Below are 144,179 nucleotides of genomic sequence, written 5' to 3' on the forward strand. Positions count from 1 at the left end.
TTTCCCTAATACTTGTATCGCCAAAACTCAGATACTACACATTGAGGCAGAGTCTCTGTAAGATATGTGTGTGGTACAGTATGTCACTGGCCACTCTGAGGAAGAGTCCGCTAAGATTAAGAAACGATCTCAGCCGGGTCTCTGGTACGGTACGTGGAGCGGACAGAGATCCTGGTAGAAGAGCAGTTTAAAAGATAGTTTCATCCTCTTGACAGGGACCTGACGTCAGCACAACGTTGTCCAGTCCAATCTCTCCTCCAACACCTCTACCACGCTCAGCCTCAAAGATCACCTGAAGGGGGGGGGGGGGGGGGTCATGGAGACAGAGTTAATGCTTAGATTTTTTGGGTAACGGGAACTTGTGAAGTCAACCCATGCAACACCACTGCATTATAGAACTCATGAAATACAAATATTCCAGGCACTATCATGAGTACCAGTCTGTGTTTTATTACTGCAGGTGTGTGGATTGGAACAGTGACTCACAGACTGCGGAGCCTCCTGCTTCCACGCCACGGTGAGCAGCTCCGTCTGCCAGCCCTGCCCCCGGCTGCTGCTCTGCTCCCACACCGGGTAGGCGTTGTTGTCCAGCAGCACCCTCAGCGAGCCCACCTGGGTGTCTGTCACGCGGTAGTTGAAGGTCAGGCAGAAGCTGCCCTGCTGGACCTTGTCGCTGAGCAGCAGCTTCAGCCTGGCCTGGTCCTTCGTCTCCCCCAGCAGGCCGCTCATCGCTATGTAGTACTCCACACCTGGGGGGGGGGGGGGGGGGCGGGATCAGGGGAAGGTCAGAAGTGGAAGTGTCAGCCGGATGGGGGTGATCATAAAAATGTTCTGCATTATGGAGTCTTCATCTCTGTATCTCTATTGTATGGGTTTGTTTGGCTATAATGTGATTGCGGTGAAGTATCGGCCTTCACTTTTCAGCCACTTTGTCAGTTGGGAGTATAACAGGCAACACACAGGGAATTCATTCTACTGAAACCACCTGAATGTGCACCATACCGTTTTCATGGTAGGCCACACTCCAGTCCATGTCGTCATCCTTGTCTTGCACCCACTCACAGGCTCCTTGATCAAAGTTGCAGTCCATAATGAATTCTGGATGGTAAAGTCAAGAGTTAGAAGTCTTAGCAGTAGAGTTGTGCAATAAAATCAATACAGCAATGCATCACAATATTTTTTTTCCACGATACTGTATCGATTTTCCGCAATACTTCCACGATTCTGCGATACAAGGAAAATATACAGAACAAGACAGAATAGATATAGATATAAAATGAAGGATAGAATTCAATCATCAATATATTATTCATCTTTTAAATTGTTTTAAAATGTCCTGCTGTATTTTTCAATTTTCAGTAATTTATGTAGAGTATCGCAATATGTATCGTATCATATGACAGTGTATCGTGATATAATGGTATTGTGATTTGTGACCTGTGTATCATGATACCTATCCTATTGTGAAGTCCTTGCCAATACCCAGCCCTACTTGGCAGTAAATATCAACAAATAAACTGAGGATTACCTTCCTGCATGGCTGCTATTCCAATTTCTTTGACTTCCGTTACGGGACCAAATACTGATTCAAAGTCCTCCGGAGCTGCTTTGAGAGAGAGAGATAACGCCAAGTCAGTGTCAGTGTATCACATGAGCTCTTTTGGTAAGCTATCAAGACACAGTATAATATTACATGTTAAGACTGATAGTTGTTTAGAAGTGGGGAAAAAATGATCGACAGTCAACAGGAAATAAGATGTGTCATTACTCTGTCTTAATATCAAAACAAGACATCTAAGATCTAAGCATTCCTCAGAAGGTATGTTATCCCTAAAGATCATTCCAACATTACGCAGTTGAAAGATTTCCCCTCATAAAACCAAAATCCCACGAGGGGTTTTTCAGCTGCGGGTGCCGACCTGCCCCACTGTCACTCATCTGCTGCGATAGCACCTTTTGACTGGAGGATATTGTAACTCAAGCGCTTTAAAGCTCTCGCAACAAACTTCCCCCTCAGTGAGCGTCCGCAGACAACCAGGTGTACGGTGGCTGAACTAATTGACCCTGCCCAGCGGGAGGGGGGGTTGTGTCGGAGGTGGCTGATGACAGACTCTCCCTCTGAGAGCTGTTTGCACAACAGCTGTTCTGAGGGGACGATAATAAAGGCTTGGAGTCTCTGCACATCCCTCCTTCCTTCCTTCACCCCCCCCCCCCCCCCCCCCCCTTCGTTGTGGATGGTAAGCAGCCCTGGGGAGGGTTGTGTCCCTGGGCGGCGCTCACATGCCGACAGAGTAAAATTCCTCCCTGGCGCTGATGGATGTCTCAGGGGCCTGTCTCCTCTTGCTGTCTGAGTCCTGATGGAGGCTCTGTCTGCCAGGCTTGTTTCCATAAAGATCAAGACGCGCACTGAAAGGCAGCCTCGTTACTGTCTCACTCCATGGCGCAAGTGATCCTTCGCCGATTCTATGGGTTCTTATCTTAAGCTGCAGAGCCAGGAGTCTGAGCCTGGAAGTAACAAGGACAGGACAGCGTGTGCAGACGTGTTTAGTATCAACGGTCAGGCTCCGATGTCTCTGAGTCCTTGCCATGCTTTAGCTGTATTGTTTTAATGGACTCATGGGCTCTTTACACTGCAAGGCCTGGTTTGCCTTCTGACCGTGAGAGCACTCAGAGGCTCAGAGGGGGGGAAGGTCATGGAGCCGGTCATGTGTGGCAATTTGAGGGATGGCTCAAGCACATCCTCCTGTTTCCCATGCGCGCCTGCATGTCTACTCATTTTGTATGGGATTGTCACTCTGACAGCACCGTTCCACAGCTGCATTTTGTCCTGAGGCCTACTCTCCACTCAGACGTTGATAAGGGTGAAACGGAGGACTCTTTTCAACTGAGTTTGCATATTACAATACTGATTTATTTCAGTAGGATTTAGTGTTTGATATTGTTGGGAAACATGAAACATGAATTATTCCCAATGTATGTGAGGCAGAAGAGATTCCCCACTACAGTCGGATTGCTACCCAATGTCATTCACAGAAGATGTGAGAGTGCAGAGCTGAACGTGAAGCCACAGGCTCCTGCTTCTCTCAGATCCAGTGATGTTTAGAGGCCTGACCTTGAGGCATGGTAAATCACAACCTCATGCTGTCCGACAGACAGGCCGACACTACACCGTTGCTTAGCAGTCCACCATGCAATATATCTTTTTAGCTGCGACCAGCAGCTCTATAGCTCACTCTGTCAGTTGGTCGGCCCACCAAGCTCCTGGATAACTCAAGAATAATGCTCTAAATTTGTCTGCTGCAACTAGAGCACTGACCTGATGAAGATCCATTAGGATCGAAACGTTGTTCGATAAAGTCTTTTAACTACAGCCAGTGTGCGGGTCTAAAAACATGCTTCAACTAAGAGTAATTATGCCAGAAAGAATTACTATGATTCGTCCATAGGTGGTGCTATAGTAACAAATACTAACAAATTTGTCAGATGCAGAAAAATCAAGTCAGATTTTTCTGCACGTTGAAAATTTGGCAAAACCTATAAAAGGTAACTCATGAAGTCTGATTGGTCTGAAATTTCACATATATGGTGCACGTCTCCATATAAGGTCTTACAGCTAAGAGATCCAGAGAAATTTGCATTAAAAAAAATGTGGATACAATTTTCAAGTGCTTATATAGCTTTTTACAACAATAATCTAGGGACTTGAAACTGGCTGGGCATGGAAAGCCCACAACCATGTTGTACCATGACAAAGCATTTGCAGATATCTGAAAAAAAACAAGGAAATGGCAGGCATTTGAAATTTGACCATAAGCAAATTGGGAAGCTAATGGTAATATAGCGCTTCTCAACCGGATTCAGTGACCATCGCACGTATATATATTCTTGGGTATTCTCTCCATCAAGGGTGATAAGGGTAAGTTGTTCTATTAAAACTATGTATACATTTTAAATTAAAAATCAAATATAAAATTAGCACTAATAATTTGACAATTTTGACTATAAACTCATCTCTCCCATTCTTCTTTTTAGCTGTGACTGGCAGCTCTATAGCTTGCTTTGTCGGTTGGTTAGTTGTTTGGTTGGTCCACAAAAATTGGGTCTTGCTGTACATGCGTGCTGCACATGCATGTATGTGATTGAAGCTATTGCAAATTTACGCTTGTTAAAAAATGCTGCAGTACACACACCTCACCTTCCCTGAGTGCAGTTAGCAAGTGTTGATAGATCATCTGACTCCCACAGCAGAGGCTCAGGTGATGTATAGTCTCCATTATATACTCTACTGTACACTGAAATACTGTGTACTGTTTACAAATGAACCATGCCCTGCGACCGGTTGGTCGCACTACAGTGAACCCGTCTAGTATCGGGGTCACAGGCTTGAGAGAGTCAGATAGCTAGCTCTCTTTCGGATTGCCGACAGCAGGGTTGTGTGACTGAATCCAGTCTCATCATAGGCCAATGTTCTCCTGATAAGTGTTTCGTTTTAGGTTCAGTTAACGTTTAATCAGTTAACCTTGCCCATCCTTAAACAGAACCAAAGCATCATCTCAGTTCATATCTCATGTTCCTTTTTAGACCGTATCCCCTACAGCCCTTTCTCATGATTCCAGCAATGTACCCAAATACTCCCAGGGTGCGCAGATACAATGCGGCCCATATCCGCCCAAGAAACATCATTGAGCGCACCTTTGGTGTGTTGCAAAACAAATTAATAGTTAAGCCTACTGCTTTTGCGTTTTCGCTCCTCTTCCATTGTGTAATTGTGGGATACAACATGCCAAACCCCTCATTTAAATAGGGATGTCTTCACACTTTTTGCACCTGTTGTCGTTCACGCAATTATCCTTGATAGATCATTTGTAAAATGCATTCCAACTAAACATGCAATCTGTAGGACTGCCAATGCAATTTTGCGCTCTTTATTTGGGATCTTAGTAGATAAAGCCTAAGTTGGGTGTGATTGGCTACCAAATTGGGTGTAAATGGGATAAAACCAGAAGAGGAAGAACCAGGCCAGGTTAAGCCTGGCTCATCGCTGATGGACATATACAACTGTTCTTTTGAAAGTTCTGAGGAAATTCCATTCCATGGGCTCCCCCCATCAGTGAAAGGTCTGTGATACAATTACTGTTTTTTGGCTAAGAGCAACAACTTCCAGAAAGATTATGGAAGCTAATTGGATGGAATGAGAGACACTGGATCAGAGCTATGCTCTGGAGGACGGCCACCTTCTACAACTGTACATTGTCTTCCTTCAAGCACGGCCAAGAAACCTGAGGCCTGAGAAATGAGCAGTCAGTTTTGGTGCCTGTAATTAGGGCAGAGCTTAGACTCCGTAAATTCTCTGTGACATGAAGTGCTGGCAAGAAAGGGTAATACCCGTCTTACAAAGGCAAGATGGTAACGGAGAGAGGAGACAGATGGACAGCTGTGTCATTAGATGTTGTTTAAACACCTTAAAATACTTTTTCTCATCAGAAAAGGACAGTTTATTTTCTTGTTTATTCACAGCAGTGGTTTTTCTGAAGGAGTAGGACGGCTGCATATCACATGTGCTCTGGTTTGTGTAAATGTCCGTAGGATCTGTTTGTTTCATCAGATTTGGGGCCACCCATGCTAACAATAAAGACGGATTAGTGGGAAAGGGAGCTAGCGGAAGGGAGGCTTACTGAAAACGTCTCCTCTTGGACTGAGCTGGTTGTCCTCCTCTACCTCCTCCTCTTCCTCCTCCTCAGGGACTTCCTCCTCTTCCTCCTCCCCAGCAGGGAACGGCTCCCGCCCCACCTCTACCGAGCCTATGTAAACCTCTCCTTCGTAGTCGAAGGGCTGCAGGCGAATCTGAGGAGGAGGGGTCACCTGGGGCTCAGGGATGACGTTCTTAATCTCCTCGTCCAGCTTTCCTCCCAGAATCACAGGCCTCACTGGGGAGTCTGGGATCGCTGCAGGAAGAGGAAACGGGTCAGACCTCTGGAACAGCCATCACAACATGGAATCTGCATTAGCGATTCTAAGGTGCACTACTCTATTAACTTACTGTCAGAGATGTCACATCTGTTGTTGTAAAAGGTGATAAGCTCCCAATGACTTACCTGGCTGCATAGAAAATACATTTTCTTTGGAGTACATTTGATTGTCAATGACTGACAGGTGTACACAGAGTGTAGGGTAACAGACAGGAATATCATACTCCATGCAGGTGAAGCATGGCAGGAAGACAGCATACTGTGTGTGGACAGTAATGTACTGCTCTATGCACAAGCAAGGGGACTTTGTAGCATACATTAGAAGTCTGGAATGGTTTCATGCTGAGTTCTGCACCTCATATCAAGCTCTGTATGGTGAGGTCATATAGCCAGCCTGGAGCAACGAGGGAAGGGGTGGGGGGTGGGGGGATCACAAAGCACAGTGATAGGCAAGAAGATATGGGTGGGAGGGGTGGGGCTGCAGGGCGGGGTGCGAACAGAGGAAGCCGAGAGTCTTGCATTCCACACAGTCTCACCATTGAGGAACTCATCTGCACTGCCTCTGTCTCCGTCCCATGTGTTGTGATAAAAGGGCTTGACTACAAAACATAAAGGCATCTTGATTTACACAGGGCCCCCTCCCCTGGCCTGTAGTTTCTCTCGCCTGCTGTGTAACCTAATATAGAAGCGTCCTGCGTGAGGTTCAGTGAGCTCACCGATGGCTCCCATGCACCAGACCTGCCTTAACGCCGTCCTTCATAGGGCTGGCTTTGCTACAAAAGCAGATATTTACCCAGGTGTGATTTCAATTGGGGGCTCTTCTCTCTGACTAACATCTGTAGAGTGCAGACAGGCCTGAAAACAGGAAGCTGGCCTTGGCAGCTCACATGTTAGCTGGTGTTTTAACAGCACAGATGAAATATGCTACGGTACAGGAACTAAGAATTTGAAGCTAAAGATGTTGTAGATACTTTTTAGCTGCGACCAACAGCTCTATAGCTCGCTCTGTCAGTCGGTTGGTTGGTCGGTCCACAAAACTGTCCACAAAAGTGGAATTCTGCTCTTGTCCATACCACAGCAGCACCACAGCTGTTACTAATCCACTAATTACCATTATACAAGAGAGGAGAAGACTCAGTTTCCGCAGATTAAAAATGCTTGTGGCCTACTCTATAGCTTGTATGTGGTTGCAGCTATGGTGAATTCGCACTTGTAAAGCCTCCTACAGACTGTGCGATTTTGGGCTGTCCTAGACAAAAGATTACCAATCTTGGCAATCTCTGTGGTTGTGGCTCCAAAACGGAGGTCCTACATCACACTGGGGGTGAGGTTCAAAGATGACCAATATCATGGTCTTGCAACCAAAGATAGCCTGCGACAAATATCTGAGTGTCAGAAACTTAGGGGGATCATCTCACCTCATATTGACTTGTCTCGTAGCCGCTTGTAGCCTACAGTACGATTCAGAAGTGTCTCATCGCACAGTGTACATGCATGGTCGTACCCAAGATTATAGATTTGTGTCACAAAGTGTGGCTTGCAATAAACTTATAAGATTGAAAAAATATCACAGTCTGTAGGAGGCTTTACTCCATTTTCAGATGCAAGCTCTCGGATATTTAGAGGGATGGATATCTACTGCACAGTTAGTCTCCTGGAAATAAACACTGACTAATCTGAGCCCCGTTGCACACCAACAATCTATGAAATGTTGTCCACTCTCACAATGTCTAAAGATCGGCACATAGTAGGCTACTGTCGATATTCCTCACCTGAGCAGTCGAAGCCACTACCACGGAAGCCAGGCTTGCACTTGCACTTGTAGGAGCCCTGAGTGTTCAGGCAGATGGCGTGGTGGCTGCACTTGTGAGTGTTGGCTACACATTCGTTGATGTCTGGAAAAACAGTGAAGCTGTTTTGAGCTCTTCTAACACACAAACGGTACCATGTTGGTGACATACAGGTCTGGGAGATTGTATACCTTACCTACACAGTCATATTTTCCGTCAACGTACTTCAGATCAAAGCCGTTCTGGCACTTGCAGTAGTAGCTTCCGAAGGTGTTAATGCACTGCCTGTTGTATGGGCAAAGGTTCTTGCCTGTTACACATTCATCAATATCTAATGTGAGAGAAAGGCAAAGGCGGATTGTTAGTTAACATGAAGTCAATGACATCTGATTTCTCCATCCTAACAAAATCACCTACCAATGCTTATTTGATTTATGTTTATTACAGTGGAATATTGACTCCAGTCCACACAAGTAGTTTAGATGGAAGAAACTCAACTGTTTTATCTGACTGGCTACAGATGATTATGTTCTCATGTTAAAAGCCTTGAGACAAAACCAGGACTGTGAAACCACATAATGGCCGTCTTTACGAAGCTGTCTGAGAGCTGACCTCTTCGTGGTGGACACTGCTAATCTACGAACTGGGGAGAGGTCTAATGAGATGACCAAGATGAGAAAGTCCCAGTTGAATAGATGGTTTATGACTGTGTTGAGCGATACTCACCCACACAATTCCTCTCATCAGGGCCCAGCTGCAGGCCCGTGGACGGGCAGAGACAGCGGATCTCCCCCTGCACCTCCTCACAGCCATACTGGCAGTGCGCCAGAGAGCAAGTCCTGGAGTCTGCACACACGCATTTACATTGAACGTTAGCTCTTTGTAGCTTTCCCAACTATACAGTGCATACAGATACAGTAATAGACTGACGTCTGTCTGGAGTGACTCACTGGCACAGGATCCGTCAGGCATGAGGGTGTAGCCGTTCAAACAGTAACACATGTAGCTGCCGTGGGTGTTCATGCAACGGTGTTCACATGGGCGTGGCTTCAGGCCACACTCGTTCAGGTCTGCAGAAAGAAAGAATCTCACGCTCACACTGACATTCTGACGGACTCATCAAGACATATAGAGATGACACTGGACTGAGAAAAGTGGGCGTTTGAAATGTTGATGCTGTTGATGTCTGTGAAGAGACCAGCAGTTTGACCTGCCACGCGTCTCGTCCCATCCCCATCACACTAACCACCACTGACCTTGACTGCACGTCTTCCCGGTGTATCCTGGGAAACATTTGCATTTGTTGGGTCCGACACACTCTCCATGCTTGCACCCATGCTCACACTGAGCTGTTAAAGCGTTCACCAGGAGGGGAGCATACCACCATCAACCAATGGTGGTTGAGAGAGAGGGAGAGAGGGGGGTTATACAGGTTCACCGACATGAACTGAAACCACATAACATATCCCAGTGGTAATTTAGTCCACATTTTCTGGGGTAGGAAAATATCCCACCACAAAAGAATAACACATCCGATCCCTCATTCTGCAGAGGTCGTGGTTGAGTTGAATTTTTCCATTCACTGAATATCCATTTGATCCATAAACTGCAATGAACAGTGCAGCTGACGATGAGAATTAAGAGTTACTTGATAACTAGCTTTTACAAAACTGTGAAGGTGCCTACCTTCACACTGGCCTTTGCTGTTCTTCTTCCAGCCATAGCAGCACTCCAGCCGTCTGCCATAGCGACACACACCTGGTTGGCTTCCGGCAGGTACTTGTCTATAGTGCCTGCAGGTGATGAAACGGAAGCCAGGGACAGACAGCTCTGTCATTAACACAACGTCCATCTCTGTGACCTTCAGCTCCACTGCACTTTGGATACGAATCTGATCCAATAGGGCTTCATGCCCTGAGGCCAAGGGGTCATTCTGAACTGATTGAAATCATTGCTCTTACTTTCTTGGAATAGAGTACAGTATATTTAGTCAGCAAAAGAAAGTTGGCTGATCATGGTCGTCAAATTACATCACAGAAAGGCAAAGATAATACTCACAGAAAATGTATTACAGATAGGAAATAGAACTTGGTGAAATGACCCCCTGGGTTTCAACCTTAACACGTCTATACGGGTCTCGTTTAGCCTTCCCCAAATACAGGCCTTTAGGCATCCATATCCAATTATGGCCCTAATGCCAGTGCTGTGGAAAACAAAGAAGCCAAATAAAGTTTCCCCCGGCAGCATGAGTCCCCCCTTCAGAGAGAACAGGATGACAGGATGTAGGTTACAGAGAGGGAAAGAGACTACCTAAGTCTCTACTTAGGTTTAATCAGACATTTCTCAGAAGTGTTGCACAGATACCCTAAACAGGAACCTATTTCCTCTTTTTTTAATTACTGCCATACGCACATAATTAAAGTTACTCCCTGTCACCTATGGCAAATCAGCACACTTGAAACTACATACTGTTGTGATTGCCTTGCACGTGTATTTTTAAGATGAAGATTGGGATTGGGATGTCAGTGTGCCACTTCCCCACGCTTGGTTTAGGGCCCTCAACGGACCACAGCACAGTAGTTCTGGGAAAGAGAGAGATCTGGTGAAACCTTTAGTGGCTCCTGATCGTATCTGATGTTGATAGCAGTTATCTGGGGAGCCCTGTTACCCCTAGCCCAGTGCCAGACACAAATGTCCCATATGTCCTGGCGTCCTAAAAGCAGTCCTGGCTCCAGGGCGACTGAAGGAATCTGAGACTTCTTTGAAAATCAACCAGAATAGCCTCCAGGAGAGGGGCCGCTAAGTTTGACAGGTGTCCCTCCTCAGTTATTAACAGTTGCTGTGCCACATTTAGCTGACACAGCCTTGTGCCCTGTGAAGTCCCCTCCACCGTGCAGACAGACAGAGTCTGGATGTGGACACATGCCACCAAAACAACAGTTAACCTACAGTAGCTACCATATTCCCCTGTAATCTTGCAATCTAAACACCAAGATGTCATTGTTTTCTTATTAGCTGCACAATGCACAACACATTTCTTTGTAATATCTCAAGTTGAGTATCTGGAACATATACCTAACATCAGCTCAGCATCTTTACAATGTGGGTAACATGATGTTATCAAAAGTAATGGTGGGCTGTGTGTATTTGACGTCATCAGCACACAGCTGTGGTTGCTACTTTACTGGCTGTTTGTGATGTGACGATCACTTTTACACCGCTACCCTTGACAATGCAGATGCATCACACCAATAAACACAGTGCTTTGCACCTGCTGAACACGCTGTAGTAAACAGATGTAATGACAAAAGCATGATCTCCACAGCACAACATGTACATTAGGGCTTTTCTTGCCAATTTTCCTATAGAGGTCCATGGAAATGATTGATATCTGACTTACCTGTTGGAGTCGGCGCTCCCCATGGAGATGTAAAACAATAGGAGCAAAGCGCCGGTCCAGGTGAAGGGCTGCATGTCTGACTGGGTATAGCTTAACTTCTCTCTCCCTACCTCTCTTACAGGCTCTCCCCTCCTCTTTCTCTCTGTCTGTCTCTGACTGGGCTGATAGTGGCTCTGCTGTTGTCTGTCTGTCTGTCTGTCTGTCTGTCTGTCTGTCTGTCTGTCTGTCTGTCTGTCTGTCTGTCTGTCTGTCTGTCTGTCTGTCTTCTCCTTCCAGGGGCTTCCTCTAACTCTGTACACTCACCCAGCCAGACTGGGGATCCCAGCAATATGTCGTCTCAATTGAGTCTTCACACACGCAAGTCTCTTCCTGCTCGTGTGCTCCCCCCCCCCCCCCCCCACACACACACTCATTCACTCACTCACTCACTCACACTCCCCTCCCCTCCCCTCCCCTCCCCTCCCCTCCCCTCCCCTCCCCTCCCCTCCCCTCCCCTCCCCTCCACTCAGCTCTCTCTCTCTCTCTCTCTCTCTCTCTCTCTCTCTCTCTCTCTCTCTTCTCCTCTCACTCTCAAAACAGCAGGGGTTCTGATCTGAGTCCCATATGTTGTGTCGTCCTCCTCTCTCTCTCTCTGAAATTCCAAGGGTGGGTTGTCGGCCCACCGTGTGACAGGGTGGTGGGGAGGGCCGTAGCGGGGGGGAGGGTTGTTGGGGGGGATGATGCCGGTGGTGGGGGAACACACCAAATATCCCTAACCCCGTAACCCAATCCAGGCACGCGTGATTGATGGAGCACTTCCTGTAGCACTTCACCAGCACTAGTACTTCTGATGCTTGTGAGTCCGTCTCAGAGTACCATACCTACGCCAACGTTTAGCTTCAACGTAATTCCATTTATGTCTAGTTTAGCTAACATTGTCCTTGTTGGTAATCAACTGGACCCTCAGCTAATTGTGGGTGTCTGTCATGTGCAGGCTTGCCATTAGCAGCTGCTCCGCCCTTTGATGTCCTGCTCACAAGTAGCACCCATAAAGCCCCCGCTCCCACACATGCTAATTCCAAGTTCAAGCAAAGCTAATGTTAGCCATAAAAGTGCTTAATGAGTTCACAGACTTTCAAAGTGAACTCCGACATCTGGTCCAGCTCAGCTGCTTTTGCCCTTAGCTCAGGTACTGGTGCCATGGGAACGCTGGGGGATATCAGGTTCACATTTACTCTTTCTGGAACAGGGTGATGTTCTACAACCTTTTCCTATTGGGGGATTGCCAAGTTACTTCGCTTAACATGGTTTGCAATAGTGAGATTTACCTAAGTCAAGTTTAAAACCAGTCAATACACATCCTCCAGTGTTCTTTTTTATATTCACTAGTCTAAATAAAAGTTTCAGGCTACGGTGTACGGTGCAGTATTACCATTACAATCCTCTTTCCCTCAAAGTAATGATTTGTGGAAGTCTGCCATTTTGTTCTGGAACCCTTTGTGGGGTTTTGCTTATATCCAGAACCTTCAAACAAGTTTTGCTTGTCTATACATTGAGTTCAGATGAACAACAGAAATGACTTGCACGTGAGGATTAGAAAGCTTGGTTGGTTCAGCTCCAATATACAGTTCTGTGATTTTTCCACCAGGGCAGGGTTGACATGTTCATGTACAGTACTGCACTTTATTACTGTAGCTACACTCACTGGCTAGACATCTGAGAATATGAAACATGGTGCATATTTATCATATTCGTTTCAAGCCCCAAAAGTGTAACAACAAGATTTTAAATCGATATCTAAAATCAACTTGATCATTATTTGATCAACATGTCAGTGGAAAAAGTGGCTGGAAAACCGGATTTAGGCGGCACGGTTGCTGTCACATTCAATGACGGCCTAATGTCAACAAAACCCAGTCCTGACACAGCCCAAAGCCTTAACTTGACTTGAAAGTAAATCTCTCTCTGTAAAAGCAAACAAGGTTTATTCCGTCTCGAAGCTAATCTCCTAGAGCAGTCTTGGGGCGATGCAGCACTGTGGGGAAAGGAGAGGGCTCTGCTATCACTGAACAGGTCTGTGGAAGGAAAATGGGACAAGCCCAGATCTTCTCTTAGAATGATAATCTAACCAGAGCTCTGATATGCATGACCGGCTGTGTGGTTGTAGAGGTAACATTTCCATTAAGTCTTGCACAGTAATACATCAATTTATTGTAGGACATAAAGGACATAAATAATGTCTTCATGTCCTTGATAGAGGAAAATACTGTATTACAGCACATCAAGGAAATACTAAACCACCAGATGAAAATGGCTCCTTCAAACATGACAGGAATGCTCAACGTTGTTTTTGGCGGTAGCCTCAGATGTAACATTTTTGAATGACATGTACTCTTATTGTTATCATCAGAGAGATACTTAATGATGCGAGAAAGATGGCAAACCAGCAGACGCTGACCTGCTCAGCCCAGGTGTGCCTCTGTCATAAAAATCTCTCTCACAAGTTATCTTCTAGGGGTGGAATTCTTCCGGCTGAGATATATGGCATAATAAGAATCTCTGGGATGACTCCGGATCCCTTGGAGAAGACTCCAATCATCACAGAGAGAAGCACTTGAAACAAAGATGTGTTTTTATAGGCGATGTTGTACTGTTCAACCCTGTCAAAGTAACTGCCTGATGTACTGCAATAAATAGCTTTGAGAAAAAGAACATTTTGATGTTTCATCATGTCATGTGGTTATCCATTGTAATCTGTTTTTTATAATAATAATAATAATAATAATAACAATAATAATAACAGTAAAATGATGTGAATTACATACATTATTATTATTGTTGTTATTATTATTATTATTATAATAAAAAAGAGTTACATTTCCCTTGTATCAGGTATCTTTACGCCTGATACAGTAGATTACTGTATAGACTTTTACTTCTTGTGTAATTTCTCAATTGTGTTTTTGAAGTTATCTGTCATGTCAATGTCAATGTCATTTTATTTATAATAGCACCATTCATACAAATTAATGTAGCACATAGTGCTTTCCATAGAATCTCCAAAGAGATGGATAAAAACACAAATCATAAAAACACTGTGAGAACAGATTTAAAAGTAAAGAAGTAAAATAATAAAAAATGAAAGATAGTTTAAAATAGAATAAAAACTAGTGCTGCGAGCAGCAGTGAGCGGGCCCTCGCACCCCACGCGGGTCGGGGTGTGGCGCCGTTAAAGGGTGTGCTATTTCGGTGTCCAGTACTGACAGAAACTTCCTGTCACCAGTAGGTGGCGCTCTAAGCGTGACTCAATACCGACGCATAGATGTGTTCAGGACGGTACCTTGATGAAGCGTGAGAAATGTTGTGTAAATCGGACAAAGTATGTAGGAGTTATGAGGACTTCCTGTAAGCGGTAGGTGGCGCTGTAGGTATGACGCAATACTGACCTACAGATGTGTTCAAGATGCGACCTTCATCAAGCATGAGCAATTTGGAGTAAATCGGATAATGTATGTAGGAGTTATGAGTACTTCCTGTTTCACCAGTAGGTGGCGCTGTAAGTGTAACTCAATACCGACGCATAGATGTGTTCAGAAGGTGACCTTCATGAAGCGTCAGCAATTTGGTGCAAATCGGATGATGTATGCAGGAGTTATGAGGACTTCCTGTTTCACCAATAGGTGGCGCTATAAGTATGACGCAATACTGACACATAGATGTGTTCAGGACAGAACCGTCATGAAGCGTGAGATAAATCGGACAAATCGGATAATGTATGGAGGAGTTATGAGGACTTCCTGTTTCACCAATAGGTGGCGCTATAAGTATGATGCAATACTGACACATAGATGTGTTCAGGACAGAACCGTCATGAAGCGTGAGATATATCGGACAAATCCGATAATGTATGGAGGAGTTATGGGGACTTCCTGTTTCACCAATAGGTGGCGCTATACGTATGACGCAATACTGACACATAGATGTGTTCAGGACAGAACCGTCATGAAGCGTGAGCTATATCGGACAAATTGGATAATGTATGGAGGAGTTATGAGGACTTCCTGTTTCACCAATAGGTGGCGCTATAAGTATGACGCAATACTGACACATAGATGTGTTCAGGACAGAACCGTCATGAAGCGTGAGATATATCGGACAAATCGGATAATGTATGGAGAAGTTATGAGGACATCGTGTTTTATGGCGAAATGTCAAACTTTGGCGGGGCGCCACGGCAAGGGTGTTTGGTGAAAACTCAATTTTCTTGATAACTTTTGATCACAAAGGGCTTAAGATGAAGCTGACCGAGTATGAAGTTGATCGGATGAAATCTGTAGGAGGAGTTCGTTGAAATACGAGGCATGGAAATGGTCAAAACAAGGACAAAATGGCACATTAAAAGCAAAATGGCGGCCTTCCTGTTGCATGTTGGGTACAGCTCTAAGAGACATTTTAGTGTGGCTCGATGAAATACATATGCCCTCCGAATTTCGTTCGCCTACATCAAACTGAAAGGTGGGGCTCGCCATTTGAAACTTTCCAGGGGGCGCTCTTGAGCCGTTTTGCCACGCCCATTTCCGTCACCCATGAATTATCAAATTTTTCACCGGGACTGACGTATCTGCAAAGTTTCATCCGTTTTCATCGATGTTCAGGCCGCCTAAAAGGCATTTGTTTGGAGTAAAGAAGGAGAAGAAGGAGAAGTATAATAATAACTAGGGCTGCGAGCAGCAGTGAGCGGGCCCTCGCACCCCACGCGTGTCGGGGTGCTGCGCCGTTAAAGGCTGTGCTATTTCGGTGTGCAGTACTGAGAGAAACTTCCTGTCACCAGTAGGTGGCGCTCTAGGCGTGACTCAATACCGAAGCATAGATGTGTTCAGGACGGTACCTTGATGAAGCGTGAGAAATGTTGAGTAAATCGGATAACGTATGTAGGAGTTATGAGGACTTCCTGTTTCACCAGTAGGTGGCGCTGTAAGTGTGACTCAATACCGACACATAGATGGGTTCAGAAGGCCACCTTCATGAAGCGTCAGCAATTTGGTGCAAATCGGATGATGTATGCAGGAGTTATGAGGACTTCCTGTTTCACCAATAGGTGGCGCTATTCGTATGACGCAATACTGACACATAGATGTGTTCAGGACAGAACCGTCATGAAGCGTGAGCTATATCGGACAAATTGGATAATGTATGGAGGAGTTATGAGGACTTCCTGTTTCACCAATAGGTGGCGCTATAAGTATGACGCAATACTGAAACATAGATGTGTTCAGGACAGAACCGTCATGAAGCGTGAGATATATCGGACAAATTGGATAATGTATGGAGGAGTTATGAGGACTTCCTGTTTCACCAATAGGTGGCGCCATAAGTATGACGCAATACTGACACATAGATGTGTTCAGGACAGAACTGTCATGAAGCGTGAGACATATCGGACAAATCGGATAATGTATGGAGGAGTTATGAGGACGTACTGTTTCACCAATAGGTGGCGCTATAAGTATGACGCAATACTGACACATAGATGTGTTCAGGACAGAACAGTCATGAAGCGTGAGACATATCGGACAAATCGGATAATGTATGGAGGAGTTATGAGGACGTACTGTTTCACCAATAGGTGGCGCTATAAGTATGATGCAATACTGACACATAGATGTGTTCAGGACAGAACCGTCATGAAGCGTGAGACATATCGGACAAATCGGATAATGTATGGAGGAGTTATGAGGACGTACTGTTTCACCAATAGGTGGCGCTATAAATATGACGCAATACTGACACATAGATGTGTTCAGGACAGAACCGTCATGAAGCGTGAGATATATCGGACAAATCGGATAATGTATGGAGGAGTTATGAGGACATCGTGTTTTATGGCGAAATGTCAAACTTTGGCGGGGCGCCACGGCAAGGGTGTTTGGTGAAAACTCAATTTTTTTGATAACTTTTGATCACAAAGGTCTTAAGATGAAGCTGACCCGATATGAAGTTGATCGGATGAAATCTGTAGGAGGAGTTCGTCGAAGTACGAGGCATGGAAATGGTCAAAACAAGGACAAAATGGCACATTAAAAGCAAAATGGCGGACTTCCTGTTGCATGTTGGGTATAGCTCCAAGAGACATTTAAGTGTGGCTCGATGAAATACATATGCCCACCGAATTTCGTTCGCCTACATCAAACTGAAAGGTGGGGCTCGCCATTTTAGATTTTCCAGGGGGCGCTCTTGAGCCGTTTTGCCACGCCCATTTCCGTCACCCATGAATTATCAAATTTTTCACCGGGACTGACGTATCTGCAAAGTTTCATCCGTTTTCATCGATGTTCAGGCCGCCTAAAAGGCATTTGTTTGGAGTAAAGAAGGAGAAGGAGAAGAATAATAATAATAATAATCCTTCGAGTTTCAATAGGGCCTCGCACCGCCAGTGCTCGGGCCCTAACTAGGGCTGCGAGCAGCAGTGAGCGGGCCCTCGCACCCCATGCGTGTCGGGGTGTGGCGCCGTTAAAGGGTGTGCTATTTCGGTGTCCAGTACTGACAGAAACTTCCTGTCACCAGTAGGTGGCGCTCTAAGCGTGACTCAATACCGACGCATAGATGTGTTCAGGACGGTACCTTGATGAAGCGTGAGAAATGTTGTGTAAATCGGACAAAGTATGTAGGAGTTATGAGGACTTCCTGTAAGCAGTAGGTGGCGCTGTAGGTATGACGCAATACTGACCTACAGATGTGTTCAAGATGCGACCTTCATCAAGCATGAGCAATTTGGAGTAAATCGGATAATGTATGTAGGAGTTATGAGTATTTCCTGTTTCACCAGTAGGTGGCGCTGTAAGTGTAACTCAATACCGACGCATAGATGTGTTCAGAAGGTGACCTTCATGAAGCGTCAGCAATTTGGTGCAAATCGGATGATGTATGCAGGAGTTATGAGGACTTCCTGTTTCACCAATAGGTGGCGCTATAAGTATGACACAATACTGACACATAGATGGGTTCAGGACAGAACCGTCATGAAGCGTGAGATATATCGGACGAATTGGATAATGTATGGAGGAGTTATGAGGACTTCCTGTTTCACCAATAGGTGGCGCTATAAGTATGACGCAATACTGACACATAGATGTGTTCGGGACAGAACCGTCATGAAGCGTGAGATATATAGGACAAATTGGATAATGTATGGAGGAGTTATGAGGACATACTGTTTCACCAATAGGTGGCGCTATAAGTATGACGCAATACTGACACATAGATGTGTTCAGGACAGAACCTTCATGAAGCGTGAGATATATCGGACGAATTGGATAATGTATGGAGGAGTTATGAGGACTTCCTGTTTCACCAATAGGTGGCGCTATAAGTATGACGCAATACTGACACATAGATGTGTTCAGGACAGAACCGTCATGAAGCGTGAGAAATATCGGACAAATCGGATAATGTATGTAGGAAATATGAGGACTTCCTGTTTCACCAATAGGTGGCGCTATAAGTATGACGCAATACTGACACATAGATGTGTTCAGGACAGAACCGTCATGAAGCGTGAGAAATATCGGACAAATTGGATAATGTATGGAGGAGTTATGAGGACTTCCTGTTTCACCAATAGGTGGCGCTATAAGTATGACGCAATACTGACACATAGATGTGTTCAGGACAGAACCGTCATGAAGCGTGAGAAATATCGGACAAATCGGATAATGTATGGAGGAGTTATGAGGACTTCCTGTTTCACCAATAGGTGGCGCTATAAGTATGACGCAATACTGACACATAGATGTGTTCAGGACAGAACCGTCATGAAGCGTGAGATATATCGGACAAATTGGATAATGTATGGAGGAGTTATGAGGACTTCGTGTTTTATGGCGAAATGTCAAACTTTGGCGGGGCGCCACGGCAAGGGTGTTTGGTGAAAACTCAATTTTTTTGATAACTTTTGATCACAAAGGTCTTAAGATGAAGCTGACCCGATATGAAGTTGATCGGATGAAATCTGTAGGAGGAGTTCGTCGAAGTACGAGGCATGGAAATGGTCAAAACAAGGACAAAATGGCACATTAAGAGCAAAATGGCGGACTTCCTGTTGCATGTTGGGTATAGTTTCAAGAGACATTTTAGTGTGTCTCGATGAAATACATATGCCCTCCGAATTTCGTTCGCCTACATCAAACTGAAAGGTGGGGCTCGCCATTTTAAACTTTCCAGGGGGCGCTCTTGAGCCGTTTTGCCACGCCCATTTCCGTCACCCATGAATTATCAAATTTTTCACCGGGACGGACGTATCTGCAAAGTTTCATCCGTTTTCATCGATGTTTAGGCCGCCAAAAAGGCATTTGTTTGGGGAGAAGAACAAGAAGAACAAGGAGAACTAGTGCTGCGAGCAGCAGTGAGCGGGCCCTCGCACCCCACGCGGGTCGGGGTGTGGCGCCGTTAAAGGGTGTGCTATTTCGGTGTCCAGTTCTGACAGAAACGTCCTGTCACCAGTAGGTGGCGCTCTAAGCGTGACTCAATACCGACGCATAGATGTGTTCAGGACAGTACCTTGATGAAGCGTGAGAAATGTTGTGTAAATCGGACAAAGTATGTAGGACTTATGAGGACTTCCTGTAAGCAGTAGGTGGCGCTGTAGGTATGACGCAATACTGACCTACAGATGTGTTCAAGATGCGACCTTCATGAAGCGTCAGCAATTTGGTGCAAATCGGATGATGTATGCAGGAGTTATGAGGACTTCCTGTTTCACCAATAGGTGGCGCTATAAGTATGAAGCAATACTGACACATAGATGTGTTTAGGACAGAACCGTCATGAATCGTGAGATAAATCGGACAAATTGGACAAGTATGTAGGAGTTATGAGGACTTCCTGTAAGCAGTAGGTGGCGCTGTAGGTATGACGCAATACTGACCTACAGATGTGTTCAAGATGCGACCTTCATCAAGCATTAGCAATTTGGAGTAAATCGGATAATGTATGTAGGAGTTATGAGTACTTCCTGTTTCACCAGTAGGTGGCGCTGTAAGTGTAACTCAATACCGACGCATAGATGTGTTCAGAAGGTGACCTTCATGAAGCGTCAGCAATTTGGTGCAAATCGGATAATGTATGCAGGAGTTATGAGGACTTCCTGTTTCACCAATAGGTGGCGCTATAAGTATGACGCAATACTGACACATAGATGTGTTCAGGACAGAACCGTCATGAAGCGTGAGATAAATCAGACAAATCGGATAATGTATGGAGGAGTTATGAGGACTTCCTGTTTCACCAATAGGTGGCGCTATAAGTATGACGCAATACTGACACATAGATGTGTTCAGGACAGAACCGTCATGAAGCGTGAGATATATCGGACAAATTGGATAATGTATGGAGGAGTTATGAGGACTTCCTGTTTCACCAATAGGTGGCGCTATAAGTATGATGCAATACTGACACATAGATGTGTTCAGGACAGAACCGTCATGAAGCGTGAGATATATCGGACAAATTGGATAATGTATGGAGGAGTTATGAGGACTTCCTGTTTCACCAATAGGTGGCGCTATAAGTATGACGCAATAGTGACACATAGATGTGTTCAGGACAGAACCGTCATGAAGCGTGAGATATATCGGACAAATTGGATAATGTATGGAGGAGTTATGAGGACTTCCTGTTTCACCAATAGGTGGCGCTATAAGTATGACGCAATACTGACACATAGATGTGTTCAGGACAGAACCGTCATGAAGCGTGAGATATATCGGACAAATCCGATAATGTAGGGAGGAGTTATGGGGACTTCCTGTTTCACCAATAGGTGGCGCTATAAGTATGACGCAATACTGACACATAGATGTGTTCAGGACAGAACCGTCATGAAGCGTGAGATATATCGGACGAATTGGATAATGTATGTAGGAGTTATGAGGACTTCCTGTTTCACCAATAGGTGGCGCTATAAGTATGACGCAATACTGACACATAGATGTGTTCAGGACAGAACCGTCATGAAGCGTGAGATATATCGGACAAATTGGATAATGTATGGAGGAGTTATGAGGACTTCCTGTTTCACCAATAGGTGGCGCTATAAGTATGACGCAATACTGACACATAGATGTGTTCAGGACACAACTGTCATGAAGCGTGAGATATATCGGACAAATTGGATAATGTATGGAGGAGTTATGAGGACTTCCTGTTTCACCAATAGGTGGCGCAATAAGTATGACGCAATACTGACACATAGATGTGTTCAGGACAGAACTGTCATGAAGCGTGAGATATATCGGACAAATCCGATAATGTATGGAGGAGTTATGAGGACTTCGTGTTTTATGGCGAAATGTCAAACTTTGGCGGGGCGCCACGGCAAGGGTGTGTGGTGAAAACTCAATTTTTTTGATAACTTTTGATCACAAAGGTCTTAAGATGAAGCCGACCCGATATGAAGTTGATCGGATGAAATCTGTAGGAGGAGTTCGTTGAAGTACGAGGCATGGAAATGGTCAAAACAAGGACAAAATGGCACATTAAAAGCAAGATGGCGGACTTCCTGTTGCATGTTGGGTATAGCTCCAAGAGACATTTTAGTGTGTCTCGATGAACTACATATGCCCACCGAATTTCGTTCGACTACATCAAACTGAAAGGTGGGGCTCGCCATTTTAAATTTTCCAGGGGGCGCACTTGAGCCGTTTTGCCACGCCCATTTCCGTCACCCATGAATTATCAAATTTTTTACCGGGACTGACGTATGTGCAAAGTTTCATCCGTTTTCATCGATGTTAAGGCCGCCAAAAAGGCATTTGTTTGGGGAGAAGAAGAAGGAGAAGAAGGAGAAGAATAATAATAATCCTTCGAGTTTCAATAGGGCCTCGCACCGCCAGTGCTCGGGCCCTAACTAGTGCTGCGAGCAGCAGTGAGCGGGCCCTCGCACCCCACGCGTGTCGGGGTGCTGCGCCGTTAAAGGCTGTGCTATTTCGGTGTGCATTACTGAGAGAAACTTCCTGTCACCAGTAGGTGGCGCTCTAGGCGTGACTCAATACCGAAGCATAGATGTGTTCAGGACGGTACCTTGATGAAGTGTGAGAAATGTTGAGTAAATCGGATAACGTATGTAGGAGTTATGCGGACTTCCTGTTTCACCAGTAGGTGGCGCTGTTAGTGTGACTCAATACCGACACATAGATGGGTTCAGAAGGCCACCTTCATGAAGCGTCAGCAATTTGGTGCAAATCGGATGATGTATGCAGGAGTTATGAGGACTTCCTGTTTCACCAATAGGTGGCGCTATAAGTATGACGCAATACTGACACATAGATGTGTTCAGGACAGAACCGTCATGAAGCGTGAGCTATATCGGACAAATCGGATAATGTATGGAGGAGTTATGAGGACTTCCTGTTTCACCAATAGGTGGCGCTATAAGTATGACGCAATACTGAAACATAGATGTGTTCAGGACAGAACCGTCATGAAGCGTGAGATATATCGGACAAATTGGATAATGTATGGAGGAGTTATGAGGACTTCCTGTTTCACCAATAGGTGGCGCTATAAGTATGACGCAATACTGACACATAGATGTGTTCAGGACAGAACCGTCATGAAGCGTGAGATATATCGGACAAATTGGATAATGTATGGAGGAGTTATGAGGACTTCGTGTTTTATGGCGAAATGTCAAACTTTGGCGGGGCGCCACGGCAAGGGTGTTTGGTGAAAACTCAATTTTTTTGATAACTTTTGATCACAAAGGTCTTAAGATGAAGCTGACCCGATATGAAGTTGATCGGATGAAATCTGTAGGAGGAGTTCGTCGAAGTACGAGGCATGGAAATGGTAAAAACAAGGACAAAATGGCACATAAAGAGCAAAATGGCGGACTGAGAAATGTTGTGTAAATCGGACAAAGTATGTAGGAGTTATGAGGACTTCCTGTAAGCAGTAGGTGGCGCTGTAGGTATGACGCAATACTGACCTACAGATGTGTTCAAGATGCGACCTTCATCAAGCATGAGCAATTTGGAGTAAATCGGATAATGTATGTAGGAGTTATGAGTACTTCCTGTTTCACCAGTAGGTGGCGCTGTAAGTGTAACTCAATACCGACGCATAGATGTGTTCAGAAGGTGACCTTCATGAAGCGTCAGCAATTTGGTGCAAATCGGATGATGTATGCAGGAGTTATGAGGACTTCCTGCTTCACCAATAGGTGGCGCTATAAGTATGACGCAATACTGACACATAGATGTGTTCAGGACTGAACCGTCATGAAGCGTGAGATAAATCGGACAAATCGGATAATGTATGGAGGAGTTATGAGGACTTCCTGTTTCACCAATAGGTGGCGCTATAAGTATGACGCAATACTGACACATAGATGTGTTCAGGACAGAAGCGTCATGAAGCGTGAGATATATCGGACAAATTGGATAATGTATGGAGGAGTTATGAGGACTTCGTGTTTTATGGCGAAATGTCAAACTTTGGCGGGGCACCACGGCAAGGGTGTTTGGTGAAAACTCAATTTTTTTGATAACTTTTGATCACAAAGGTCTTAAGATGAAGCTGACCCGATATGAAGTTGATCGGATGAAATCTGTAGGAGGAGTTCGTCGAAGTACGAGGCATGGAAATGGTAAAAACAAGGACAAAATGGCACATAAAGAGCAAAATGGCGGACTTCCTGTTGCATGTTGGGTATAGCTCCAAGAGACATTTAAGTGTGGCTCGATGAAATACATATGCCCACCAAATTTCGTTCGCCTACATCCAACTGAAAGGTGGGGCTCGCCATTTTAAACTTTCCAGGGGGCGCTCTTGAGCCGTTTTGCCACGCCCATTTCCGTCACCAATGAAATATCCGATTTTCACCAGGACTGATGTATCTGCAAAGTTTCATCCGTTTTCATCGATGTTTAGGCCGCCAAAAAGGCATTTGTTTGGGGAGAAGAAGAAGGTAGAATAATAACTAGTGCTGCGAGCAGCAGTGAGCGGGCCCTCGCACCCCACGCGGGTCGGGGTGTGGCGCCGTTAAAGGGTGTGCTATTTCGGTGTCCAGTACTGACAGAAACTTCCTGTCACCAGTAGGTGGCGCTCTAAGCGTGACTCAATACCAAAGCATAGATGTGTTCAGGACAGTACCTTGATGAAGCGTGAGAAATGTTGTGTAAATCGGACAAAGTATGTAGGAGTTATGAGGACTTCCTGTAAGCAGTAGGTGGCGCTGTAGGTATGACGCAATACTGACCTACAGATGTGTTCAAGATGCGACCTTAATCAAGCATGAGCAATTTGGAGTAAATCGGATAATGTATGTAGGAGTTATGAGTACTTCCTGTTTCACCAGTAGGTGGCGCTGTAAGTGTAACTCAATACCGACGCATAGATGTGTTCAGAAGGTGACCTTCATGAAGCCTAAGCAATTTGGTGCAAATCGGATGATGTATGCAGGAGTTATGAGGACTTCCTGTTTCACCAATAGGTGGCGCTATAAGTATGACGCAATACTGACACATAGATGTGTTCAGGACAGAACTGTCATGAAGCGTGAGACATATCGGACAAATCGGAAAATGTATGGAGGAGTTATGAGGACGTACTGTTTCACCAATAGGTGGCGCTATAAGTATGACGCAATACTGACACATAGATGTGTTCAGGACAGAACCGTCATGAAGCGTGAGATATATCGGACAAATCGGATAATGTATGTAGGAGTTATGAGGACTTCCTGTTTCACCAATAGGTGGCGCTATAAGTATGACGCAATACTGACACATAGATGTGTTCAGGACAGAACCGTCATGAAGCGTGAGATATATCGGACAAATCAGATAATGTATGTAGGAGTTATGAGGACTTCCTGTTTCACCAATAGGTGGCGCTATAAGTATGACGCAATACTGACACATAGATGTGTTCAGGACAGAACCGTCATGAAGCGTGAGATATATCGGACAAATCCGATAATGTATGGAGGAGTTATGAGGACTTCCTGTTTCACCAATAGGTGGCGCTATAAGTATGACGCAATACTGACCCATAGATGTGTTCAGGACACAACCGTCATGAAGCGTGAGATATATCGGACAAATCCGATAATGTATGGAGGAGTTATGAGGACTTCCTGTTTCACCAATAGGTGGCGCTATAAGTATGACGCAATACTGACCCATAGATGTGTTCAGGACAGAACCGTCATGAAGCGTGAGATATATCGGACAAATCGGATAATGTATGGAGGAGTTATGAGGACATCGTGTTTTATGGCGAAATGTCAAACTTTGGCGGGGCGCCGCGGCAAGGGTGTTTGGTGAAAACTCAATTTTTTTGATAACTTTTGATCACAAAGGTCTTAAGATGAAGCTGACCCGATATGAAGTTGATCGGATGAAATCTGTAGGAGGAGTTCGTCGAAGTACGAGGCATGGAAATGGTCAAAACAAGGACAAAATGGCACATTAAGAGCAAAATGGCGGACTTCCTGTTGCATGTTGGGTATAGCTCCAAGAGACATTTTAGTGTGTCTCGATGAAATACATGTGCCCTCCGAATTTCTTTCCCCTACATCAAACTGAAAGGTGGGGCTCGCCATTTTAAATTTTCCAGGGGGCGCTCTTGAGCCATTTTGCCACGCCCATTTCCGTCACCCATGAATTATCAAATTTTTCACCGGGACTGACGTATCTGCAAAGTTTCATCCGTTTTCATCGATGTTCAGGCCGCCTAAAAGGCATTTGTTTGGAGTAAAGGAGAAGAAGGAGAAGAATAATAATAATAATCCTTCGAAATTCAATAGGGCCTCGCACCGCCAGTGCTCGGGCCCTAACTAGTGCTGCGAGCAGCAGTGAGCGGGCCCTCGCACCCCACGCTTGTCGGGGTGCTGCGCCGTTAAAGGCTGTGCTATTTCGGTGTGCAGTACTGAGAGAAACTTCCTGTCACCAGTAGGTGGCGCTCTAGGTGTGACTCAATACTGAAGCATAGATGTGTTCAGGACGGTACCTTGATGAAGCGTGAGAAATGTTGAGTAAATCGGATAACGTATGTAGGAGTTATGAGGACTTCCTGTTTCACCAGTAGGTGGCGCTGTAAGTGTGACTCAATACCGACACATAGATGGGTTCAGAAGGCCACCTTCATGAAGCGTCAGCAATTTGGTGCAAATCGGATGACGTATGCAGGAGTTATGAGGACTTCCTGTTTCACCAATAGGTGGCGCTATAAGTATGACGCAATACTGACACATAGATGTGTTCAGGACAGAACCGTCATGAAGCGTGAGATATATCGGACAAATTGGATAATGTATGGAGGAGTTATGAGGACTTCCTGTTTCACCAATAGGTGGCGCTATAAGTATGACGCAATACTGACACATAGATGTGTTCAGGACAGAACCGTCATGAAGCGTGAGATATATCGGACAAATTGGATAATGTATGGAGGAGTTATGAGGACTTCCTGTTTCACCAATAGGTGGCGCTATAAGTATGACGCAATACTGACACATAGATGTGTTCAGGACAGAACCGTCATGAAGCGTGAGATATATCGGACAAATTGGATAATGTATGGAGGAGTTATGAGGACTTCCTGTTTCACCAATAGGTGGCGCTATAAGTATGACGCAATACTGACACATAGATGTGTTCAGGACAGAACCGTCATGAAGCGTGAGATATATCGGACAAATTGGATAATGTATGGAGGAGTTATGAGGACTTCCTGTTTCACCAATAGGTGGCGCTATAAGTATGACGCAATACTGACACATAGATGTGTTCAGGACAGAACCGTCATGAAGCGTGAGATATATCGGACAAATTGGATAATGTATGGAGGAGTTATGAGGACTTCGTGTTTTATGGCGAAATGTCAAACTTTGGCAGGGCGCCACGGCAAGGGTGTTTGGTGAAAACTCAATTTTTTTGATAACTTTTGATCACAAAGGTCTTAAGATGAAGCTGACCCGATATGAAGTTGATCGGATGAAATCTGTAGGAGGAGTTCGTCGAAGTACGAGGCATGGAAATGGTCAAAACAAGGACAAAATGGCACATTAAGAGCAAAATGGCGGACTTCCTGTTGCATGTTGGGTATAGCTCCAAGAGACATTTAAGTGTGGCTCGATGAAATACATATGCCCACCGAATTTCGTTAGCCTACATCAAACTGAAAGGTGGGGCTCGCCATTTTAAACTTTCCAGGGGGCGCTCTTGAGCCGTTTTGCCACGCCCATTTCCGTCACCCATGAATTATCAAATTTTTCACCGGGACTGACGTATCTGCAAAGTTTCATCCGTTTTCATCGATGTTCAGGCCGCCTAAAAGGCATTTGTTTGGAGTAAAGGAGAAGAAGGAGAATAATAATCCTTCGAGTTTCAATAGGGCCTCGCACCGCCAGTGCTCGGGCCCTAACTAGTGCTGCGAGCAGCAGTGAGCGGGCCCTCGCACCCCACGCGGGTCGGGGTGTGGCGCCGTTAAAGGGTGTGCTATTTCGGTGTCCAGTACTGACAGAAACTTCCTGTCACCAGTAGGTAGCGCTCTAAGCGTGACTCAATACCGACGCATAGATGTGTTCAGGACAGTACCTTGATGAAGCGTGAGAAATGTTGTGTAAATCGGACAAAGTATGTAGGAGTTATGAGGACTTCCTGTTTCACCAGTAGGTGGCGCTGTAAGTGTGACTCAATACCGACACATAGATGGGTTCAGAAGGCCACCTTCATGAAGCATCAGCAATTTGGTGCAAATCGGATGATGTATGCAGAAGTTATGAGGACTTCCTGTTTCACCAATAGGTGGCGCTATAAGTATGACGCAATACTGACACATAGATGTGTTCAGGACAGAACCGTCATGAAGCGTGAGATATATCGGACAAATTGGATAATGTATGGAGGAGTTATGAGGACTTCCTGTTTCACCAATAGGTGGCGCTATAAGTATGACGCAATACTGACACATAGATGTGTTCAGGACAGAACCGTCATGAAGCGTGAGATATATCGGACAAATTGGATAATGTATGGAGGAGTTATGAGTACTTCCTGTTTCACCAATAGGTGGCGCTATAAGTATGACGCAATACTGACACATAGATGTGTTCAGGACAGAACCGTCATGAAGCGTGAGATATATCGGACAAATTGGATAATGTGTGGAGGAGTTATGAGGACTTCCTGTTTCACCAATAGGTGGCGCTATAAGTATGACGCAATACTGACACATAGATGTGTTCAGGACAGAACCGTCATGAAGCGTGAGATATATCGGACAAATTGGATAATGTATGGAGGAGTTATGAGGACTTCCTGTTTCACCAATAGGTGGCGCTATAAGTATGACGCAATACTGACACATAGATGTGTTCAGGACAGAACCGTCATGAAGCGTGAGATATATCGGACAAATTGGATAATGTATGGAGGAGTTATGAGGACTTCCTGTTTCACCAATAGGTGGCGCTATAAGTATGACGCAATACTGACACATAGATGTGTTCAGGACAGAACCGTCATGAAGCGTGAGATATATCGGACAAATTGGATAATGTATGGAGGAGTTATGAGGACTTCCTGTTTCACCAATAGGTGGCGCTATAAGTATGACGCAATACTGACACATAGATGTGTTCAGGACAGAACCGTCAGGAAGCGTGAGATATATCGGACAAATTGGATAATGTATGGAGGAGTTATGAGGACTTCGTGTTTTATGGCGAAATGTCAAACTTTGGCAGGGCGCCACGGCAAGGGTGTTTGGTGAAAACTCAATTTTTTTGATAACTTTTGATCACAAAGGTCTTAAGATGAAGCTGACCCGATATGAAGTTGATCGGATGAAATCTGTAGGAGGAGTTCGTCGAAGTACGAGGCATGGAAATGGTCAAAACAAGGACAAAATGGCACATTAAGAGCAAAATGGCGGACTTCCTGTTGCATGTTGGGTATAGCTCCAAGAGACATTTAAGTGTGGCTCGATGAAATACATATGCCCACCGAATTTCGTTAGCCTACATCAAACTGAAAGGTGGGGCTCGCCATTTTAAACTTTCCAGGGGGCGCTCTTGAGCCGTTTTGCCACGCCCATTTCCGTCACCCATGAATTATCAAATTTTTCACCGGGACTGACGTATCTGCAAAGTTTCATCCGTTTTCATCGATGTTTAGGCCGCCAAAAAGGCATTTGTTTGGGGAGAAGAACAAGAAGAACACGAACAAGGAGAATAATAATAATCCTTCGAAATACAATAGGGCCTCGCACCGCCAGTGCTCGGGCCCTAATAATAATAATCCTTCGAAATACAATAGGGCCTCGCACCGCCAGTGCTCGGGCCCTAATAATAATAATAATCCTTCGAAATTCAATAGGGCCTCGCACCGCCAGTGCTCGGGCCCTAACTATAAAACATATAAAAATGGAGAAAGCTAATTTAGAAGCACTAGGATATAAGACAAGTAAAGCTATGTGGTAAAATCAATGTTAAAAAGTTATGTTTTAAGATCTTGCTTAAAAGTTTCCACAGTCCCAGACATTCTCAGGTTCTCTGACAGGGTGTTGCAAAGGCAGGGGGCATACGAACTGAAGGCTGCCTCTCCATGCCCTCTAGGAACCAAAGCTCAGTGCCAGAGGACCTGAGGGACCTACTAGGTGTATATTTTAAAAGCATATCTGACATGTATTTAGATGTTTGATTATGTAATGACTTATAGATTAATAAAATAATTTTAAAACCTCTTCTAAAACTGATAGGTAACCAGTGCAGTGATTTTAAAACTGGTGTGATGTGAACCCTCCTTCGGGTCTTTGTAAGAACACATGCTGCAGCATTTTGAATCAGTTGGATTTGACTATAATCACCTTTTTTGGTAGGCCAGGCAGGAGAGCGTTACAATAGTCCAACCTCCTAGTAATAAAAGCATGCATTAGTCTTTCAGTATCAGTCTGGGAGAGGAAAGGTTTCACCTTGGCAATGTTTCTTAGGTGATAAAATGAGGTCCTTGTTACATTCTTTATTTGGGCCTCAAAGCTAGGGTCAGAGTCTAGCACGACAGCTAAATTTCTTGCCTGGCATTTTGTATTCAGTGACAGTGTTTTTAAGTACACTGTCTCTCTCTTTCATCCTTTTCGCCAATGATCACTATTTCAGTTTTATCCTGGTTCAACTGGAGGAAGTTCTGTGACATCCATACATTTATGTCAGCAATACATTCTGCCTGTTAGGGCTAGTAGAGGAGGACCCAAGAGCAGACACGACTGGCACAGGGGGACAAGCCCACATTGGGGCACGTTTATTGGTCAGGCAAGGGTCAGGCAGGAACGTGATAGTCGGACAGGCAAGGGTCAGGCAGGAACGTAATAGTCGGACAGGCAAGGGTCAGGCAGGAACGTGATAGTCGGACAGGCAAGGGTCAGGCAGGAACGTGATAGTCGGACAGGCAAGGGTCAGGCAGGAACGTGGCAGTCAGACAGGCGTGGGGTTCAGGCAGGTACGTGGTTCTCCAGTCAGGCAAGGTTCAGGCAGTGGCAGGGAGGTCAGACTAATGAAAACAAAAAGAGTGAGGTAGGGTTTGGATAAAGGCAGGTTTAGGTCAAAGCTAGAGACGTGATACCCACTAGGTTGGTCAACGATCTGGCACCGACTGCTGAGTAGCCCGGCTTCTTAACCTGGCTGAGATGGGTTGATTGGAGATGCCAGGCAGGTGTGAAGTGGGAACACGCCCGGCTCGTGGCTGGGGCTGATTGGTGACGCCAGGCAGGTGTGGAGTGAGGGCGCACCCGGCTCGTGGCTGAGACTGGTGAGAGGGCAGTCCCTGCTGCGCCCTCTAGGATGTACCAGGAGAATCTGAGTCAGTGTCAGAGTCAGAGGGCGTGGTAGCATGACAAAGGCGGGGCTTGCGAGGCGGGGGAGTGACACTGCCAAGCGGTCAATTCAGCTGTAGTCGAGGGGTGTCACAGAAATGTAGAGCTGGATGTCATCTGCATAGCTATGGTAGCTAATGTTGTTCTTTCTCATGACATTGCGTAGGGGTAATAGCACAGACTGAAAAGTAGGGGCCCTAGAATTGATCCTTTTGGAACCCCACATGTCACCTCAGTGTTTTTTGATCTGTGGTCACCAAGAGCGACGAAAAACTCTTGGCCAGTTAAATACGTCCTGAACCAGTCAAGGACAGGTCTGGAGAGGCCTACACGGTTTTCCAGTCTTCTAATAAGGATACTATGGTCTGCTGTGTCAAACGCTACACCCAGGTGTAGGAGGACAAGGACAGAGAGCTTTTTTGAGTCTGCATTTATTCTGAGGTTGTTAACAACCTTGACCAGCACTGTCTGTGCTTTGATGCTGACTAAAACCTGACTGAAAAGTGTCCAAGATGGAATTTGCAGCTAGGTAGCTGTTTAAATACATTTTGTTCTATACTTTTACTTAAAAAGGGAAGGTTGGAGATAGGTCTAAAATTACTGAGGACTGAGGAGTTCAAGTTATTTTTCTTCGAGATGGGTTTTACCAGTTTTAAGTGCTGATGGAAAGACGCCTGTACTGAGGGAACAATTTACAGTAGCTACAGTAGTGTGTCCCCAGATACAGAGTCAAAAATAGTCTTGAAGAACTTGGTTGAAATATGGTCAAGGGGGCAGGTAGATGACTTACGTTGAGACACCACTTTGCTTAGTATCTCTGTGTCAGCTGGAGTAAACAGGCTCATAACTCTGCTCTGCGGGGGAAGAGGGTCATCAATCAAAACATTTGGTCTCGACTGGGTGATATTCATCCTATTGTAAGTTATATTGTCTGTAAAATGCTACAAATTCCTCGCACTTTGAAGTAGAGGAAATGTTGTTACAGTAGGTGTACTGTATAGGGGGCGGGATTTTAGAGGTTATCAATTGTTAAAAAGAGCGCCCTGGAATTGTTTTAATTTATAGAGATCACTTTTTCAAAGTGATCTCTTCTATCATTTCTTATGGCCTTGTTAAAAGAGTAAAGGTGTTCTTTTAGAATATCACGGTGGACTTAGTGTTCCTCCATGTGCGCTCAGCTCTCCTACGGTACATGTTCTCTTAAATTCATATCTCCTCATTCCCCCATGGAGCTTTTTGCTTAGCTACAACCTTTTTCAGTTTTATCGGTGCTATAGTCAAGGGCTGCACCCGGTTTGTCAGTAAAAATAGTTACTAAGTCATTAACATGTGAAGGCCCCACTCCCAGGGATCATTGCGCTATTTGCATCCATCATTATTTTAAAATGGTCAGCTGCTACAGAGTAAGGGTAGCGCTTCTTAACAAAGCGTTGAGTGCCAATCACAGCTTTAGATAGCAACACTGTAAAGAAAATACAGAAGTGGTCAGAGATGTTAAGGTCACTGATGAAGGATACAACAGTTTTGAGACCCTTTGTGATCACAAGGTCAGGAATGTGGCCTCGGTAGTTAGTCATGAGCACATCTTGGAGCTGGCAGCAGCATTTCACTGTAACTGTACACTGTAAATTAAATGTGACGAATAAAATAACATTTGATCTGTATTGCACTCGTTCCAAATACTTTCAGGTCTAGTATAAAGACGGTATCACCTTTTCTTTCTTACGCCAGCTATCAATCAATCAATCAATCAATCAATCAAAGCTTTATTTGTATAGCGCATTTCATACCCAGAGGCAACACAATGCGCTTTACAGCTATTGTGTATCTTGGCCTCCTATCCTGATCTGCCCTGACCTATGGCAGGCATGGGCTTCAGAATAACTCTTATCACTCACGCTTGGCTGCTAGCCCAGTGTGTGTACTACTTCTGGACGGCTGCAACCCGACAACCTTTGCTGTGCACTGGACATCCCAGGAATTCGGGTCATGCAAGCAGAATACACCAGAAGTGTTTCCAGGGTGTTGGGCTGGCAGGAGCAGGCGCTGGGCTGGTGCTGGGCAGCATAACAGGTGACGGGGCCTTTCTGCTCTCCTCTGCATTGTTCGCCTGAGTGGCTCCCAGCTGGCCCTGATGAAGCCTTTATACCCACAAAAACAGCACCCTCCTCCATCCTAAAGGCCTGCCTGTCTGAGATTTACGGTGATGTAACAGGGATCCCCTGCTGGTCACTGCAGGGCCCCAGACTTTGAACCAGAGGGGCTCCTGTTTCTTGACTTAAGCTTCACTGGACAGATGGTGTCTTTTTAGTCATTCTGCCGTTCAATAGTTTGAATATTGTATTGACTTGAATATGTCTCTAGGCAATGGCAGGTGTTGATTTATTTTGGTCAGGAAAGGATTTTAAATGTATTTTGTGATGCTTGATTCTGACTAATAATAATACAGTAAGCCATTTCGAATGGGTTACAAACAAAGGGTTTAGCTTGGGTTTCCTGTTTCTGTTTCCCTCCACGAGGTGGAGCCCTGAGCCACTTCCAGTTCTTCAACATGACTGAACAGCATGGGTGTAAACACAGACAACACATCTTAATGCCAACCTTAATCTAAACTAATTCTATACTCTCAGGTTGTACTTTTAGTTTGATTACCACATTTAAAGGTAAGATCACCTTGCTGTAGTTATACTGGTTGATGGAACTGTTGTCCCCATGACCATACATAATAAACACCTTGGTGTTTTTTTTTATTATCTTGCTCTAAATTCTTTCTTTGCAATGTTTCAGGTGTCATGTTTCTGTTGCTTGACTTTCTGACAAAATCTCAGTTGTTTGTGAGTGGAATTTTACCAGAGCTGACGGTGTCTCTTTCAGTCACCAGAGGTCTCTGTTTGCTCATATTCCATGCAGAGCACAGGAAGTAGCGTGTTCTCACATCCTGAATGAGAATGCAGAATGGTGCGCCACGAAGAGAAGAGATGTGGCCATTGGTGCATGTTGCTCATTTGTTCTCTGTCTGATACAAGCCTTCTCAGTTTAAGTGCTGAGAGAGTATGTGAGGTCGTGTGTCAAAACTAGATTAGTCACAACTGGTAACATTTTCCATCAGCCTACTGTATGTCACGGCCAGTTGTAGATTATGAAGCTATTTTTCTCTCATGCCTGTTTAGGAAACAGATGTTATGCATTTTGTGATTTCAAACAGCATGTGATTGCTAACTTGCTGAACGTGTCACAGAGTCACTGCCCCCGCTTTCAGCAAACTGTCAGTCTACTTCCTGGAATTCATTTTTTATTAAAACCTTTTCCATCAGGTAACTGCACTTATATTAAACTGTTAGATTTGATAATGATATGATAATGCTGACGTTGGAATTCTATTGCAAATTTGTATCTAGTCTGAATTGTGTTACTTTGTTGTCTTTTGATGCTGTAACAGTGCAATTTACCCCTGGGGATTGATAAAGTATAGTACTGCTACTACTAGCCTACTACTACTACTACTACTACTAATGCTTGCAGTAGCTGACACAGAATGGGACTTAAGTATAGATTATAATTATAATTTAATTAATGGTAGGTGTCCCTTACTCTGGTCCCTGGCAGGGTGAGCTGGCCTTTGACTATAAAAGGAGAGAGGAGACTGATGAGTTATTTTGAAAGTGGTGCATGCATGACCACATCCTGCCTGAGCGGGGAGATGACAGTATACGAAGGGAACACTGAGATGTCTGAAGATCACAGAGGATCAGAGAGACGACGCTCAGCTGTGGGCCGTTAATATACGGGTGAAGTGTTGTGGGCCGACACTATGAACCAGTGCTGAAGGTGAAATGTAAGGATCAGAGTCATGCGCACAATAGGGACGGTGTCCGGAAAACCATTAGCATGATATGGAAAACCTTTTTATAAATGTTAGTGCATGAATGAGGAAAACGTTTCACCGTCTAACTTCAATCTCCAAGTGAATGCATGCTAACATAAGAAAATGTATTCTTTTATTTTGCCACATAAGTTATACTAAACAGCCTGAGCGTGATGTACTGTAAGGCAGACTTTTTAATGAGCCTTTCATCCCTGTGTCCTGTGACGGGGAGGTCAGCTGAGGCCAGGAGAGCTGCAGGGGAGGACGCACAGCCGACCTCTTCCCACAGATGTAACGTTGAGAGCATCAGCATGGCTCTGACTGGGGCTCCCTTTGGGTTTGTCTCTCTGGTGATCTGGGCTATGCCCAAAGATCCTGCATCCCTTCAGAAACTCAGCCAATACAGGTTTTAATCTGAGTTTTAGACACGGGACATTTTTGGTACACTTTCAAGGTCAGGTCAACATTGACAGTAAGAGCAATTAGGCAAGTGCTCATGGCGCTCTTCGCCGATATTCAAATTAAACAGAGTGGATCCGTCCAGTTTCAGAGTGATTTATTGACATGGCCTCTGCCTATAGATTATCTGGAGAAAAGCCATGAACTTCTGCCACCTGTAATCTAGAGACAATATCATATTATTCCAGGTGGCCCTGTCTAGAACAGCTGTTCTCCTGGGCTCATGAACTTGTGCTGGAGCCCAGTCAATCAGAGGGCCAGACTTCAGGGATTAGCCTGTCAGAGAGATCAGAGAGCCGCTTTCACTCCCGAACATGACTGGTGTGATTGGGGAGGGGGGGGGGACGCAGGCTGTTGCCTCAGCTGGACACCTGCCATTGTCTGCTCTCATTAATAATGCAGGCAGACACTCTCGTGCCATGCTGGTGGAGTCAGCTTGATGGGGATGGCGCTGGTCTCCCAGGGGAGATGTTGTACGCGTGGGTATTACTTATTCATCTGCATGGCGGCTCAGGCCTGCCCGAACACGGTGGTCCATCAGGCCCGTCCCCACACCCGTCACAGACAGGCCAGCTGATACAAACCCGGTGCTGCTTCAACAAAGTCCTGACTGAAGCTTGATCTACGGTAGCCAGAGGCCTGAATAATTCTGGCGGGTGGTGACATGTAAAGCAATGTAGCTGCGATTGACATTGAGAAATTATTGAGCTTTCTGTTTTCTTGCAATAAGAAACGCTTTGCTGCAGTACGTTGCAGAATCTCACTTCCTGCATTCAGTATAGTTCACAGCATCAATATCCGAGTTTTAGCTGTCCCAAGACTCCTTCTTTATTTTGATCTCTCAGATGCCATTTTCTTAGCCAATCTGCCCTGTTAATGGATTATATAATAGGGAGCTAATCTAGATCTTTTCAGCTCTCTCTCACATAATCATCCACGTGCAGGCTGTTGTAGGGATTAAGCTATTTCTGATTAATTTATTTGAATAAAGCTGATATTTGAAGAATGTTTATTTTGTTCTCTCTATTTCATCACCAAACCGTTTGTCCATTATGAGGAAGAGACCTCTGCTGTGCTCCTTTTGCGACATGACACATGACTTTAGAACCTATAGGCCTTGGGCCTCTGCGAAGCAATTTCCTCTTCCTCTCCAAAACCAACACAGGCTCAAATGCAAACTGTGTCCTTCTGCATGAAGGTACGTCTCTCCTTTTGTGCTCTCGAATCAGGAAAAGATTAAGCACATTTCTAAAAGAGATCACAGTTTTAGTTGGTGGGCTAGGGCCAAGCTTTGATTAAATTTGTCATACCTTAAGTGGTAGTGTTGGGTCTTATTCCATACATGCCAGATATATAGTATGCAGTATGACATCATTCTCTTGTGGGGGAGGGTTTCTGTGCTTATAGCCTTCACAGCTCGCCTGGGGGCACCTCCTTTAGATTCTACACCTTTTCTTTAAATACACCATCACATACAGTAGTTGCCACATACAGCCTGTGTCATGGGAGGCTTAGGGAAAATAAAAATGATTACAGCCATAAACCGCACTTGGTGAAACAGTGCCACACAGGTCAAACTGTGTTTACTACCATAGCTTGGAGAATGAGCATTGTTGTCATTTGTAGCGGTCTGTTTTTCTTGTACCACCACAATCGCCCGGCCAGTATGGGGGCTTCGTATTATGACCTTAAACTCATCTCTCAAACATATGAGAGTATGACATTCCCATATGAGGAGATTCTGTGACGTCATTGGTCATGTTGGTAACAGCAAAGCTCGGCCACATTAGTTCCCCTGGCCACTTCAGTGGGAGGGAGGAAACTGAGAGCCTTCACAGTTACACAGTGGTTTGCATTTCTCCTTTCTCTTCCCCTTCATGTCAGTGTGCACACAGTGCTCATAGCTGAGGTTGACCTTTTGATTGCTGACCAAGCCCTAGAGGTCAGAGTTTAAAGCCATTTATTCACCTCAGCTGGGCAACTTCAATCTGTGAGCTGGTATCGTATTGCTCTATTCCCTCAGATAAGATGATTATGAACATCATGGGCCGAGGTCATTATTCAGCAGCAAAACAATAAAATATAAAGTTAACTCTCTAAACTTGATGCTTATTTAGGCTCATGTTGAACTCTGGTACAATACTTAGTGGTATACTGTACATTCATATAATATCAATATTTGGCCCTAAACATACATTTCACTGAATAAGAGAACATTCACAATGGCTCAGTTATACTGTTATCTTGTGATTGTCTAGTGTATCTCAGGCTTGCATCTGTGAAAAGGAGAACAACTAAAATGTAAATTCCTGTTTCTACGATCCTAATGGATAAAGTGACTGAGGAGGACTGAGCAGCTCAACTGTCAACAGCTCTAGAACTGCTAGTGAAAGGATCTCACACATCTTTCACCGCAGGCTCAAAACTCACCATTTCAAGAAGTAATACCAGGATACTCCCTCTTAAGCACCTATTGTACTTATATTTTGCTACTCTTGGACTTTGGCTTTAGGACAAGATCATGCTCTTGGTCACCTGTTTAGAAGTTTAGTAGTACAATGACTACCAACATTAAATGCAATTATTTTAAGTCACTTTGGATAAAAGCATCTGCGAAATGACTGTAATGTAATAGTGTAATGTAATTAGGCTACTTCCCAGAGTGTTTATTACGGTGTCACATACTGCATATTCCTCATGGCTAACACAATTTTTGCCTCACAGAAATTTGAATGTGAATTATTTGTTTCCAACATGAGACTGTGTTCAAAATGAACACTGAGAGAAAGAGCAGTTGAACAGCGGGTTGCTTGTTACAACCAAATGTTCTTCTGTACTGATGCATTTCTATATTGGTGTGGAAAGGAAGTAGCAGCTACAAAGGGAACTGAGAAAAGTCACAAAGAACGGAAGACGGAAGTTACAGGTCAAAACCCCTTAACTAGGCTTTGTCTCAATAACTTCCACAGACCTACTATACACACACACACACACACACACGCACACACACACACACACACACACACACACACACACACACACACACACACACACACACACACATACATACAGTACACATCCTCTATCCATTACAGTGTAAAAAATGTGTCAATATTCTGTTACACCACACCACAGCCATCTGTTACCTGATTTCACAACAGTACAGTGTCCATAATGGGACATTCCCAGAGTAAACGGTATTGTTCCTCGGGCTACTACAGGCTTTTCAGAGTGGTAGGCCTATAGACGAGTAGGAGCTGATGGGATAACTACAGGTCCCACAATGCATTTGGATGAAGTCTCTGTATTCTGGCCATCGCCGTACACCCAGTATCTGGCTGGGATGCTGGGAGGAGTGACAGATATGCACATTCCTCAGACGGTTTTCATCAAGCAGGCTGGGTCCACCGCAGGGTTTAGCATGTCTCTGTCAGGGAAGGGGAGATGGAGTCTCTGAGTGCCTGCCCCGAGAAGATAAACATCTCATCGCTTTTCGGCTTTTTTGTCTCATGAGCAAAGATTTATTGTTTGTTTTCTTTCATTACTTTCTCATAATTTGCTTAGAGCAAAGAAAATTCTGTGGGCCTACATGCAATAACCATGGTTTATAAATGACCCCTCGTCTTTTCAGCGAGCTGCTTACAAGCTAAGGATGCTGAGTACACTATGAATAGCATTACTGCTGTAGCCTAGTGCTGCCAGTGAGATCGCGATCCAATACAGTACATAGTGTGATGGTTTTCTCTTCGGAAAACAGGCAGCAGTGCAGACGCACAGCATGAATCTTGCACCTCCCACTGTTAAACCACTTCCTCTCTACCCAGTCTGGATGTGGTCCTACTAACGAATCATTCAACAACAATAAGCGTTCTCATCTGGTTATGGGAGCATGGAGGTTGTTCCCACTGTACAAGTTTCAAGTCGATACAGTGGAGGAGGCCAAACTACTACACTATAATCCAAGCTGTCATTCTTGTAGCCACCCAGCTGAAGGAGATTGAAAGATCCCTCATAGTGAAAGCACTGAGATGAGGTGACAAGAAACTTTTTGCCCTAACTTTTTGTAGAAAAACAAGAAATTCAAAGGAAAAGGATGTGATGACACATCAGAGCTCTGGGGTTTTGGTAAAAGCACTTCCTGTGTTGTTCTGGTCAAATGATGATGTGTACAAGCCTAGAGTTTGAAAAGCAGCACTGCATCAATACAGAGGGAACTTTGGATGATCCTCTCCTACTGAAAAGAGCATTTGTTCGCTCTAGACCAGTCATAAAAATAATACAATTAATTCACGACAGTGCCCTATTTTCCACATGGAAAGTATTCCATGTAAATGTAGCCTACTTTTGTACTATCATGCACACAGTGGGCCTTTCTTATCTGTTATTTTTTGCAAGTCATTACTGCCCTGACAGGTTCTGTGTCCCAGTTGTGCATGTCTACTGTTGCATGCGGAGGAAGGCAGGCCAGGCCGCACATGCAGGACCGCTGGTCGATGCTGCACCATCTGAACCACAGAGACACTGAGCACTTTGTCTCTACAGGAAGCCCTGTCTTTCATTTCCTAATAGTACTTTTAGAATCCAGAAGACATTAGCATTTCCCGCTCAGGTTCTGTGACCATGATTAAGGGATAATCACTTAAACATAACTTCACATGAGCCCCTTGCACACTGCACACCCAGCGATGACGGGTTCACCATGACAACTCCGGAGGTTAAATCAGCAAGACTGGACGGAGACGGGTCCAACTGCCGTGTCCCTGCAGAGGTCATGTTAACTGATGCAGTCATTTAGGAGTCATGTGGCGGCATCGCCCACATCGTCCACCGTTAACATAAGTGTTTAGTCCCGGTCCAAGCTTAGTGCTTAAATTGCATTATCACTAGTTGGATATGCATGGAAAAAACAAGCTTTTTGACTCTGTCAGCATAACCTCCATCATTTGGGTCCTGTACAGTCCTCTCTGCTATGCTGTGATGGCTGATGAGACAAATTTGGGCGCAACCAGTTCCCATCAACCCCCCCTCTCTGTCTTTCTTCATCTCTCTTTCTCTCTCTCTCTCGCCCTTTGCACTGTCCTGTCTTTGCACTGGCCTGTCTTTGCACTGGCCTGTCTCATCCCTGCACCCTGTCAAACGTTGTCTCAATGTTATGCACCATGTACGAAAGCAAATTCTGAGTATGCTGAGAAACTATAATGGCAATAAACACACTCTGATTCTCTGATTCTATATAGACAGACAGACAGACAGACAGACAGACAGACAGACAGACAGACAGACAGACAGACAGACAGACAGACAGACAGTGCCAGTAAAACATTGGTATGAAAAGACTAGATCACAGGCATCATCACATCTGTGATAGTTATGTTTGTGTTATGTGGATGATTTCAGGGATCGTTGATGATGTCCGTGTCCTCAGGCCTCTCTGTGTGTTTCAGAGGGCGTGTTGGTGCTGGCCTGTCAGAGGAGGTTTGCATGTGCTCAGGAATCTATGCATGTTTGTATTTGTCCTCAGTATGCATGTCCAGCCATGTGCTGAGGGACCGGGGGAGGGGTGTATGTGTGCATGTGACGATGTATGCAATGCATGTGTGTGTCTGCGTGTGTGTGTGTCTATATGTGTGTGTGTGCGTGCCACAGTATGGGACAATGTATGCAATGCGTGTGTGTGTGTGTGTGTGTGTGTGTGTGTGTGTGCGTGCCACAGTATGGGCCTGTGCCAGGCTCACAGCTGGAGTGAACCTTGTCTCGGCAGGTGGGCTTTCCTCCAGATGAAAGGCTGCATGCACATGTCACATTGCATTGGCTGCACCTCTCACAGTGAACCCAAGAACTGTCTAATAACCAAGAACCTACTAATCTCCACTAGCAATATTAGACTTTCAAGGAAGATATTCTAAACTTGCAGAACTGCTAAGGACAGCAACACGAGCTTCCACTGACATTCCACAAAACGACATAGTTGCGTAATTCATAAACCGCCTTAAATGCAGAAACAAGCAACATACCATCCCCTTTAATCAGATTACTAGCTCAACAAACCAAAGATTAGCCCACAACTTTAAGAGCCTCCGTCTGCTACCTGGGTAGCCTGCAGTAGGCTACAATTGGACTGAAAATTCTAAACATGTCTGTAGGTTAAGACCTTCCTGTTAAAAGAATTCTTGCTCGCAAGTGCTTCATGGTAGCTAACTGATGTTTGTAGCAGTAACCAGGTGCATGGAGAGCCCTTCTGTGATCAACAATGATATTCTGGATGATATATTTAGGATGTAGTCCCTGTAGTACAACCTAATTTAACGTTAGTTAGAAGTAAAAGTGCCTCCGGTATTCAATTAATTAATTTACTCAATCATACAATTACATTTCCCTCAGTCCAGCGTCCATTTTTGTTCACCGCAAACTTGTCAGAGTATTCGCAGCGAACACAAAGCTAACTGAGGAAAAGTTTAAAATAGTTTTCAAATGTTTGCGTACTGTGCGTTCAAATTCAGCGAACATAGCAAACGTTCATGAATGTTTGCAAACTATTTTAAACCTTTTTCAGTTAGCTTTGTGTTTGCCATGTATATTTGCAAACATAAGCAAACAGTCTGAGAAGGTAGCCTAGTTTGCAGTGAACAAAAATGGACACTGGACTGAGGGAAATGTAGCCTAATTGTATGACTGAATGAATTAATCTGGGCCATATATGGAACACATGGGCCGGAACTAAGCCATAAGTGCCGCATCTGGCCTATATGATCCAGATCGGCTTGCTATCTTTGAAGGCCATTTTACTTCTAACTAGGTTGTACTAGTGGGACTACATCCAAAACATATCATCCAGAAAATCATCATTGATCACAGAAGGGTTCTCTGTTCAAGTTTAACTGCTCAAAGAAAACATGTTGTTTGTGACAAACGTTTGCTGATTTTGAACACAGCCCAGCTAAATGTGGGATAAACAGAGTGTTTAACTGCTGGCTGGACAGATTAAGCCTCCTGAAAGCAATAGGGAAGCAGTTACTTGGAGGCTATTGCAGGCATGAGACAGCAGAGTAAGGCTGGCAGTGAGAACCATGTGAGATTCAAAAACTACAAAATAAGCTCTGAGATTCCTGACAAAAGTCCCAGCCCTGTGATTTTGCTGCTTTATTGGGGGCACATGATCCGTGTTACTCGGTAAGCGTTCAGAAACTGGATACCTTTTTGTACAGGGGCGAGAGGGACAGGCAAATTCCTCTAGAAAGAAAAATGTTTTTTTCCCACATCCTAATATGGGCATGGGCTCACTTCTCAGTGAGATACCTATGTGATCACATCATAGTGTGAGTATGTGTATGTGTGTGTGTGTGTGTGTGTGTGTGTGTGTGTGTGTGCGCGCGCGTGTGTGTGTGTTCTACAAAAGGCCATTCTGTGGAAAATACTTTCTTTAAAAAAAATCAGGTTCATGCTAGAAAGAAGTGACATGGAAATACCAGCTTCAGGATAATAGCATACTGTATATGGATCTGAATCTGACTTTGTTCACTGTGAAGGAGATTACTAGTAACATACCTAAGACATCAGCAGTTAGTGCTACTGAGTCACCTTCCCTCAGGTGTCTATTGAATATTACATTATACTGTACATTACGTCCAGTGCTGTCTTTTTTCGTAAAGGTTCGTTTTCTCTCAGATTCCCTCTAGGGTTTGTACGTGCAGCACTGCCTGGTCTCTGGTCAGCTAGAGGCAGAGTGGTTGGGAACTGTGTGACTTCTCTGCCCATGATGTACCTTTGGGGAAAAGGACTGTGGGAGTAACTTCCTGTGGGGGGAAGCTCTCTGGCCCGTATTAGTTTTCTGTCCTTTATTTAACGCTGGAGGCCCCAGGGGATTAACCAACAGTTCTGGTTTTATGTCATAGCCCTGCTATTATCTGAATTGATCATTCAATTCAATAGCCCCCACCTTCCATTGCCCATTTGATAATGTGCTCTCTCTCCCTTTTCTCCTCCCTCTCTCCTCAAAACTGAAGTGTTGCACTAGGCACATTTCTGTCTGACTTTTGTCATGCATTGCAACTGTTACGGGGTGTTGCCCCATTGGCCAACTGACACCCTCGAGCTTTTGTGGCAACCAATCACACAATGACAGGAGAGCTTTTTCCCACCATGGATATGATAATGAAGACAGAGATGAATGGTTCTTCCCTTGGTGCTCTTTGAATTGAGAACACAAATAGAGCACAAATAGAAGCTGACCATCCCTTGGATCCACGAAATGCTGCGCAAAAGCACAAAATCTGCTTTTCTTCATAGATGTTTAAGGATGTCAAATGAGCATCAGATCTAATTTGATGTAAATCAATGCAACATCATAATTCCCTACAGTTTACTGCTAAGAATGACATAAAACTGAACTAGACAATCTCTAACCCTAACTAATGCTAATTCAATCATCTGTGTGACAGCTAAAAACAATGACTAAAGGATTGTTCATTGTTCTGCCCCTTATTGTGTCATAGTAGTGCCCTTGACACACCTCTGAAGGGCTGAGATCACCATGTTAAACATACTTTTTACCATAATGGAGGGTGAGTCATTGGCAGCAGAGTGAGTTTGTTGCAGAGGCACCCTCTCACACTGCGTGCTGAGTGCTCTCATGACGCCAGTCATCCCCTCCACCTGCTCAGCTGAGGGCTGGCGAAGCGTGGATGTGCACATGCGAATGGTTTGGGTGCCCGGGAGGAGGGACGCAGAGAACCGGCGCTCACTGAAAAAATAGTAATTTAATAGGCAAACAGACAGGTTCCGGCCTGACGCCATCATCAGCGTATAATGATGAGAGCTTCCACTGGAATCAATGCTTTCCAGCCTAATTTCAAACTCCTCTATTCAACAACTATGCACTGAGGCTTGGCCGTTTGAATCACATATGAAACATAAGCCTTAGATTTTATTGTACTGATAACGTGTAGGGATGAAAATAGTCTCCTAGAAAGAACAGTTAGTGGAACGGCATATAATCCTAAGAGGATGTACTGGACACAGGAATGACCTCATGGATGAGAGTAGGACCATATTCATAGATTGATTGTTCTATGCATGGCAGTGTTGCGCATGTAAGTTGATGTGACTTTGAATACAGAGACATGCTGCTGCCCATGCAAAGGGAACAATGCACTCTATTATAGTTGGCGTTTTGTCATGGCTCTGGGAGACAAGGAGATGTGATCTACTGAGACTCGCTGACCTTTGCCCTTTGGGTGTGACGTGGTAAACTTGCTCAGACTGGTCTTGAGGCAGAGGAGAGGCTAGGGCCTGCGAGAAGCCTGGGGCAGTGGAGGACCAGTCAGCTATGAGTAATCTATCACCACCAGTCAGACAAGCAAGAGCAGCATGCGGTAAAGAGAGCGTGTGATAGCTACTACCCAAATAATTCCATTATTTTGTGCCAGTGGTGCCTTCTGTATATTAGTGGTGGCTATGTGCTGTGTATTACAGGAGCAATTGTTGAGGTTTATGAAAAAGTATTTGAATCAATGTGATTATAAAATGTTTTCACTTAATTTATCATTCTACTGAAACCCTGCTGGTAAGATGCAAGATTTATTGTAGAAAATTCAACACAAAAGTGGTCGATGAGCAGTGTCATCAGGTAAAATAAATCAATTCGCAAAGATCACTTTCTGTTCAAATAAATAATGCAACTCTGAGAAAGACCTGAGATTAATCAATATAATGGCATCTTACTGTACGTATCACACACACACACACACACACACACACAAACACACACACACACACACACACACACGTAGAAGCAGCCTGTACTGCACAATTATGTGCCTCTAGCTTTTGGTACTGTATAAGATGCATAGAGATATGAATAGATGTTAAACAGGTTAATTATTCATCCCTTGCTACTTTGTCTTCCAGGGGAGCCTCCATTAGAGGCCCTAGAAGACCATGTCTCGCCAGCGTGAACCACGCTGGGGCTCAGCAGGAGGGAGAGGGGCAGACCATGTTCTTCCACTAACCCCATGAATTAGTGATGCTGCCAGGGTAGCTAGCATCTGTTAGCCTGAATGGATGACCATGGCCTCAGAGAAGGGCTCTCGCCTTTGATAATGGCTGAACAGTTGTGAGACCCTGAACTATAGTACATCAATCATCATTTCATCATGGTTCTACAGAAGAAAGACAAAAACAGACTACAACTCCACTTTATAAACCGTCAAGATCTACACTGTGCTGTGTTCTGAACACTCATTCTCTTTTGAGATGACTAATGTTGATCATATCAACTAGTGGTAGAGCCAAGTTAAGCAGAGTCAAGAATACCTCTTCGGATTGATTATGTTTTGTTCCAACTCGCCCCTTCTTTTCCACATTAGAACAGTGAGGATGGAAACCCTCACTCTACTCCAAACAAATATAGCTTCTGTGTTTCCCATGGAAGATGTCCTCTCCCTCACACTGTGCCAAGATATACACTGGATGGTGGAAAACCTTTTGTTTGGCTTCACACTTCAACACTAAAGCTCTTTCTCTCACAGCCATTGTATTCCTTGATCGATGTATTCATGTATTTAGGCATACAGCTGTATACAAATGCTACTATCTCCTCAGCTGGATATCATGAGGCAGTGACATTTCAACACTGACATTTCCCAGAAGGTTCGATAGGGAGGATTTACAGATTTTGCATCTCTTCTACAACATGAAGACATCTGGATGGTAAACGTTAACAACAAATGCATGAACTCGACTATGAACAGTACAAATGGGTCGACAGCTGTTTGGTGTGAATAATGAATACACCTCCAAGGTTTTACTGGAGTTTAACCATACTTAACCGTATACTTATCCTACAGTGACAGAGCTGCCTAGAGCAGGGATGTCCTGCTTCTGCATCATGCTTTGCAGGTAGACTATCCAGGCAGAAAACAGTCCTCCAGTTCTCTGAGGCTGGGGGGAGTTTCCCCTGCTCCACTTTGCCCTCCATTCTCTGAAAACAATTACTGTAAGCTAACTTATCTGAGAAACATTCACTGTCTAATGTGTGGGTTGAACACTATGCCAGGAATGTCCCTTGCCTGGGCGAATGTCCAAGCAGTCCATATATCAAAAACATTGATATATCCTCACAATCCTTTCTTTGCCTGAGAAAGAATTACAATCAAAGCAAATCAAATGTTCAAAGGAGATATAACTAGTATAGTGATCTGAGTTCATTGGACAAGACACCAAATGATGTGTTAAACGATGATTTGCTACCGACCAATAGCACAATAGCACAAGCCTGAATCATGCATAGCAGGATAATAGTAATTTGGTTTATTTAATGGAAGGGTAAGTGAAGGGTTGCTCTAGAAGCCTTGGGGCCTGACTGCACCAGTAGGAGTTATAAACAGGAAGTGCAGCAGGAAGAAGTGACTGAACAAACATTGTGTCACAGAGCACATTTACAGAGTAGGCTACCAAAAATAAACATGACAGAATCTGGCATCTTGAGAGTCTCCAATAAACCCATGATACCAAAAACATGAATGTGAACTGATTCAAGCATATCCCGTTGTACAGGTCCATCAAAGTGGCGCTGTGAAATGTTTCATCAAAGCGCATTGATTTGAGAATTCTGAACAGCACCGCCACTTTAATGGGCTCAGACTTGTTCTGAGCCCACAGCACCTGTCTGCTGCCATGGAAACACAGAGAGAGAGAGAGAGAGAGAGAGAGTGCTGGCCATTAAGCTCTGAGGCTGAGCACAGACAGACACAAAGATACAGCAGTGTTGCACCACACAGCAGAATAGCTTGTAACTTCCTCTTGTGCTCAGTTATATTAACCTGCAGGAACTGCAGCTCCTGTGTAGGCGTACTCCTTTTACCTCTGCAGTATTCCTGTTTTTAAAAAGAAGATAATCTGGTGCCAGTAAAAACAAAAATCAAACATGATTTTATATGCAAAAAATGAGCCGCCCACCACCCCCCAACCTCAAAGCTATAATCTCAAACAACTATAATTAGATATAGGCTATAATTACAATAATACATCAATGGTTTGCTGTAGAGGTCATCTGGATAGCTCGTAAAGCAGCATTCCTAAAGCCCTTGATTAGATTGACCAGACTTCAAAACACATGTTTTCCTCCCAGATAAAAGCAGTCCCCCCAGCCCTATGCAAATATGTATGCAATATATGTAATAGTATGCAAATATGAAATAGATCTTGATCCTGCCATGCTCTGAATATCATCCACATTTCTACAGAATAACGGTGGCCTTATCATCATTAAAACAATGCTTCAGTTTTGACTTGGACCTTTCTATGACACACAACTTTAGGACAGTTGGTTGAGAGTGTGGACAGTTGCTCAGTGCTAGTGAGGGGTCAGAGGGGTTGGCAGCGTACGTGGCTGGCGGGGTAGTGCTTTGGCCCTGCAGTGGGTAGCAAAGGCTAGCGCGCCCCATCAGCCCCTTAGCCCACACATTGTATTGGGACACTGAGGGGCTGTTGTGTGGCTGGACCACACATGGGTCTGAAGGGGGGGTGGGGGGCGGTGGGGGGTGGGGGATCTGTCATCGCAGATGTGTAACCGCTCTACAGTTCAGATAAAGAATGGGGTCTATAGTGCATTGAGTTTTCTCTGAACATGTTTTCTCTCTCTCTCTCTCTCTCTCTCTCTCTATATATATATATATATATATATATATATATATATGTTTACTGTGCAATATACTGCATATATATATATTAAATATTTGATATGGTTTAGTTCCGGTTCGTCTGGTCTGGCTTGGTCTAACCCGGTCTAACATCTGGTTTAGTCTGGTTGCATTGAGTTGTGCTTGGTTTGTTTTTGTCCGGCTTGGTCTGGATTGGTTACGTACGTCTTGCTTCCTGGTCTAACCCCGCCCCCGCCGTGACGTGACTGGGTCTTTGAAATCGAGAGTTTAAAGGACAATGCTCGTTTTTGCCAACCTGGGACCTTATTTACGGCATATTATAAGACGTTTCACTCACCAAGATAACTTTGGTGTAATTCGGAGGCCTGTAGAAGACATTTAAAATCCAGCGCGAGCCAAGTATATCCATGTAATGGCGGTGGACAGGGCACTGAGAATGCAGCTTCTAAAAAATCTATTTTCTGCCGCAAAACGGTTGTTTTCATCAATCTGTCTTTATGAATCGCTAGTTGTGCTTACATAGAGTGTAGGCCTGTTACGGTTTTTCACATGCCTCTGTAATATGATCTTTACAAACGTCTTTAGAAACAAAATAGCTTCCTCACTTGCTCCAGCACGCATGCGCACAGCGTCCTGGAGCAACGCTTGCGCGCTGTGCGCATGCGTGCTGGAGCAAGTGGGGAAGCTATTTCGTTTCTAAAGACGTTTGTAAAGATCATATTACAGAGGCATGTGAAAAACCACAACAGGCCTACGCTCTATGTAAGCACAACTAGCGATTCATATTCAACATTCACATGTTTTTGAATTTTTCAAGGTGCCCACCCACATCCATTGTATGACCTAAACGGTGGTAGAGCAATTATCAGACTTTCTCAAAAGTGCTAGTTTTGTCAATGTTTTGATCTGAACCATTGTATATCATCATAAGTAACCTTAAAACAAGGCTAAACATGCATTTTCCCTTTACTACTCCTTTAAATTATTCTAAAACAAGAATGGCAAAGGCAAATCTTCTGTTGAAATAAATGCATTATGTCACATATATTTTGTCTTTCTTTCAGTGCAGTGTAAAGCTGTAGTCTTTGTGTGTGTGTGTGCGTGTGTGTGTGTGTGTGTGTGTGTGTGTGTGTGTGTGTGTGTGTGTGTGTGTGTGTGTGTGTGTGTGTGTGTGGCGGGGGGGGCGTTATTCTGTGTTGTTTGCTGTCAAAATGGTAAATAGAATATAAGCTACATGCTCACTTTTTCAGTAGGCTAGAGAACAGCTTTGGAATAGATTAAACCTGGGATTCAAAATGATGCATATTAACCAATGCCCTTTCCTTAGAACACATTGTTTTCGGTGCAGCTGTAATGTTCTGTAGACTCACTTTTTGGGCCTGGAAGTCAGTTACATAATCTCAAAACACACACACATTCACAAAAGCACACTCTCTCACACACACACACACACACACACACACACACACACACACACACACACACACACACACACACACACACAAAGTGAAAAGCAGCTACAGGCCCTGCACAGAGGGGGTAGGAGACAAAGTAGACGTCAGACACACAGGCCCTCAGTTCACCTGACAGCCACTAAACTAATGTCACTCCACACTCACACCCTCACCTGGCAGAGCGCCAGGGGTTTGTCTGAGGTCTCCGTCACCAAAGCCTGGGTGTGCCACAGTCTGTGTTCCTCTGGGGCAATCATCATTAGTCTCTTGGCCTCTGGCTTAGCTTGCAGAGAAAAAAAACACACACTTCCACCTCAATGGGCTGTGGGCACAGTTAAAATAACGAGAACAAGAGTTAAGCTCTTAAACCTCAGCACAAACCCATTAGCTTAAATGATCATAATCTTCCACAGGCACATTTGTTGACATCTAATATAGTCTACATAGAGCTTTTCAGTGTGTTCCTGAAGCCTATAGGACTTCCAGCACAGTGTCAGGCTAGATATATCAATCAGATTCTTCAAGTGTAGTTGATTCATGGCCTGCTGTCATCTTCCTCTAAAGAACAGACTAAACCCTTGGCTCCACTGCCACCGTCAGCGTCGACATTCTACCGTCAAAAATCAAGAAATGAACCTCGGCAATATACCTTCCCTATTCAGGCGGCAAGTTTCCCCCCCCCCCCCCCAGTTACTGTAGCTATGGCCCACAAGCTTTGGAGCAAGTTAATAAAATGTCCACTGAACAGCACATACCTGATGATTCTCTCAGTGATTCCTGACAATATTGCTGTATGTTATTTGTCAAATGCCACTACTTCGTTTAAGAGAGTTGTACAGAAAGGCCTGAACTATTTTACACGAGGATATGTCCATGAGATTTGGATTTTGGATGGAGCAGGTGACAACATACAAGTTTATGCTAGATGTTGGCAATCTATGCGGAAGGCACAGATACCTCACAAACTCCAGATTGAAATTCATCAGGACAAATCGAGCAGTCTGCACATGTAAAGCAGGGTGAGTAAGTTAGTGGCTTCCATTCTTAGAAAATAAACCTGTAAGAACGACCTGCTAACTACTAGCTACGGGCTTATTAGGAACTGTACATCAAGCACCTAGCTTCATAGCTTATTGTGTCAGCGCTGCTGTAAACTGATGCGTGGAGGGAAGTGTGGAGTATCACACAGGTTGTTTTCTTATAACATTATGGTAAAGTAGCCTGCAGGCCGGTTTTCTGTAAGTTTTAAGAACAATTTTCTTCAAACTAATGTCTAATCTATGTACACAACGCGGGACAAGCTTTGTGTGTGGGACATCAGAGGCGTGGTCTTAAGAAATCAAGCAACCTTATTGGTTATTATTTTCCGCTTGATTGACAGGTCGGAAAGGTCTATTCTCTAACGTCGGACGGCGGCGTCAAACACGACACAGCGGCTGCAATGGAGCCGCTGTCATTAATTACATGGATTCATTCAATTGATAGTTGACGCTGACGCTAACGGACCGAGAACACTATGATACTGTTGTGATCGCTAACGTTTTTCGCATAAGTCAATGGAGTTCAACATAGCTAAAATTAGCATCACGGCTTGCAGACATTTTCTCCTTAGCTAGCTAGCTAGTTAGCTGGTAGCATTATAAGGCACCCCTTGGTATGGGGTTGACCGCAGCACTGGACAGGAGTGTATCCTGCCACGTGGAACACCCATGGAGAAGCGATGGTTGAAACAACTTCACAGGTGACAATGCATGTCCTAGGGTCCTGAGCAATACACCTACTGAATGTCAACTTCATACATCGCCTGGTTCTCGAGATAATCGTGACCCAGGCAGACGCTGAATGTTTCAGTAATGTGTACGTATAGTAAAAATCGCCTTCCAATCTTCCATTAGGTTCAGCTGTGTTCAAGTGTCTGGATGCCTCAAATTAATGAATCAGTTTCTGAGTCACCGCACACAAAAAACTCACTTGCAGCTTTGTTTGTGTGCGTGCATGTGTGTCTGTGTGTCTCTGTGGAGTGTTATCCTACAGTATGTATATATTTCAGGTATTTTAAAACAGTGTGGAAAACACATTGCTACTGATATGAAACAAGTCAGCACCCATCTCTCTCTGTTCATGTTGTATCAAGCTGTAATTCTCAAGTCAGCAGTCTCTCTGTAGCTACACCAATACCTAAGGGTGTATGTAAGTAACGCTTTGTGGAGAGTAGCACTATCTCCTCCACAGTGAAATATTCTCATCCAGTGGTGTGTTTGGGGAGTGGGAGGCAGCCCTGACAAGGGGAGTTTCTTCACGTCGTCTACGTCAGCCCGCTGTGTGTGTGGAATAGCAGAGGCCACACACAGCTGGAGGCTAGGAGAGGAGAAGTCAAGGGAGGGCTGCTGCTCTGAGCTGACCGAACAAAGGCTAGTGTGCAGCTGACAGGAAGGAAGTCAGGCTATGCTGTGCTACACAGCTAAGCAGGGTTCTGTAAGGCAAATATGGGATGACTGTACAGGACTAGGCTGGGATGGGAAGGGATGAGTTTGGATGGGAGCGACCAGCTGTGGCGGGAGTAGGGCTGGCCTTGTCTATGCCACACTGCATGAGGCCTAGTGAGAGAGGGACGAGAAGTTACAGGATGTGTCTCTGGCCTAGCTAAAGAGGATGTGCTGTTGTGTAAAATAGCCCAAATACAGTTCAACTAGTACTTCTGAAGTATTCCGTATACTCTGTGGCTTTTGCCGTTTCCAGATTAACTCCAAAGGGTGCATTGTTTAGCAGGCGAAGCCGTTAAGCCACTGCACTGAGGATTGCCATGGGTGAGTTTCTAGGCCAGTTGGCGGGTGCACTCCGTGCCAGGGCTGGCTGTAGACGAGGCGGTCTGCTCATCCACTTACGGGCCTGAATGCTCCAAAGCCTGCAGGTGTCAATAGCTCTGGTGCAGCAGTGAGGATACAACAGAAGTAATGGTTTACCCCATCTCATTAAAATTAGGCTACTTTAATAATATACTTGTTTTGCTTTTATCTAAAAGTGAGACTCCATTAGCTTATAATACTACGTCTACTCCCATGGGAATATAACAGAATCAGAAGAGTTCAAAAATAATATGCAATGTACAGTATGACCAATTCAAGCTGCTGTCAAGTGTTCATGAAGAGGGAGAAAATAGGTCCACAGTCAATTAAGTTTGACTTATTTATTTGCATATCAAAACAAACTTTTGTGCATTCCAAGAACTGAACTTATACAAAAAAAAACAATTTGAACAGATAACAAAAACCAACACCAATTGATCTGAAAGCATTTCATACGTCACCAGAAGCCAATCTACACTAGATGACAGAAGTGCGGGTCCCCGGTTAGTACACACCCATTCTTCCCCTCACAACCCACATGTCGGTCTGAGGCACACTGCAGCATAGGGGACAGGAGACCAAGAGCCAACGTGATGCCCTGGGACAAGCGACATATCCCCCATTCAGACTGCCAGTCAGTAGGCTCACTCATTCTTGTGGTAAAAAGGGGGTCTAGGGAAGCTGGGCGAGGGCTGTACAGTCATCTGCTTTTGTCCAATCACAATGCAACTTAGGTTACACAGTTATACAGCTAAAGAGGTGAAAAAAAGAAGGCAATGCTTGTGGAATGTACAGTGCATAAAGGAGGCCGGGTCTTCATGGTGACGCCGCCTTCTCCTGTTCAATGGCTGCAAAAGAGAAAAAAATGTTACTACCCGTTTGAGGAACAAGTGTTCATACAGCACTTGGTTAAGATTACATTTAGCCTGGCTTATACAAACATTTAATTGATGAAAACGTTAAACTTTTGAATAAATCTTACTTTCTTTGGATGGCAAGGGGTTTTTCTCTTGCGTCTCCGTCTTCTTAAGTTTGGTCTTGTCGAAGCTGGAAACTTCAGAAACATCTGGCTTGTCAGACATGTTTGCAGGGGGTCTGGATAAAGTGAAGGGGGAACAAACAATTAGGAATTTCATAATTCATTGTCACAACCTCAGACAAACCAACTGAAATGAATGTCTCCATGAATGAACCAGACAATATACACTAATCCATCTGCATGCATAAAAACATTGGATCCATTGCGATCGTATTAAAAAAAAAAAGTATTTCTCTCAGAGGCTGACGTTGGTGACTGAACAAAATGGCTTTCATAACCTCTGACATAGGGAAATGGCTTTCAGAACATAGCCTACTACAGAGAGCATCTCATGTCCTGGTGGTAGATTATTATTTTCCCACATTTTTTAAAATTAAAATAAAATGTTTCCGATGTAAAATCGGTTAACACTGCATTAAGCATAATCACAGCGCACGTGCTCAGGCTGGAGGAAGCAGTTGTTTTTTTCCGAAGTCGCCATACAGAACCACCGCCCCACTCGGCATGATGGCATCTCAAACACACATTGGGAAGATTTTGTGATGTCTACGCTAACGTTACCCTTACCCTATTAGAAACATTTCACATTTTGCCTCGACTCATCTAGGACATTGTACCCAATTTAGAGTAATTGAAATTATACAACGTTCAGCAAAGTTTTAACGTCAGCTGTCTGGGACACCCAATCTGAAATCTCGATGAAACCAAAAATGAACGACATATCCTGCATTTTACATAGGCTATCGCCTTGAACTGCACAACTGCGTTCAGCAACTATCATTATAATTCATCATCACCAATGTAGTGTCACACTAAGACGCAGCGGTTTAGCAAATCATACCAGCCGTGTCTCAAAAACATTCATACATTCGTATACTGAATTAATGACTTAAAACATGGAGCAATGTCTAGAGAATGACAGGCCTAAAACACTCACCGGAGTAGGACTGCTAGTGTGCGCTTGAGATCCGGAATGAGCAGAGTAGAGTGGGCGCGCGGAGCTCAATCAAAGGATATTATACCCTGTTATATGCAAATGTCAACGTGACGTCACATCATTCCCTATCATTGGTAACATACAAATTATTTTTGATAGGTGTTGAAAAGAAAACTAATTTACTTTAACATGCCTATCGATTTTGATTAGATCCATGATAAAATAATCGAAATAATTAACCCCATAAACATACAACGTGGTTTTCAAATACCGGTGGTTGGGGGCATTCGATTCAAGTTATGCTACTGAAGCGCCGGATGGGTGGGAATTACCAACGCCACGCCTCTGTAATCTGCACTAACCCCGCGCCACAGTCGGTCATCAAGTGAGTTAGAAGTTGAAATCGAATAGACCTATAGGCGAACTAAACTTTTGTCAATGACGACACCATGTGGATGCAGCAAGCATCACAAGGCTTTGGCCTAATATTGTAGACATAGCTCCCTTCAAGGAAATACGGAAGGGATTCTGTACGCTACTGTACGTCGCATATAGGAATTCTTTCTCTATATTTTGTAATGGTGATATTCGAAAGATTTCAGCTCCATGAGTTTCATCTTGAACTGAAGAGAGAGGCAATGCAATAGTGAAATCAAGTTTATTTATTAGTTCAACATATAGCCTATACAAGGACTTATAACATGTAATGAAATCTGAGTGATCACATGATTCATGACTCAGATTGTTTTGGCATCAAGGTAATGAGAAGTATCATAAAAGTCAGTTGTAAGTCCACTTACACAGCTGTACACAAACCAGTAGGCCTACTAACTACCACAAAGTTAAGCCTCAATTTTGTGATCTGAGTTGCTCTGTAAAAGTGAACTATTGGTCTGTGAGTTGGAGAGGCAGCCTCTTCTGCAGCCCTAGCGCTCTACTCTCTGGTTGAAGTACCTAGAGTAGATCTTGCTGTACATGATCTGGTTGTCTGTCCTGATGGTGTTCCTCAGGTGCTGCCAGAACCAGGGTTCTGCCGCAGCGTTCCTGGGCCACTCCACAACGCTGCTGCCACACAGCCTCCTCCGCAGACGCAGGAAGGACGAGTACTGCAGGACCGGCTCCAGGAGCAGCAGCATGATCACGTCCATGTTCTCCTCCAGCAGCCTCTGGTGGGCCTGGTAGATGGCCAGCCTGAAGCCCCCGGTCTTGGCGTAGGCCTCAGTCAGAACAAACACAGTCTTGCAGCTCTGGCGGATACTCATGGTGAGGTTGTCAACCAGGGGGAGCCCAGGGGTCCAGTCTCGCTCCTCCAGGCAGAGAGACAGGTGTATCTCCCCCTTTTCCTCCAGCTGCAACCGCAGGTGCTCCAGGACCCACACTGACACCTGTGGGTCGCTGGTGTCGTATGCAATGAAGGCATCGTAAACTCTGTCCACTGACTTCAAGGAATGGTAGCCTTTCAGTTTAGCTTTCAGGTACTGTAGAATGTAGGAGGCATCCCAGTAAAACAGATGTGCTGTAGTCCCCATGGTCATAGTGATGAGGACAATGAATGTTGAGACAGAGTAGATTAAAAAGGCCAAATTGTCATCTACACATTCTCTAATGTCAAAATGAATGACAGCCTGACCTCTTCTTTCATCAGGTGTGGAGCATTTGACATCAATTGGCAGTCTAGGGATAGCTATATCACTTCCTTCAATCCACAGGATGAACTCTAATAAATGACAGGTGCAATGGAAAGGATTACCCTGCAAGTACAAGGTTTTCAGAAAATTTTCAGCCCCTGATAAAAAGGTGGTCTGTTGGATAGTAGCGAGTTTGTTGTGGCTGAGGTCAAGTGTCGTAAGGCTTTTTGCATCCTTAAGGAATCCATTTGAGAGATGTGCAATTTGATTGTGTCTCAGGTTAAGCAACTGAAGTGTCTTTGTGAATTTTGAAAGGTCTGCTGACACATAATGTAAAGAATTATAGCTAAGATCTAGTTCAAGAAGTTTTGTGAGATTTTGCAGATTTTCCCAATAGAATTTACTGAATGCATTATTACTTAAACATAGCTTTGTAATATTTTGCGGTAATTGTCTATACACTTCTGGTGGTATCATCGAAATGTGATTGAACGATATGTCCAGATAGGTTAAATTCACAAGATGTGTGAAAAGTCTGTTGTATGATCCATCTCTCCCTTTCCATAGTTCCCTTATGTTGTTGCCTTGAAAATTAAGAACATTCAACGATGTACTATTCATCTCCTTAGTAGTTAATGTAAAAATACCATTGTGACTCAAATTCAATACTTTTAAAGCTGGTAGATTTCTTAAAAAGTTAAAATTATGTGTCACTCCAGACACTGCAAAATAGTGTTGGTTGTAGCTCAGGTCTAATATCTCCAGTTTCTTTAATTCACTGAAGGCATCATCATAGGCTAAATCAATCTTGTTGTAGGACAGGTCCAGATATGTCAGGTTTAGTAAGGATGTAAACTCTGTTCCGTTTAGTGCAGCTGCAAATCCATTCCTTGACAAATTGAGACATGCAATGTCCCCATAACCTTCAAACTGCTTTGGAGAAATGAAGAAGACATTGTTTGAGCTGAAGGACAATACGCGACCAGAGTCATAACACTCCTGGCTCACAAGTTTGTGGGATGGTGTATAATTAATTTCTTTATCATTTGATTGAAAGTCTAACAGAGGTGGGGTAAATAAAGTTGATTCATGATTTTGTCCTGAGCCATAACTTAGTGACCCTGTCACAGTAACTGGGTAAAACCTGTTTTCTGTAAGGTACAAAAGTTTCAGGTTTAGAAAATTGTTAAATATGAAAGGATCAGAACGGACAATGAAGTTAGTTCCTAAGTTCAACACCGATAGATTTTTGAGACCATAAAGAGGACTGAGAGAATCTGAATGGATTTCTCTGAAGACAAGACCCTCTATATTTAACGTTTTAAGTGACACCAATTTTGAAAAGTGCTTTGAAATATGTATGGTTTTAGGGTAGACACCAAAATCAAAATTGAATGAAATGTCAAATTTTTCTAGCTTTGGTAGCAGACATAAAAAATCCCCCTCATTGGAAGCAATAGCCTTTGACAAAAGATTGAAAGAAAGGAAGAGTTTTTTAAGATTAGTTAGACTCTGAAACCAAGAGCTGTTGATGGTGTGAAGTGAGTTCCCTGCCAGATCAAGTGTCTCTAGCTTTGTGAGTCCATCAAATGCATGACCATTGATCACCAGTGAAATGTTTTTGCAGCGAACACAGGGATATGGAGCATTTTGACATCTCGGACAGTTACCCTGTAGTTCCAGGATCTTCAAATTGGTAAGGTTCTGAAAATCACCTGCAGAAATGTGTTGTATTTGGTTAGAACCCAACTTCAATGTTTTTATGCACTTTGGCAATCCTTGTGGAACTTGGGTTAAATTGTTGTAGTTCAAGTTTAACAACTTCAGGTTAGTCAATGCAGAGAAGCTGCCACTCTCAATAGTAAATGCTTTTTCACAAGGATTCCAGTAGAAGCAGTTCCTGGACAAATAGAGCCTCTTCACATTCGTTATGCCAGATAGGCTGGTTCCATTCAGTGAAATGATATTATTATTGTCTAACATGAGTGTTTCCAGTTTGGATGGGAGTTGTTTGGGAACCTCCATTAGATGATGGCCATTCATCCGTAATTCACGTAGGTTGATTAGATAAGTGAAGGCACCCTCAGCAATGTGAGTCATATTTTTATGGTTCAACCAATTGAGATTGAGAAAGATCAGGTTTTCCAGATGTGCAAATGCATCACGGGTTACATTTGTAATATGGTTTTCTTCTAGGTGCAGAGATGTTGCATTCCTACTGATGCCATAGAGAGATAACTGTGGGATCTCTTGCAGTCCTCTCCCTTGGCAATTTAAAATGATTTTTTTAGTGGAATCAGTAGAATTGTTGACATGGACATCACATGGAAACGTCCTTGGCATCCTCTCCCATGCAGCAAGTTGGACCACAAAGTAAAACAGGAACAACAATGCCAATTGAAACCAGTAGGCAGCAGCAGCCTGTAAGTATACACATAGAAACACAATAGATGCATTACTCTGTCATTACTCTGTCTTTATTCCGTGTTTACTCCTAATGTGTTGGCATTATGGAACAACCATTCACTTATGAGTGAACACAAGTGACAATTCTCCAAAGATCTAACAATCATTATGCACATAAGAGTATCATGCAGCATACTGTAGAAATCTGCCCACTTTTGAAGGGGACAGTTCTGATGCTTTCCAAAAAAATACTATGAGCTCCTCACCAAGGCACATTTAAAATCAACTCTAATATCACATTGTCTTTATTTTGTATTGATAAATGTACCGTAAGATCAAATTATGTCAGTAAAACTCACCATTATGTTAGAATCCTTGTGTACCTGGGGGAGCCAATACAGATTGCAGTGGCCTTAAATGAAAATACTTGCTTCTTCCCTATAACATACATTCCCCTTATAGTCAAATTACAAATGTGCTAAGAAGCTGATTGGTTGTAAAAACAAGATGGATCCTGTTTGAAAAGCGTGGCATGAGAGAACTGAGAAGTTCTGACTCACTTCCTCTTTAAGGACATGTTGGGGAAGGGAGGCAGATTAACACATAGCACAGTATGTAAAATCATTGCACACATATTCAGTAATTTAATTAAAGGCATGCATTCATGTTAACATTTTATTTACATTGTATTTGTGTTTTCACATCTGGTTTAAATCGGAAATTCACAATGCAGTTGTTACAATTAAGATTTGGAGATTTAACTTGTTCCTTATATACTATAAGTATAAAGCCAGAATAACTAAATCACACTACAGTAGCTCATGTTATGGCATTTAAACAGTCCAGAATTATTTTGGAATCAACTTTTTACAGAGTTTCCCTAAAAAGATTGCTGTATTGTTTCTGACTCTCTGTTGCCAACACACTCCTTAGAGAAAACCAGAAGTAGGGCTGTGCTTGAGGATTTGTTGGCCACTCCAGCACAGAGCGCCGGTACAGTCTCTTTCTCAGTCTCAGGTACTTGGAGTGAGAGGGTGCCTTTTCCAAGAAGATCAAGACAATGACATCATCCTTCTCATCCATAAGCCTCTGATGGGCCATGTAGAAGGCCATCTTGAAGTTCCCGCTCCTTATGTAGTTGTTGGTGAGTATGAACACGGTCCTCTTGCTCTGGTTGATGCTCTGGGAGAGGTTGTCGATCAGGGGACAACCAGGGATCCAGTCGCGCTCCTCCAGACAAAGCCTCAGACAATGATCCCCACAGTCCTCCAGGTGAACACGCAGCTCCTGCAGCACCCACTCTGCCACCGCTGGGTCCCTCTTATCGTACACCACGAAGGCGTCATAGACAGTGCTCTGAGAGGACAAGTGGCCATAGCCTTTGAACTTGGCCATGCAGAAGTGGTAGATGTACCAGATGTCCCAGAGGAAGAGGTGGCTGGATATGGAGAGGGTGAGGAAGCTGAGCACCAGAGAGGTGAGGAGGATGTAGAGAATGATGGACAGGTAGTTGTGCTGGCAGGCTTGAAGATCCACTGAGACCACAGGTTGACCCCTTTGGGCAGCCGGGGAAGCACAGGTCACCTCTGTGCCCAGTCTGGGAATGTTCACCGTGGTGCTGTTGAGCCATGTCACAAACCAGGTGGCGTTACAAGTGCACAGGAACATGTTATTGCTGAGGAGTAATGCATCCATGTAATTGACAACATCATCTGGAATGTTGGATGGCTCAATGTATTGGAGGCGATTGGAACTAAGGTCCAGATACTTCAGGCTGAAGGCATTCTTTAGAAAATCCTGAGAGAGTTTTGATATTTGGTTATTTTGTAAATGGAGCTTTTTCAGAGATCTGGTGCAGTTGGAAAGCATGAGTGGAACCTTTGTTAGGCTATTGCCACTGAGATCTAACACCTCTAAGTTCATAAGATTCCCAAGCTCTTCCCAAGCAAAGGACTTTAACCTGTTGCTGTTGATGTAGAGCTCAGTGAGTTGGTATGGCAGGCCTCTGAAGACTTGTTTGGGAATGAAGTTGAGGTTGTTTTTAGAGATATCGAGGGCCTTTAGATTGAACAGTTTTTTGAAGTAGTTGATGTATCTCATATCTCCATCCCTCCATAGCAGATCTAAACGGTTTCCTGTGAATTCTAGTTTCTCCAGAGAGAAACTCTCCAGCTCTGTGTTTGTCGAGGTGGAGATCTTATTGTCATTCATGAGCAGTATCTTCAGATTTGGCAGATTTTTGGTGAAATTAAGCATGTGGGTCAAACCTTCAGATTCAAAGTAATAGCTGTTTTTGCTGATGTCTAAAATGACCAAATTTCCCAGCTCTTGGAATGCAGAGGAATAGAGCAGGTCCAGACGATTTTCTGAGAAATCAAGGTATTGTAGGTTGGTAAGATGAATAAACTCAGAACCATTTAAACTTTGGCTCATGGCATTTCCAGAGAGATTTAAGCATCTGATTTCGCCAAGGTTTAAGAATTTAGAGTGAAGGAAGAATATATTGTTCCTGCTGATATCCAGTGTTTTTCCAAACTTGCTACACTTTCTATTGACAAAGGAATTCACTATCCCGACTTCCTTGTCCCTATATTTGCAGCTGCGTGCATACTCATCATATCTGAAATAGTGAACCTCTCTCACTTCTCTGCTGTGGTAATCAGCACCTGACATGGGGGAGCCATATACAGGGTCTCCTCCTGAGAACGCAACAGTGACAGGCCCCTCAGAGGGCCATGATATTTTGTTGTCAGATAAATTGATTATTTTTATGCTTTTCATCTGCATCAAACTATTGAGGTCAGCCAGTTTAATGAAGTTGGTGCCTAGGTCAATGACCTCCAGGTTCTCAAGAGAGACCAGTGGTTTGAGGCCTTCTGAGGTTAATTGCTGGAACACAAAGCCCCTGATTCTGAGTACTTTGAGTGACTTCAGGTGGGAGAAAGATTGACTCAACCGCAGCGTATTTGGATACCTCCGCAGCTCGTAGTTAAAGGAAAGGTCCAGTTCTTCCAGGTTGGGTAGAGCTTGTGGGAAGTAAGTAAATGGTACATCTCTTGCTAAAAAGTTGCTAGAGAGGTCAAGTACTCGCAACTCAGTGCATTTACGAAACCATTCTGAAACCACATATGTAAGAGAGTTACTATGCAAACGCAGTATCCTTAGTTTTGACAAGGTTATAAATGCATTGCTGTCAATCTGGAGTGGGGAATCGTGAGGACATGGGACACATGGGAATGGGGCGTTGTAACAACGGGGGCAATTTCCACTTAGGTCCAGAATCTCCAGCCTGGTTAAGGTCTGAAAGTCTTCCTCAGTGACCTTCTCAATCTTATTGTTGTAGAGATACAACTCCCTGAGACTTGTGGGCAATTTGGATGGAATGTGGGACAGGTTGTTTGACTTGAGAGATAGCAAAGTCATGTTGCTAAGCTGCAAAAATGCCCCCTCTTCTACATAATAGGAAACATTACATGGATTACGATAATAACAGTTCTGGCCAAGAAAAAGAATCTCCACATTTCTGACATCTGAGAGGTTTTCCTTCAGAACTGAATAGATGTGATTCACTTCTAGACTGAGCAGAATGAGGTTCTGGGGGAGGCTTGTGGGTATGCTGTAGAGCTGATTCCCATCCAGATACAGAGCCCGAAGTTTCCTCAGCCCCAAAAATGTGCCATCCTCAATGGTCACGCTCTGTGTGCATATGCGGTCCTTGGAGCCAATCTTAATCGGCACACAGTTGCAGCGCATGTCTATCTCTGTGAGGTTCTCCAGCCCCAGGAATGAAGTCGAGTTTAGTCCAGGGATGTGGTTGATGGTCAGGGTCAGGTTGGTGGTGTTGCCTGGGATGCCCTTAGGGATGTATGTGAGTTCTCTCTCGGTGCAGTCCACGTTGACCACACTGTAATTGCTGCACAGGGAGACATCACACGGTAGGGCTTTTGGGTACCAGCCGCCAGCAGCTAACACAGAGGAGATCCACAGGCCCAGCAGCCCCACACACACCTGGAGGGACACACACTCTGGCCTCTGTCAGAGTCAGAGGAGTCAGTCTCATTAATGGTGCCAGTGTAGAGTTCGTGTAGAGGTGTTAGTTTTAAGCAATAAACCACTCGAGGCCGTGTGTTATAGTGATTTTATAACAGCTAGGGGGCGTTGTTAGGCACGATGCGAAGCGGAGTGCCTAAAACCCCCATAGCTGTTATAAAATCACTATAACACACGGCCTCGAGTGGTTTATTGCTTTTATACAACGGTTACTACAGCTATTAGTGTAAAATAAACACACAGCAATGTAAAATATTAACATTTATTCAAAACGAAGCATCATTCCCTCAATTCCGCCGAGAAAAATAGTTCCCCTAACAAATGGGTTGCCAAGCAACAACAACAACAACTACAATGCATTGGATCAAATGGGAGGCGCATTAATACTGAAAATGGAATGATATGCGGTCCCAGGTGTGTGTTACAAAGTATTTTAACACGGCTTCCAGCCAATCAGAATCAAGAACCAGAACTAACCATTGTATAAAGTGTACTAACTAACACCTGAGTGTTAATGTAAAATTAGTGTAGAGGTATTAGTGTAGAGTGTTAGTGTAAAGATAGTGTAGAGTTAGTGTAGAATGTTAGTTAGTGTAGAGTTACAGTGTTAGTGTAGTGTTAGTTACAGGTAGTGTAGAGGGTTAGTGTACAGTTAGTATAGAGTGTTAGTGTAGAGGGTAAGTGTACAGTTAGTATAGAGTGTTAGTGAACCCATCCTCCAGAGTGTTACTGTAGTTTGTGTAGTGTTGGTGTAGAGTGTTAGTTTGTTTAGAGTTAGTGTAGAGTTGTTGGTATTAGTGCCTCCTGGGAGATAACAATAGTCACAGATTAAAACCTAAATGAAGTTGAGTTGAAGTCAAAACATGTCATATATACTGTAGTTGATGCCCCATTGCACAGCTTTTGTAGAGAATTGTGTCTAATCAAGCAGAAAATTATATTTTCATGTACCATTTTCCTATTTTTTGTCATCAGTATTTTAATGATTGAGTTTTCTTAATACATATCCAAAATATACTGTAGGCATGCCAAAGATGTAAGGTTTTCCTAAAAGAGGTTACATGTTGGGTTATAAATAAAAATTTATAAAACTACATTCTACTCACCATCATGTGTAGTTGCATAGCACATGAATACTTCTTAGCAAGAGATCTGTCAATGCGGTTATCTGCGTGAAGATGGAAGGAGCTGAGGGTGCACTAGGAATGATCATACAGTATATTGTAAGATGTGATGTTATTCACAGGGTGATGAACTTCTAAGCAACAGATGTCTTGGTGAAAGACTATAATTAGTGTTGATCACTTCCCTTTTGTCTCACACCAGACTAATCTCATTCTGTACAATATCTATTTTCGAGGAGTAAATAGTATGTATAGATGAGTGTTTCAATAGTATTTAATGTATAATGTAATCTCCAACATGTGCTTATTACAGTACATACAAATCTGAATCTTTCTTGTCTTTAGATTTACGCCAGTATAACTTTGTATGTTTCCTGTGGTTACATAGCTGATTTGTTACAGTCTCAAGTCTATTTTTCCAGTAAATGAAAGCGAAACTGAGGTTTAGATCTAGAAAAATAACTATACGTCCCATCAGGTGTTCATGTCTAAAAGTATAAAGGACAGCAGGTATACATACATACATACATACATACAGTAAACTGTATACTGTAAATACATACATACAACGCTGTATGTTGTGGTTGGCTAGCAATACCATTGCGCAGAGCCAACTGCCAGCACAGACTGTAGTCTCCATCCTTCACACAGACACAGCCATTATAATTACGTGCAGTAATGCAAAAACATTGTCATACAGTACAACTTAAAATGGTTCGGGTGAGGTCCGTAATGGAAATTCTTTGTTATTAGATATTATTTGAATTCATTTGACATACTAGACCTGAGTTAGATCTCTTTAAGTGTTTGCTGTTTAGGCCACAGAACTGGCCTCTCATATCTTGGCTAGAGAAAGAATGCCGTGTACTTTGTAATCTTATGTTTTTGGAGAAGTAACTGTCTCTGCTCGCACCCCAGTCATGCCAGTCTCTCTGTCGACAAAACAGGAATCCAGCTAGACTTCTAGGTTTCTGTCTTTGACTGTATAAATGTTGACTGTAACCGCAGATCTGGGCCACCATTTCTCACATTGCAGACTGCTGTGTGAATAAAGCAACTGAGATTTGACGGTCCCCTTCTTGAGACGGGTTATTGGGGGTGTTTATATGTTATTGTGCTGTTTGTATGTATTGTATGTGGCTACTGTGCTGCTTGCGTGCTTGCATGTAATACACTTTGTTAAACTTAGAACTTTGGCATTGAATCTTTCCTGAACAATGCTCTGTGACAGAAATTTCCACAACAATTTGGTGTCAGAAGTGGGATTGCACAAGTGACCAGGATGGACTCTGTGCTGACGGTGATCAATCATGTTGGGTAACCAACCTCAAAACCTCACTGATCAAATCGGAAGAGAGGAGGACTGGAGGCCGGAGTCTGGACTGTTCACTGTCACATTCCGGAAAAGAACTAAGTAAGTGTGGATTTTTCAGGATATTTGATACATTTATTTACATTGACATGAATTTTGGGAAATTTTGTAATATGGTTAAAGTGGATTTTTTGACAGTAATTTGATGATAATTGATTAATTACCATCAAATCACACATGATAATTGATTGAATTGTCAAGTTCGTAATTTTTCTATTATTCTGTGCATTGTGAGTCTGGTTGGGAAAGGTGGAAATTAGGACACACCTAACCAACATTTTACCAGATTTGAGAGAAATCAGAACACATACAGACGTGTATTGTGTTAAAAAGTTCACGATCGTGAAGATCGCCACAATAGTTTTCTAGAAATTGCCCATTCAATCAGTGCGTGACCTGAGGGAACGACATGTTCGGGGAAGGCCAGGACGGATTTACAGTATAATCGTTTAGGAACCAGCTGTAGGATTGCGTAAACCTGGGAACATGCAGACTCTCATTCACAGGAAAAAGTAAAAGAGTGAAAATTAATTAAATTAACTAATTGACTAGAAGGAGTCTGACTAGGACACACCTTACCAATGGTTTTACCAAGATTTAGAAACGTGGACACATACAAACCTGTATTGTTTTCAAAAGTTAATGCCCGGGAAGATTGCCGCAATAGTTTCTTAGACATTGTCCATTCAAGCAGTGTGTGACTCGAGGGAACGACGTGAAAATTAATTAAGTTAACAAATTGATTAGAAGGAGTAATTATAATTAAAATTAACTGTATGAACAGAAGAAAGTTAATACATCTAAAATTAACTAAGTGGTCAGAGTTAGTAGGACCAAGCAAGGATCTGATCTTGATTGTATTATTGTTGTAAATTGCTTATGTTTTGTTGATGTTTGTGTTTGCTTGTGAGCTCGTCGTCATTGGAAATGAGGGAAACCTCAATTGCCCCACGAGTTTAAATAAAGGTTTGAAGGAAGGAAAATAAATAAAAAAGAAATATATTCAAGGAAAATAAATGGCAATTTAGTTGTGTTGTACTGTACATACACGGGGTTGTACGGGATTGTTGTATTGTGTATTGTGTTGGAGAATTTTATTTGAAATAAGTAACAAGTTACACAATTGTATTTTTTAATGAACATGGAAAATTCTGACAGTAAGACAGGTTCACCAGGGAACGACAATTTGTCTCCCAATATGTTATTCATGCAGAAGAATTATGGTGAGAGGAGTCTAGCTCAATTAAATAAGTGGATATATTTAGTATTCACAAGTAATGGGAGCTTAAGTATGAGGCAGTTAGAACAACTTAAAGAAAAAATCAAAGCGGAGGAAGTCAGTAAGAAAAATAAAGCCAAGGTTCAGATAGATTGGAGAGCACTTGGTATGTGAATAGAAGAGGCTAACATTAAGGAAAGACGAACACAGACCGGGAAAGCTAGGACTCAACCCTTGTCTCGGTGTGTTCAGGTGGATCTTGACCTCAACCGTGCCCCTCCACCACCACCATGTGTGCCATCACAAGATGACCAGGGTGACGAGGACAGAGCTGTGGGGGGCCAGCAAGATGCCTACAGGGCCGCTATCGAGGGTCTCTGTGAACGCATGAGAACGGCCTTTCCATTCAGACTAGACATGACAAAAGTCAGCGCCAGCAGACAAACTCTCTTGTACAAAATCTTGTAATGACTAACTCCATCGTTTGACCCAGGTCCGCAATGACTGTGATGGTCTGGATCAACCTGACAATCCGGCAGAGGGAGCGGTGAAGTAGTCGGTCTCTCGCCTGAGATCGCAGATCAGACCAAAAAGAATTGTGTTGGGTGGAAAATTGCCAAATCGGACTTGGTTGAGGCACATGCTGTCCACGCTGAGAAAACTCTCAGGGACTATGTGAAGAAAAAAGAAGAAAAAGTTTCTGTCCTTCACAACGTGACTTTGACTCTGTACCAGGGAGAATTACAACCATGGACTGCATCCCCTGCAGATCCAGAGGAATATTTAGGCATGGAACATAGATGTGCTGTGTCAGTTTCATTTCCTCCCTCACCACAACTCTCTCTGTCATGCTGATGTTTAGTTTTCATTCGATATCCCCAATTCGGTTCCACATGTATCACTAGTGAAACATTGCTCTGATGCATGCAAAATTTGGGCGTAAAACAATGTGCACAGGTTTGTGGGAAGCCACTAACGAACCGTATGTCAAATTTAACACATTATCGAAAGTTTTAGAACTCATGTTGTGAACCTTTGTTTCTGTTGAACCAGTGCCAGTTAAAAGGGAGAGGGATGCCTCTGAGAGAGGCCCTAATCACCAGACCATGTAGTGCTGTGTTACTGTGCAACCCTTTCCACTGCTTTATCTCAGATTCATAGACAGGTTAAAGAGGCGCTGCAGACTCCTGCTGATCGCAATCTCCACAAATTTGTGATGTGGTCGTCATCAAGGACTTCCAACGACGCAGCTGCAGCCAGAGACGGTGGTTTGGAATTAAACCAGGTGTTGCTGACCACTCACACACGGTGAAGGTGGCAGAACGAGTGACCTGGGTCCATGTAAACCACTGCAAAGTGGCACCAGTTTAGGCCACAGAACTGGCCTCTCATACCTTGGCTAGAGAAATAATGCTGTGTACTTTGTAATCTTATGTTTTTGTAGAAGTAACTGTCTCTGCTCGCACCCCAGCCATGCCAGTCTCTCTGTCGACAAAACAGGAATCCAGCTAGACTGGGGGGTGGGAAGCGAAGACTGGGAAGTAACTCAACCAAGGTTTCTCTCTTTGACTGTATACATGTTCACTGTAACTGCAGATCTGGGCCGCCATTTCTCACATTGCAGACTGCTGTGTGCATGAAGCAACTGAGATTTGATGGTCCCCTTCTCGATACGGGTTATTGGGGGTGTTTGTATGTTATTGTGCTGTTTGTATGTATTGTATGTGGCTACTGTGCTGCTTGCATGTTTGTTAAACTTAGAATGTTGGCATTGAATCTCTCCTGAACAATACTCTGTGACAGAAATTTCCATAACAGATCTTGGTGACATTTTAAGGACAAACTTGTTTTAAGCTGTAGAAAAGGCTGAAGAAAAGTTAACCTCAACAAAAGTCAACAGATGATTCTAGCTATAGAGAACAAATTACATAGTTAATAATGGATAAAGTCCAAATACAATGTTGTTAATAATAACAACAACAACAACAATAATAATAATAATAATAATAATAAAGGAAACAATAGCCGACATGAGGTTTCAACTTTTTAAACTTTTAATATGCTGTAGTGTTGACAAAAATAACAGGAAAATACTCACTGATCATGTGCAAAGTATTCAAGAAACTATGTTTAATTCAGCAAATGCAAAAGACTGAGGTCTGGATATGGACTGGTTTTCAATATAATGTCTTGTCTTGCGCATTGATTTGTCTAGAGCAGAGCTGTTTGTATTATCTTTGTCATATCCATTATGTGTAACATAATATTCATACATAATGATTTAATACAAATAAGGTACAGATACTATAAGTTAGTTAGTCTACACAATATAAGAGCCAGAATATGATTATCAATTTGTAAAATTACATCATATAATATACTGTATGATATTCTTTTTCTCTGAGGCCTGGATAGAATTTATTTTAAAAGTGTCATAATGATATAATTAATATACTTTACATATCAAACAAAATATACAAGGCAAAGTTTGTCACAGAGGTTCACATTGGCTGGGCAGAATAAACCCAATTCTCTTATGTATGGCTTTCAAATCTCTAATCAAAGACAAACGTGTTTACTTATTAAGCAATGTTTTAAGTGAGCGAGTTAGAGTGTTGACAATGGCAGACATGGTGTCGGCGTGACACGTCAGTGTGTTATTCATACTTTGGTCGCCGGGGGGGCCACCCCAGCACGCCTCTGCAGCATGGAGCAGACGCACGTAGTTGATGACGAGCTCGTCCACCGTGGCCCCCACCTCTCTCTGGAGGGCCTGGCTGCTCAGGCCCTCCATCAGGGACATGCAGGCCTGAGTGAGGCAGCAGAGGGTGTGGAAGCTGTGGGTCAGGCTGAGCAGCAGCTCCTCAGGGTTGCCATGCACCAGGGCCATCTGGCTGCAGGCACTGTCCTGCGCTCTGGCCTCCGTGGACAGCAGCTGGCTGTACTTCCCCAGCTCTGCCTCGCCACTGACCTCCGACCTCTCGGCCCCGTATTCCTGGCCCGCGCCGGTGTGCAGCAGGACGATCATCTCCAGGGCGTCTCTCCGCGCGTCCGGAAATCCCCTGGGGAGGCTGTAGGTCTTGCCCTTCATAGAGTTCACACGGGCAAGCCTGGCTTTCAGGCTCATGGCTTTCCCGTCGGTGGCCCTGTTGAGCTGACCAGCTGCGGGGGCGGCTCCTGCGACCCACTGAGAGACCAGGCTCTCCGCCTCTTCGCCACTGGGGGCGGGTCTCTGGCCGCTGCAGGATAGTCGCTTCAAGGCCTTTTCTCTATCCTCGTCATCACCATTGGACTGGGTCCTCCTCCTGAGAAAGCAGTGGCTGAGCGGCCCGTGGCACCTCCAGGTGCCCGTGTCCAGCCTAGTTGGCACAGTCCTGAGCTGCCTGGCATCCCTCGCCACGGGCAGCACCACGGAGGCCCCTCTGAAGAGCCTACCGCCACAGAAGGGAGCACTAGCGGAGCCCTGGGGCAAGCACTTGGACAACTTGGTCTTGGCAGAGAATCTTCTCTGTGTTTTCGGAGGGTTGAGAACTCTCCTCCCACTCAGAGTAGCTCTGGTTTTCTCCAGCAGTGCCTCGAAGCCGCCGGAGCCCGGCGTCACGCTGCCCCAGCCCCTCCTCAGCAGCCGGCCCGTCCGAGGCTTCCCAAGGCTGCCTGCGCCGGAGTCACACGATGGTACGTTGAAGGGGTAAGGCCGGGCAGGCGGAGAGGGCTTTGGCTGGAGTTGTGGACCGCTGGGTGGCTCTGTGCTACTGGCTAATGATGGTGGTGAGGTGGTAGTGGCGTCGTTCACCTGGTTAGAGAGAGCTGAGGAGGAGTCCTCTTCATCAGCCGTCTCCAGCTGTGTGCAGGCTACACTAGGGGTAGGAGGAAAATAAAGAGGATCATTAAGCATCTCCCTGATTATGCGCTTTGATCTGCAATAGCCTATTCCTGATATCATATGAGTATTGTACATTTCTGGGGTTAGCTTGGCAAGGCCTTCCTTACTACAGTAAGTGAGTGTGCACTGGTGGGGAAATTATATCATGATATCAAATTACATCATGATGCAAAATGACACTCAAGTTCTCTTTTCATGCAGTGCTGATGTAACTTGACGCGGCAGACGGTTTGCTTCGCATAACCATCTGGGAACTCTCCATTGGAAACTGTTTGAACCGTCTATCAAGCGCTAACTTCAACTTCCCCTCGCTGTTGTCACACCTACTGTAAAGCCGCCGAAGGTAGCTGTTTGAATTTCCTCACAGAACACTGATTAGCAAGATAATTTTTTGATCTGGCACAAACACATCTCTATAGAGAGTATCCAGACTGATTAGTGAGACAACAGAATGTGAGCTTGCGAGATCAGAATGGTCTCACAAGGCTAGCGTTGATGTGGATAGAACAAAGGAAGACTGATAATACAGCATTCTAGAATATCAATTTCCTAATAGCATCTACAGTAACACATACTGTACATGAGCTAACCTCGGCCTGTCTGTCTGTCTGTCCCTCTATCCAGACTTTCCTCAGACACCGTCGGCCTGACAACATTCATATTGATATCCGCAGTGGTCCCGGACAGACCGTAACAGGGACAATTTTTTATTAATTTATGTATTGGCTAATTTTAACATAAAATCCACCAGCCAATACAAACACTGCTCCTCCACTATTCAGTTTGTCATGAGTGACATTCCTTGTTACTGTCTTTTCCCTTGATCCTAAGAGGTTTGACAGTGGCAACCAGTCTCCTTGATGCATATTATATACCCAGCACTGAATCCTTTATCAGCTGCCTTATTGTGTCTCGTTTGTGTTCATCACATCCATTTAAACACAGGGAGGTCAAAGGAAACACAGCCCTACTGTATGTACTGTAGTTGTACCTGTGGTTTCTTTCATCTTGGGCATCCGGTGGCCTCCGTCTTTCACAGTGCCAAACCCGTGCTCGGCACCGGTGGCGGCGTGGATCTTGCGCAGCAGTGCGGGGTCCATGTTGGCATGGCTGGCCTTGCCCTGCGGCCCCGGGGGGCCACAGGCTTTCTCCTCGGCCCTTGAGCCCAGGCCCTTGAGGGAGGACTCGGACAGTAAATGCATGGTTTCCCCCGCGCAGAGGGGGGAGTCCATGGGCGTGACACAGCTGCTGCTGCCTGTGCTGCAGCCGGCGTCGATGGAGGAGCACTGGGAGCTCTGGAGGGAGTGGATGCCCTCGCCCTGGATGGAGGACACGCGCTTGCTCAGGTGGTGCTCATAGTGCCCGGCCACGTCCTGCCCCGCCGTCGGCGCCTTGCTTTGATGCTGTTGCTCGTTGCTCCGCTGAAAATCGGCATCCTCCTCCGTACTGCATGGGTCCAAATGGGCACCTAACTGCTGGCTTCTCTCATCAGAGTCCTGTTTGTCTCCCTTCATTGTTACCCTGTCAGAGTAGGAGGCCTGTGAGTCACTCACACAATCTGGGGAGAGATTCTCTGCCATTTTGTTGCTGGGCACCCGCTGCTGCCATTTGTGATGCCTCTCTCGAGATGTAGTGCGACCCAAATCCAGTTGGTTCATGTACTGAGAATCTCGCACGGTAAAAGCGGTATACTTCCCCACGAGGTGAGGCGGCTCATCTCTCATCTCTTTGGTGTTGATGTGACATTTACCAGTCGAATCACCGCCCTCTCCCTGACTCCTGCACTCTGCCTCTCTCATCTTCCCTGGATGTCTACTCATGACAGAGTCCATGTGCATCTTACTGAAGTAGTCAGTCAGTGATTTGGTCTCCATGGTCTCAGGCTCCATCTCTCCCCCATCCGAGTGCAGGATCTGGGAGGAGGACACGGCCGAGGACTTGGCCTCTTCATCCTGGGGGCCAGGGGCCGCCCGGCCCTCGGAGGCGGTTATGGGGAACTCGGTCTTCTCCTCGGTCAGAGTGTGGTAGCCCTCGGCCGTAGCCACATACATCCTCAGGTGGCTCTCAGAGAGCTTGTGAGCGGCAGCCAGCTCTGAGCTCTCCGTCATCTCGGAGGAGTTGGTCTCGTTACCAGAGTCCGAGGAGGACTCGGGGCTAAAGGCCCGTGATATTTCTACACCTGTGTGCCACAGAGAGACAGAGAGCTTATTAGCAACTTTATCTGAAGTGTTATATACAGTCATAGCTATGCGTTTCAATTGATGCTAACTTTTTTTGATAGAAATTAATGAAATACATTTTCTAGGAAAAATCTGATAATGCTCTGGTATTAATGGATTTACATAGATTATTACTGAGTTTTAAAATGTATGCTCTTCTACAAAATACTTTAATGTGAATTGAAATGCCATTGAACAACATGATGAATCAAACAAAGTGATAAAAAAAACAACGAAAAGACTCCAAAATGAATGATACAGCAATGAACATAACACTTGTTTACGTTCAAATTAATGAAACAACACTGACACAAAACGGAAACATGGAACAAAATAGAATTTTATTGAAAAATCAACAACAAAACAAATCAAAAGGGAATGGCTGGAACATTGTGTGGTGCTAATGAATAAATGTTACAATAGTGTAAGAAGAACCTGTGTTATTTTCTGACTGGGGATGGCTCTGCTCCTCGGACGCTGCCAGAGCCTCCAGAGCCTGTAAGGTGGACACCATGACATCGTCCAGGGGCCCCTCGGGGCCCTCCTCCTCCTGGGTGGGCACTGAGTCTATGAGGGACACAGGTATGTCATCTCGGGGCCCTTGGCCCCCCCTGGCTGCCCCTTGGGTCTGGGCCTGGGCCCCGTGCTGCTCCTCCTCGTCAGAGCTGTCCCTGAAGCCTGGTGGCGGGGCTGCGATAGCCAGGTTGAGGGAGTGCAGGAGCACGTCATTGTCCTCCTCGTTGTTGCCCTCCGGTGGCGGGGGGAGGGAGGTCAGGTCGATGATGTCGTCGCTGGAGCCCGAGAGCGTCAAGAACGTGGGCTTGTCCACCTCCGCCGCCGTCATCGCCATGTCCTCCTCGCAGCTGACGTCGTCCTCGTCCTCTGCGTCGTCCGTGGTCTCCGCGTAGCAGATGTCCCTCAGCAGCGGCTCCTCGACGCACTCGCTGGCCCCGAAGATTTTGGTGGTGTACCGATAGCCCTCCGCCTCCACCGCCATGGGATCCATGATCTTATAGTCCTCTTCCAGGCGCTTGTACACGTGGTCGCGTTGGTCGCCGAAGATTTCGGGGCTTTCGTCCATCAGCCGCTGGTAGCCCAGGTTCTGGGGGCCAACACTGTCTAAGGGCGGGTCCCCGAATATGAAGGAGACCTTTGCGCTGCGGGGGGAGTCGGGCAGTTTGGGCTTGGAGACTTCGAGGAAGGGCTGGGGGTGGAGATGGGGCTGGGGACCTCGGCTGCACCTCTCGGCCACATGCACGCCATGCTGAGGCCGGTGGATTTCGGTGATATAGACCGGGGGGGCGACGCTTTCACTTCTCCCGTACTGCAGGAACTCGCAGTCTTTGTCCGACAGCTCTCGACAGAACCTCTGGTCACCGTGGTCCTCGAAGCCCTGATAGGGAGCACTGTAGGTCCACTCGATGGCTTGGTAGTTCTGCTTTCCTCTCACCTCGTGGCCTGAAAAGAGGGAGCACACCCATTGTATCACTGAGTTTTCACAGGAAGTGAGTGAGACTGAAACCACCCCGCTTCCCTGCCGAGACTCACTGCTCTCTGTGCTTCCTGTGTTGCTTTTGGCCATGTTGAAGATGGAGCGGCGAGAGTCCACCAGCAATCTGTAGTAGCCAGCAGTCAGACAGGCCAGATTCATCGCATCAACCGACTCCATTAACAGTGTGATGGGCTGTGAAATAGCAAGATAAGGAAGACAACAATGAACGCACAACACATGGGACGGGCCGTGCTGAGAGACAGCAAGGGCTGAATCAAGACTGCAGACTTAGTGTTAATCTAGCTGGCTTACACACACACTACATAAACTATTTACCATTGTTTAGAGATTGAATTATATAACATTCAACACTTAAGTCATGTTCTTCTGAGGGTAATTGTTCCTACCTTCACGTCCAGAACATGTAGTTCCACTCTGACGCTGTTCTCGTCCTCTGTGTACATCTCGATGCGGTTGACGTGGCTGAAGTCGGCCAGCAGGGCCACCAGGTTGGTCTTGGTGTTGATGACGTGGCTGATGCCGTACCTAGGGCCGACCAGCAGAGTCACCTCTGTGTGTTTCTCCCCTTGCTACCAGACAGAACGGAGGGAGCCATTTTAAGAATGAATGTGGAGTTATATTCTGTGGTTTTGTCTGTGATTATTGAACAGTATGAATTAAGAGAAGAGATGTACCAATAGAACGGACTTGAACACGCGTCCTCCGTACAGTCTCAAGTCACTGAGGTACTTTAGATAGTGCACCTTTGCCTGTAATGATGTCAGCTGGAGGGAGAAAATGAACAATTCACTGATATTATTTGAATGTTACATACAAGTATTTGCTGTGTACTTTTTCACAAAACAGTTAACGTGAGTTATCTAACCGTGGGCAAATTTAACAGAGCATGACAGTTGCTGAACACAGGTGCACTTCAAATGCTGGTTCAGGATTCCACCAGAGGGCAGTCTATTCCACCATGAAGTAGAGAGAGAGAGAGAGAGAGAGAGAGAGAGAGAGAGAGAGAGAGAGGTGGGAACAGCGAGGGAGAGGGAGAGAGATATTCACTGCACCTTTTTACCCGGAGGAACCAGATTCTGGTTGGTTTTCAGAATGTGTGTCAGGGCTTTCTTGATGTTCTTCTCCTTCATGCTAGAGAGAACCGCAGGCGGCAGGAACAGAGCCAGACCCCACTCCTTCCTGCATAGCAGTTATTCAAAGAAGTTTAGGTACTCAAGAAGAACAAAACCCCTACACACAACACATTTATAACGAGACCAGTGGGCATGAGTCATCATTCTTAATCATTAAAATAAATTAATCACTTCTACAGTGAGTAAGCATTGATTAACTGAGAGGGAGTCAATCAAGATCAATATCCATACAAATTACTGTATTTACGATATAAGAATCGGCAACCAGAACTAATGGTCAGTGGTAGTACTGCATTAATCACTAAACCAGTCACCCCATTGTCATATGACCGAACAAGTGTTGAGACAGACTGTGAGGACTAGATGGATATACTGTACAAGTAGCTCCCACACCACAAAGCTATTGATAAAGCACAGCTCAGTGTAAATGACAGCAGCTAGGAGACCTCAACAGAACATCCTGTCCTGCATGACGGGCACAATGTGAAAGCATAACCACTCACTCGATATACTTAAGGGAGACCTTCTGGGACTGCTTGGTGTTGATGGTGAGGATGTACATCTGGAGGGCGGCCAGACGCAAAGCTGTGTCGTATTTCAGCTCTGACCCAAATCTCTCCAGTACCACATCATTACAGCTCTGGAAGGAGGGAGGGAGATCAGAAGAGAGAGAGAGAGAGAGAGAGAGAGAGAGAGGGAGGGAGAGAAAGGGGGGGGGGGCATGGTTACACTTGACTGACTCCTGTTAATGACCAGGAAATACAATATACTGTATTCAGTACGTTATATGCCTCCTATACTGTTTAAAGGTCTCCACGTGACAGAATTCAATTTGACCTTTATATATATATATATATATATATATATATATATATATATATATATATATATATATATATATATAATATATATATATATATTATTTATTTTCTTCTTCTTTGTGAACTATTTCTATATGAGACAGTCTGAGGGATTTACACTGTATTTCTGTAAGAAGCAACATCCTGCTGAAAGCAGCACGGTGATCACCTGTACGTAGAGGTATTCAAACGCAACGGCGTCTCTCCTCAGTAGGTCCACAGGGTCCTTTGGGACAAAGCTGATGCGGAAAAAGCATTTCATCTTGTGTGACCCTGGTCTCTGTGTCACCTGGAGCACAGGACAAGGACACTGAGTAATGCATCGGTAATACGGACTCTGCAGCATGAATAATTCACCGAAAAGCCCAAAGACTGTGTTTAAATCTATCTCCAGAGCTTTGTATCACAGTGGACTGAAGTGGTCATAACGGACATAGTAGGACAACACATTTGTCACATACCCCAGACAGCAATCCGATCAGGGCCATATACAGGCCAGATCTGGCACTTGTGGCTTAGTTCCGGCCCATATATGGCCAAGATCCGCTTGCTATCTGGGACTGTACTGCACATGCTTACACGTTTAGCAAAGATGAAAACATCTTTCAAAGACAAAGGGTAAACAGCAGTTTTTCCATTTCCACGGTTAAAATATAATTTGCATGTCACATTTGTAATTGTAGCAGTATATTAACATGGGCTGGGAGGTGAGAATGGACAGTGCCATCCACAGTAAAGCACAGCCCATCATTGTGAGGACCTGCTGTTCATCGGTTTATTAGTTTGTTAGCAGGAATACGCAAAAACAACCAGACCGTTTTTTTCATGATGGTGGAGGGGTGTAGCATGGGCCAAGAACCCATTAAATACTGGAACCCGACCCAAGGAGGGTGCCACAGAGCTGCCCAAACACGGACGCCTCCATTCATTTATTTGACTTGGTCTTGAAACGGCCATATCTCGACGTCACAGAGACACAGGGTTTGGACTGGCATAAAGCTCTCCACCTACAGTAACGAATGCAGCAATACCAAATATCCTGCTTGCACACACAGCGCCCTGAAATGCATTCACGGGCAGAGGTCTGTGCTCTCCGAGCACCATTTCTAGTTCTCTTATTCAACCGTCCTGCTCCATGTTACACTGGCTGCGAACACAAGTCATAATGTAACCGAATGAGGTGGTAATATTGTCACTCTTTCTGTGGTCCAGCAGTAGTGTTTGTTTTTTTCTCACCTGAGTTAACATCTCCTGTTCGTGAAGGAGCATGAGCTTGCTGGCCGTGCCCTCTGACCTCTGCTCCAGCATCAGAGAGAAGTGTTCTATGCTCTTTATGGACAGCTTCTCTTGCAGGGTTGAGATGACATCCTTTCATAAAGACACGTTTATTATTAACGGGACATGTGCGCAGCATATGAGACGCAGCCTGTATGCGCCCAGCCCCTGCCACGTGAATAAGGGCTGCTTGGAGCAAAGCTGTGCACTGCACTCCTACTGCACTCCTACTCCTACTGATGTCAATTTCTCTTATCACAAGCAATGATTACATAGTACCAAACTACTGGATTTATAGAATGGGCCTATACTGTACAGTATATAGCTTCAAAAAATAATAAATGCTGTGAGTTTTAATCTAATTAACATATGTAAATTACTTGGCATTAACAACCCTGTAGTATAATCTTACAGTTCAAAACTCTCCACAAAGAGAATTTTCTTAACACCACAGGACAAGCTCTGATCTACTTTTGATCTGATCTACACCCGAGTTAATTAAGTTCACGCTGATGTGCCTGCTCTGCATGTACACATGAACAATTACTGGCTCATAATTAAGTAAAGATAATAGGCTACTGTATACCACTGTGATGTACTGTAAGGACCTTTCACTTATCACTTATACATGGACTATATTGTATAGCCCTAAATGATGTATAGGTTAAATGGAGAGTCACTTGATTACGTAACGTCTCTTGAGATCATGTCAGTGCAGGCCAGGACAAAGCCACCTTAATGGACGTGTTGCTGTCAAATCTGAAGGACTTGGTCTGTCCGTTCTCCAGGTACACCTTCAGAACATTTGGCATGAAAAGGAGGGAGTTGTCCTTCACAGTCTCCTGAAGATTGAAAAGGCAATTGGGAAATCAGTCATTCTTTTCTGTGTCATCAGTATAAGCACATAACAGACAATGTATCTAAAACAATTGGAAGGTGAATATAACTGTAATACTATTCAAATTAGTATGTAACATAAAATAATTGACAATCAGTAGGCGTACAGAATGATACTCAAAATGGTTTGCAATTGCACTGGACTTGTCTAGTGTCAGTGTCTAGCACTGGAAAAACGCTGACATCGTTCCACTTACTGGGACCTGGCCGTTGATGATGACCTCTTCAGCGAAGCGGACTTTGACCGGATTCGACTTTAACTTGGCCTTTTTGGCTGCACTGATGAACGCAGATTTGGGCGACTTGGGGAGGGGAAAGAAAAACACAGAGAGAAAAACAGAGAGGGTTGGTACAGGTCTGTCGTTTTCCTTCAGGCCGCCATGTCCCCACGGATCGTACGCTTTTGATCAAATTACAAGGACATGCTCCTGTCCCTTTATGCGTTCTCATTACAAAGTGGTGTGTCCACCGCCCTGTATTAATATGATTAGAGTGGCTACGGTGTGAGGAACCGAGAGGAAGGACACCTCGCTGTCGGCTGTGTCACTGAGGCTGCGCCATCCTATGTGATGAATGAGACCAGTTACGGCAGGCCTGATTATAGGGGCTGCTTCTCTGGTTTCCCTGCGAACGTTTTCAGCAGGGGTTCCTTCTCTAGAGGGACAGCTCACGTAGAGCAATAAGACTCTCAAGGCTGTATCCCATGCGTCATCCTGGGAAACACGATTAAAGTAAATTAATGTTGAAATGATGTAATTTGTACAGTGATCCCTAATTGAATATATTCAGAAGCTCTGAAACTGGTGCTACATGTGTTTAATCCCATTGTTTTGTGAGCAAGGTTGATCATGAAGCATGGTTTCCCAACCTCCTGTATCACAAATCCACAGGTGCGCATGGCAAAATGTCAGCGGTAATGTAATGATGGGCATTATTTGATATTCAGATGATTGTCTATTTTTCATGAGAACCAAATTCCTTCTCACAGAGCCATGTGGTGAGTCATACAGCCAGAGGCTGCGGCAGCTCTTCTCATTGCATCGTTACAGAACGCCCATCGCTGCGTGTGTTCCATGGTGCTAACGAGCGCTGGTGGGGGAAGGTTGAGCTGGGGTCCAGTGAAAGAGCTTGGTGTTTGAGTTAGCCATCTGAACACTCTACCCCAGCCCTATAGTCCCAGTGCCATCAAATATGTGCCTGCGATGAATGATTCATGTCTTCCGTTCGCAGAGTAAACACTAGGCCTAATCAGTAATCAGAACTGAGGGGTTCTCTTCTGGGGCTGCCTCTGAATCACTTGACTGTGAAATCTCCAAATTGAGAGACTTACTGGGTATGGCTGAACAACTGTCAACACGATGGACTCCTTGCAGCTTCTACAGGAGAGAACACACACACACACACACACACACACACACACACACACAAACAAAACCTCGTCAAAATATTGAAAGCTAGGTTGTCAAAACCATGTGCAGAGGATGCTGATTAATCAAGGGAATGGCGGTTTTCAGTCCAGAATTATTGTTGGAATGAGGCCGCAAATATGACCTACAGTAATAACAACATGTTCCAATCAGCCAGGTACCCTCTGTTCCTCTTCTACCAACATAGTGTTTCACTGCAGAGACAGAGCCTGTCTAGGACGAGCGAGCTGTGATTAACTGACCTGCGTACGGCTATATCTTTGTAAAAAACAAAAAAAAAAAAAAAACAGACTCTGGTCCTCCAGGCCAGTCGCTCAACCTAGCTAGGCACATCAATCTAACAGGCTGGTGGAAGAACAAACAGTCACCTCTGGCATGTACGGCAGCCCTGTGGTAGGACCCAGAGCAGAGGGCAGCGCTAACAGGCCCACATGTACAGAAATCATGATATTGTTAGCTCTCGGCGCATGTTTAGTTAGCATTAGTGAATCCAGCTGCGTACAGATCTAATGACAAATGAAAATAATTATTTCTGTAACTAGATACTGTACCGTGGCATTCACCTCTGATCCACAAATCCACACTTTTCAAAACAGAAATGCATAATATCAGCTGTTAAGAAGCTAGGGACATCATACTGTAACAGCAGGCAAATGGCTACATTACAGTACATGTAGCAGCAGAGCAGCCCTGCTGTGGCATAGCAGTAATAATGAATTATCCTACCTGACCAGGTCGATGACCCGCTCCCTGGGCGCTGTGCTGGCGGCCTCGTCGTTAATCATGATGATCTCGTCCCCGGGGACCAGCTTGCCCTCGGACGGACCCCCTGCCGTTGCACATGAAGGAGAAGTTAAGTGGTATAAATGGCAGAAGGTTAAGCTACTCTTTGGTTAAGCGCGAGGTTAAGCATTCTAGCCTGCGGGACTGAGGGTGGCTTACTCATGGGGCCAGCTCTTAAAAGCATGATTCATCACTGCAACACAGCTTCCCCAGATTGCATATTCATCTAGCAGTGCCATGCTTTTGCCATCCTGTCATCATTAGTAAACCTTAGTGATAGTAAGGTTGTTTTGATGAATTAGGAGCTGGTGGGAGGACAGGGGTGTGGATGCTCAGTGTTGAGGGGAGGACAGGGGTGTGGATGTTCAGTGTTGAGGGGAGGACAGGGGTGTGGATGTTCAGTGTTGGGGGGAGGACAGGGTGGTGCGCTGTAATGCTGGTGGGCTGGCTTACCTGGGGTGACTGAGCGGACCACCACTGGTTTCTCGCTGCCCGCCACGAAGCCAAAGCCCAGCACCGGGTCTCGCCTCATCTCCACCTTGCGGGGGACCGGAGGTACGAACCTGTCCCCGTCCAGACGAACCTCCTCCAGGGAGGTGCTCTGGGACACGTGGCTGAACGAGAGAGAGAGAGAGAGAGAGAGAGAGAGAGAGAAATAAGAGGAATGGAGAGAAATGGAGAGAAATGGAGGGAGGTGCAGTAGGTGAGAGACATGTCTTCGATCTCCCGCATCTGTCCACACATCTGGATCTTTCCTTTAGTTCATAGAGAAGACATGAGATGCATTATATCTTGCCTCTGAACTCTAATTCGGTAAATTTAATACCACCAGATTCAACAATTCATACCATAAAATACCATAGTAAATTCCACAATCTTTGTAATCACTTGAAATCACTCACAATAATGAAATCACTGGATATTTTCTGGTTTCGATGATGTTCAAAGCTGAACAGGAAGACTCAAAATAGAACGTGTGGGCGATGACAATGAAACTCGATTGCATCGTCCTGCTGCAGATCCCAGATCCTCAATATCAGCCGTCAAGAAAATCGCAAGAGAAAACATTCACAATTCAGTAGCTTCTCCTCAGTGCTTCTTCAAGCGTCAACATTTAGCAGTACGAGATAGCACCTTTTCCCTTTAATGCCTATATATACAGTATTATTCAGCCTTAGGAGACAGGAGATGAGGCAATGTTCGCACCTCTCCTGCACAGTGTAGAATATTGGTCATTAATCCAGAGTCATACTTTGGAGCCTCAGCTGTAGATCAGTCACCTGTGGCGTCACTGAACCTGGCAGTTCTGTCACTTACACCTGACTGGAAACCAACACTCTCCAGCCTCAACCCTCACTTCAATTCATTTGCTGGATTTCATTATGGATGCACCATGGGGAGAAAAAAAAAACAGTTGCTTTTTGGTACTGCAGGCAAAACATTCTATGCGAATGTGTAGATCCCTCACGCGTTCTCTCTCCAGCAGTAGTGGAGTCAGAGTCGGAGTCGGAGATAGCAGCTTCCCATGGTGCCACACTGTTGTTTAATTAGAGCTGTGGGCCGACTCACAAGCCAGGCAGCGTGTAATTCACAGTCACTCCTGACACATGTTCCCCTCGCCACTGAAAACCCACAATTCATCTGTCAAGGAACGGGCGTGAGAGGCCAGGGTGCCGGATCGGCTCCACATCTCTATGTATAAACGGCACGGCCACCCAAAACAGACCACTGCTGAGAGGGGAGGTTCTATGCAGTGGTGTGTGCTGTGCTTGCATCCCAATCCCAATCATTATAGCACGTTGCATTGGGTAACACTGAAGGTGCCACAGAGACCGTGCGGTTGGTGAGTCAGTGAGTTTCTGCAGTGCCGCGAGAGGCAGATTGTGCGCAGTGTAAAACCATATGGGTCTGTGCATGCAGGAAGTGTGTTGCTGTCTCATCACCAACCGGGGCCACCTGCGAAAGATGGCTCGCCTCCCAAAGTGCTGACAGCCCCTGTGTCTAATGGCCCTTAATCAGCCCTATTAGCTGCTACACCACCACACAGCTCTCACAAACAGCACTGCTGCCCTAACGAGCAGGACATGATGGCATCATGCGGTCATATCCAACAACAACCACAACAACAACAACAACAACAACAACTGTATGGTCCTGACTGTGATTGAGTCTGAGGACATTTGGCCGGCCACTGACTTAATTCCATTCAGCTGCTTGACCAATGATCTGCTTGCGTTGCTGTACGTACCATATGATTTTGATGTACCGTATGATTTTGATACAGAACGGTGTTAGGAAAGAGCAATCTCGGCTCTATTATACTTCATACAGTATGTTCATTATAAGACATCACATGACCAGAATTGAGGAGTAGTCCTGCCCTGTAATTACAAAGCCATCACATAAATTTAACTCCTAGAAAAACATGACATCATGTATAATCTCCAAAGTGATGTACTGCAGCTAGCTATCTGTGTTAAATGTGGCGTGCTACAGCATGCATGTTAACCGGTATCCCCATGGTTTATTCATGACTTTCTGACATGCAAACGCTACCTGTGGTTAAACACTTCAACTTGGCATGAGCCTTCATATATCATTGCTGACAGTCAAACACGCCTCATTATTTATAAGTCCTCTTCGAAATGGAGAAAGGCTAGATGGGGAGCCAGAAGAGATCTGCCTCATCCAGACACTCTCTGCATCCAACCCATCTGGTGTGCCTCTCCTCTTATGTAAGCCCGCTGATACCACCACGGTACCTGGTACACCATCCCTGCAGAGGGCGAGTGGTCTACAGGACATCGCACAGCTATGTCAGAATCAAGCAGGGAACACTCAGTGTTTGTTTAAGATGGACAAGAGAGAGGGGATACAGCAGATGCAGAAAAGCTGCAGATTCGGATGTGGAGGCATTATTTTTAGACTTGTCATGAATGCACTCCTCTACCACATCACTGCTGGCTGAAGAGAGGAAACAACAGAGAGAAAGACAGAGAGAGAGTGAGAGTGAGTGAGAGAGAGAGAGAGAGGGGGGGGGGGCATCCGTATCCTCCTACAGACAGGGAATAGGAGATGTAGCATCCAAACACTCACTTGTTACACCCAGGCTTGCTCAAACTGTAGAAGCACACAGTCACAACATACAGGTAGACGAGAGAGAGAGAGAGAGAGAGCAAGAGAGAGAGAGAGAAAGAGAGATAGATAGAGAGAGAGAGAGAGAGAGAGAGAGAGAGAGAGAAAGAAAGATAGATAGATAGATAGATAGATAGATAGATAGATAGATAGATAGATAGATAGATAGATAGATAGATAGATAGATAGATAGATAGATAGATAGATAGATAGACTAGACTAGATAGATTTTACCTCGAGTTTGCCTCAGAAACCCCAAAGCCACGGATGGATTATGTTGATAACACTGCGCTCCAGCATCTCTGCAGCTACATGCAGACTCAGTATGATCAAAGCCAGCCCCTACGCAGGTGAATTCCTTATCGGTAGCTCCACGCGCACACACACGCACGCACGCACACACACACACACACACACACACACAGTAGGCTTTACTTCCCTGCTTCTCAGCCCTCAGCCTGTCTTGTATCAGAATGTGTGTGTGTGTGTGAGAGAGAGAGAGAGAGAGAGAGAGAGAGAGCGTATATCTGTGAGAGTATGTGTGAGTGGGAGAGGGAGGGTAGGAGCAGCCTCTGTGGAAGGAACAGAATCAGTATTCTGAATGCACGGACGGAGAGAGAGAGAGAGAGAGAGAGAGAGAGAGAGAGAGAGTAGAGGCTGCGACGTGGTTGGAATAATCACAGGTTGCCAACGAGTCCAAAACATCTGGGAGGGTTGAAAGAGAGCCAGAGAAAGGGGGAGTGGTAGAGCAAGCACTAGAGAGAGGGGGGGGGGGAGCAGACAGAGAAATCCCTTCAACTCCTCTCAGCTCCATTCACTTACTTGATGTAGCAGTCTCGCCCCTCTCTACTGGAGCCCATGTCCCATCCATTGGGGGGTCCCTGTGAGGCGCTGTGGGGTCCGGAGGGCGGTGGCCAGCCCAGGGACTTGGTCCTGTGGCTGGAGGGGATTGCAGTGGAAGAAAGTCAGAAATCCAGTCAATTACACAGACAATCTGTCTCTTTACAGTGGTAGACGTGGTTATGGACATATTGTCACGAGTCATGGAAATGTCGACTCAGCTCATACACATACACAGTACAAATCATCCATAAGTATATATTTCTCACATAAAATTAGGTAATTCTGTCAAAGTTCTAATCAATATTCTAATCATGTCTATTGATAATTGTTATGAATAATGTGTTTGACTCATTGCAAATCTATACTGAATGGATGTCTAATGACAGTGTCATGAACATTGTTACCACTGCCCCAGTGACAGTGCAGGGTGAGAGGTAATGTTTTCGGTGGCGTGTGTTGGTTGGTTGGTTGGTTAGTTGGTTAGTTCTTTAGCAGGTCCACAAGCCGCCAAACACGGTGGGCCATTCACCTCCATTCATTTAAAATTCCCCCCATTCATTGTCAATGGGGGGAATTGAAATGGACATATCTCGACATGGGACGGTCACATCCCCTCCATGACGAGCTGCGGCAGATGGGGAACACCTTCAGCCACAGGCTCATCCCAACCAGGTGCAAAACAGAGCAGTTCAGGCCTTCCTTTGTGCCAGCAGCCATTAGACTATCAGACTATATAACAGTGCCTGAGTGTTCCTGAGTGTTGTGGATCTATGCATGTGCATATATGTATGTATGTATGTATGTATGTATGTATGTATGTATGTATGTATGTATGTATGTATGTATGTATGTATGTATGCATGCATCTATGTATGTATGTATGTATGTATGTATGTATGTATGTATGTATGTATGTATGTATGTATGTATGCATGTACATATGTACAGTGCATTTATTTCCGTTCACTTTTTCCACATTTTGCTATGTTACAACCATATTCCAAAATGGATTAAATTCATTTTTTCCTCAAAATTCTCCACACAATACCCCATAACAACATTTTCTTTAAAGCTTTTGCCAATGTATTAAAAATGTAAATTAAAATATCACATGTACATAATTTTGCTATGACACTCAAAATTGAGCTCAGGTGCATCCTGTTTCCTTGACCATCCTTGTCTACAACTTGTCCACTTGTGGCAAATTCAATTGATTTGACACGCCTGTCTGTATAGTGTAAGGTCCCACAGTTGACAGTTGGTGCTTGTCAGAGCACAAATCAAGCCATGAAGTCAAAGGAATAGACCTTTCTGACCTGTCAATCACGTGGAGAATAGTAACCAATAAGGTTGCCTGAATTCTTAAGACCAAACCTCTGATGTCCCACAAACAAAGCCTGTCCTGCATTGTGTTCATAGATTAGACATTTGTTTGAAGAAAATGGTTCTACCGGCCTGCAGGCTGCTGTACCATGTTATAAGAAGACAAGCTGTACGATACTCCACACCTCCCACCTCCCTCCACAGTTTACAGCAGCGCTGACACAAAAAGCTATGAAGCTAGTAACATACGTTAGGCTAGGTGCTTGATGTACAGTAGCTAATTAGCCTGTAGCTACCTGTAACAGTTAACAGATCATTCTCACAGGCTTATTTTCTAAAAATGGATGCCATGCCATTAACTTACTCACCATGCTTTACATAAGCAGTTACATAAGCAAGAACATTTTCTGGTCTGATGAAACCAAGATTGAACTCTTTGGCCTGAATGCCAAGCGTCACGTCTGGAGGAAACCAGGCACTGCTCATCACCTGGCTAATACCATCCCTACAGTCACCTGGCCAATACCATCCCTACAGTCACCTGGCCAATACCATCCCTACAGTCACCTGGCTAATACCATACCTACAGTCACCTGGCTAATACCATCCCTACAGTCACCTGGCCAATACCATCCCTACAGTCACCTGGCTAATACCATCCCTACAGTCACCAGGCCAATACCCTCCCTACAGTCACCTGGCCAATACCATCCCTACAGTCAAGCATGGAGGTGGCAGCATCATGCTGTGGGGATGTTTTTCAGCAGCAGGAACTAGGAGACTAGTCAGGATCGAGGGAAAGATGAATGCAGCAATGTACAGAGAGATCCTTGATGAAAACCTGCTCCAGAGCACGCAGGGCCTCAGACTGGGGCGAAGGTTTACTTTCCAACAGGACAACAGGACCCTAAGCACACAGGCAAGACAACGAAGGACTGGCTTCGGGACAAGTCTGTGAATGTCCCTGAGTGGCCCAGCCAGAGCCCAGACTTGAACCCGATAGACGATCTCTGGAAAGATCTGAAAATGGCTGTCCACTGACGCTCCCCATCCAATCTGATGGAGCTTGAGAGGATCTGCAAAGAAGAATGGGAAAAAGTGACCAAAAATAGGTGTGCCAGGCTTGCAGCATCATACTCAAGAAGACTTGAGGCTGTAATTGCTGCCAAAGGTGCTTCAACAAAGTATTGAGTAAAAGGTGTGAATATGCACATGTGATATTTCAGTGTTTTATTTTTTATAAATTGGCAAAAATGTCAAAAATAAACTTATCTCTATCTATCTATCTATCTATCTATCTATCTATCTATCTATCTATCTATCTATCTATCTATCTATGCAGCAATACCAAATATGTCCTGCTCGCACACAGAGCATGTGCACAGAGCCACAAAATGCATTCATGGGCGGAGGTCTGTGCTCTCCGAGCACCATTCCTAGCTCTATTAAAGTTCAGTCAGAGAATGAATCAAAGTAATGATGTAAGCTACTGTAGAGACACAGGCCAAACTGGCATGTCTCACTCTTGTGCTATCAGAGACATACAGTTGGATTTATTTCCAGCAAATTCCTTAGAATTCCTCAGAGTATTGTAAGAGTGAATTAGGAGTGAGTCATAAAATGAACATTTTGCTCACTACGCTTACAGTACCTCCCACTCTCCCACGAGTCATATCACAAAGACACAAAGAAAGCTTCTGATTTCTTTACTCTTAAAGGAGCTCTAAGATTTCCTTTTCTTTGGGACACGTCACATGAATTGGTGATGCAAAAGCCTGCTACTCCCCCCTCCTCTCTGTCCCTCTCTCTGTCTCTGTCTGCTGGTCTGTCTCTTAGTGTCAGGGTGAAGCTATGAAAGCTGCAGCAGTCAGGTACGCCTCTTGAAAGGATTGTCTGCCATGTACATGTAACATGGCGCATCACATTCATTATTCAAAGCCTCTTTCTTTCCCTCTTAATTTCCCCCAGTTACCATCCAGCTTAATGTGTGTGTGCGCGTGTCAGTGTTTGTGTGTCTGTGTAAGCGTGTGTGCATATTCACATTATATAATGTAGCATGAGCTCTGCATGAAAACACACCATGTACTGTATTTCAGACTCCCTAACAGTAAGCTTGAATATAAAATAAAATACCAAAACACAACACCACTAATGCTTCCATCATCTTTCAACAATAACATAAAACAATAGGGGAACTCATTCTCTTATCCTCGTCAGAAAAGCACTTAAAGTGCTGCTGGATGCATTCAATCTGCATGCATTCATACTGTATCTAGGCACAGTGAATGCAGCTGAAAATAGCACACATATTCATTCAATTCAAGAGAGCAGTGGAGAACGAGCAAGTTTGGCGTCAATCAGAAACCCGGAGAACAACAGAGAGGTATTAGTGTTTCCATAGCCCAACGGTCAGTATGGATTCATCAGGCCGTCTGTACATGAACAGACTCCAGGATGAGACTGCAGTGACCACGACAGGACTGATGTAATGTTTATGCAGCCTACAGGATGAGTGGAACATTTGAAAATGATTATAAGTATTACCCACAAACTCAACCCCCAAGTGTCAATGTAATACCATTACAGTAACAAATACTTTAATCGATATGCTGCATTCCAAATGAGTATACTCAGAAGTGAAAACATGTCACTATCTCTCTGGAGTGGATTGTACTAGCGACTGAGTGGAGTATGACAGAATAAAGTCCGCCAGACATCTCAACTGAAAACTGTACTGTACAAACAGAGCACTGTACTCACTGATTCAGATTCAGATGATGTCCCTTCAAAATTCCATTCTGGATCATCAAATAGATGTTCAAAATCCATTCTCTTTCTTTCAGCGACGCTGCACTCTAATGGCCCGGCCATAGATATTTTGATCTTTGATTTCCTTTTTGAACTGAAGGTGCATTATGCCTTGGAGCCAGGGGGACTGTGGTAGAATACCCCCCCCCCCCTAAAGTTGAGGAGGTTCACTCACTGGTGGACAGAGAAACCGAGCCCACTCGGCAGGCATTAATAAATGATGCCTGCTCTGTCTCGTAGGACTGAGTAATGGAGTGCCAAGCGGCTAACCCACGCTGCACAGTGCATACCCAGCTGCTGCTCTAGAAACTCCTGTTCAACAGTGCTGATAATAGTGGGGCTGGGTCCTCTAAAGGGGCTGGTTGGACAAGATCAGTTCTCCCCCTGGGGAGAGAGAGAGCTCCAGAGATAACCAGTGGCCATAAGCATAAGTATGAGTCAGTCCTGGAAGGTCTACTTTCCCTGTTTAATGTGAAAACAGAAACAACTCACAGATGTTAAAGTTAGACCTATATGTCATCCACAATTGTAAAGTAGCTGAGTCTGTAATGCTGCCTGAGCACAGGAAAACTGCCAGAATAAGATACGGATGGAGAATAATAAGCAATGAAACTATGGCACTCCTGGGAAGGTCGCAGTCTCTGTTGCTATGGCAATGAAGGTCAGCAGAGTTCAGACTGCTTCATAATCCAAGTTGAAACTCGCAACTCATGACCCCAACCACATTTGATTGGAGGGACTCACGCATACATCTTAATATTTTTGTTTGTAGAGGAGAAAACATTATCATTGCCTGTAATTGGCTCTAGTGTCAATGATTATTCAATGGCACTGGACCGTAGGAGTACTCGTTATTTTATGTAGTCTGGAGGCATAAAGTATCACTTTCAATTATACAAGCCGCATGATAAATCTCATCCTACCTTCACCACATTCCCTCCCCCAACCCCCCCCCCCCCCTCTCCTCTAATCTTGCCCTTTAAAGTATCACAAGAGTATACAGTATCCAGCAGATGGATTAGGTGTTAATGAAGTCTCTGCCTTTCTTACTTGGTTTTGTAGGTGGTAGAAGCTGCGCCCAGCCAGAGTACTCGAGCCTACAGGCCCTCAGCTCTGTGTGAATAATTCACAGGACCAATCTCCATGAGTAAGGCCTGTGTAGTGAAACTAAACCCAGACACTGGCACCCACATCACTCCCGTTACCAGTATTGAAGGTTAAGTGGTTGTCTATCATTAGGTATCTAACAAGGGACAATATTTATATATGGCATTAGAATGGCATGTCGTAATAAAAAGACTATGAAACCACTGAAAAACCATAGAATTGAAATCCATCAGTATCTGCACAGCATCATCAACATTATATAATTTACCTGAAGGACAAAAGAGACTTACTGTATGGCTAAATAGTTTCAGGAGTGTGATGAAATGTTTTCAGCTGTGCAGAGAGATTATAGCATAACTGTTCTACTATGGTCTACCACTCGATTACAGTTTATTTGTTGATGAAAGACATTTCTTCACACGCTCTCTTTCTCTCTCATCCCTGGGCGGCATATGGACAGTGGACACACACACACCAATTTCCGTATGCTGTAGTATGCAGTAAAATCCCCAGTTTAGCCCCAATGACAACAGCAGTGCTGACCTCTGGGGGTTGTCTGGTCTGTGCTGACATGGAACACAGAGTCAGTGACAGTCAACTGCTGCTGTCTGTCGTCCCTTCTGTCAAATACTGACCTCCCTTCTGTCAAACACTGACCTAAACTGAGAGTCATGGAAATAGCTTTGAAACATTAGTGAGACTGGTTAGGGATGGGGAATATGTTATGAATGCATGGCGTGTCTTTTGAACAGGGAGGTTTATGAAGGGGGAAGTGATGTCATGTCATTCTGTTAAGATGTCTAATCTGTTGACAAACAGCAAATGAGGTGACTGTCTGACCCTTCTGAAGGCTGGAGAATGCAGTGCAGGGGGGGTGAGAAAGACAGAGAGAGAGAGAGAGAGAGAGAGAGAGAGAGAGAGAGGGGGGGGGGAAAGAGTGCAGTGCAGAGAGGTGGGGGAGAGAGAAAGTGAGGGTGCACATGAGAGAGACAGAGGGAGAGAGAGAGTGGTCAACAGGTATATTTGAAAGTATATATCATAAACCTCTCAGACTGAGAGTCAGTTTGCCAATCTATATCCTAAGCTCTCATAGACAGAGAGTCAGTTTGCCAATCTATATCCTAAAGCTCTCATAGACTGAGAGTCAATTTGAAAATCTAATCTATCCTAAAGCTCTCAGACTGACTCTGTTTGGTTGTTCTGTCTCTGAAATCTTGGACATCTGACCTCTGTTTAACCAGGCTAGCTAGCATCTATCAAATCCTACTCAATAATAACAACAACAACAACAACAATAATAATACCCTTTTTAAAGCACTTTTCAGGGTTGCAAAGTGCTTCACAAGCAAAATAAAACAAAATAACAAAAATACACTGCAAGACAAAAATAGCAGCACTAACCATAAAATACGTCAGAAGGGAAGAAAGCAATGTGATTAAAATAAAACTACTATTGTCTGACATAAATAAAATGAATGAAAAAAGCCTTTACATAAAATGATTTTTGAGAAGAGACAGATTTAGCTTCCACAACTGAGGGGCAGCAAAAGCCCTGACCCCTTTTGTGATAAGGCATGTTTTCAGAATAACCAGGAGAGCCCTACCCGAGGATCTCAGGCTACACTCAGGTTCATAGGAGACTTACAGGCCTGAAATGACTCGGAGCCAGACAATGGTGTGTGTGTGTAAGGGGGAGGGGGGGGGGCTCTTTGTCAACTGAGGGGCATCATATGGGTGTGAACCCTGTACATTGCATGTAAGAAACACACCCAACACAACCAGAGATTGTACAGACCAAAAGCACTGTGTCTGTTAACAGTTGACTTCTATACTTTAGTAATGGTATTAGATATTGCCTCTGGGCAATAGAGTCATTTTTGCCACTATTTCAAAACAGCTGAAATCTGAATTTCTGTATTTGTCATTGTAAGTGCTAAAATTGTTGCCATGGGCAACAGCACTATGGCAGGCAGCTCTCGTCCACGGCTGTAGAGGATGCTTTTCTTGGTGCTTAATCTCCTCTGGCCGGAAACCGTCATCTGGGAACTAACCCACACACAAAGGCCTTAAGTTGTGTTTATAATGTGGTTGAAATCCTGCTGGCTCGAATCAGAGTCTACCTGTTACCCCCTCCTCCACCCCCTCGCCCTGCATATAGTCTAGCATTTCTGCTGCACCACTTCCAGGAAATGGCTGGGCACTGCACCAATTATAATGTTCTAACATCCCCCAAACAAACCAATCAATGCCTTCCATTGCACCATTCACTGTAATAAAAAGCACTATCCCATCGAAATTGGTACAGGCTCTTGGGAAGCTAAAATGATGCAGTGAGTTTTATTTAAGAGGTGCACATGCGCACGCACCCACACACACACACACACACACACACACACACAATTCAGTATGAAAGAGGCCCACAAATCTCTTCAGCCATATTGCCCAGGGACAGAGGTAACACACTCTGCTGAGATGAGACAACTAAAGGGCCCTAGGGAGTGCAGACCTCTGCCCATGATGCATGTCGTCAGCATGCGCAGTGACGATACTTAGAGGCGGCAAATACAATTGCACCCATGGTAATGCACCTCCCTCCCTTAAAGAATGGCCATTCTTGGCCAGGTCGCTCTTGAAAAAGTGATTTTAATCTCAATGGGTCTAAACCTGGCTTAAAAATGCCCTCCCTGACAATCTAATGGCACCACAGACTCTGGGTTCTTTTAAGACTGCTTTTTTGTGACAGGGCCAGATTTTTAATTAATTTACATTTTGGCTCAGTTTTGCCCAGCATTAGTGCGTTCTATTGTCCACATTAGCTAGCTAGATTATGAACAATAGCCAAACCAAGCATTCAGACGGGACTTTCCAAACACAACATGTCCACTATGTTCTGGGGGGGAGGTGGGCATATAATGGAATAAATGGCCGATTACTGATTGCCCAAACAAGTATCTAGCACAGGGGTCGGCAACCTTTACTATCAAAAGAGCCATTTTTGGCCGAAAAAATGAATACAAAATCTGACTGGAGCCGCAAAACATATTTGAGCTTAAAATGATAGTAATGCTTCCCCTTAGATTTTTTTTCAGGCATGGTGGTATATGTACCCAGGGGGGACACATAAAGGGGGGGAGTGGTGTCTGGGGGTCCAAGGGGGAAATTGTGAGCCCCAAACACTACATTTCCTACATTCTGGTGAATTTCTATGCAGTCTGCTGCTATCTAACCTGACGCAGTTTGCTTTGCATAATCCTCTGGGAAATCTCCTTTGGTATTGCTTGGAAAAGGGCAGACACTTTCAAAATTACTTGGCAGGTGACTGGATGAACCATCTGTGTATCACCATCTATCACGCGCTAACTTCAACCGCTCCTCACTGTCGTCACACTTAAACCCACCCTGCCTGTTTGTATTTCAAATTCCTCACAACCAACGCTGATTGGCGAGATTGTTTTCTGATCTGGCACAAACGGATCTTTATGGAGAGTATCCAGACTGATTTGCGAAAGAAATAGAATGTGAGCTCACAACATAATGTTGAATGCCAACATTACCATTTATTTTAGTAATAAATACATGTATTTAATAGTAATACAGTATATGTATTTAGTTATTAATTTCCATATAATGTTTGTCAAAGCCACTGAGCCACTGTAGAGGGGCTCCAGAGCAGCAGGTTGCAGACCCCTGATCTAGCAGATAAATTGATTGGATGAGCTAAGCTGGAGTGATAGCAGATGTACAGTATTTAGTTGTCCATAGTGCTCCAACTGGTATCACAACTAGTATTTTATAATTAATGACTGTTACTATTCTGCTTGTTATTACTCTGCTTTGTTGCCTCCACACCTGGCAACCGCCAGGGCGGAGGGTATATTTTCACTCGGGTGTGTTATTTCGTATTCAGTATTATCCTTTGTGTTTTAGTACAATAATGGCTGACTAAAAATACAAGTTTGGTCACATCAAAAATGTATGCTTTTCTCCTTTTTTTTGTGTGTGTTGTGGATAAAAGCGTCTAAATGTATATATTCACTGTAGGATTATTAATACATCACTAATATAATGTACAATAATCATTCATGTGTAAAGAAATATCTGGCAACGATGGGACTCGAACCGAGAACCTTTGATTCAACTTTACTCTCATATAAATGTGACAGGTTGGGCACTAGCCTCTCCTAACCAGCCATCCCTACTGGGTCCTAGCGCCCACCTGTCACATAATGTAAATACTGTATATATATGTTTCCTGTTTTCTTAATGTCTTTGCGATTGTTTCAGCACTTTGAGATTGTCTGACAAGTATTTAATTGTGAAGTATAGTAGGACCCCACTTATCCGAACCCAACGGGACCAACAGGACCGAAGATTGAAATGCAAGTAGGCCTACAGTACTGTAATGAAAATCCCACCAGTAACCAGATAGAAGGCTCAAAGAAAAAGAAAATTATTTTAAGCCTGTCCGGTAGACCGGGAGGTTCGGATCTCTGAAGTTCGGTTGAGTGGGGTCCTACTGTACCCGTATGTGCTGGTCTTGTCTATCTGGCAGTGTCAATGAAAGTGAAGCGAAGTTTGTTTGATTGACTCTGACACCAATGAGAGGCTTATCCCACAAATCTACATTCTGTGAGCCAGACTACGCACATGCCAACCAAACTATCAAGACAGTCTCCTCATGAGGCCAGACAGTCCCCTACTGTAATTTTGAAGGAGGCTAATAAGGGTTTTTTACATCATGTTCCCTAACAATGCTATCATAAAGTATTATATCCACCATGTCTTTCCATAGATGTCATAATTCAGTGCATTAAACCTCAACTTCAATCTCTTCCGCTTCAAAGTTTTCTATCGGATATGAACCCAACGCAGTGATGAAACCTGGCCCTAAGGCAATGGCCTAGCTTGGAATCCTCATGTAACTTCTTGTGCTATTCATCGCTTTTGTGCAAAAGCTCCAAAGGAGCAGGACAACATGAATGAACTCTCTCTTCTAACCAGCTATGGTAGATGACAACATGATTGACCTCTCTCTTTTAAGCAGGGCCTTTTCTAAAACACACAAAATGTGAGAATTGTAAATTAACACATGCCCGTCCATACTTCCTCCATTTTCATACTTTTCACAAACCAGATGCCAGAGCTTTTACCTTATTCTTTAGCATGTGTCTTTAGTAGTAATTATTTGTATGTCAGCATTGACAACATCCACCCCAATCTTGGCCTCGCTCCACTGGCTCCCAGTGCGTTTTAGAATTGATTTCAAGATTTTGTTGTTTGTTTTTAAAGCTCTAAATGGAATAGCACCTCAGTATCTTTCTGAACTCCTGCACTTTGATGCCCCAGCTAGAGAACTGAGATCCTCTAATCAGCTGCTGCTGGCTGTCCCAAAGACTCGGCTGAAGACTAGAGGTGACCGAGCCTTTGGGGGCCCCTATGCTCTGGAACAGTCTGCCCTGGCACATTAGGTCTGCCCAGACCGTATCGATTTTTAAGCCTTCTTTGAAGACTCCCAGGCCTTCAACTCAGGCTGAGCTGGACACCCGATGGCCCCTGTATTGTACTGTATTTTATATTGCTTATTGTGTATGGTGTATTGTAGTGTTCTGTTTCGTGCTGTGCTGTGTTTTGTTGCTCTGAAGCTATACAGCACTTTGCTCAACCTCGGTTGTTTTAAATGTGCTTTATAAATAAAATTTGAGTTGAGTTGAGTATATCTCTAGAGTGAGTATATCTTACTAGTTAACTAACAGTAACAGTTGAAATAAAAACATTGCACACACACATACATTGTACACACACTGTATACACACATTGCACACTATTGTATTTTGCACTGTCCTTATTACTTTAAATTAGCTATGCTTACTTTTGCTATTTTTTGTACCTTTTACAACATCTGATTGCATTTTTCAAACATGTAGCCTATGTGAAACTTCAACTCTAGTCCCAGTCCCCGCTGAGGCCTACTGTAGTCCGGATGATAGAAATGTCCAATTTGATTATGTTTATTGACATTCATCTTCTACGGGGACTCTAAAGTTTCAGACAGAACATCCAATAAAAAATTGGCTTGCTGGATTAATGGCCTGTTGGTAGAATGATGGTTTGTCATTTTGGAACTATTCATAAAATAATACATAGGCATTGTGCACATGTAACCATATAGATTTGAATTATGAATGCTGCCTTTAGTAAATTGAATGTTACTACTCTTTAATTACTTTTTAGTAAGCTTACTAGCCAACATTATTGTAATTGAAAAGCCCATCAGACTACCAGACAGCTACTGACAGATAATGACAGCTAGTCCAGTGGGGGAGTGGTTGGGGGTGGAATTAATCAGCTATTGTTCCCACCCATTACCTGGCCATGAGAAGTGTGAACAGCTCTGAATCTTTGAAGCTCTTTTTCTCTGATTAGTAATTTCAGGTGTACAGTACCAACATTTACAGAAGCATATTTAAATATTTTCAGATTCCAATGCATAGCTTACCATTTTAAAGCTTACAATATGCATGGCATACCATTTGAAAGCTTACAATTTACACTTTCATAATATGTAAAAGCTGAAAAATGACCTTGGCAGACATCAGGACAAAACCTCCAGTGGAGGTCACAATTAGCCTCTGGTTTATACTGCAAATTACAGCAATGCTCATAAATGTGCACTGTCCCTGTAAAAATAAAATCAGAAATTAAATGAAGTATACTGTAACCTAGGTATGAATAAAATACTGTGGCTCAACTAAGGTTTGAGGAGTACACAAAAGTACAGTATAGTGAACCCTTTGCAAATCTTTTCATGTGCTTCATTCATCAGGAGCCAGATGCCCACAACATTGGCTTTCCACAAGGTGCTATCGCTGCTGCTCATCCTGCTCAATAGCAAACCCTCCACGCTTAACCATCCTATTATTGGCTAGCTAGCTGAGTCTCATGACTCACAAGTAGTCACAACTGATCCATGCAGATTTCCATCCAAAAAGGCTGTAGTCCATGTAGTTATTTTTTCCCCAGTCATCGTGTTGTTCAGGCAATTCTTTCAAACTAGAAAAACAACATTTTGTTTTACAGGAAATAGTCAAAACCACATTATTCAGTCATCTAAGAGCTCAGCACATTTACAGTAGCACTAGAGTGATGTAATTGCTTCAAAAATCAAAGCTGGGACATGTGCTTCTGTCTGTTAGCTGGGACATCTTAGGCATGTTCCATTTGCCATACTGAAACACTATCCTACTGTACCAACTTGGAATTAAGCTCACTGTCAGCTGAGAGGAATTCTCTGTGGTGGTGCAACACCAAAATCATAGGCTGCATTATCAATAAAGTGACAGAACAGGGACAGAATGTTCTGATGCTGGTGCATGGAGAGGAGCAGCATGGTAACAGTGCTGAGTGTAACTGTAACAAGGTCAGAATGTTCTGATGCTGGTGCATGGAGAGGAGCAGCATGGTAACCGTGCTGAGTGTTACTGTAACAGGGACAGAATGCTCTGATGCTGGTGCATGGAGAGGAGCAGCACAGGAACAGGACTGAGTGTGGAGAGACACACAACGGGAGCACATCTGACTTCATCTGAGGGAACAGGCCTAAACCACCCAAAAGTTCCCTCGGGTCCTCTAGCCCTGAGCTTTTAATGGTCCCTAGAGCCAGGACCAAAAGGCATGGGGAGGCAGCTTTTAGTTTGTATGCCCCCAGCCTTTGGAGCACCTTGCCAGAGGATCTGAGAATCGTGGTGATTTTTAAGCGAGATCTTAAAACATACCTTTTTAACATTGCTTTTACCACATACTGTAGTTCTTAGTTTGCAGTCTGTTTTTATTCTATTTTACACTATTTTAATTTTTAATTATTTTACTTTTGTTTCTTTTAAATCTACTGTCACTGTGTTTATATAAAGGGTCTCAAACTCAAATTGGCTTGGGCCCACTGATGGTATCGTCAACTCATAGGAGGGCCACTTCAATGTCAACTTCAAGTACTACTAACTATAAGAAAGTGCAATATTTCTGAAAATGTAATTTTTCATTTCCATAACTAGACTCACAAATCAGTCTCTAAATGTTGCGAGACTATTCCGTAACAAACATTTTCATCATACAAATTCAAACCAGTTTTCATACATTTTAGTACATTTTAACAGTTCAACAGTTCAGTTAACAGAAAATCTTTTTTCCTTACTTTTATTTTATCTTGAATAGCCTACATTTGTACTTTTTTCTATTTTAGCTGCAAGATGCATCACTACTGTAAGCCTGCCCTGGACCTACACTTGAATGGGCTACATTTGTAGGCTACTATTCTATTTGTTGCCACACACTTATTTTGAAAGACTGCTGAGGCGTTAGCCCTCTCAGCTGTTTGGCTCGTTTTTTCCTCTCGTCTCCCTACGACCCATTTTTCTCCTTGTTTAGTAATGAATAATGCATTATATTCCTTTAGAACAACTTTTTTCTTACATATCAGGCAGGTAGAATTTCCATTGAACTCCACCAAAAAACTGCATTGTCCATCTTTCTTGAAACTGTCTGTGTTCCTAACGTTAGTTAATCATGAAAACAGCCTCTCGGTGGCGAGCTGCATTCCGTTCATAGTTCATAGTCGCGTGCGGATTGATTGCACCTGTGACTGTATGCAGCATTCACCTCGTTCGCTGCACACAATAACAGCATTTCGCCCCACGTTTGAGTGACTTGAATTTTGCATTGTAGGCCTGCCTGCCTGCCGGCGCCGTGTACAAGAAATTAACTTGCGGGCCGGATTACATGATATTTCTGACATCATGTCCCGGGCCGGATGGAGGGGTGGGGCGGGCCGGAAATGGCCCGCGGGCCGGGGGTTTGAGATCCCTGGTTTATGATTCATGTTTTTATCCTTCTCCTTTTATGTAAAGCACTATGTGCTACATGGATTTGTATGAATGGTGCGATATACCGTTAAATAAAATGGCATTGACATTCTGATGCGGTGTCCAACAGTATGTTCAAGACTTGTCAGTGGTAAAAATTGGATGAATGAGCTCAAGGGGCTTAAAGCAGTGGCTTCCTGATACCCTGTGACTGCAGTCATTGGAGGGTGAAGTTAGTGAGGATGTCAAAACAATTTTCTCTGATCAATGGTGACCCCTCAGTCCTGTCATCCTATCACTGACCGCTGAGGTTTGGCATCTCTTGTGCGATGGCTTGGTTTTGGCAGGACACTTTACTACTATTGTTGTTGTGTCTAGACGCTTTAAGTCATGGGCTTTCTTGCAGCGGGCAATGAAAACCGAATTGATAGAAAGAACATTATTCATTACAAACAAGTATTGGCAAAGTTATAAGCATCTTCGCAATGCCTACACTCGGTGGATCCTCACATGAAGCACTGGATTTAAAGCCATTTTAAAGCCCTTACTCACCATTGCTCTTTGTAGGCTCGGGTTGGATGGTCTGCCTTGTCCACCCACTGACTTAACCACTGGTCTATCCTATAAGGCTATTCATGGTCTACTTCCACCTTCCCTAGATCTACATCCTCCAACCAAGTATGGGAAGTTATTGTCTTCACTCCCAGGACTTATTCTCACTTAGCCAGCCCCTGAATCACATGCCCACTTTAATTTGTGAAATGAATAATGAAGTGAAACGAGATGGCAGTGTCAGGCTAATTCTTACTAACTGTGCCTAAAGTCCGTACTGAACTGGGAACCAGGGCGTTTAGGTATGCTGCTCCTTCTGCTTGGAATGAGTTGCAAAATGACCAGAATCGTCAGGAGCTGGTCTCACCGGATGCATTTAAGTGTTTTTAAATAACATGGTAGCAAGCACATCTGGCTGCAGATGGTTTGAATGTTGATTACTGTCATTTTCCTAATATTATGATTCTATAATTTGTCCATTGTTTTCGTTTTTTAATTGTTAACGAAGTTAACAATTAACGAAGAATTTCTTAGGAAGCATTTCTTCTTAAAGGACCATACTGGTCTAAATATGATGTGATCTCCTATAACTACTCACCCAACGTTTATCACATTACCGCAATCCATTTTCCGAAGTAAAGCTCACGCTAAAAGATATTTGCATTTTCACGTTTTACTTACATTTCAAAAGTTGAACGTGATGGCTTCAAAACATATTTTTAAATTGTTCGTGTTTTTTAAATTGTGCTGACAAACTCGTCCCGGTTAGTTTCAAATAATTTTCAGTAGTTATTATTTAAGCAATAATACATGAGATGCCGTTCTTTAACGTCATTAATGGTACGAGAGTGCTGCAGCAATGTATGTACGCTGTACTGGAGTACCATTAATGATGTTAAAGAACAGGCATCAAGTGTATTATTGCGATTATATAACACACCTTTATAATCAACAAAATCATTACATCTTTTTAATTTTAATTTGCTCTCAAGCTTAAGCTTACTGCTAGATTTCATCTTCAACGGAAAGTAGTTCCTTAGCGACTCTACGAGCATTCTCTCCCTGGCAACATGCTTGGGATTGCGTTCCTTACTATGGGCCTAGTTAACACTAGTTGCCGGTGTGCTGCCGGTTATAACATAACTTAATTCATCAAACTGCACGTCTAGTTCAGTCTTTATCCACCTAAGGTAGCCATGAGAAAAACAATAGCCTATGTTTCCACCACTTGTTAGCCTACTACCACCGAAACATTTTAATATGGGTTACGAAATAGCTCGCATCAACGTCTGCCGACTGTAATTAGGCTACAATAGCCTACTGTACATCGCCTGCTGAAACATCAATGCAACAAAGCACACAGTTTTCAAAGATTATTCCATTTATTTGATTTTTTAAACATAGAGAAATCTACCAATTCACCTCTCATTTGCAATCTGATATTTTGTAACGTTACCGAAACAGCTGTTGCGAGTTGTAAACATATACCGTTGTATAATTAAGCAATAAACCATTCGAGGCCGTGTGTTATAGTGATTTTATAACAGCTAGGGGGCACTGTTATAGGCACGACACGAAGCGTCTTCCTGTTTACATGGCAGCCGTTACTAGGAGCGCCGGGTAGAGAATCTAGTGTATAGGTGGATTAGAGAATATAGCTCAAGAGTTCAACGAATTTGAACGAAAATAATAGGCCTATAACATGAAAACTACTGAAAATTATTTGAAACTAACTGGGACGAGTTTGTGAGCGCAACGAGGGAACAATTTTAAAATAGGCTACGTTTTAAAGCCATCATGTTCAACTTTTGAAATGTAAGTGAAACACGAAAAATGCAAACATCTTTTAACATGAGCTTTACTTCGGAAAATGGATTGCGGTAATGTGATATACGTTGGGTGACTAGTTTAAGGAGATCAAATCATATTTAGACCGGTATGGTCCTTTCAACTATTAAACTACTTACACCGTTTCCAAAATGATTCTGGCATTCACTAATGTTCTCACATGTGTGAACTAAGAATAGAGTCTACAAATGCAGAAAAGCAGTCGTAAGTAGGCTACGGACTATTCGTGCTAAAGACGTGTTCATTTATAATGATTTGTGATTTGTGAATGATGATTTGTGAATGAATGAATGAATGAATGAATGAATATTTACTTTCGTGTCATGTCCGAGGACCCATCCCTTACGGGATTATAAGACACCATAAACAGTAAACAATAATTAACTATATCACATACACTTCTCACGGTTTGTAAGCTATGCAATGTATACCAAACAATAACAGAAAATTAATAAATAAAAATAACAGTCTTTCGTGAAAATCCTAAATAAATGCATCACATATAAGTTATCTTTGTTCGTTTGTCCCAAGCTTTCTCTAAATATTCTGCAAGTGCAAATACCCTATGATCAAACATCCATTTTAGTCTCTCTGCATCGCTCAACCACATCAAATCAATATTTTTACATCTCTCAAATAATTTTTGACGCAACTCATGATATAAGGGGCAATAAAACACAAAATGGAACTCATTCTCAATATAAATATTACAGTAGATACAAATGCGCTCTTCTTCTGTAACCCCCCGGTAACGTCCAGTTTCAAGGTGCAGGTGCAAGATCCCAGAGCGAAGTTGGGCACATAATGCTCTTTGTCTTTTGGATAATGTAGCACAAACATATTTTTCATTTCCATACCACCCTTTTATCATACTAAACGTTCTTAATTTCGGCTTATATAGTATATCCCGTGACCATTTTATCTGATGTGTATTAGACAAAGCTTCCTTAACCAAAGAGATATTCACCGTATTTACATTTTGGAAAAGGTCAGATGCTCCTATTTGTCCTAGTATGTCCTCTATCTCACTTGTGTTTACTTCAAATCCACAGTACAGTATAACATTATAGGAATGCAATACAATAATACTCTATCATATTTTATAATAATGGAAAGTGAGAGTGTTGTCTTTCCAATAGTATCCCCAATGAGCCAGGTCCAACTGTATGCCCTTCTCTGGATACAGCGGTAACTGAGCGAGTAGGCCAATATCATCCCATGCATGATCCTGCTAAATATGACAGGTGGAGTCCGGTCATTAGATTTTCATTTGAGCATGCCGTGTTGACAGCTGTGTATTTTATAGCCTATATTTTTGTATAATATTGTATAATGTATTCTATCACTTTGACATTTTTCACTGGTCTGTCTCACTATGTTTATGCACCAAGGCAAATTCCTCATAGGAGGAAGTCTACTTGGCTAAATAAAAATCTGATTTTGATTGCTTAGGCTGGATTAGACCCGCAGTCCTCTGACTCGCCAATGCATCTGACACAACCCTACCTAAACCATTATGCTATCAAAAAGTTGTCGAGTGACATGTGCGCAAATCCTGTAGTTGCATGTCCTTATATGGGCCAAGCGGGGAGTTTACCCATGCTAATTGGGGTGTACAGCCACACGCATTTAATTTTCGAAACCATGGGATTCATCATTATGAGAAGGCAGGTGCAAGCTCATCCAGCTGTTTACAAACACATTGAGAGTCAGATGGGAGCTTTCTGTAGGAACGTTCTTGGGAAGATATTGGTGAATGAGACCCATTGAGACTCCAGTCCTAGTTACAATAAAGGTTAAAAACAAACATGCTGGGAAGTGTGGAAGCAAGGCAGGTCACTATTCACCAGAGCTGTGGACTAAATAAAAAAAAGATTTGCAACTCGACTTGGACTTTAACACCAATGACTTGTGACTTGTGACCCCAAACACAAAGATGAAAAAGTATGTTATTTAAAAAGTGTTCAAAAGTGTGCCACAAATCAATATGTTTCCTAAATCAACTAACACATATGCTATTCATTCCCAGCAAGTACCAATCTGACAGCATCAAGTTGCAGGAGATGATCATGAATTACGTTACTGTACTTAGCGCATTATTCCTGGTTTAGGACTTGAAACTCAAAGTTTATGACTCAGGACTTGACTTGGGACTTGTCATTCTTGACCTGGGACTCGACTCGAGACTTGCCTGTCTTGACTTAGGACTTGACTTGGGACTTGTCGTTCTTGACCTGGGACTTGGTGCAAAGACTTGAGACTTACTTGTGACTTGCAAAACAATGACTTGGTCCCACCTCTGCTATCCACACTATCGTACAATATAACGTCATCATTATTCAGCTTCATTCCATTGAAACTAATAATTCATAAATCAAAAGAGAAACAGGTATACAGGTATGTTGTAACACTTCATATTAAGGTCCTTGTAATAAAGGTTAGTTTATTAAGGCAATTAGGTCCTCATAATGTGTTTATTAACATTGATATATGTTAATACGACATTCATACGTGTTAATATTAGCAATATAAATGTTTATTGTTATATTATAAGACATTTCTAAGAAACTTGTTAACAGTTTATAAACTGCTTAAGAACGTTAATTAAAGCCATATTAGTTTGTTATATATACTCATTAGCTGTTAATTGCGAACTTATTATGCATGTTATTATGCATTTTGCAGGTACCAGATCTAAAGTGAGAACAGTGCCTTATAAAAGGAGAAGTAAAGGGAAAATCATGTTTAGCCCTGTTTTAAGGTTACTTATGATCATATACAATGGTTCAGATCAAAAAGTTGACAAAAATAGCACTTTTGAGAAAGTCTGATAATTGCTCTACCACCATTTAGGCCCGAGATCAAGGCATTGTGCGAGATCGGAATCAGTTCAAGCGGAAGTTTACACACGTATGTGCTGCGACTAAATAGTTCTATGCTAAATATTTCAAAAAGCCTTTCCAGATGAACTAGAATCTTACTTTATGGCGAATTATATGTCAGAACGCCAACTAACATCTCGGTGAGTGTCTTGTCTTTGAAATTGAGAGTTTAACATGTTTTTTGAATGATTTTTCACGGTGCCCACCCACATCCATTGTATGACCAAAACGGTGGTAGAGCAATTATCAGACTTTCTCAAAAGTGCTAGTTTTGTCAACTTTTTGATCTGAACCATTGTATATGATCATAAGTAACCTTAAAACAGGGCTAAACATGATTTTCCCTTAACTACTCCTTTAAGGTTAGTAAACCCTTTATTATGCACTTGTGACACTTGTGTATTTTTATGGCACAGGGGTGAATATAGCTCTTTTTTCTCCTTCACAGATTCACAAGGACCACTTCCGCCTCTGGTGCGATAAACTCCCATACATCCACCCACCCCGCTCCCCCCAGTCTCCCTGGCTCCCCTGGGCATCACACATGATGACATGCGACAGCGCGCAGACTAAGTTATCCTCATAATCCTGGAACAATAAGTGCACTTTCCACACACATTACCCCCGATCGCCCCACTACGGCGATGTAAATCCCCCTCTTTCCCTCTCCCTGCATGCCTCTGGCTGGGGTACGCAGCCCTGCTCCGCAGATGCCATCGAGAGGAGAGGCAGACAGGCGCACTCACGGCAACATCCAACACGTTACAACTCACCCCGGCAGCTTTGGCATCTTCACAAAGCTGAACACGTCCATGTGTGCAGCGGGCTGTAGTCGGGGCTACAGATCTACCGTCCGCTATTCACTACGGCGTCATTGTCACTGTCTTTAGACGGTAAATAATTCAGGGGAAAAAGCAAAGCTTCCAGAAGTCGTCTGGAGAGATCAGTCCTCCGGTCTGGCCGCCTGCACGACTGACTGATTGCTGTGTCCTCGACTCAGCAGCCCGTGGAAAAAGAGCCGGCGGTGGCGAGCTTCCCCCGCTACATCCTTCAACGCATGCCTCTGTCGGCTGGTTAAGACACCCGTCATTTAATTTCTAGCGCAGTGGACTGATGTGCAGGAGACGCGCAGAAACAACAGGCTGAGAGAGAGAGAGAGAGAGGGAGAGAGAAAGAGAGAGAGAGACGGAGAGAGAAATAGCTAGAGACTGAGAAAGAGGGAGAGAAAGCCAGTGAGAGAGTGACAGAGAGCTAGGGCATGATGAAGAGAGAGAGAGAGACGTGGAGAGAGATAGCTACATAGACTGAGAGAGATGTGGAAAGAGATAGCTACATAGACTGAGAGAGATGTGGAGAGAGATAGCTACATAGACTGAGAAAGAGGGAGAGAGAGCCAGTGAGAGGGTGTGACAGTGAGAGCTGGAGCATGATGGAGAGAGAGAGAGGGAGAGAGAGAGAGAGAGAGGACAGACAGAGCATGAGGGATAGAGAGAAAGAGTATGAGAGAGAGAGGGAGAGGGAGGAGAGAGATGGAGATGGAAAGAGGAGTGATAGGGGGTAAGGGGATTGGGAGGTGAGGAGTTGGGGAATATAGGGGCCGGCTGGGGTTGTTGGGCCACACAAGACACTTCTGATGGATGCAGCGGGTTCTTCTAAATCCCTCTGCTCCTCTGCAAAGGCCAGTCTCATCAATTCTCAGACTCACTCCATGTGTTTTCACAATACAAGGGGAATAGGAAGGAGGGGAATCCAGCGGTGCATGGGTGTTGTATCACAGAGCAATGGAGAGAGAGAGAGGCAGAGAGATAGAGGAGGAGAGGGACAGAGAGACAGAGATAGGAGAAAGACATGGAGAGGGAGACAGACAGAGAAAGACGGAGAGAGGGAGAGAGAGAGAAAGAAAGAGAGGCCGCCACAGGCAGACCTGGCTCCCTAGAGAAAAGAGACTGTGCACTGTGCAACAAAACATCGAAGTCTGTTGATATGTTAGTTAGTGTAACATTTGTAAATGTAACATTTGTAAATGTTACATTTATTTGTTCGCTTACTTCACTCATTTATATTTACATTTATATTTTAACTTTTTGTGTGATTTTTGCTTTGCTTGCGGTCAATGTAAACGTACGTTTCCCATGCCAATAAAGCCCTTTGAATTGAATTGAGAGAGAGAGACAGAGATAGAGACAGAGAGATAAGGAGGGAGACAAAGAGAGAGAGAGGTAATGTGTACAATAGATGACAATCGAGGCCACAGAGGAAGTGAGGGAGAAGCTGGATACAGTGGAGAGGAAGACGCTGGCTGTCATTCCCCTCTCATGAATCCCCCTGGAAATACCATGTCAGCCATCACTCACTACAGTACATAGACCACAACAGAAATGTCAACATTATATGGGGCCTAACATAGGTGCCACATGCACTAACCTCAGTCAGACAGTACTACTCTGGGTAAACAGACTTTTAAAGAGTGGTAGTTGAAGAGGGACTTGGGGGGGGGGGGGGGGGGGGGGGGGGCGTGGAGAAAGGTGGAGAGAGCCTGTGATTCATGGCCAATTTCCCCCATTTCCTATAAGCCCAGACCTCATATGTTCCAGGGTATATTCAGCATTCTGCTTTTAAAAGCCATATTCAATTATTGTTTGAAGAAGTTGATGATGCTGAGCATAACTAGAGAGATATTGGTGACGGCCAGTTAAATTATTCAGAACTAACGCCACACATGGTACTGTATTCTCACAGTCAGATGATGGATCACTATGTGCCTTTTATCCAATTGAGGAAGAATCACCCCACATTAATCAAAACACACAGATGAGGTTTCTCTGTCAAAAACCCCCAAGAGGCAATTTAGCTCATTATGCCCTCCTTTGAAACAGGGGTTGGATGCTACTTGGTGAACCGCAGACGCTCTGATAAAATGGACTTCTCACAGTGATAATCTATTCAGCCACTGGCTACACTGACTGGCTATACACAGGATCTACAGTTAGATACCAACCGCTTATCCCTCGTTTCGCCTTCACTAAAGATGCAATTTTATATTATTTAATTTATTTATTTTATTTCGTATTATTTTAAATCCACAGTCAAAAGATAGCATGAGACATTCACTTAAAGGAGTAGTAAAGGGAAAATGCATGTTTAGCCCTGTTTTAAGGTTACTTATGATCATATACAATGGTTCAGATCAAAACGTTGACAAAACTAGCACTTTTGAGAAAGTCTGATAATTGCTCTACCACCGTTTTGGTCATACTGGTCGGCACCTTGAAACATCATTAAAAAAAACATGTTAAACTCTCAATTTCAAAGACAAGAAACTCACTGAGGTGTTAGTTGGCGTTCTGACATATAATTCGCCATAAAGTAAGATTCTAGTTAATCTGGAAAGGCTTTTTTAAATATTTAGCATAGAACTATATAGTCACAGAACATACTTGTGTAAACTTCCGCAAACTAGGTAGCCTAGCAACATAAACAATAACAATAGCTACCGTAAGTAGTTCCGCTTCCTGAATCCCCTCTGCGGATTGATCTACACATCTACAACGGTCGCGTCAATACAAGTCAATGGATTTCATAAAATGATCAATAAAACCCAACAGGATTCATACTTTGCAGCGAATTTGATGTCAGAACACCAACGGACACCAATTACCCCCTCGGTGAGCTTCTTGTCTTTGAAATCGAGAATTTAACATGTTTTTGAATGATTTTTCAAGGTGCCCACCCACATCCATTGTATGACCTAAACGGTGGTAGAGCAATTATCAGACTTTCTCAAAAGTGCTAGTTTTGTCAACGTTTTGATCTGAACCATTGTATATGATCATAAATAACCTTAAAACAGGGATAAACATGCATTTTCCCTTTACTACTCCTTTAATAACTATGAACCACCAACATAGCAATCATCAATGCTATTACTTCAGTAATTCCCAAGGTGCAATACTAGTGCAATATACTGACTGATGTGTGAGTGTTATAGCTATTGACCCAACAGCAAAGCGGTTGCCCTGTGCCTCAGAGAGCAGCCTCAGAGAGCATGCCCAGAAGGACGTCCTTGTGACCTGTGCAGGGCTGATAGAATATTATACAGCCCCATCGATAACATGGCTCAATGTTAAAATAGAATATATGGGGATGCTCGGGCCAGGGATTTTAAAGTGATGATTTGTACAGTAACTGTTTCTCCAGGCGAGCAACAACCATTCTATATTAAAATGCCACAGCGCGTTAGCCTCTGGAGAGTGACTCAAAGTACCTCTACGAGGAGCGAGGCGTGCGCTAAAGAAAGGCCGTCGTTTCCACTCAAGTCGGGTTCAGGATTAGTTGGCTGTTCTGCTGCCGCCGTGTGATCAGTCAAACATATCCGAGCGCCACGCTTCCCATGCTGCCCGGGTGCACTGGACCCGGCAGAACTCTTGGCAGATTGAATGATCCCCTGGTTTGAGGCCTGAATGAGCATCATAACTGTGGTGTCTGTCGTCCTCCTCTCTTACCTGTGGAGGCCAAACTATGGGAGGAATGTATTGTTACTCTGTCTTTTCTGGGGCCCGGGACTCTAGGACACACAGATCAGTGAGTGGAGCGTATCTGACAAGTCTGCCTGATCAGCAGAGCGGGAGACTCAGTGTATGCTGTCCCGTTAAGTCTGTGCCCGTCTGGGCATGCGTGCCAGAGGCCGCCTAGCCTGGCAGAGGATATTAGGGTCAGGCAGAAAGGACATCCAGAGAGACTATGGCTCCGGCCTTGACCAATCAAATACTGTACATCCCCCTTCCCCACCAATCCCTCGCTTTGCTCTGACCTGAGCTATTTGAATACAGCAGATTTCAGTCAACTACTAATTACTAATTACTTACTAAGTAGTTAAATTCTGCAAGCACAGAATTTGGCTCAAGTTGTTTACCTTAGAAAGCTAAAATAATAATCGATTTGGGGCAACTTAACATTCAGAGTGATTTCAGCCTACTTTTAATGTTTACTCAAACATTTTCGAAAGTTTCATTTTTAGTCTGAACTGTTAAAACATAGTATACGTCTGTCAAGTAAAATAGGATATCTTTGCAAAGTGTATAATAGGTGTCTTGTCCGCGCGAGGTCAGAGCGTTTGCAGTACTTTATTTGCAGGAGCAGGGATATGCTCCTTCGTCAGAGCTGACAGACCACTCTGTCATCCTCACCTGGCACCGCTACCCTCTGGCCCCCAACCAGATCTGTTTGTCAGCAAACCATCACATTGAGCTGATCCTGGACACGGCCCTCTAAAACACCACCCTTCCTCACTGTCTGTGTGTGCCTGTGTGTGCCTGCGTGTGTGTGTGTGTGTCTGCGTGTGTGTGTGTGTGTGTGTGTGTGTGTGAAAGAGAGAGAGAGAAAGAGAGAGAGAGAGAAAGAGTAAACAAGAATTTGTTCTTAATGACTTGCCTGCTCAAATAAAGGTTAAATAAATAAATGCATAAAAATTAATTGTGTGTGTGCTGTAACAGAGTGGGCTTACACCAGCCCTCTACAAATCAACCTATCTCAATCACCAGCCCTCTACAAATCAACCTATCTCAATCACCAGCCCTCTACAAATCAACCTATCTCAATCACCAGCCCTCTACAAATCAACCTATCTCAATCAGCAGCTCTAACTGACAGCAGCTCAGCAGCAGCTAAACTCACAGCTTTAAGGCTGTCAATTAGAGCCGCATATTTCTGGGCCCCAGTAGCGGATAGGAGGAGAGAGTTGTGACACGGAAGAGAGAGCAGAATGTTTGGATTGTATCCCAAGACGGCAAACTGAATCAGTGCACAGTGAACAGTGCTGAAAATAATAATAGTCTCAGGAACTGAGTACTTTTTCCTTTTTTTACAGTGCAAGAGAGAGTCAGTGTATATACATATATATATATATATATATATATATATATATATATATATATACAGTATATTGTAGATGCATATGTATGTGTGCGTGTGTGTTTGTGTGGGTGCGTGAGAGAGACAGAGAGATAAATAGAGACTTAGAGTAGTGTGTGTGTGTGTGGTGGAGAGAGAGAGCAGATTAGAAACAGAGAGTAGTGTGTGTGTGGTGTGTGTGTGTGTGTGTGTGTGTGTGTGCCTATCTGTCTGCGTTCTACTTCAATAACTCAACCCATCCAATCCGTTAACGTCATACTGATTATTTCATGCCATTGCTGATTTATTCACCAAATTAAATAGCATTTGCACAACGTTACATCTGTATGGTGTGTTGTCATGAATGATTTATGACTAATTGAGATAAGAGAAATAACACCTGGTTAAGTGTTTGAATTTTTTCCTCTCTCCTTTTTTTTTTTAGAAAGCCATGACCTTTGATTCAGTTTAATGCACCTCCATATTTACAGCATAAACCTAGTGGGTTTCATCAAAGACAAATAAACCTAAATAAATGATCAGAACTCAGAACTGGTAAGACTGTTTGGTACTGTTGATTAGTTGACCTAATCTATTTGCATAACCCAGAGGAAACTGCAATCACACCACCAATCACTGCAATCTGGGTTACACTCTCTTCAAACATCCCATTACACTGTACCTTTTAGCTTTTGAATAAATAAAAAAACAAATGTGTGAAGTTATGGTACAAAAGGAAAATTATGATATAACATAATGCACATACTGTGTCCAGGAGTGAATTTATTCCAAGGTTAATCCACAATCTGGAGAATGCTTTGAAACACGTGGATCTTCCCTGACAACAGAATTAATCACCTACAGCATGAACTGTAGTGAAGTGTTTACATTTCTGCGAGTTGTGAGTTTTACATGTAATCAAACCAATCACCTGCTTATCAGATGCTATTGATACCACAGCGCAATCACCCGCTCCACTGGGCATGTGTAAATCAGCAATTATCCACTGATCAAGATACAAATGACGGCCAATTATAGAACAACAGCACATGTGTGACTTCTCAGTTCTACTCACTGAATGACTGTGAAGACTCCAAGTTCATTGTGGTCTTGGTCCATGGCTGCTGACAGGCCTTGCAATATGTCCACCCCTGTCTTCGTCTGTCCTGTCCTCGCACACCGTTCTCAGGGATGTTCAGCCCTTTCACCAGGGTCCAGAGTCTCCGCTCCACGCTTGAGTGGGGAGTTACCATAGGCGACTGAGATGGCCTGACTAAGCCGTTTGGCTATTATCACATACTCTGGCTCTGTCCGTGTCAGGGAGCCATGCCCCGGGGGGAGAGACTGGACTCGTCTGTTCTGCCTCAGTAATGAAATAACATCAGGTTCCGGGCCAGTGCATCAGAAAGCACGGAGGATCAATGGTGAGCAGCTGGACTCCAATGGGTGGCTATGCTGGTGCAGGGACTCTTCACTGAGGAAAAAAACACTGATAAAAATGTAGTCGGTAAACATTCCCTAGAGTCCTCTTTATGTAGCTGTATGATGGGAGTGACTGGATCACAAGATAAATAGGTATTTTTTGGAGCATTAATTGAATATCTATACTTACTACAGAGGCAAAAGTTAAAGATTTATCTTAATCAAATCCTTAGGTCAAAGTGTGAAAAAGTGTTACGACAGTACAAACATAATATTGAAATCATGATTAAATCATAAATCTAGTCCATATCTGATTAAATCATAAATCTAGTCCATATCAAGGTTTTTGGCAATGGATGTTTGATACACTACCTGATCAAACTGCACAATCATGGACTGCGAGGCAGATGGAAGTGTCTACAGATGTTTACACCGGCAAGCACAATGCTGCCATGAAGGCTTTGGTATCTGTTTGATGCATGAATATTAAATGATCACAAGATTAATTTATGAATGAGTCTGTCAATGCTGTGATGCTTTAAGAGCTTGTAATTGAAGAAGATTCTATTTTTTTCTTTCATTGCAACTGTTCACATCACATATAACATGGGGTACTGCAAGCTATATTGAGCTGGCTGAAAAACACTATTAGCTACCTACAGTATTTCTGGGACAAGCTGATTCTGTCGTCTGGTACTGTAAGCATGGTTGGATAAAATGATAAGGTATAATAAGATATATTATTTCCATCCAGCTTAATTGTATACTTATAGAAAGGGTACTTATGCAATTTGTGTTAATTTGTAAAATTCACATTTTTGTAACTTGTAAATTTGTAATTTTCGGTAATTGAGTATTAGAGTTTATCTGTAGCATAATCTTGGAGCCGGCACCAGCATTTCACTGTGACACCGGACATTACATGTGACAAATAAAAATAATCTTGAATCTTGAATTTCTATAAGATATAGATAAGTATAAGATGTATTACAAGATGGATGTTGGTGAGTGAACGTGAAGCTAATAAGTAAATGGCAACCAGCCATGAAGGTGTTAGTAGGGGATACTGTTCTGCGTGTTTGCTGTGCAACATTCTAACTGATCAGATCTTAACACAACAATATAGTAAGCTGGTTACTTAACGTGGCATTGTGATACACTAACTGCTGCTGATGCTACGTAGCTAGCTAGAGATATTTGCCCCAAATCATTTTACAACTTCTTTATTTGTTGGACATTTCTATCCAGCCCCTCAGTTTATAGACTAACGTTACAGAAGAGGAAACAGACTCTGCCAGCGATCTCTGATAATGTGATATTAGATCCTAAACTGGTTATTTGGATAAAAATGGATTCTTTTGGATACTGAGAATCTACATGGTTACTTTCTTGTCTGAAAACATTAACATTTAGTAAAAGTACATATTAACACTTGTGGAGCCAATATTACAACAGCTTTTAGCCTGCTTTAAAATCCCCGCTATTGCAGCCGGGAGGTGTGAAATGCATCTTGGGATAGCTGCAGTGTGCTGTCAGTCTGCTGGTAATGGCATATGTATTATGAATTCAGTAGGCAGTATGCAGTTCATAGGCTACTCATTTAGTATGTAGTAGGCAGTATTGTAGTATGCCTTTTCGAACACAGCCTTTGTTTCCTTCCAGGAGTACGTTCTTGAAACACAGTCTATGCCTCCCTCTGCTGTCTAGAAACCTGTAGTGTTACTGCCGCCATAGTGGATATGCTCAATGCATTCTACAGGGTCTATGAATAAGCACCAAAAGGGCTCCTAAGCACCTCAGGCTCTGACCTCTGTGGATTTATAAAGTAGACGGATTGCTGAGTAGAATACACTATAATACTTTTACTGACACACCAAGCATAGTTTATTATTTACAACACAACATTTGTAATGGGAAAAATGAATTGTGGCGAGCACTAAGTGGGGGGGACAATCATAAACTCAACCAGAGTCCCAAATGTATCCCTACAGGATAGTAATAATCATTGCAAACATAAGACTCAAACTCATAGGCTACTCTAAGCTGCAAATGTTACCATGTTTGTCCTCTCCACACTTCACTTAGTGATCAATTTGTTTTATTAAGACAAAACCATCCGTAGTATATCAACTCATCAGTGTGATTCCGTGGCATTGGTATCAGATAAATGAATAAAATATGATGGATTATCTGATCTTCAGATTATTGGATTTTTAGGGCAGCATTCTCTCTGAAAGCCAGAGAATTAGAGCATTATGATGGCTCATGCTGGATTATGTTGAGCAGATGCTCCCATGTGTGAATGGCAGACACACTCTTCCATTAGTTATGAGCTGCAGCATGTGTCTCTGCCTCTCTGTCTCTGCAAGCATATGAAATGTGATTGCATAAGCCGTCCTTGGCACTTCCTGTATGGTCAACATCCTGCGTCCAGTCCAATACGGCCAGTGGAGGATTCCCCCACTGGGAAGCTCTGTATCAGTACATATGGCTGAGAGTATACTGTAGCTGGATAACACTGGCAACACTGACAATATCCCCCTATGACATACTGTAAATATACAGTAGTTCACAAGAACTCATCCAGTCATGTGGCTTGACACCCAGCCCTAGGCCACAGAGCACTGCCCTGGTTTTCCATCTCACACACACACACGTGCGCACACGCACACGCACACAGGCACACACCCACACACACACACACACGCACACACACACACACACACACACACAGAGGCTCCACCACTACACATGGGCATGGAAGAGGATGCTCAAAGGGAAGCAACATTGTAGATGATATATACTGTACAAGACACCCCATCCACCAATATATAGACTGGGGTACACTTGTCATCATGATAGTCTATGTTTGAAGATGGTGGTGATAGACTATGGTTTGAAGTTGGATTAAATGGTAGTGTGTGGGGGTAGAAGTATGAATCATCTTGTCCCAGACTGAGCTGCAGGGAGGATGCTAGCCTACAAGGTTACAGCTACAAGGTTTCAAGTCTCTTGTTAAACAACAATCCACAATCAAAAGGCAGAAACAGGAACAGTACACCAATAACTACAAATAAACATGAGGGACAAACTATACAGTGGACTGATTACTATGGCACCACAGATGTTAAGATAAAGTCGTTGTACTGTACAGTATCCAAACAGTAGTGTTAACGTGACATAATGCAAAGGGCAGGAAGTGGGTTTTCTCATTAGAGGACGTCAGAGTTTATGGAGCAGGACCAACAGAGGATGCAGTCATTTGCATACAATTATGAGAGGAGCTCCACGCAGAACAGGACAACTGGTACTGTGATACACTAACTGCTGCTGATGCAGGACTATTCTGCTACAGTACGCACATGCTACTGATACATATTGCATACCGTGTCGCCTCAATTTATTGTGCAAGTAAATGTGATTTATATGCTAAAATAGTAGAATGTTTATCACTTTATTATTATTATTATGTAGCTTTTGCATCATGTCCATTAGAGGATGAAATATTCCCTCTGTAGTCTAGTCAAAGTCAAACATTGTCATTCTACTTCCCAAGGCTAATGCTGACATCTCATTTCTGTGACATATCACTTCTCACTTCTCTAATGAAACAAAGCTTCTAATGTGACATCACAAAGGCGGAAGTTCACAGCTGCTTACAGTTACTGTTAGCTTCTGCCCTCGAGACTTATACAGGAAGTTTAGGAATGGTGGACAGAAGTCAATCCCAGTCAATGAGAATTCAGGAGATCATATTCCCCAAATCAGATAGCAGCTCAGGTATCAACACACCAAGGCAGCCACTCCCGACAGCCAGCTCTGGGAGGATAGGATTCAGAGCATCCAGCAATTATCTGTAATGGGGGAGAAAAATCGATGTGTCCACGGAAAGCCGGTAAGGTCACTAAGCAGAGGATGTCGCTGTAATGGTAGCGCTCACAGAGCGGCTTCTGGCTGCCTGGGCTCGATCAGCCTCTCTTACCATCCTTCGACCGGCTTAGTTTGCAAAGCTACATGTATGAATCGATTCAGACCATTATTTTTAACAGCACAACAGTGCTTGATTTCTGTGATATCAGCCTCATTGTAAAATAAGACGCCCTGTTAAGAGATATACGTTCATCTGACTTAATTTTCTGTTGATATTATCCATTTTGACTACTTTTTGTTCTTAAACACATTTCATATTAGTTTACTGAACTAAGTTATCTGGGTTCCTACAAAAATATGAAGTAAAGTCCCTTTACTTCATTTTCTTAAGGCAATGGGTTTCCTCGCTTTTTTAAGTAAAGTAGTGCAACATATACAGTATTACAGTAAGTAATGTAGATAAATATTAGGCACAGTAACTTTAATTTAAAGGTCAAATCTTTGCTTATCTAACCATTCACACAAAAGAAAAGTCACAAAAGCAATGCTCTGCGCAAAATAAAGGTTTTAAGTGAAACTTGCTACTACCACAAGAGACCTGATCTGCTTTTAAACAAATCACACTGACGAGTCATCCTAACTATGGTAGTCTAAAGCTACAGGTATGTGTTACATGTCTCAACTCAAACCAATTGGCTATTTACTTCTGATCTATTACCATTTCTCCTGAATGAATAGCTGTAAGCACAATAACTCACCCCTGCTGGTCTGGGATCCTGTCCAGGGTGTTCATATCATAGCCCTTCTCTGCAGGCTCGTCTCTGTTGTTTATCTCTGTGTTTCCTCTCCAAACCTGCTGTATGCGCAAACTACTGGGGCATGGCGTGCCTGCCAGCTGAGGTGTCGAAGACGCCTCCTTCTCTGGACTGCTAGTAGGAGGAGGAGAAAAGAGTTGGGCAGGGCTCCTCTGACTGTCATGTCTCCTTGAGGCATAGATAGTCCGGCGTATAGGCCTATTCCATCAACAGCAAAAGGATATTGAGGAGAGCGGAAAATCAATATATAGTGTCCAGTTAGCTACAAGGTTCACTCTGAACGGGAATGGGAAACGGCGTGGCCTTGCCGCCAAGCAGGGGCTGCATCTAGAAGTGCTTAATCAGGATATTGTATAACATCTAAATTGCATTCTGCTCTCACATTACTCCCGTTTTCTCCTTCATTATGGGCGAGGTGCATTGCTAAGTGAGGTGAACAGTAATCGGAGCACTCTAAGATGTGATAGTAGCCTCACACCTCTCTAAAGGAATTATGCAGCTATCTTCATCTTAGCACAGATTTCACAAAAATGAGTACAGTATCTGCAACCATACAGTCAGAGACAATGTCTGAGATTACAGCAGATAATATAGGCTACTGATATGATAGTGGATGTTGTCTTGCTTCATATGTTCCTTCAACGTGCAGAAATCATTTACCAAATTACCAGAGAAGTAAGGAAAGCCAGAACAATGTAAGGTAGAACATAAGTACAGGTAGCGGGGACATTCGGTCAGCCTGGAGGGGAATCAGAACGATGTCCTCAATCACAGGGAAGTGACAGTGAGAGGGAGCCTCTTAAGATCAACGGAATAAGTGATGCTGATCTTCCCAATGCGTTAAACAATTTATATTCCTGCCGTGATAAGTGTAGTAGGGAGCACTGCTCCCAGGTAATTGCAGCACAATAACCACTCCCCCAGGAAGTCCATATATGGGCAGAGTGCAGCACAGGTACAGTAGGAACCCTGCCCCCTGTACCAATTTCCCTTGGCCCAATTAGAGGAGTCCACAGGTGCTATAAATAGAGGGTAATTGCCCGCTTTGTGTAGCCTTCACAGCACCAGTGTAGGTAGGTAGGTATTTATTTATGTCTTTCACCAGTGTGTCCGCCAGTGTCAGCTTTTGGTGCCCTGGCTTTGCTGGTACTGTTTGGTAGCCATCCAACACTACTGTTAAGTGGTCTCAGGCTGGCTGCTGTTTTGCCTACACTGGTTCTGGTTTTAGAAATTATTGTTATCGATCTTATTTGTAAGCTAACTGGCATTTATTTCTTAGAGGGCCTCCCCTGTGAACCCCCCCCCCCCCCCCCCCCCCCAAGGCCACAGTAGAGTGGAGCGTCACCGGTCGGTGTGCTAGTCAGTTTTCCCCTCCCACACTGCACTGCATGTCTACACCTTCGTTTGCTGTGGTTGAAGTAAGGTTGCCGTGGCTTGCTGTTCCCTTCACTAGTGTGCGTGTGAAGTATTGCACCCCTCTGGGCTCAGCCCTCTTAGTCTACCCCCGACATTGGTGGCTCACCCTCTACTAGGCTCGCCAACCCCCCTAGCCCTCAGGTGCTCAGGCCTGTTAGTAGTTTTAGTGTAACATTAATAAAGTTGTTCCCCTTTTTTTAGAACTTGTAATTAACATGTTACCCTGATTTAGAGGTTAGAGGTCTTATTTTCCAGCTGGTAAATAAACTTTTTTTCTCTTTGTTGGAAACACATCTCTGGCTGTCAATGGTTGAACTTGTGTCACTGTGTAGTCCCGAGGACTACACAGTGTATAAAAAAAGGTGGCGTTGTCAAGCTTATCCCTGGTTACATAAGCATGATTTCTCTGAAAATATCTCCCTTCTTAGAGTCTCTGCTGACTGTGACAGTGGCATTGTCATGGTCTCGCCAGATCCCAATATGGACGGATCTCATGGGGAGTGGCATATTGGGCCGCCACTCCAGAGGGTTTTTCCGGAGGTGCGCAAGGGCATGTCGAAGTGTGAAAGTCCGCACTTTACGCGGCTGCTACAAAACAGATTTGGGACACCCTTGGTGACATAATTCGTTACTACGTTACCATGTTGTTTACAGCCCACGCAGCTGTTTTCCGGCTTTTGCTCTTTAAAGTTAATAGATATGTAGATAGTTAGCTAGCTACCTCTCTATTAACTTGCAAATATCAACTACACCTCTTCATTGTGCCAAGAACAAGCTGTGAGTTATCCTACTCGTATCCTTGTGCGGAGGTGTTCCTCAGTCCGGTGAAGAGGTGTTCACTCTGACCGGAGCTTGATAGACGTGTAGTGGCGATTCTAGACCTTTTTGACTGGGGGGGCACAGAGTGGCAATTCAGTTGTTTTTTTTTTCTGCATGCCTGCATGTGAAGAAGCAAAACATGTTCCCAAAGCACAAGTCATGCCTACAAGCTATATTGTAATGACTTTAGTAAACTGCACATTTCCACCCACTACAGGAATCACAATAATTCAAATGGTTTCAATAAACTTGACTGCATAAGCGCCTACCGTAATGTTTTACTCACACTCCCCAGACTCCTCAGCACACACATCACAGGAATGCTCCACATTTGTCATGTTTTGAGATTGAAATGTCTCTGGCTGCTGTCTTACATTTGAATGCTCTGATTTATTTTCACACTGTAAATAGTTGCATGACACACATCACTTATAACACAACATTTCAGGGATCATAACTCATCTGGGATGAAAAAGGTGACAAAGGGCAAACCCATACACAAATCAAACAAATGACCAATTTTGGATAAAAAAACAGCTAATTCACCCCCCCCCCAAAAAAAAGTCCTGACTCCCACGCACCTAACTAAACATAACACGTTTCTGATAAAGAACCTTCTTAAGGAAAGGACAATGCTAGTTTTTGACAACCTGGACCTTATTTATGACATATTATAAGACGTTTGACTCACCGAGATCACTTTGGTGTAGTTCGGAGGCATGTAGAAGAAATTTAAAATCCAGCGCGAGCCAAGTATATCCATGTAATGGCGGTGGACGGGGCACCGAGAATGCAGTTTCTAAAAATCTATTTTTGTCCGCTAAACGGTTGTTTTCATCAATCTGATTTTATGAATCGACAGTTGTGATTCCCCAAAGCGAGACCTTGTTGTGGTTTTCAAATACGTGGTCTTTACAGTGTTGCCAACTCTTCAGTAAGGGAAGTAGCTATTGGCTGTCCCAGAAGTCGCTAGAAGTAGAGATAGCGGTGGGGGGAGAGTGAAAATACAAACTAACTATTTACATATTTACAAACTTTATTTATTTTATTTTTTGTTGTATAAAAGTAGCTTTTTTCTCTCTTTTTTTTCTTTTTCCTACAGTGCAACCCTAGTAGCCTACATCAGCCATGTGATGATGATGGGCATGGAAAAAACAATCAAACTATTTACTTATTGACAAACTTGTTTTTTGTTGCTGTATAGCTTTTTTCTTTTAAACAACGTAGGTCTGTAAACCTAAAGAATAACGGATAAAAAATAATATAGCCTAGAATTTCCTTAATTATAAGAACATTATAAGAAGAATTATTACAAACATGTAATACGATTATCTAGGTAAACTAGCCGTTTCTGACAATACATTGGTTGTTGCGGGAGGGATCCCAGCGTGTGGTGTGTGTGTGTGTGTGTGGGCGAGCGAGGGAGAGAGGACGTGAAGGCAGAAAAAAAAGTTTTCTCTTCGTGACTTGTGAGCTGAGCTTGCTTCCTTGTCAACACAATAATTCCCCAAATGACCAGAAAAAGTAGCTAGATTTGTCGCTAGTCACTTTTCATGAAATAAGTCGCCAGGGGAGTCTGGAAAGTCGCTAAATCTAGCGACAAAGTCGCTAAGTTGGCATCACTGGGTCTTTAGCCTCTGTAATATGATCTTTAAACGCCTTTCCCCACTTGCTCCAGCACGCATGCGCACAGGCCAGCGCGCAGACTGGCTATTCTCCATCTGTAGGCTACACTCGCGGCTCACATTCTCTACGCTACGATCGGATTGTTGGTGCCTAGAATATTGTGTGCAATATGGCTGAATATTTGTCAGATTTAGAGGATCTAGAAAATGAATTAGAATATGACGGACGTCCATATCGTTTTGAGCCAGAGTATACGGACGAAGAGCTCCTTGAAAGGAGGGCGAGGAGATGGAGAAAATAGCCGCTCTGCGCGCTGTGCGCATGCGTGCTGGAGCAAGTGGGGAAAGGCGTTTAAAGATCATATTACAGAGGCTAAAGACCACGTATTTGAAAACCACAACAAGGCCTTGCTTTGGAGAATCACAACTGTCGATTCATAAAATCAGATTGATGAAAACAACCGTTTAGCGGCCGAAAATAGATTTTTAGAAACTGCATTCTCGGTGCCCCGTCCACCGCCATTACATGGATATACCGGCTCGTGCTGGATTTTAAATTTCTTCTACATGCCTCCGAACTACACCAAAGTGATCTCGTGAGTCAAACGTCTTACTGTATAATATGTCGTAAATAAGGTCCAGGTTGTCAAAAACGAGCATTGTCCTTTAAGGAACCCTTCTTAAGCAACCCTTTGTATAGGAGTTAAGAAGTACTGGAGTTAAGTGCCTCTTAACTCGTTCGGGAGACCCGGCCAATATTCTTCACCTTTGAGTGTGAGTCACAGCTGCATACTATCAATCTGATGACAAAATGGAGTATCATACTTAATAAGTTAAATTCTAGTCCCACTCCCATGACAGGAAAGCATTACCTTAAATTAAGCCTAACAATCAGAAAAACTGCCGTTTTTGTAACATGTTTTTCATGAAGGCTCGTGCATTTCAACTCACATTTCAGAAAACATGTTTGCGACGAACGTTCGCCTATTAGCTGAATTTGAACGCGGCGGCTGCTTTCAAATTCAGCTAACAGAGGCGAACGTTCGTCGCAAACATGTTTTCTCCAAACGGTAACATTTGAACGGCTTTTAATAAGCGTTCCAAATAGTTTGCATAAACGCAACAATCCCCATGGGAGCACATCTCCAGTAAGCCTAGGTCCATTGTGATCCTCGTTCCGTTACTGGCGAACTACCTCTCCAGACTGTTAGCTTCTGTAAGCAAACGTTTGCGGCGAACACAAAGCTAACAGAAAATAGTTCGCTAACGTTTGCTATGTTTGCTGAATTTGAACGCACCCCTGGTCTTGAAGCTGAAGACCAGACAGTCACTGGAACATATTCAGTGCCAGGCCAACTAGTTGGGGGGGTTGATGGGTCACCCCGGAACGCCGGCAGTCCAGCCTTGCAGAAGACAAGGGAGCTGGGGATGATGGAGCTGGAACACTACATGAGATCATCATAAGTCAAAGGACCACAGTAAAGTTATAGAGTCCGGGGATGAGCCCAGAGTTATAAAAAAAATGGCCTTCCCCACCGGCCACATCAGAGAAAATAGCGTCTATCCTTTTTAATGTATCTCCCTGTCTTTATTTCTGCACCTCTGAGCAGTCGTCTATGTGTGAGCCCCTGCCCTGCTGCCTGACCTGATGTCAGGTGTTAACTGAACACCATGAAACGCAAGAAACAGTACCGGCAATGACTGCGCAAGGAGTTTGCCTTGTATGTACACCAAGGAATGTTGGGAGTAGTGTCTTATTCTTTGACTGTGTGGTTGTAGTGTAAGACACTTTTCTCCCTCTTCACTCTCCTCTCTCTTTATCTGTCTCTCTTTTCTTCTTACTCTCTCTCTCTCCTCGTCTCTCTCTCCTCTGGGTCCGTGTACCCTCCGTCCAATCGTTATTACATGATCAATGCCAGGGTCAGTTGAGTGCATTGTGTACAATTAGTTAACAATATTAATAATACAAAGACAGTAAAGCAGACAACAACATGCAAGGGTTGGGGGGGGGGGGGGCTCTAGGTCCAAGACCGCAAATCATTCAATTAAATAAGCTGTCTTGCCCCTCTCCGCCGGGCTTTCGAAATGAAATTGCCGCACCCAAACACATCAAAATGAAATAGCCACACTTTACTCAGAAGAGTCCTGCTGAATTCGTGTTGATAGTTCAACTTCAGGTTCTTCCTCCTCGTTCTCTGGTCCGAGATAGATTTGTAAATAAACAGTGAAAGCACAGACTCCATCTTGTCTCTGTCTACCGGATGTTGGCTTCTGGCAACCAGCTCATTTGCATGTTCATTTCATGCTCATTTGCATACCACTGAATGGGGCATTTGCAGGAGCAGAGAGACAGAGGCTTATGAAGAGAGATCAGGGATGAAAACTGAGAGGTATTTTCTGGAAAGGACATTAGATTTTACTTTTTTGGGGTTTAAGCTGTTAATAAACATAATAAGCTGTGACCTTTAAAGCTCCAACCAGTAAGGAATGTGTCCCATTCCTAGCCTGTTGGTAACCTACTCGTCTCTTGCCTTTTATTAGTACTGAAATCCCTGTGCCCCACAGGTCTCTCTGCTGTGCAGGCTGGCTGTATTTGTCTTTTACTGTACTGTATGCCCTCCCCCTAATACCTCACCTATCCTAGTAGCTTCGGGGATCCCGTTAGAGGGGTAGCAGTGTAGGGCAGTGCCATGGGTGGGTCCTACTGGGAGTGTATTACCTGTGTGCAGTGCCAGTTTCATAGCACCAGGGTGCAGTGTTGTTTTATACTTGCAATGCCCTAATAGTAACCCCCGTGTGTCAGTACACACACACTTGAAACAGAAGTCAGAAGTGCCTCAAAATAACAATGGATGGGAAAGTGGCAGGCTTTGACTCCATCCACACAGAGATGCTGAAAGCAGACCTGAACACCTCAGTCATGTGTGTGTGTTCATGTCGCCCATTGTACAGTATGCCTGTACTGTATGCCTGTTTTGGAGTGTCAAGCCGTACATGTATGACGAATAAAGCCTTCTTCTTCTTCTACGGCAGGGCTTCTCAATCTTTAGTAACTTAAGGTCACTTCTGATTGTTAAAAATTCTGAGGACCACCTTCCCAAATACACGAGAGAAAAAAAACATAGCATGAGCATCCGAGGAAACGTTCGCTAGCTACATTAGCTGAATACATTTGTTTCACCACCAATGGATGTGATTGGCGTGGTGATATTCAAATGTAGTTGGTCATTGAAATAATGCATTTTAACTTGATGTTTTTTATTTATATGTGAATTTGTGAGTACATTTAGATAAAAACATAATAACTAAAGTAACTTAGGTAATTTACAAACTTTATTTTTTTTCAAACCATTTGGCAGTAGGCTACCACTGCCTCTGCAGCCCACTTGATGGTTGAGAATGACTGTTCTAAGGTTCTCACAGACCTGTTCAAAAACATCTAGAACAGAAATGTCACTCCTGTGGATTGGGCCAAAGGTCTAATTGCAAAAATTCCTAAGATGGGCAGTCTGCAAAACTGCAACAACTGGCGAGGCATCACATTGCTATCTATACCATCCAAGGTCTTCTGCAGAATCGTGCTAGGCAGAATTGACACAGCAATTGACACCAAATTGAGGCAAGAACAGGCAGGCTTCAGGAAAGGAAGAGGATGTGTCGCCTGTGGTACTTAAGAATGGGACTATAGAGTTATTGGAGGATTTCTGATGTGTGGTTATTCTCTACTCTGAGATGAAAACTGGGCCACGTTTCACAGATTCGCTGTACCTTGGCGCTCTACAACGCTTCTCAAGGTATACCTTGGCGAAGGGACAGTTTTTCCTAGGAGTGTTTCCCAGACCATTGTGACGGCCCCGCCTACTCCATTTGCCTGTCTGGGTGTGTTGTGTGTGTGTTCAGTCTGTTCAGTGTCTGTCCTAGCAGGTTCCTGAGGTGGGCGTGGCCGTCATCAGCTGCTACCCTGGCACACCTGGGCCTGGTGTGTCAGGGCTCTACAAGAAGAGCTGGGAGCTCAGTTGCTCTCTCTACTCCTCCCGGGGACACCGATTGCTTTGTTTTGCTTAATAGTTTGAACCTGGTTTTGCACTACTCAACACTGCATTCATACACCCTTCACTCACTCATTCACTCACTTACACCACTGATAACTGACCGCACATCCCATGTTTGATTTATGTACTTTGTCTTGTTTGAGTTTAGTTTAATTAAATCTTATTGTTAATCCTTAGTTTGGTGTGCGTCCCCCTCCTTTGTCACGGCCATACACGGCTTGGTTTGTGACACCATCCCTTAGTGGGCGCCTGAAGATACATTGTAAGGTACGTCGCAAGGTACATCGTTGTCCCTTGTTGATGACGTTTTCAACCGTTCTCATAATCATTTAGATTTTACCCCAATCTAATATTAACAAAAAGGAAGCTATGCCTACGAAAGCTCATCTGCTAATCTATTAAAGAGTCGAGGCGAGACCTCGTGATAGTTCCAATTCATACATTATAGTCTACAAAATATAAAATAAAGAGCATTCATTGGGACATATACGCCTATTCTTGGACTTATTGAAAGCCCAGGAAAAATACGATAAGGATGATGGCTAATGATCAATCAATCAAAACTTTATTTATATAGCACATTTCATACACAGAAGCAACACAATGCGCTTTACAGAGAGCAATGGGAGGGTGGGCATAGGTCCCACCCCTACATACTCCAGAGGGAAGCAAAAACTGTTTCACCCGGGGGCCAGAATAGTCAGCTGTAATAATTCTTCCCTGACCTCTCTCAACGAGATGATCCAGCAAGCTCCTGGAAAATGTTTGTCTATTGGCTAAGATAGTAAACATGGGCTAGATACTTCATAAGAGAGACATGGCTAACAGGAGAGTGCACAAATAGTTACAGAGAAGTTGCCTACATGGTAGGCCATTATGTGTTAGCTATCACTGTAGTCTCTAATATGATATTTGAGTGAATCATATAACAAAGCACAGTAAGCACTTAAAGGGCAATGCTCGTTTTTGACAACCTGGACCTTTTTTACGACATATTATAAGAAGTTTGACTCACCGAGATCACTTTGGTGTACTTCGGAGGCCGGTAGAAGAAATTTAAAATCCAGCGCGAGCCAGTATATCCATGTAATGACGGTGATCGGGGCACCGAGAATGCAGTTTCTCAAAATCCATTTTCGGCCGCTAAACGGTTGTTTTCATCAATCAGATTGAATGAATCGACAGTTGAGATTCCTCAACGCGAGCCATTGTTGTGGTTTTCAAATACGGGGTCTTTAGCCTCTGTAATATGATCTTTACACGCCTTTCCCCACTTGCTCCAGCATGCATGCGCACAGGCCAGCGCGCAGACTGGCTATTCTCTTCTACACTCGCGGCTCACATTCTCTGCGCTACGATCGTTGTTGGTGCCGAGAATATTGTCGTCGTCATTCGTCAGCAACAATCCGATCGTAGCGCAGAGAATGTGAGCCGGAGAATAGCCAGTCTGCGCGCTGGCCTGTGCGCATGCCAGCGCTGCCCCTATTAAGACTGTCTGCACGTTATTTCCCGCCCTTCGCTGTGACAGAAAAGTCACCTGACCAAAACCTCCAATCAGGTTCGCTGGGAAAATATTGAAGCACAACACCTGCTATCTACACCGAGCTAAAACTTGAGACTCCTGTGGTAAGTAGACCCGTCTAATGACGGACAGATTGTAGTAATCAATTGTTTTCAAACTAAAAGGTGTCTTCCACATGTTAGTGGAACCACTAGTGAAGTATTTGGTAGTATCTCTGTCAGGTTAAGGATAAGAATTAATCTGAATCGCGCAGGGTAGCATTTTAGAGCTATTATGTAGTAGCATACTAGCGTATTAGCCATAAATATCTATAGTATTAGAGAATAGTTGTGAAACTTTTATCACACCAAGAGGGTTAGTTGATCGAAAATGTTAGGAATAATACTTATAACAGCACTGAGTGCCATAAATGAGCGTGTTTATTAGCCTAGCTACGTCTAGGTGAAAAACCTTCTATCTGCAAGTATGTAATGTTAGCTAGGAGATTTATCCTATCTGTATGTAGATAGGAGGTTTTGGCGTTGAACATTTTGAACTTGTGGTTAGAGGTTGCCATTGCTGCTTTGATGTGAACGCCATTATCTCTTATTAATTGCAGGTCAACACCATACATGTCATGTCAACACCATGACAGGAAAAAACCCTGAGGACAGGACAGGCAAAAAGAGGCATCTGCCCAGAGGAATGATGATGGTGGAGTTGGCTCTCAAGAAAGGCAAGTAATGGTATTGATGCATTGTTGGGACCAGTTCCAGTGTTATAACATTATAATGGGAGTACATGGGGATATTTGAAACAGCTGAGAATAGCCTAAAGGTTGTATTTGGTAGTAATGCTTCCAGCACTGTATCACCACTAATAGTTAAATGAATTATTACAGCATAATCCGAACTCTGTGTCATGATGGGCACATCAGAGATAACTAGAAAGTACATTTCCTGGAGAAAATGTGAGGTGGGCTAGCTGCTGCAGCTGTATGTAACAGCTACTGCTAGAACTACTATGGACCAGGCAATCTCCATGCACCCACCAGCGAAGACCGTGCGTCTCTACCCCACTCAGGGGCTGAGTTGTGGGGTCTGTGGCGTGGATAGTGGCATGGTGGTGAGACTCTGCCCCCTCAGGTCAGAGCTGGTTGAGGACAGTGTACCCCTCTCCGGGCCACCTACCCGCCCTGAAGACCATGTGTCTCTAGCCCAATCAGGGGCTGAGTTGTGGGGCCCGTGGCGTAGATAGTGGCGTGGTGACGAGACTCCGCCCCCTCGGGTCAGAGCCGGTCTAGGACAGCGTACTGCTCCCCGGACCATTCACATGCACCCAACCGTGAAAACTGCGTCTTTAGCCAACTCAGGGTCTGAGATGTGGGGACGGTGGCGTGGATAGTGGTGTGGTGGCGAGACTCCGCCCCCTCAGGTCAGAGGTTGTGGGGGGCAGGTCAGTGATTGCCAGGCCATCCCCATGCACCCCTCATTGGAGACCATGTGTCTATAGCCCACCCCGGGCGGAGCAGTAGCTGTGGAGGTGTTGCAGTAGGTGTTTGTTATAAGTACTGCTAGTACTACACTCAAAAATAGATAAGACCACTCATCATAACTCATAGTTTTATTGAGTTCAATAGCTGAAAGAGGAGAAAATATATTAATATGAGTTTGCAGCCTGAAAAAGAGTGTCATTCTGAATATTTCTTTGAATATAAGGAAGGAAGAAAGAAAGAAAGAAAGGATGGAAGGAAGGATGGAAGGAAGGAAGGAAGGAAGGAAGGAAGAAAGAAAGAAAGGATGGAAGGATGGAAGGAAGGATGGAAGGAAAAGAAGGAAGGAAAGGAAGGAAGGATGGAAGGAAGGATGGAAGGAAGGAATGAAGGATGGAAGGAATGGAAGGAAGGAAGGAAAGAAAGAAGGAAGGGAAGGATGGAAGGAAGGAAAGGAAGGAAAGGAAGGAAAGGAAGGAAGGAAAGAAAGAAAGAAAGAAAGAAAGAAAGAAAGAAGGAAGGGAAGGGAAGGAAAGGAAAGGAAAGGGAAGGGAAGGAAGGAAGGAAGGAAAGAAGGAAGGAAGGAAGGGAAGGAAGGATGGAAGGAAGGAAAGGAAGGAAAGGAAGGAAAGGAAGGAAGGATGAAAGGAAGGAAGGATGGAAGGAAGGAAAGGAAGGAAGGATGAAAGGAAGGAAAGAAGGAAGGAAGGGAAGGATGGAAGGAAGGAAAGGAAGGAAGGGAAGGAAGGATGAAAGGAAGGAAGGATGGAAGGAAGGAAAGGAAAGAAGGAAGGATGAAAGGAAGGAAAGAAAGAAAGAAAGAAGGAAGGAAGGGAAGGATGGAAGGAAGGAAAGGAAGGAAAGGAAGGAAAGGAAGGAAAGGAAGGAAGGAAAGGAAGGAAGGAAGGATGAAAGGAAGGAAGGATGGAAGGAAGGAAAGGAAGGAAAGGAAGGAAGGATGAAAGGAAGGAAAGAAGGAAGGAAGGATGGAAGGAAGGAAGGAAGGAAGGATGGAAGGAAGGATGGAAGGAAAGGAAAGGAAGGAAGGAAGGAAGGAAGGAAGGATGGAAGGAAGGATGGATGGAAGGAAGGAAGGAAGGATGGAAGGAAGGATGGAAGGAAAGGAAGGAAGGATGGAAGGAAGGATGGAAGGAAGGATGGAAGGAAGGAAGGAAGGAAGGAAGGAAAGGAAGGATTGAAGGAAGGATGGAAGGAAGGATGGAAGGAAGGAAGGAAGGAATGGAAGGAAGGATGGAAGGAAGGAAGGAAAGGAAAGGAAGAAATGGAAGGAAGGAAAGAAAGAAAGAAGGAAGGAAGGGAAGGAAGGATGGAAGGAAGGAAAGGAAGGAAAGGAAGGAAAGGAAGGGAGGAAGGATGAAAGGAAGGAAGGATGGAAGGAAAGAAAGGAAGGAAAGGAAGGAAGAATGAAAGGAAAGAAAGAAGGAAGGATGGAAGGAAGGAAAGAAAGGAGGAAGGATGGAAGGAAGGAAGGAAGGAAAGAAAGAAGGATGGATGGAAGGAAGGGAAGGAAGGAAGGAAGGATGGATGGAAGGAAGGATGGAAGGAAGGAAGGAAGAAAGGAAAGGAAGGAAAGGAAGGAAGGAAGGATGGAAGGAAGGAAGGAATGAAGGAAGGAAAGATGGAAGGAAGGAAGGAAGGATGGAAGGAAGGAAGAAAGAAAAGAAAAGGAAAGGAAGGATGGAAGGAAGAAAGGAAAGGAAGGAAGGATGGAAGGAAAGGAAAGGAAGGAAAGGAAGGAAGGAAGGATGAAAGGAAGGAAAGAAGGAAGGATGGAAGGAAGGAAGGAAAGAAAGAAGGATGGGAGGATGGAAGGAAGGAAAGAAAAAAGGATGGAAGGAAGGGAAGGATGGATGGAAGGAAGGAAGGAAGGATGGAAGGAAGGAAGGAAAGAAAGAAGGAAGGAAGGATGGAAGGACGGAAGGATGGAAGGAAGGATGGAAGGAAAGAAGGATGGAAAGAAGGGATGGGAGGAAGGAACGATGGAAGGAAGGAAGGAAGGAAGGAAGGAAGGGAAGGAAGGAAGGAAGGAAAGAAAGAAGGAAGGGAAGGATGGAAGGAAGGAAAGCAAGGAAAGAAAGAAAGCAAGAAGGATGGAAGGAAGGAATGGAAGGATGGAAGGAAGGATGGAAGGAAGGAAGGAAGGAAGGAAAGGAAGGATGGAAGGAAGGAAAGGAAGGAAAGGAAGGAAAGATGGAAGGAAGGAAGGAAAGGAAGGAAGGAAGGAAGGAAGGAAGGAAGGAAGGAAGGAAGGAAGGAAAGAAGGAAGGAAGGGAAGGAAGGATAGAAGGAAGGATGGAAGGAAGGAAAGGAAGGAAAGGAAGGAAAGGAAGGAAGGAAGGAAGGAAGGAAGGATGGAAGGAAGGAAGGAAGGAAAGAAAGAAAGAAGGAAGGATGGAAGGGAAGGAAGGAAGGATGGAAGGAAGGATGGAAGGAAGGAAAGGAAAGGAATGAAGGATCGAAGGAAGGGAAGGAAGGAAGGAAGGAAAGAAAGGAGGAAGGAAGGATGGAAGGAAGGAAGGAAGGAAGGAAAGGAAGGATGGAAGGAAGGAAAGGAAGGAAAGATGGAAGGAAGGAAGGAAAGGAAGGAAGGAAGGAAGGAAGGAAGGAAGGAAGGAAGGAAGGAAGGAAGGAAGGAAGGAAGGAAGGGAAGGAAGGATAGAAGGAAGGAAGGAAGGATGGAAGGAAGGAAAGGAAGGAAAGGAAGGAAAGGAAGGAAGGAAGGATGGAAGGAAGGAAGGAAAGAAAGAAAGAAGGAAGGATGGAAGTAAGGGAAGGAAGGAAGGATGGAAGGAAGGAAGGATGGAAGGAAGGAAGGAAAGGAAAGGAATGAAGGATCGAAGGAAGGGAAGGAAGGAAGGAAGGAAAGAAAGGAGGAAGGAAGGATGGAAGGAAGGAAGGAAAGAAAGAAGGATGGAAGGAAGGTAAGGAAGGATGGATGGAAGGAAGGAAGGAAGGATGGAAGGAAGGAAGGAAGGAAGGAAAGAAAGAAGGAAGGAAGGATGGAAGGAAGGGAAGGATGGATGGAAGGAAGGAAGGAAGGAAGGAAGGAAGGAAGGATGGAAGGAAGGAAAGAAGGAAGGATGGAAGGAAGGAAGGGAAGGATGGAAGGAAGGAAGGAAGGAAGGAAGGAAGGAAGGAAGGAAGGAAGGAAGGAAGGAAAGAAAGAAGGAAGGGAAGGAAGGATGGAAGGAAGGAAAGAAAGCAAGAAGGAAGGAAGGAATGGAAGGAAGGAAGGATGGAAGGAAGGAAGGATGGAAGGATGGAAGGAAGGAAAGAAGGAAGGAAGTAAGGAAGGAAGGAAGGATGGATGGATGGATGGAAGGAAGGAAGGAAGGAAGGAAGGAATGAATGAATATGAATGCTACCACAGTAGTCAATAAAGGGTGCCTGTACAGAGAGCATGCACGTGTCCCCAAATTCAAATCCCAACTGACACTGAGCATCCTCTCATTCACTTCAATGGAAAGGCATGTTGGCTTCAGACAGCTCTCTCTCAAAAAGTATAAAGGTCACAGTCTAGATTTTGACACCGTATGAATCCTGAGAAAATGATGAACATTTTAGGCTATTATATGTCCGTGTAGCTTAAAAACTGTAGGCATGGCGACGAGTTAGAAAAAGGGTAAAAATGCAAAATTAGCAGCTCAAAAGGTAGAGTGTGGGCCCATACGTTTCAATGGAGAGCGCAGTTGCCAAACAAATCGTCATACAGCGAAAATTATAAGTCACACGGCTTAGATACTTACATTGTACAAATCAGCACAGTTGTGTGAAAGTTTTTATGTATAATACGTGTGTGAGCTTTCAAAACTGTAGGAGTGCCAGCAGTTTACAAAATGTGTAAATATTTTCAAAGCAACAGCTGCCACCACTCTAAAAGCATAATGATACTGAACATTCCACCAGCAGTTTCAATGGCACAAAAATTACTATTAAAAGTTAAATTACTAAAAAACTATAAAAAATATCAAAAATCTGAATACATCCGTTAAAGAGCTAAACATCGTGAACATTTTAAAATTTGAACGAAGTTTCTAGCACAAAGTATGAAGAAGTTATAAAGGTGACAAAAAACGGGGAGAATAAGAATAATAATAAAGAAATAGTGGGAATATCACAAGTTGGGCTAGCTTTTGCAAGCTAGCCCACCTAATAACACTGAATGTTTTAAAGATGATTTAACACAATGATACTGATAATTGCATTTCACTTATAGGAAAAAAATCTAAACCTGATACAGCCACCTCAGACAGCCATGTGGTGACTGCAGGGGACTATGCTAGATCCACCACTTCAGCCAGCCATGTGGTGACTGCAGGGGACTATGGTAGATCCACCACTTCAGCCAGCCATGTGGTGACTGTGGGGGACTATGGTAGATCCACCACTTCAGCCAGCCATGTGGTGACTGCAGGGGACTATGCTAGATCCACCACTTCAGCCAGCCATGTGGTGACTGCAGGGGACTATGGTAGATCCACCACTTCAGCCAGCCATGTGGTGACTGTGGGGGACTATGGTAGATCCACCACTTCAGCCAGCCATGTGGTGACTGCAGGGGACTATGCTAGATCCACCACTTCAGCCAGCCATGTGGTGACTGCAGGGGACTATGGTAGATCCACCACTTCAGCCAGCCATGTGGTGACTGTGGGGGACTATGGTAGATCCACCACTTCAGCCAGCCATGTGGTGACTGCGGGAGACCCTGGTAAGCCTACACCTACCTTGAAGGCAGGACCCTATGTTAAGGATCTGGTAGCAATTCACATAATTAAGGCTAAATTAGTTTGACCTACAATAGTAGAGTGATCACCACACACTCCATTGGAGATGAGATGAATCATCCACTCGTTGCCTATTTCCTACTTTCCTTACAGGAACATTCCTCAAGACACCCAGAACTACAGACCAGCCAGTAATCACAGAGAAACTATGTTATGAGGAACTTGTGATATTCACATACATCGCTGAGTCTGAGTCCCCTCTAGATGACTCTGACCTTGATGAAACCTACGACCCTACAAAAGACAAGCAGGAAGACACTGAAATCTCTAGTAACAGTGGAGAAAGTGGGCAAGAGGAAGAACTGGCAGAAGATCAAGTACCTGAAGATCAAGGAGTTCCGGATCAAGTACCTGAAGATATTGTGGAGGAAGAAGCACACAATAGACCTAAGAAGAAGAAAGGTGTCAACTACAGACAAACAAATGTGGAAAACAGACGGCTAGGAAAAGAGTACAAGGGAAAAAAGAAAGTGGGAAGAGAAATCATTGAGGTTACTCAAAGTCCACGCTCCATAACACACAGATGTCATCATGGCTGCACCGAGGGTCAAATCAAAAACAAGGGAGGACAGCAATGTGAGAATATTTCTGAAGAGCAAAGGCAAACGATCTTTGAAGATTTCTGGAAAATGACCTGGGAGCAAAGGAAGGTTTACGTGTCGTCACTGATTGAAGCATGCCCTACAAAACGACAAACAACAGGTGGTCAATCTCGGAAGAACCGAACATATAAGTACAAACTGCAGGCCGATAACAAGCAGGTACCAGTTTGCCAGACAATGTTTCTGTCCACACTCAACATAGGAGCATGGAGTGTCCATGAATGGGCCAAATCGGACACAGGAATGCACCAGGTGCAACAACAAACGCCATCAAGGAGCTGCAGTCGGCAGGATGGTTCTGCACAATAATTTCTTGACAGACTGCCACAGGTTGAAAGTCACTACTGTCGGAGGGACTCTAAATTTTTTTATCTGGCGCCAGTATTCAGTACATTTTCCTCACTGTACAGAGAATACCAGACATACTGTGGAGAACATGGTCATAAAGCAGCCAGTGATTGCACCCTTAGAACGGTCTTCAAACAGATGAACCTGAGCTTATTTAAGCCAAAGAAAGACCAATGTGATGTGTGTGTTCAATATGAGGAGGGCAATATGGACAAGGAAGCTTATGAGAAGCATATAAAACTGAAGGATATGGCACCCAGGCAAAAGACACTGAACAAGGAAAGGTATGCAGAAGACGAATCGACTGTGGTGTTAACAGTGGATCTTGAAGCAGTACTGTTGGCTCCAGCACTCAAGGCCAGTGCACTGTATTACAAAACTAAGCTAGACTGTCACAATTACACAATCTACGACCTTCATTCCCATGATGCCACATGTTACTTTTGGCATGAAGGTGAAGGGGGGCTAGATGGCGACACATTTACAACCTGTCTTCTGGATTACCTGAACACAGATGAAAGGTGCTAAGCAGCATCCACCATAATCATGTACTCAGATAGATGTACTTACCAGAACAGAAACAAAGTTCTTGCCGAAGCACTGTATGACTTCTGCTGCAAAACCAAGAAAACGTTTTTTCAAAAAATCCTGGAAAAAGGTCACACACAGATGGAATGTGATAGCGTACACGCTGCCTGTGAAAGAGCACTCAGGGACAAAAAAATCTATGTCCCCAGCAACTACAAAATGTACAAAGAGGAAGCCCGTCCAAAGCAGCCCTACAAGGTTGAGTACTTGAAGCATGACTTATTCAAGACATACCTGTACACTGATCTAACATACTATTCCACAATCCGCCCTGGACATAAGGTTGGTGATCGGGTCGTCACTGACATCCGTCAGTTGAGATACAAAGATGGGTCTCTTGAGTACAAACTTGACTACAGTGAATCAGATTGTCTTCCTTTGCCTCAGAGGTGTAAAGAAAACACTGGTTCAGTCAGGAGGAAATATGCAGAAACACCAAAAAGTCAAAATATGATGACTTACAAGCTCTGAAGGCTGTACTTCCTCAGGACTGCCATGCATTCTATGATGGTTTACCTCACTACACTGCTTAAAGGAGCCATAGCTTTGGACAGTACTTAAATGGACACAGCGTTAGCATTAAGAATCTGTGGACATGTGTTTTTCCTGACCTGGAGTCAGATATGTTTTTACCCAGCTTCATGTGCTGTTTCCTGTTGGACCGGAAGTCGATGATCCACCTGCTGGTAGAGTCGGGCACGTGCAGCTGGGAGAGATTGTACTCCAGTGTGGGCGGGATGATGGTGTTGAAGGCAGAGTTGAAATCCACAAACCGGATCCTGGCATAGGTGCCAGTGTGTTCCAGATGCTGTAGAATGTAGTGAAGGGCCATGTTTACTGTGTCGTCCACAGACCTGTTTGCTCTGTAGGTGAAGTGCAGAAGGATTTGAGGTGCAGCAGAATAAGGCACTGAAAGACCTTCATTATTACAGATGTAGTCATTTAGGCCAGTGATCTTTGTCTTCTTGGGGACAGGGATAATGGTGGAGTTCTTGAAGCTCTAGTGAGTGAAGATGTCAGTGAATACCGGGTATAGCTGATCAGCACAGAACTCAAGCGTGGAGGGGGAGATAGAGTCTGGTCCGACTCTGGTCTGGTTCTGTCTCCTAAACAGGTGGTTCACATCCTTTTCTAGGATGGTGAGCGGCTGTGCTGAACTATTTTGAAAGCTTTGGGTTGTGTGTGTGTTGTATTTATTAAGTTTGACAAATCTACGAAGCTTATAGCTAACGTTGGCTAACTAGCCATAGCCGAAGCCGGCTCTATGCTGATTAGATTGTCTGGTTATATTCGTTATATTGACAACGTGCTTCACTAGATCATATGGGCTTGTTAATTCTGTTTGGAAAACGATATCGTTTCTAACATTAAATTATTCAAGTAAAGTGACAAGAAAGCGATCTATCATTGTTTACACACACCATTGTTTATCAAAACCATAGCAACGCTATTTTCCGGTCGTACTGCCGGACTGGGATTTGCCGGATGAGTTAAATTTTTTGAACGCATACGCATGTCCACCGGAGCAGAATTCTGTCTGCACCGCATCCCTCGGAGCCCTGTCGCATGCGGTCTGCAGACTCTCATAGGAAACGAATGACTTCCGGTCTTTTCAGAACCGTACCGTAGTCATTTTTCCACAGCTTTTCTGCCTTTCCAGACAGAGAACGTGTTCCCCTCTGAGAACTGATGCTTTGTGAATACCGGTCCTTAAAGCTCAATTACAACTTTTTGATAGTTCAGTATTCACTTTTACTTGCTGTTAGTTTTTGAATTGGCCGTGGCAGGACTCCAAAAATTATTTTCGTGACATGAGACTGCATGAGACCCTGTGAATTTGTTATTTTTGAATTTTGGTGTACTGGCTAGTACACTGGCGGGAAATATTGCGGTGGAAATGGAAGTGACGCATTTTGCGTGTCACAATATCAGGAAGACAACAAACACTTCGCCCCGCGAGTTATCTACATGCTCATAAAAGAAAGCAGACCGGTATTTACCTTAATTGAAACCATCCTTCCAGAAAGTCTACGGAAGTACCTCCAATCTTCCAATCCAGTCTGCTCCACGCATGTTTGTTACATGGATGTATTAATAGAACTGGATAGTGTCACTCCATTCACTGACTGCTCGAAAGAGTGAAGCCCTATTGAACCGGGCCATCTTTGAAAAAAACGCGTCACTGATACCTTTGACATGCGCAGTCAAAGGTATCAATGACGCGTTCGTCTAGTCCACGAACAGATTGCTCTCTCCGCTCTGAGTTAGCGATGAAAAGCGGCTTGCTTATTAATCTACTTTCGTCAAATATATCCGTTGGAAAACATATTTTTGTATCCAGGCATCTTAGTTTTAACAGTATAATTGTGACTGAACATATTTTGTTTGCTAGTAGGTGGTATTCATTCTGTTCACAACAACGCGATGGGCAGCCAAGCGAAATAGCTCCAGGGGACCTGGTCCCAGGCGAGTTGAACAGCTGTCCACCCAGAGACGGGATCTCTCGTTGCGGCATGAAGTTCGCAGCTAACTTGCCGAGCTCAAAACAGAATGAAGAGGTTATGTTTTCGGTGGCGTGTCTGCCAAGCGATTGTTTGTCTGTCTATCTGTGAGCAGGATTGCAAAAAGTACTAGCGGTGGCATGTGTTTGTGTGAGCATTTGTCTGTCCATCTGTTAGCAGGATTGTGCAAAAACGACTAGACCCCAACTTAGAACCCATTAAATTATGGGGCAGATCCGAATCACGGGGCGGGTCCATGAGCTGTTTCTTGGTTTGTTTGTTTGTTAGCAGGATCCTGCAAAAACTACCAGACCGATTTTCATGAAACTCGGTGGATGAATGTAGCATTGGCCAGCTCAGAACTCATTAAATTTGGGAGCGGATCCGAATCACGGAGCGGGTCCACAAGCCACCCAAACACCATTCACCTTCATTCATTATTTGGACTAGAATAATGCAAAAACTATCAGATCGTTTTTCATGAAACTTGGAGAATTGGTGTAGCATGGGCCAATTTAGAACCCATTAAATTTTGGAGCGGATCCGAATCGCGGGGCGGGTCCACAAGCCGTTTCTTGGTTGATTTGCTAGCAGGATTCCGTAAAAATGACCAGACCAATTTTCATGAACTTTGGTGGAGGGATGTAGTATCGGCCAACTCAGAACCCATTAAATTTTGGCGCGGATCTGAATCATGGAATGGGTCCACAAGCTGCCCAAACATGGTTGGGCCAGTCATTCACCTCCATTCATTGTTTGGACTAGAATTACGCAAAAACTACCAGACCACTTTTCATGAAACTCTGTGGAGGGGTTTAGAACCCATTACATTTTTGAGCGGATCCGAATCACGGGGTGAGTCCACAATCCGCCCAAACATGGCCCACCATTCCGCTCCATTCATTATTCTGCCAAATGCAGCAATACCAAACATGTGCCACAAAATCCATTCATATTTCCACTCAGGGTTCACTGAGGGAGACCCTCGTTTTCGGTGGAGCCGACTTAATTGCTCCTCCAAATTCAGCTTCCTTTCACTCCATGACCCATCCATTGTCCTCCTTACAAGGAGACAAACGTTTTTCCAAAATTTTACTTTAGATGGCGTTCGAACGTTGATGTATATACATACTGGTCAGTTACTTTGCATGCACACAATATCTATTATCGCAACAGTCATGTCAAGCTTAGTCAAGTCCAGTCAACAGTCAGCTAGGCCAAATATATTGTATAACTAGTTGTCTCTTTTCCCAAGCAGGTCTACATTTTGTGAACCTAGGTTCCTTTAAAATCTAGTGTAGTAATGTACAGTGCCCATCAAGGCTCAGAACCGGTTCAAGGAACGGAAACGAAAACCGAAAACTAACGGTATTTTACGAGGAACAGAAACAGGAACGCAAACGAAATGGTCTTTAATTGTTCCAGAACAGAAACGTTAATTTGAAATCTTTAAAACCGGTTAATAACGTTATTTTTTCGTTCTTTGTAGTAGGCCTATATAACTTAAAAATAATTGTAAAAAAGAATGAAGCTGATCGAGCCTTTTATGGCCGAATAGTCTAAATTAAATTAATTAAATTTGTAGCCTACATCTTGTCGTGTTTCTGTAATGTAGCCTAGGCCCCTAAATCTGTTATTTCACAGTCAGGATCTTAAATGCTTGCTTAGCGAAATGAAGAGATTTATATATTACAACAATACACCATAGCCTAGTTCAGACTAGGGATGTGCGCAGCGACTATTTTCACTGATGACTAGACGGTGGTTTTGTAACCGATTACATGACTAGTCTAAAAACAGGATTCCCAAGTTTCTACAACAAGTGCTATTTAGAAAAATTGAGGATGTTTCTCAAACTCTGCAAGTTAAGATGCATGACTATTCTTGATGTTTCCCAACCACTCAGCGGCAGCCAATTTGCACGCGTTGCGCAGGGCTGTCACACACTCGCCTTTGTTTGCCTGTGCAAAACAGTAGTTCAGCCTGTCCTTACAGCTTAGTACTTAGCAAAGATATCAATGTGATTTATTTTAATGTTTAATTGAAGAAGAGTAGGCTAGCCTATAGCCTGTAATGTTTCAGTAGGCTAAAACTAGATTTCACATAAAGACCGCGGATGTCAGAGAGGGCAATAACGTTCGAAGGCAAATTTATTCCAACATTGGTCCACAAAGAATGATGCAAATAATAAAGTGAAAGAAATAATAGCCTACTGTGCAAATATGTTTTATATGGACCTGCCTACTGTGCAAATATAATGTTTTATATGGACCTGCGTGTCTGCAATAAAGTTCCTCTATCTTTATAACCAACATTCAGCGGAAGACAATTTTCACTCGTTGCGCATCTCGCTCCAAGTATGGTTTGGCTATTTAAAACACGGAGTACAGTTGCTTGGATGTATACTAGTATGCATAAACCTATGTTTTGTGAATTTAATGGTCTGCCTCCTTCAGAGTTCAACTCGGCAATTAGGCTGTGAAAGCGAGCGCGCCTCTTGGAATCTAGTCATAGCCTATTGTTGCACAGATTTCTGTCACGTCTTGACTTTCACAAACCAAATGATTAGGCTACATTAATTAATATGAGCACACTTTAGTGACAATGTGCCATGCAGCCCTGATCATTGAATAGCATAAGTTAAATGACTATAATATTAAAGACTGCGGATGTCAGACGATAGGCTACGTATTACGCGTATAGGCGCCAAATCCGGAGCTCCCATACAAAAGGAACGCAGCATAAACAATAGGGATTGTGCAGATGAATGAATGAGGTGACTAATTATTTATAAATAACATAAAACATTATAAAATGAAATAAAAACAAACAGGCCTACAGGCGCAGAATAAAATAGCTTGCAGCAACAGTACAAGAAAATATTTGTACAAGAAATACTGTAGTCCTATAGAGTCTTAATAGGCTAACACCCCCGGAACGGTGAACGGAACGTTATTTTTCGTTCTTAACCGGTTCAGGAACGCTATGTTGGTGGCGGAACACGAGAACGGAAACGTTAAATATTCTGGTTCTGCTCGGAGCGAACCGATTTTAAAATAATTTAGTTTTTAAGCCCTGGTGCCCATATGGCTGTTGTGCTTTTTGTGTTCTGCCCTATCCATCCGTCCGTCCGTCCATCCATCCATCCGTCCGTGAGTAAGTCTGTGAGCACATGTGGGCTATAGGAAGCGTTACTCAGAACAACAGGAGCAGATTAAATGACTGAATCAGGTAAAATTCACCATTTCAAATCAACACCTCCAGTGTACACCAGAAACCAAAACTATCATTTTTTCTTTCATGCTAGAAACGTTGCAAAGAGTGATCATATTGAATGAATGGTAATGGGCTGCCTGGATCACATCACCTTTGCATTGGTCCATAGGCGTAGTTTTAGGTATGGACGCTATGGACATGTCCATACCAAAGCCACAGAAACATGAATTGTCCCTACCAAAAATAATACAGAGTGAAAACTGTAGTTTTTAATTACCATTCACAACTTGAAAGCAAAACGGTTGGGAATTAAAGGAGTAGTAAAGGGAAAATGCATGTTTAGCCCTGTTTTAAGGTTATAAGGTTTTATGAAATCCATTGACTTGTATTGACGCGACCGTTGTAGATCGCAGAGGGGATTCAGGAAGTGGAACTACTTACGGTAGCTATTGTTATTGTTTATGTTGCTAGGCTACCTAGTTTGCGGAGGTTTACGCACGTATGTGCTGCGACTAAATAGTTATATGCTAAATATTTAAAAAAGCCTTTCCAGATGAACTAGAATCTTACTTTATGGCGAATTATATGTCAGAACGCCAACTAACACCTTGGTGAGTTCTTGTCTTTAATATTGAGAGTTTAACATGTTTTTTGAATGATTTTTCACGGTGCCCACCCATATCCATTGTATGACCAAAACGGTGGTAGAGTTTATTATCAGACTTTCTCAAAAATTGGACTTTTACATGACATGACAAATGAATAGACATGTTACATGTTAAGAAAAATACCTTTCAGTTCAAATACCGAAAATAATAACTAATGTGGTAAAACTGCAACACAAGCCTACACCAGCGGCTTAGCCAGAAATCCTACCGGGCCTGAGTAAACATAGAATTCATGTAAATTGAAGGAGGTGGCCCGCACACTGCTCACAAATGAGGAAGCATTGAGATGCAATCAAAATATGGCTTTACTCCAATATGCACCACTCTCACATAGCCCAAGAGCGCAAACTTTTTTATAAACATAGAATTCATCCATAAATCCATCCATAAATTGCTCAATAGGTGAATAGGCCTACATCATACTGCGCCAATGTGTTCTTATTTTTCAAGTGTTATCAGTGATATGCTTTCTATTTGATAATACCGATAGGCTATACAGCCGAATTTGGTGTCACACACACACAAGCGCCATCTAGCGGTCACTATGTGTCAGTAACAGCCTCCCATTCTAAAGACTGTGGGGGCATTTGACCCACTCCACGGCGATGCTGGTAAGTTTCACATGCTTGGCGTTTCTAGTGTTAAGGCCTGGTTGATAGCTGCGTTCAGCAAGCTATCCAATCAGCAACGTACACTAGCCTACTTTTCCCCCTCCCACCCTAGCCTCTGTGACCCAGCGAGTGCCTGCCTCGCGAGCTCAGCGCACAGCACATCGAGCATCGACGTTTAGTTTGCGTCCTACTAAATGCCTATGTAAACTGTAACGTTAGTGCTAGCTGGTGGTGCAGCTAGTCAGAGCTAGTGCTAGCTAATGTAGCTATTAGCTATAACGTTAGGTCTCGTAACGTTTGCTGAGGCAGATAAGGTCCTGTAATGTTGTCATAACAGTTGTATTTAGCTACTGTAGTAATAAATCAGTTTTGGTATAACTGTTGCAAACTCCTAGGTTTGAGTAATGACTAGCTAATTTCACTCGGCCACTGAATTGCATAGTAGGCTAAACAAACAAGACGTAGACGTCTGGTTTGATTATGCAATTCAGTTCAAAAGTCCAAGTCCAGCGTAATTATGTTCATATTTCATATGCTACAGAGAATAGGCTGTAGGCTACACGGAAAAGAGTGTTTCATGTCTGCAAGTAGTTTGATATTGTCAATCATTTCCCTTTTATGATAGATGGTGAGTGGAGGGCAAAATGCCACCAGAAAAAAAGAAGACAAAAATGGACATTAGAATTATTTTAGGGTCAAAGCAGCAGAAAGGCAGGATCAGGAGAGGCAGGAGATGCATCAGGGTTACAGGTGAGATTATAGTCTGACTCAGCAGATGTAGGTTTTGTGCATAAACCTTGTCATTCGTTGTCACATTGCCCAATCAGAGGCGACGGAAATTAATCTGATTAGGCCACCACCCAGATTCAATCCAGACTACGTGAAACAACAACAAACCAGTGTGTCCCTACCAAAGCTCAAATCAAACCTACGCCCCTGCATTGGTCCTATCGGCCAGTTGGCACCTGACCACCTCTGCCATGACCTCTGCCTTTCTGTGGATTCTCAAAGATATGGAACTGTGCCGTTTGCATTTCACTGCTTACACCCTGCTCTATTTCTGCCTGTCCCTGCTTCTCACGTAATTGCTCCTCCAAATTCTGGAGCTTGGCCTGAAACCATGCGAGTTGCTGTTATACCCATGCAAATTCTCAATCACACTCAGGGGTGTAGTGGTGACTACAGAAGTGGATATACTCAGATTTAACAACTGGGTATACTGTAGCATAAATGTGTCAGTTTTTACATAAGTGGTGTTTAAAGAAATGGGTATACTGTGAGTCCATGGATAAACAAGTGGGTATACTCCATATACCTCTGTATGCCTTCCACTACAACACTGCTCACACTCTATCTAGTGGTCTTCTAATTTGCATGTCCACTTTTCAATCTGATTCACCAGAACGTTATTTTATGGCCCCTGCAGATAACTCAGTCAGCTTCCTTTCACTCCATGACCTGTCCATTGTCCTCCTTACAAGGACACAACATAAATTCAAATTAAATTACTCTAAATGGTGTTTCTACATGGTTGATATGCTGGTCAGTAACTTTGCATGCATGCAGAATTTGAATGTGTGCACATAATATCATTTAGAACCTATTCAATTGTGGTCTTGAATTCAGCACCTTACACCAAGGGCAAGTCATGATCTTGTTGAGCTACCTGCCAAGATGGTTTCACACTATGACTTCAGTAATGACCAAGGTTGCATGTAAAAATGTCACAGGTTCCTGTAACACGGAAGTCAGACCCAATTGCAAAATGTTTATTAAAATAATGGCACCACGAGTGACGGAAAAAAAACAAAAAAAATCGACAATAAAACCAAGGTACAAACTCAATGAGTGGAGAACAAAAGACAAAGCTGGGAAGACAAACTTTCAAGATGGCACAGGAGACAGCAGGGATAACGCATTGTGAATAATGAACAGACAAAGAACAAAAAGGCTGGGGAACTACATGTTCATTAACTACACTATACAGTATAGGAGCTTTATATACACAGACTAACAAGACACAGGTGGAAACCAATTAAACTATCAATGGCACAGGTCTCGTCTAAATCAGTCAATTTCGTCAGTAGTAGTCATGGGTCCACGAGCTGCCCAAACATGTCTGGGCCAGCCATTCACCTCCATTCATTATTTGCACTAGAATTTCTCAAAAAGTACCAGACTGCTTTTCATGAAACTCGATGGAGGGGTTTAGAACCCATTACAATTTTGGTCGGAACCGAATCACGGAGTGAATCCACAATCCGCCCAAACATGGCCCGCCATTCACCTCAATTCATTTTTTTTGCCAAATGTAGCAATACCAAACGTGAGCGCACAGTGCCACAAGATCCATTCATGGGCATAGGTCTGTGCACACCATTTCTAGTTCAGTAGATAACACACATAAAGTAACGGCAGGGTATAGGAATACCAATGTGCCTGATAAGGAAAGTGGGCGGGAATACTCACTCCTATAGCCAATGTGCCTGATTAAAAAGCGGTCGACTTGCTGTGGAGAAGCAAACACATCCAGCAGAGAAGACAAGTTCACACCCAAGCTCTTTGTTTGGTGAAAACATGAGACTTCCAGTGTTGATCGTCTGCGCTTTTCTGCTGCAATGCATTCTGGGTATGGACGAAGATGAGCGCCCAAAGCTCACCATTGTGGAACGATCGCAAACCGTCACTAATGAGGTCGTGAACACGGTAGAGACCAGTAACAGCGCTCGACGCCGGCGGAGCCCCACTCCTTTCCCGATTCTCAAGGACATTCACAGCACGCACCTCAAATGGGTTCTCTTTGACGGCTCTCTACCTCAATGGGCTGTGAAGGTCGACATACCTGAAACAGGAGAGATCTATATCTGTGCTCCCCTGACTGGCTGCAATGGGCCTGACAGGCACGCTGGCTACTACAACCCTTCCGAAGGCCCGTACTGTGACCACAAATGTGAGTACGGGGATTTCCAAGTGAACACAGAAGGGCCGTTCGAGGTCTTGGTCAACGAGCAGAACCTCGAGCTGTTGGAGTGGAAGCCATATGAAGGTGAAGGTAAACACGAGGGCGGAATTTTGTCACATAGCAATGGTGGCTTTTTGTTAGGAAAAAATCAATATGGCATCGGATATATATTTGGATGGTTCCTGTTTGTGATAAAAAGTGGCAGGGGCTTTGACGTTCAACCCTTCGATGTCCTTGTCATGGAAACGGATCAGTACACACAGAAGGTATTCGACGTGCAGTACCAACTTGATGGACTGTCCGTGTTAGTCCAAGAACTGACCGTGCTCAGCCAGACGAAAACCAAAAACAATAACTGCCATGAAATACAGAAGGAGGTCCATCTTCAGAAGACCACCGAGAGAGTGAGCACCTGGGAGTCCGCCTCCACAGACACCACCAGTCATGGCATAGGTGCCTCCATATCAGCGTCTCTGGAAGCCTCCATACCGTCAGTCGCTACAAGCACCGTAGAGACAGGGGTCTCCGTATCAGCAGACTATTCCAATGCCAAAACCCTCACCAACGGCAACTCCCTCACAGAGACAATCAGTAACACGCTCGTCGTCAAAGCGCCGGTCCCGCCCAACCAGTATTGCGTGGTGAAACTGACTGGGAGGAGCTTCAAGTTTAATGTCCCGTTCACAGCACAACACACCAAGACATATACAGACGGAAGAGTCCATACCACCACAGTGTCTGGGACCTTCAAAGGAGTCCAGGTGGTGGACATCGATGCTGAGGCCGAGCGCTGTCAACCCATCCCCGACGCTGAACCTTGTGGTCGCTAAATATGACATACAGTAGCACTTTAAAAATCAATATCTTAAATCATAAATAGTCCTTTACTGTATGTATGAAATTGATTTAGACACAATACTATTTCAAGTGATTTTAAATACTTTAAATTGTCAGGCAGGTTTAGGTTTTGGGAAAAGCCTGTTGGCTCTAGACAAGGCCAATAGAGCACAGATAAGTGATTGAAATTATTACAAATTGTATTTTACGCCCAGGTCTATGACAGCTTCTTTAAAGAGAAGTACGTTATCATTTTCTTGGTGTCTAAATGTTGATTTTCTCTGACTTTATTAATACAAAATTAAAGATCATACTTTTCTGAGCAAATTTTTGTGAGATGAATTTTAACTATAACCAAGCAGTCATTTCAGAACTGTAGAAATTCAACTCAAAGTCTGTATCCATTGACATTATTCTAGCGACTCACAATTGAATAGTAAAGATTGCCTATTTTTTCTTGTAACCTGAATGCAGAAGATACAAAGTGACAATCCATATTCTCTCCATAAAGTTCTGTCCTACAAATTAACATTTCAGTGGGAGGAATATTTTTTGAAAACAAGGCAATATTTAATGCCTGAATGGGCAGGGAGGCAAGATTCCTTTATCTTTTGATTTTGAGCGTAAGTACAACTAGGCCAGGTCAAGCCTGGCTTATGTGTGTTGGCTGGCTTGTTTCTGTGCGGGACTGGTAGGACAGTAATGTCTGATAAATAAAGATTGGTC

General features: G+C 43.8%; 6 protein-coding genes across 6 annotated transcripts; 1 reads left to right on the forward strand and 5 right to left on the reverse strand.

Annotated features, from left to right (window-relative positions):
* Positions 1-187: 187 nt before the first annotated feature.
* egfl6 (EGF-like-domain, multiple 6) lies at positions 188-11,233 on the reverse strand (the record flags this gene model as incomplete). Its single annotated transcript, XM_084443071.1, has 13 exons — positions 188-292; positions 487-749; positions 1,003-1,098; positions 1,529-1,606; positions 5,676-5,945; positions 6,506-6,568; positions 7,742-7,864; positions 7,956-8,090; positions 8,486-8,605; positions 8,710-8,829; positions 9,016-9,108; positions 9,446-9,552; positions 11,160-11,233. 13 exons carry the CDS (start codon positions 11,231-11,233, stop codon positions 188-190), a joined length of 1,647 nt encoding a protein of 548 aa, XP_084299197.1.
* Positions 11,234-52,604: 41,371 nt separating this feature from the next.
* Positions 52,605-54,322, reverse strand: tmsb4x (thymosin beta 4 X-linked). Its single transcript, XM_084443164.1, has 3 exons — positions 54,270-54,322; positions 53,276-53,388; positions 52,605-53,141 (listed from the first exon to the last, which is right to left on the reverse strand). The coding sequence occupies exons 2-3, from the start codon at positions 53,373-53,375 to the stop codon at positions 53,110-53,112; spliced, it is 132 nt and encodes a 43-aa protein (XP_084299290.1). The 5' UTR covers positions 53,376-53,388; positions 54,270-54,322; the 3' UTR covers positions 52,605-53,109.
* An 873-nt stretch (positions 54,323-55,195) lies between these two features.
* Positions 55,196-57,940, reverse strand: tlr8a (toll-like receptor 8a; the record flags this gene model as incomplete). Its single annotated transcript, XM_084442909.1, has 1 exon — positions 55,196-57,940. One exon carries the CDS (start codon positions 57,938-57,940, stop codon positions 55,196-55,198), a length of 2,745 nt encoding a protein of 914 aa, XP_084299035.1.
* A 1,230-nt stretch (positions 57,941-59,170) lies between these two features.
* Positions 59,171-63,465, reverse strand: LOC311312902 (toll-like receptor 7; the record flags this gene model as incomplete). Its single annotated transcript, XM_084442910.1, has 2 exons — positions 59,171-62,311; positions 63,460-63,465. The coding sequence occupies 2 exons, from the start codon at positions 63,463-63,465 to the stop codon at positions 59,171-59,173; spliced, it is 3,147 nt and encodes a 1,048-aa protein (XP_084299036.1).
* A 5,178-nt stretch (positions 63,466-68,643) lies between these two features.
* On the reverse strand, positions 68,644-104,225 carry LOC311312903 (FERM and PDZ domain-containing protein 4-like; the record flags this gene model as incomplete). The annotated part of the gene is made up of 17 exons (XM_084442911.1): positions 68,644-69,920; positions 70,943-72,130; positions 72,606-73,628; positions 73,719-73,854; positions 74,070-74,252; positions 74,358-74,447; positions 74,736-74,862; positions 75,320-75,456; positions 75,846-75,965; positions 76,913-77,044; positions 77,686-77,793; positions 78,046-78,150; positions 79,179-79,224; positions 80,002-80,104; positions 80,512-80,672; positions 84,016-84,132; positions 104,185-104,225. The coding sequence occupies 17 exons, from the start codon at positions 104,223-104,225 to the stop codon at positions 68,644-68,646; spliced, it is 5,094 nt and encodes a 1,697-aa protein (XP_084299037.1).
* Positions 104,226-142,231: 38,006 nt separating this feature from the next.
* LOC311312904 (natterin-4-like) lies at positions 142,232-143,446 on the forward strand (the record flags this gene model as incomplete). The annotated part of the gene is made up of 1 exon (XM_084442912.1): positions 142,232-143,446. The coding sequence occupies one exon, from the start codon at positions 142,232-142,234 to the stop codon at positions 143,444-143,446; it is 1,215 nt and encodes a 404-aa protein (XP_084299038.1).
* Positions 143,447-144,179: the final 733 nt, after the last annotated feature.

This window comes from Borostomias antarcticus (genome assembly GCF_949987555.1).
Source record: "Borostomias antarcticus genome assembly, chromosome: 9".
Taxonomy (NCBI): Eukaryota; Metazoa; Chordata; class Actinopteri; order Stomiiformes; family Stomiidae; genus Borostomias; species Borostomias antarcticus.

Excerpts from the sequence above, each read along its gene's own strand:
- tmsb4x (XM_084443164.1), bottom strand. The coding sequence starts at position 53,375 with ATGTCTGACAAGCCAGATGTTTCTGAAGTTTCCAGCTTCGACAAGACC. Across the intron at positions 53,142-53,275 it reads CCCCTTGCCATCCAAAGAAA|CCATTGAACAGGAGAAGGCG; the intron begins GTAAGATTTATT and ends TCTCTTTTGCAG.